Here is a 110,196-nt window from a genome sequence, read left to right as displayed (position 1 = left end):
AGCTCACTATCAAAAGCTGAAGTCTGCAAAGCTGCAGAAGTATTTTTAAAACTACTTTATAAACAACACTTCACGTAGATATTGTGGAAGATTCTCCTTTGACTAAGATACATTTCACTTATAGAGAAACCTAGTAAAACACAGAGAGAGGAAATACTTTTAATGTATTTTGAAATTTATTTTTCTTAATAATTTTTAGGTCAAAAGCATGGTACATAACCAAGAAGTGCATGGCACTGAATTCATCACTTTGACTAGCACAGCTCAAAGAGGGCCAAGGGATGACTGATACACTTCTGCACAGAGTATGTAACATCCACTGGTAACACATCCATTGGGAAGCAATCTGTGGGCACATAGCATCTAGAACATCTTCAAATGTGTTAGTCTGTTGTGTATATACAAAATCAGAAAAATATATTCCTTCTTGCTTATATACACTATAAAACATGAGAATAAAATCTGGAATGGTTTGCAGTAACTTAAAAGAGACCAGGCTTTCATGATTCAGAGCTTTAGAAACACCTCCTCAGCATCGTTTGTCTTGGACCATTGTGATAAAAAAGTTGCAGAAGGAAAGCAAACCTTCTGGACAGTATTCCTCAGCCACCTTTTTCTGGTCAATGTAATCTACATCTTCCACACAGTCTTGAGGACTTTGTTCTAGCCTTTTTTCAGTCACAGAGGCATCTGCTGGAGTCTGAACAACTTCTTTTGTGTGAGGCATTGTGTTCTCTTTGGCAGGACCCTCTGCTGTTAGTAGGCTTGAGTGAGTCAACCTGAGGTGAGCACTTTGTGGGCCTCTCCTGCATAATTTAGATTTTAATACACTTTTGGGGTCTTGACAAATCTGCTTCTGCTTCTTTAGAGATCTGGAGACTTGTTTCCAGTAGGATTTCTGGTTTGCTGCATACTGTGCACAGCTGGAAGGGTCTCCAGAGAACTCACACCAGAACTCACTGTCCCCCTGCTTGCACTGCACGTGCACAGTAACAGCATTTGAGTCCATCACTGACCAGGTGCACTCAGCATTTTCCTTGGTTTCAAACTTGCCTTTAGGAGATGATTTTCCTCCTTTTGACTTCTGCCCCTTTTCGTTTCCTTGTTTAAATTCCTTTTGTTTTTTCCCACCATGCTCTATGCCTTGTCTTCCCTTTTTTCTCTCCTTCTGTCTCTCACAGTTGGCTAGGAGCATCTGGGAGACCAGCATCAACACACAAAGGAGTCCAAAGCTTCTGATCCTCATGGTCTCTGTCCTGCTTGGTATCTGCCTTCAAAAAGAAACAAAACAATAAAAAAACCTTTTCACTTAATGCTGTGTTACATTTGACAGTTGAAGTTTTTCAGACATGGCATCGTACTGCACTTTGGTACCTACTAAAGTGATGTTCTCAGCAAAATGATCTGTCCTTTCTGTGAATAATTCCTGGTCTAAATACCATTATGAATTACCCTTGTAAGAGGTTGTGGAGTAACTTTCAGTTACTTTGTTATCTATGCAATGAGGAACAGAAGAATCACTGCCAGGACACGTTACTGCCCAGTGACTGAGCTACCTTAATTAAAATCTTTCTGCAGTCAGAGAAGAAATTTGGACCTTGGATTTGTCAATCTCAGATGGAGATCTTAAATTATAACAATAAAGCAGTTGTTCCCACAATCTCCCATTTTGTAAAATGACTCATAAGCATTTTTGACTCCAACCTCTGGCTATTGTTCAAAAATATGCCAGACAGAAAGGAAACTGTTTGGTTCAAGTTGAGGAAAAGTATTTAATAGACATCCTGAAAATCCTTGTAATTCACTGGTTATGCCAGTATTTCAAATTTGCTCTGAAAAAAAAATGGTTGTCTCTGTTGGTAATGGTTGTCTTTCCAGACAGCAAAAACTATGAATGCATTCTTTTCCACCTTGACTGCTAGGTAAACAGAACTGCCTTTTTGATGTTGAAGATAACCTGCAGTGTACTGGGCTGTGTTTAAAGCCACTAAATTCCAGGGATAAATGTGCAACTTCAGTTCTGAAATGCAGCTAGTTAGCAAATTATTATCAAGGTGATCCCTGCATCTGCACAGAGCATGCTTATTTCTGTAGGTGGTTGCCTTTAAAAAGCTGCTTTCAGGATCAAAGAGGGGTTTAAACCTGGCATTTTGATGATTAAAACCCTAAATGTATTTTTTAGATGCTTCCATCATAGTTATCTCTGTAGGCAAGTTTTTGTGTTAGAAAGCAGAAATGAATGTGCAGCCAGGCTTATAAAGAATCTATTTCAACATTCAGTTATCTACAAATATCTAAATAACCTAAATACCTAAGTAATCTAAATTCATGTAATTGAAATTAGAAAGTAGAATACACAGGTAGCAGCTTCTATGAGCAGGCTGTACTTAGTCCTTACTAAACTGGCTCCATGCCTTGTACTATGCACAAATCTTCATTCCCTGAACCCCTCTTTAGGAAACCCCACGTGGCATTCACAGTTCTGTTGCAAGCACAGCAAACAGCAACATTAAAATGGATAAGGACTTCACAGTAACCTTCTGCTGCAAGGGGGACAGTGCAAAAGGAAGATAAGTGAAGGGCATACCTGGCAGAGGGCTGGGGACACCCAGACACAGCTCCTGGTGCAATTCCCTCCTCCAGAAGAGCCGGAGCTCCTGCAGGAGCAGCGCGGTGTTTATAAAGGCAGGGACACGCCTTCGGGGCTCCAGAAAGATTGGTACAACACAATAGGACACTTCAGGGCCCGTTCACCTACCTCCGACACACCTTCCTGGAAAAGTGCCAGTTCTCATTCCCAGCACAAAAAAAGTGCCTGGCTATGGGGGTGGCAAGGTGAGCTTGCGTAATTTGGGTGTTCCTTTAGCCAAGTTCTTCCCTGTCTTGAACAATGATAAGAACTTTATCAGATCATGAGCTTCTCTAAAATGTCTTTTACCAGCTATTGAGGGACGCATCCTGCAACGCCCTCAACATGTTGCACTATCATTGTGTTTAGCAGAATTTGAGAATGATAATGAAAACAATTCCACAAAGGATTTCAAAGTTACCTTTTGAACTTTTTGTTACCCTGTATCACAAAAAACAGTAGTGAAGAACTTCAAACACCCAAAATAAGGAACTATTTGAGTAGCAAGGAATACCAGTCCAAAGGAGGGCCACTCTCCTGTGAGTATAGGCTGAGGCAGGAGAGTCAGCCTGGACAAGAGAAGGCTCCAGTGAGATTTTCCAGCAGCCCTTCAGTGCCTAGAGGGGCTCTACAAGAGAGCCAGAGGGGGACTCTGCATAGAGCATGTAATAATAGGACAAGGGGTGATGGCTTTAAACTGAAGGAGATTAGGATTAGATAAAATAGGAGGAAGGAAGTTTTTCCATAAGAGTGGTAAGACACTGGATAGGTTAACCTGAGAGGTTGTAGACTTCCCATCCCTGGGAATGTTCAAGGCCAGGCTGGATGGGGCTCTGAGCAAACTGGTCTAGTGGAAGGTTCCCTGTCCATAGCAGGGGGTTGGAGCTAGATGGTATTTAAAGGTCCCTTCCAATCCAAACCATTCTAGGCTTCTCTGATTATATGACTGCATTTAGGACAGCATCCCTAAGTGCTGTCTTATTTATCAAGAGTTCTATTATCTTTATAGTGCAAGGATTCCATATCACCAGAGTTTCATACCTCCTCAATGTTTCTCACAGGCAGCTCCTCTAAGCACTGACTGTTCCTGGTCCTTGCAGCAGCCATCTGACTCTAGATCCCACCAATCCACTCTTTTATACCACTGTTCTTACTGGCTACAGGTGTGGCCTGTTATCATCCATCCTACTCCTAATCTTTAGTAATTGGTGCAGCTGCAACTCTTTAGGGGATAAGATTACATTCTGTACCACCTTCATTTATACCCATACTGTATCCCCCTACACATAAGCGTGAAACTCAGAAACAAATTCAAGCTCCTGCAGAATTAGTGACAGAGAGGTCTAAGGTTCAGCTGCACTGCAATGATCTATGTTCCCCCTTCCCTGCCAACTTTTGTGTGTGTAAAGGTGTGGGTTACATCATTGTGGCACCAGATTGAAAGAAAAAGCATTAGATAAATCTAAAGACACATTCAGAGCTGGGATAGGCATCACTCTTTGTAGCTTTGTTGCTTCAGGTGGTTTTACTGAAGAAATGCGAGGCATTTGTTGTACATGCTTGGGGAATATCAGAATAAAAGAAGGATGCAATAAGAGAGAAAAGCAGAAACTGGTGTAAGATATAGACAGGTATTCCTCTTTGGTTCTTTCCCATCCACTGTAAATGGAATGATATGGAGGGACAGAGCAAGGCTAGACATAGCCTGTAGGCAAGGCTTGCCTATGGGCAAGGCATTGTCTAGACTGGTTTGGCAATGAGGAGACTGTTAGCTTTCTTTTAAAACAATCACAAACAAAACTTAGGAAGACAAAGTGCCATTCTGCAACTTGTGCAGGACAAAAATGCAGAGAATGGGATGCATTTACTTGAAATCCCAAGGGTTTGATCTGCATATCAGGACTATCTCCCAAGATATGTCTGCTTTTTGATTGAGTTCAGCCATCAGATGTGCCCTGTGCACTTTTGATTGGCATGAGTATGTATGAAACTACTTGCAAGAGTCCACTAAATGTGAAAGATTTGTGGTTAACACTGGCAAGGGATGATGAATTAGAGGCAGGGATGACTCAGGGACCAGAAAATAAATAATAATGTGTAGTGGAATGGAATCAGAGAAGTAGGACAATGCAAGAGGCAAGTAAGGCAGAATTGTCATGCCCAGGAACCCTAAACTAGTACCACATAGTAGTCACAGTACCATCTGAAGCATTTAGTGTTTAGTGGGGTCCTCAAAGCTGTGCAGCTGCATTAGTGTAGCTGTGTGCTGTAGCTAATGAGCCTTCATTAGGGCTAATTACTCTGGGGACAACATAAAATCAAAGGGCCATGCTAACCTCCTGTTCTGGTACTAATTTAGGTACAGTTTTAACATGGCTGATTACTTGGGTAAACATACTATAAATTGAAATATTTTGACAGATGAGGGTATAGGTTCAGCTATGAGAGCTTTGAGCAAGTTGCTGTTTTGGCAAGGAACTGCCAAAGCCAAAAACCTCACCAAACCACCCTCCTACTGCAGCTGAACTGTGTGCTCAGACAGGTAAGAGAGGAAGGTTACAAGAAGGTATTGAAGAACCATGGGAAATGTGACCAAGCACTGATTTACAGGAGGGAGCTATGGGTTCCTGTTCCAGCTCTGTCACACACTTTCTCAGAGATGTTCACTAGGAGATGCCAGATATTCTTTACCTGAAAGGAAATTTTCTTGTGGATGTTGTTGCAACAATTTTTTTGTCTGCATTTACAAAATGCCATTTATTGGTGAAACTAGCCACAAGGTATTGAAAATATTTAAGCACTCCACCATTTATCACTTTCAAAATTCCCCGTTTTGATGGCTTTGACAAGCAAAATAAGTTTCAATGTCAGTGTTAGTTCAGCTGCTCCATTGTCAATAGGACATATCAGCCAACTTCACAAAAATGGGGAGGACAAGGAGAGAAAAGGCTGCAAAAGTGAAAATCTGCTTTGTGCTCCTTTGGTTCTCCCTCCCCGAGGCTGTGGCAAGCTGGACATGTCAGCTCTTCCTGTCTGTAGGGTGCAGAAGCCTCTGTAGAGTTCTGCAGGCAGGTGTTTGCTGGCATGGGCAGCGACATCTTTGGGACAATCTGTCTTGAGCCAGCTGGAGCTCTTGCCTGACCTGCTTAGATGATTTCAAAATCTCAGTAAACCAAGATTTACATATTTAGGTGCATAAAAACCAGCCTCAGCCTATGGAGGTTGGTCTGGACATCAGGGAGTTTCATTGCTATGCCCTCAGAATATCTTTTTGGTTTGTTTGGTTATTATTAGATATGAACTGCTGTTTTATGGATGTCTCCTGCCTACCTGGGCATATAGTACATATTCATCCTGTACCTCAGAAATCCTTCTGGGAGCTGTGCTATCAGGTGACCAGAACAGTCACTTCCTTCAATTTTCATCTTTAAAAGAAAGTACAGAAAATTAAAGTATGAGCTCAATTTCAATAAGCATCAATAAGTATGATGCTTAATTAGTACCTAATTGCCAACAAAAAAGTTGATGCAAAAACCTGTTTATAATATCATTTCCAAAAAAGCATTTTTTCCTTTCTGTCATGCACATTTTGAAATACACCTTAGTTGTGCCCTTTGATGAGCTGAAATGCTGTTTGCTTGTAAACTGCATGCACAGATTTGCCCCAGAACAAACAGTGCAGACAATTCATCAAAACACAATTTGATCTATGCAACAAATGGCAAACCTGAACAGCTAATTTGGCAAGGTAAAACTTATGGAGAGCTGTTTAGTTATTAAAATAAAAAGGCATAGGAAAAAATTGGCAACACTAGCAAATAAATGTAGTCATTGAGAATTACAAACATAGATAGCCAAATCCCAATGTAAATTCTGTATGGAAAATCTCAGACCAGAGATACTCCTGTGCCTTTTGTCTCAAACTTCAGACAGGTAATTAGCATCTTTAGTTTTTCATCAGAACTGTTACAATTAAATCAATAATTAAATTCTGCTGTTTAATCAAAGAGAAGAAGAGCTTTTATGCTTATTCCTAGCTATGATTCATTGGTGGGGAAGAAGCATAGTATTTTCTCAGTTAGTTCTTATTGCTGCTTAAATCTTATTCACATATATTTTTTTAATATAGGAAATTATTATCATTTATACTATTAGTTCCAGTGGTGCCTTATTTGCAAACTGCAGTTTCTTGTGGTGTTGTCTCTGTGACATCAAGAGGCTCCTGTCCATCCATAGCTTTTTCCTCACAGAATAAAAACTAAGTTTTATATACAAACAGTAAAACTTTAATTTAATTTGTGAATAGTAAATGGTAGATTGAACTCCTTTGACCACCTAAAAATAAGGTTCCCTAGAATATCAGCCACTTGTCAGTCATAAGTGTGGCAACAAGATGCTTTTCTCTGTGCAAATGCTCAGGCAGAGTGAATTGAAACAGACCCAGCCTCAGTGATGTGAAGAGCTTCTTACATTTCATATTAAGGTCCATCAGTACTGTCCTGCAGCATTCAAGCAATTTGAGGTGCATAGGCACACACATCACCAACATGGAATTCTTGCTGTAATTCAAAGCAAGCAGCCAGTTCTGGTGCTGTTCACTGACCAAATACCAGGAGGCCCAGGCTGTAGGGGCCATCATTTCTCTGGGAACACCTGCTGAAGGACCAAGGGTGTTCATGAACAGAAGTGGCAGCCCCAGCTCTGCCTCCCAGTGCAGTCACCTTTGCAGGGACTGTGGGCTGTTCTCTGGCACAGCATTCCCATCCCTGGGTAAACAAGCTTCAGGCAAGGAACTGGAACTCGATTTCCTGCTTGATTGTGTGAGTTGAGGATTAACAAAAGGCAGTAAGCTAACAGCCCTGAGTGCTGCAGCCCTTTTACACAGCAATAAAATACTTGTCTCACAGGCAGTGACACCTTCACCAGCTCTTCTGCATCTCCCTGCCTGTGCCCAACACTTCAGAAAATTATTCCATAGCCTACTGGCCTTTCTCTGGAAGTGGCTGTTTAATTTAAAATGTAGTGATGGTTTCAGTGCCCTGAACTCTGCTAATTCATTATTCTACACGGAGGCACAGTTATTTGAAAGTGGAAGCAAACTCATCAATTAACAATTTTCAGTTACTTCTGACCTGGGATTAAATTCATATTAGTTGAATAAATATGAAGAAAGGCATCATTGAAATGCCTCTCTTCATTGAGACTTTAACAGTATCCAATTATTTCACAAGCTGGCCAAAATTGACAGTTGAATTTGGCAGAACAGCACCCAAATGAAAACTAATATCATGAAACCCTAATAAAAAGAAACAAACACTAGTTAATTCAAACAAGTATTAACTGTAAGTTAATCAAAGAACAACAGAAATCAAATGACTGCTTTACATTTTAAGCTAATTAAAAAAGAGCAATTTACAAGATTAAATAGTAAGGTTATTTTATAGCAAACGCCAGTTCATGAAGACGTTCACATTTACATTTAAGAACTAAATTCCTCAAACATTAGTCAATTGAGCGAAAGCTGCTGCTTCCTATAGTGGTTTATCTCTATGTGAAACTAGCAGCTTAATAATTTTTTCCATCATTTTTAGGTCTAAGTATTACTGTTTACCTTCTTCATCTATGAAGTCAGTAGCTTTACTTGTGGTGTTTCTCTATTTCCGTGATGCATTATCCTGGCAGCATTCTGATGAAAAGGTCCTGACATTCATTTACCACCAAGGTGCTGCCCAGCAGAGCCCTCCTGGCTCCCAGCTCCTGTGTGGCAGCCAGCAGTGGCTGATCTGTCACTGAGCTGCTCTCTGCCACGGGCAGCTGGAGCAGGCAGAGCTCACTCCCAGAGCTGCAGAGCACTGCTCTGTCTCTGTAGGCAAGGACAGCAGGGTTTCCACTAAAACACAACTGGTTTTGACTAATTCAAGCAGATCCAACCCTTGATGGAGCGTGGTCATTAGGAATGTTCCCGAAATAGTGAGGAAATTCCTCCTGTTTAATGAGATAATACTGAGAAAAACCTTGCATAATTAACAGAAGACCCAAAATTTTGATGCTAAATGGAGTTTACAAAGGGTTTTGTCTTGGCAGCAGGAGGCCTTCTGAATTCAAACAAGGGAAATTTGAGATGTCTTCTCTCCCTTAATTTTATTGTGGAAGTATGTCAGACCGACCTTAAAGAAAGTTTGCCTTGACGTTGAAACAATTCAAAGAGGTATAAATATTTGCCATTAAATAAACATGATTATCCTCTTCTATACAGGACCTTAAATGCTGATGCCATGATAAGAATGATTGTTGGTATACAAGACACAAGAGTTGGTGGTAAATATATCCAAATCTAAGCAGACCCTAAGAATTTGATTGTTTCTGGTAATGCTGCAGGATCACCAAATAAGAGATGGTATTTGATAGATAAAAACCTCACAGCTGTTTCTTCTTCTTCTGCAGGATTTATCTTTCACAGAATACAGGGGATACATTTTATACAGAAAGAAAAAAATCTCAGAATAAAAAAAACATGAAATAAAGGGCTATTAGACTGAAATGTGTTTCATAGTGATCTTTCCAATATCCTGAAGAACTTATCCTCAAAACCTGAATTTGCATATTTTCATTTACTTTTGGCTCTAATACAAGTTAATCACTTCTCTACCTTAAGCAGAGCTGAAGATACTGCAGGAATAGTCATTTCAAAGTCCTGTGGATTTATTTGAGCAGGCTGGCTGCTAGATACAATAGCACAGATTCATGATATTCAGGACAGGCTCGAGTTGGTTTGGCAGTCAGGGAAAAAGCTATTGACTGATTGCTGTCTTGGTCTGCTAAGAGTTCCACAGCTTAGAGCAATGCAAGAGCCTCTCTGTCTGACCAGAAAAACTTCAGAAATACAATCAGACAAAGGATGGGTCTCTTACAGAGAGATAAATTGAGTAAAATGACAAAAAGATGCCATTGTAAATTACTGACTGACTTTAGTCCGCTCGGTCATGTAATCATGAGAAGGCAGAAATGGACACATTGCATGAAATCATCAGACAGTATCAGTGGAACACAAGGGATTGTCCTGCTTGCCATAAGCCCTGAGCCTGGTGTGCAAGGCTTTATTTCAGTGGTCATGAATGCCTAAGCTCTCTGCAAAGCACTGCAGTGGAAAGGTATCCATATGCTTCCAGCTGAAAAGCAGCAAAACATTTTTGCATTAAGGCAATACTTGCAGAGTTACTTCAGGAGGATGAAGGTAAGAAATGAGATTCATTCCTCTTCTAGTTATAATCCAGCTTCTCATAAAGGTAAGATCTATTTTTCTTAGTGGGATTTTTAGATTACTTAGGTATTTGTTTTAGGATTTTTTGATGTATGCACTGGTCAGTACTGAATTACTTTGTGTAGACACAGTAGGAATACTAATTGATCCTGCCTAGGTGAAGAGAACAAATATCAGCAAAGGAAGTATGGAGCATTTCAAATACTGACTAGATCAGTGGTGAAATTCTTCCACACTGTGAAGTTGTTGCAAAGTGACACAAGGATCAACGTAAATGGAGTTGAAGACAGAATGTGTACAGGCCAAGGTGTGGTAAAACAGAGAGACATTCTTCCCTACTGCTGACAGCTTCTTCTGAGGTTGTGTCTGATCTCTAAACCACATGTGATCTGAACCTTTTACTTTCAGAAATCAAAGACACTTGGATTTCCTTTCTAGTTTCTCTAATGCAGTCCTGGTCAGAATACATGGACTTTCAAAAGCCTGGTAATTATATCAATGATAACTCTGGTCTTCATCTACTCTCATGACCCTTTCTATAAAGCTTAAGTCTGTAAATAAATTAAGCAGTACCAATAAATATATAGTGCACATATATACAGAATATAACATAATATAACCTAATATAATATAATGTAATATAACATAACAACATAACACAATATAACATAACATAATATATATGCATTGAATAATTTCTTTCCTTCTGTTATGGTCATTAATATTAGTGGTTTTATTTGTATATTCATTGAAAAGACTGCTGCATATTCTGTGTGGAGAGAGAGGAATGGATGGTTCCACATGACTAAGAAACCATACTGCATAAAATCTCTTGAGTTCATCACTGCTTTATCATTTTAGCATTGGTTCCAAGCACAGCAAGATGTTTCTAGCACTTGCTATGGAATGAACATTCATACACACTTTTTAAGTACAGTGGGAAAATGGAAACAGGAACCAAGAAATTGTTCCAGGACAAGGAAACCAGGAAAGAGGAAAGGAAAACCAGGGACTTTGTGGTGTAGGAGAGTGTGCTGGGTCTGGCTGGGATGGATGTAGCTTTTTCTAGCAGCCCATATGGTGCTGTGATTCAATTTGTGACTAGAGCAGTGCTAGCAACATGCCCATGTTTTAGCTGACACTGAGCAGCACAAGGGCCTTGCCTGTGTCTCACTGTGCCCCCTTCCAGCCAGGGGGTGTGCCAGGGACAGGGGAGGAGCAGGGCCAGGAGAGCTGACCCCAGGGATACTCCATGCTGCAGGACACTGCCCACAGCAGCAAAACTGGGGCTTGTCCTTCTAGAGTAACCCAGCTTGGAGACCCAGTGGGCACCAGCCTGCTTGGGGGAGGCGTAAAGAAAATGTCTTTGCATCACTTGCTGTTGTTTCTCCCCTTTCCCCTTCACTTATTATAATGTATTTATCTCCACCCACATTCCTCCCTCTCTATTTCTCTCCCAGTTCTCTCCTCTATCCCACTGGAGAGAGAGAGTGAGTGGCTGTAGGAGGCTTCACTGATGCCTGGGGTCTGCCATCACATAGACATAAATCCTGCAAATAAATAACAGGAATTTTTATTTCAGTGGATTCTAGGTGAAAAGGAACCAACACAGTGTTCACTCCTGGAGCTTTTCTGTCACTAAAACTGCTGATGTCCAAGCTGCATTGACACTGCCTTGGCTCCTAAACAACAACATTATCCCAGCAAAGACAACAGGAAGGTGCAGTCACAGTTGTGACAACTCTTTGACCGAGTTAGATTATTCTTCTTTTGAAGAAGCTATTTCAGCTAAAAGTGGCCTTGGGCTAACACAAGCTCTGCCTCCACAAGGCATGTCAGCCCCAAAATGTGACCTGACCACTGGCAGGATTAGCCATAAAGTTTATCCTCCATGATCCCTGGGTTATCCTTGAAACACAGGATAGGCTGTAAGGCTCCAGAGCTCACATCTGGAAGGGGCTCTGAAAACTCCCGCTGAAAGCTCAGCAAGGCAGAATAGTGACCACAGAGTCTGCATTTCACAGCTGCTATGTGGGCTGGCAGCTCTCTGCACTTCCACATCTGACACAACCCTCTGAGAGCACAAAGAAAGGACAAGGAAATAGGAAAATCTTATTTGCCATTCTCATTTTAGTGATCTCAGCAGGTTCGGGTATGTAGTGAATAGAAGCCAAAGAAAAAAAGTAATAAGTTTCCCAATCCATCTTTCTGAGTTTTAGTGCAACTTGCTATGGTCAGCAAAAGCTGAAAGGATGCACATACCTCAACATTTATGATAGATCTGGGGGTTGCTCAGTTAACTTAGAGAAGACATGACGTCTCTGAAGCGTTTTTTCTTGGATCATTTCTAACTCTGCAGCTCCTCCATGTGGAGACCATCAACAAAGAAGAAATTATAATCCTAAACATTAGGTATTAATACATTTTTAATGATTTTGCAGAGAGCTAGCAATATTCTAAACATTTAGGACTTTTTTTAGAATAATTCAGTCCTTTTCAGCCAGAACTTTTTTGAAAATGGGTAAAAAGCAGTGCATCAGAATATCACTGCTGAAGGTGCAGCATTACAATTCCAATTCCAGTTCAAATTACCACTTTCCCCTCTGATATCATATGAATGCACCAAGTATCCTTTTACTCATTTTTAATTCTATTTGTTCTTCTGTGCCTGTAGAGGAATCTCACATCTATGTCCTACTTCATGCCATCAGGGAATTCAGGGACTTTTCTCCTGTGTGTGGGAAAAGAGGATCTAAATCCTTGTCAGCAAACCTGCTGGTTGGGAACAGGGCTGAAAGCTGCATCTGTTAAAGAACAGCCTTCCCATAACCACTTCCCACTTTGCCCATCCACAGCCTTCAGAACCTGAGTCCTAGACTGTTTAAAACAATCTTTAATTACTCCATAGTGAGTATTATATGTGTACTATTGATGACACAGCCCAAATGACTTCAGGTTCTGCAGAGGTATCTGGACAGGCTGGATCAGGGGGCTGAGCCAAATTTTATGGGGTTCAACAAGGCCAAATGCCAGGTCCTGCACTTGGGTCACAACAACCCCAGGCAGTGCTACAGGTTGGGGCAGAGTGGCTGGAAAGCAGCCTGGTGGAAAAGGACCTGGGGGTGCTGGTGACAGTGACTGAACCAGCCACACTGAGCCAGCTGTGCCCAGGTGGCCAAGAAGGCCAGTGGCACCTGGTTTGTTTCAGAAACAGTCTGGCCAACAGGACCAGGGCAGGGATTGTCCCCCTGTGCTGGGCACTGGTGAGGCCACACCTCGAATCCTGCCTTCAGTCTTGGGCCCCTCACTACAAGGAAGGCACTGAGGTGCTGAAGCCTGTCCAGGGATGAGCAGTGGAGCTGGGGAAGGGTCTGGAGCAGAAGTTCCATGAGGAGCAGCTGGGGAAGGTGGGAGTATTTAGTCTGGAGGAAAAGGAGGCTCAGGGGAGACCTTATCACTCTTTAGAACTACCTGAAAGGAGGTGGTAGCCAGGTGAGGGTGGCCTCTGCTTCCAGGTAACAAGTGACAGAACAGGAGGTCATAGCCACAAGTTCTGCCAGAGGTTTAGATTGGATATTAGGAAAAATTTCTTCACTGAAAGGTTGGTCAGGTACAGGTACAGACTGTACAGGTACAGACTGCCCAGGGAAGTGGGGGAATGCCCACCCCTGGAAGTGTTCAAAAGCCATGTGGATGTGGCACTTGGGATATGGTTTAGTGGTGAACAGTGGAGCTAGGTCAGGATTTAACCCCAGATCTGAAAAGAAATGGAGCTACCCAATTCCCTTTGACAATGGTATTTTGCAGTGTAATTGAGCTCAGCAAAGTACTTAGACCTGCCTCATTTCAGCACCACTAAAAGTCTAAAACTGCTCCAAACTAGGACAAGCTGCTGACTGAAGTGCTCTGTATAGCTATGGTCTACACCAGAACAGGGCTCAATGGCTGACCCACTGCTGTGGTGAGATGGGGTACACCAGACAGGATTAAGAATAAAAAGTGCAACATTTGGACAGCTTCTGAAAAGACAAAAAGACATTTTTGAAGGTCAACAAAACTCATGAAATTATCTCACAAAATAATTTAAACCATAATTTATTTAAGCATTACATAAAGGGCAAAAGCCACTTTATTCATTGCTGTCCTCTTGCCATATAGGCATTTGTAAATTTTAGTTTTGGAATAATCAGTGAAATCTTGGCATCATCAAAGGTCCTTTCCTGTTAACCCATCAATGTGTTCTCTGTTGAGCCAGCTACTCCAGACTAGCTGCTTGGTATTTGTACAAAGCTTTTTTTAAAATATAAAACCACTACGTTTTAAATATTATTTTGTTCCTCTCCTTATCAGCTTTTTGTTCCTTCTCCAAATCATTATATTCAAGGTAATGAACAGAAAGAAGTGCAGAGTAATGGTTTTAATTAAGTATAAGCTTAACTAAACCAGAGAAACACTGCTGCATTCAGATGGGAGATTTGCATTAAAGCCATTGTAAATCTCTGGAGTATCAGAAACAGGGAGTCATCTCAGCACCTTGCTGAGAGCACCCACGTTGGAGTGGAGTGAGAGGGGAGGATGGGGGCAGCACTCCTGCCCTCCTGCTGGGCTGTTTGGCAGAGGAAATGGAGAGGTCAGAGCTTGAATTTTGCTCACCATTTCCTTCATTGTGGAGCTTCTAGCCTAGTCCCTAGGCACATTCTTCATTACAGCCCCATTTGTTGGAGTGCCCTCATGTTACACCAGTAAGACAAATAAAGGGGCAACCAATGTCAGCACCAGCACATTAATTTTTCCAGGCCACAGCAGCAGTGACAGAGCAATGCAGGGTTTTTACATCTGCAGCCAGCAGAATCTAAAAGGACACCTCTGTTTCCCTTGCTGACTACAGCCATTGTGAGCCCTGGGGCAGCAGGAGCCACCCTGGGAGGGGGCCTGTGGTGAGCAGGGGTTACACAAACAGTTCCATAACCTGCTGAGGAGGGCAGGGAGGGGAACACCAACTTCTGCTCCACATCACACATCTGCCTAATTTTATTCTTGCTCTGCACATACAGCAGCATTTCCAGCTGCTCTGGAAATCCAGACCTGGCCTCCTGCCTGTCATTCAAGCAGTTTAATTTGTATTCAAGATGGGAAAGTAAACAACATGTCTGTGAGATAACATCAATGTCCTGTCATTTACTGACTGCATCTCCTCCACTCTGAGTTCTTACTCCTGTTCTTGTATATACCACTTCTATGTATGCACCACATACTTTCTGTCACTATAAAATGGTCTGTGAAGTTTGATTAGAACAATTCTTATTTGTAAGAGGAAAAGCAGGGAACTCCAAAAAAATCTCCTGTGATGTGACTGACTCCTCTTCCAAGAAGAAAGCAGAGACTGGGAAAAGCAACAGCAAGAGAAACAGAAAAAAAGAGACAAACACAAAGCTTCTACAGAAGTAGGAACAGCAGTGGGAAACTTCGGGGAAATTTTAGTTTTTCCTTTGTCCTTTTGTGAGAGGTATTTGTCCCTAAAATCCATGCTATATTTACTATGACATCTACTGAAAAATCAAGAACGCAAAACGTAATGCTGCATACAATGCAAGAATGGCCACAGAACACACCTAAACAATGCTCTCACAAAACACCAGAGTGCACTACTGCATAGCTGTCATCAACTCAGAGTATGCTGCTTTAAACTTCAACCAGTTGGTCTTGAAAAGCTCCACAGATGGAGATTCCAGAGCAGCTCTGAGGAATCCATTCCTGCATTTATCCTCCTTATGTTGTCCCTTTCACTTAATCAGAACCTCACCTCTATGAATTTTTGACTGCCATCTCTTCTCCTAATCAAACACATCAGCGAAGAGCCTGGCTCTGTATTCTCTGGAGCTTTCTCATATGGATTGAGGGTTGGCTATTAAGTTCCTCCCCAAGTCTTCAGGCTGAACAAAACCCATTCCTTTGGCATTTTCTCACAGGAGGGTGCTCCAGTCCTGACCATCTTGACAGTTCTCCATTAGACTCACTCCAGTCTTTTTTGGATCTTAACTAAGTGTGTCAAATACACATCCTTGCATACACAGGTTCTCCAAATGCTTGATTTTGCTATTTTTTTGGAGGCCTCCATTATCAAAGTAGGAAGTACATGGGATGCTTCCCTGGAAACCTAAACATGAGGATTCTGAGGCAGGTGGATACCTCACACTGCACTGAATTAACAGCAGAAATAGCAGGCCTAGGTATCTATGGTGTCCCTGCCTGCAGGAATCCAGACAAACTTTTTTGCCTGCTGCTCTTCTGTCAGGAAAATAAAGGCAAATTCCACCTCCACTTGGGTAGATTTCCTGAGATACTTACATATACAGGACTAACTAGCTCACCTAAAAGGAATGAAATAGAAGTTTCATTCTTTCATGAGGTACCCAAAGATTGCACTAAACTCACCACAAACACTTTTCAGTTCATCCTTTCATTAATGAATAGAACTTTCATACTCAGAAGGAAACTGAAACACCATGACTGTACGTTTCTGGTGCTAAACACAATTACATGGTAATGTAGACAATACAGTCACAGTGCTGTTACACTGAAGTGAGGTATTTCAGTGAACATCCAATTTTTAAACATTTTGAAACAAGATCATTATATTTAAATGACTTGCTGAGGGTTGCATAGTGTTGCCTAATGAAATGCAACCCATGGCATGCATCACCTTCACCTCTTTCTAAAATGTGGTGCTTAACCACGGTGCTGAGTATGTTACAAAAAGCATTTGTTAAAGGGGGGTCTTTGGTGCAAGACTTGAATTTCTGCTTTCAAGATTTCAGTGAATTTCAGAAATTTCAGTGAAATTTCAGGTGGTCATTCCAGGCAGCACAGTACAGGAGCCCTTTGCAGCAGAGCCCTGCTGTACTGAAATGAGACACAAGCTCCCTGGGAAACAGCGTGTGACATTGTCCTCTGCTGAGCACAATTAGCAATGGCCACAAGTTTTAGATTATATCAACAGTTCTACAAAGTGACAGACAACTCTGCAGCCTCCTGAGCTCCCTGTGTACACAAAGAGAAGATGGCATGAAGGGGAAAATGTTCTTTTAGTGAACAGATGAAACCTCTTCTTTTCTCCCACTAACAGTATGGGTGACCAATTGTCCCAGATTTCTCCCAATGCAAGTCACTCTCTCATTTATGAGGTCATTTAGTGCTATGGATACTACTGCAAAATACTCACTCTACAGAGTGGATTTTACATCATATGTAACAGGAGTTTAAAAATATTTAAAAGCACACCTCAATAAAACCCTCAACCTCCCCTTAACATTGCAAACAGTTCCCTAATATCACTTTGATGCACCGTGCATGTTTGCAAATCAGACAATTACTTAATTTCTGTGACAGAATTAGGTGAGTAGGTGAACTACTACATTTTTTACTCACAGCACAACAGCCTGGCAATAGTAATTGAGATCACAAAAGAAAATGAACCACATTGCATTCATGGCAGAGAAAAATACAGCTTGCATATTTTATCTGCATTCAAATGCTATTTCTGCCTTGTAAATACAACTTCCTGCTCTGATCCTGTATTCATGACTTGATAAATATGGAAAAGAATAGCAAGAGGTTAGGTGAAAGAAAATTATTTCAAGTTTTTGGTACAAGGCATAAAATTTAATGATTGGACAATCATGATCTGGAATTATGTAATGAAAATTACAAACCTGTGAGTAAAGCTGCAGAAGTACTTCAGTCAACAATACCTTGCAGAAACATTGCAAGGCAAACACAGAGCACTATTAAATTCTACAGTACGAAGAATTTCCAGTTACATCCCTGCTGTGAAACTCACTTGGGAACAAAAGGGATCATTGTTAACTAATAATCTGAACATGACTGCGTTGTAATATAACAACAGGCCATTAGATCTTGTTTTGTTTTTTGAGGAGATTTAGACAAGTGCCCAAGCTGCCAGGTAAGTTACTTTTCAGAATATCTACTGAAGCCAAACATTAATAGTACCACTAACAGGTCCTGGTAACACTGAACCTGCAGATGCATCACTGCTGAACACTTTTCACGTGCTATGTTCAAAAATATATTCTTACATTACTCTCGTATTTCTACAGGTCTTTTTTCCTGCTGGCTGAAACTCATTATTGTAATATAAGCCTCATAACATTGAAAGTATTAATATTCATGCAAACTTGTTCACAGTGGGAAAGCAGTGACTCAGACCCCTAATTTCTCTTACACGTTCTACCAACAATCTCCTAAGAAATTGTGTCAAATACTGTGACTTTATACAAACAGCTCCAGTTAAAATTTCAAGAAAGCACACCAAGTACCTTTTCAAAAAAATCTTATTTTTATTTTTTGCAGTAACTGTATCATCATTAACAGCTTTCATCTCTAACAAACAGAAGCAAGTCAGTACACACAAAAATCTATGCAAGGTCAAGCAGATCCTAAATTGTAGAACAAGTTACAGAAATGCAGTACATCTAGGTGTGTAACAAGCCTAAGGGTAGTTAGTTCACCCTAACACTTTAAGCACAGTCACTCAAGTTTTGTGAATTTTTCAGAGCTGTTAAAATGTTTCATATTTTCTTTAAAAAGGAAACAGCTAAAAGATTTATAGAAATTACTGATTTTTAACCAAAATTCTTATGTCTAAATTATTACAATGCAGTGAGGACCCTTCTTCAGCTGTAATACCACTGCTCTGCAAAACAAAACAAAAAAAAAAGAAAATTAGTCACTTTGCTGTATTAGGCATAAATTATCATTAGCAGCCTGAACACTTGCCAGCTCACACTGCATATATTCCCATTTCTTTCAAGTTTGCCAAGTCCACTTATCAGCTCCTGGCTTTCTCTCTGAGCTGGAACAGAAGTGGATATAAAACCAATCACTTCTGCAATAAAGGGCTTTGCCTTTTTAAATGCTGGCTGAAAACCTGAGACTTACCAAACAAGAGCCTGCATGTGATCCCCTATTGCTCTACAGTAACAGACTCACAAACCAAGACAGTCCACTTGGGTTTTCTGCAAGGGATTTATGAACTAATTTTTTAGATTAAAATATTTCATTATTAATCAGCAGTTTTGATGAATAAGCTTTATTCCCTCAGTCTCTGAATGCAGTTTGTTCTAACTGATGCATTTGGCTGGATCTGATGCATTTGTTATTTATTGTACTTTCCTGGTGTAAATCCAGAAGGCAGCACAAGAGGAAAGGAGTGACAGAAGGCAAAAATTAGCCCAATTCAGTTAGAACTGAAGAACCATAGGATTAACAACAGATAGGGCAAACATCTCAGTATGTACTGAAGACCTCCCAGGAGGCTGTACAGGAGTCCTGAACTAATATGGATCACTGGAAATTTAAGCTGCCCAGCCCCTCAAAAGCCTTGTCGTGTTAGATTTTAGCAAGAAAACTTAGCACCTCCCTGTCCACATCCTGGAGACCCCCAAAATAAAAAAAATTATAGAACAGAATTACTCTTAGGTATATTCTGCTGTGCTTCCAGATTAGTTTTACCTGAAGCAAATCCTTAACCCCTAAGGATGCCAATGATGTAGGAGCAGACACCATGCAGAGATTCCCAGCAGTGTTCCCGTGCCAGTTTCATTGCTTCTGTTTCATTTTCAGACCCTTGACCACGTTGGGTTGGGTTAGAGTTTTGCCCCTCTTCTCTCAGAGGAATGGCAGCTTTCTGGACTGATTTTTCCTGGTTTGCTAGATCTTCTGCCTCCATACCAGCAGCTATTTGCCTCATGAGAGCCTCTGGGGGAGCCTTTTGGCACATGGTGGTCTTCAACACTTCCATGGATTCGCAAGCGTGCGAGACCTTTCTGAGCTCTGCAGCGATCTGATTCCAGTAAATCTTTGGGTTATTTCTGAAAGCACGACAGACTGATGGCTTGCCAGTGAATTCACACCAGTAGGACAAACCTTGGCTTTTGCATTCAATTCTAAGTTTCATATCCTCATCATCGCCACTTGTGGTTATTGTGCAAACATCTTTGGTTTTAGTTCGAAATTTGATTTCTTCACCATTGCTTCTCTTCTTTGGCTTCAGCTTCTGTGCCAGTCCTCCCATGCCACAGATCACAACTAGGAAAAGGAGAGCAAAACTCTTCATGATGAGAGGAGTGAACCAAGATCCTTGAACAACACAATCCAAAGAAGTAAAAGCAGTGAGTAAATGGCTGCTCACAATTTAAAGTCTTGGGGCACAAAGAAGCTTCTTTCCAGCTAAACACGGGACATAAGGGTTGGGCATTTTTATGAAAATAATAAATCACACTTCAGTAGGCAAATGCCCATAATTTATGGCCCGAGGGAGTGTCACATTATCTTGGGAGTGTGAAGTCCCAAGAAGATAACAAGACAAGTCTTGTAAATGCAGTTAAAATACAGAACAACAGTTGTATAACGGAGAAGCACATTCCTATCCAGGATGAACATGTCATATTTGATCTTTAACACATATTTTCCATTCTCCAGCTGCTTTATAGCTCTATCTTCATGCTAGAGCTTGTAAGATGATATCTAAGTAAAAAAAGATAGAAGTACCAAAGCAATCTCTGCATCTGGATGATTATAAATGTCCTGGTAGTGTAAGTGTCCTGATAAAAAGCTGATTTATGGAATGGGCTTTCTGTGGATTTTCACAGTAAGGATGCAACTTTAGCTCTTCCTTTTTTCCACACATGACATGCACTGGGGATGCATGGAAGGATCAACTGTACATTCTTTGAGCCATGTATGTACCCAAGAAAAGAAATAAAGCTTAAGCAAAATAAGGTATTACAGATCCAAAAACATACCAAACATCTGGAAGTTTTATCATCATTTTCACATCACCAGTCACTTTCAGCCAACAGAGCAAGACAGCAGAACTAACTTATCACAGTTCTCAGCAGCAGGTAACAGACCACAGAGCATGTCAGACAGGTATTTGCACTTCACCACTTTCTTTTTTAAATAGATATTTTCCTGTTTGTATCAAGTGAGCTGTAAAAATGCCATAAAACAAAGGCAGGAGAACAGAAATATTATAGTGCTGAATCCTGTCCTAGCAGTTTCTGCTACACTAACTAAAAACAGAGCTAAGGAAAAAACACTGTAGCTTCCTTAGCATTCAGAAGGACATGAGGATAAATCCCTCCCCTGCTGTGGCAATCCACAGCACTTTTCTGGGTAGTGAGACCCCCTCTAGGCACTTCTTCCAAAGACATCTCTGCTACAGCCAGCCTGACCTGAGCAGCTCCTGGAAAGGGCTATTGGATTGTTTAGGTATGCTGCAGTAACTGTGGGGTGATGGAAACCCTGGGTTTAAGACTGGCCATACATAATGGAACAGAACAGCAGTTTGTGTACTTAGTCACTCACTAGGTAGTGCTAAACAAAATACTAAGGCAAACCCAATCCTTTTAACACAGATGGCAAAGCAGAACATCATCAACAGCAACATAAGCTTCATTAATAGAAGAGGGACAAGAGTCCCTTGCTGCTGTGGCAGCCCAGATAACCTGAAAGCTGCCTGCTTGAAGAAGCAGCCACCTGAACAGCCATTCTGGGTATCCTAACCTTGTTCTTCCAGTGTGCCATCAGGTTCCCATGACTAAATACCATTTGACAGAGAGAACAACCTTGTCCTCTTTTCATTTGCTCTCCACAGCTATTTTAATAACATTTTTAGCAGAAACCTCATCTCTAGCTCCCTTCCATTAGTTCCTCCTCTCTCTTTCTAGGCACAGTGGTGTGGCTCCAGCTAAGTCTTAGGACAATAATGGCATAAGCCTACTTAAGACTTACCATTCACTCTTCCATTGTTCTCTGGGGAGTCTTCTCACCCTACAGCCAGCCAGAAGAATCTTGTTGCCCACCTCAAATCCCTACTGCAAGCACTTGAATACCTCCTAATATTTGACAAAAAAATGTATTGTTCACACTTTGTTATGCACAACAGCACCGAGAATTTTTATATTTGCTGATGAGTCCAAAGCAATTCAAAAGTTAATTTATACCAGTTTCAGAGCTCTTGTTCTCAAAGTTTTTCAAGCATAATAATGAAAACAAACCACAAAGATAAGGAGAAATATCAAAGCTTGGACTCAAATATATTTATGTGTTACAGCTGCTATGTTCCCACCAAGTGTTTGGCTCATTCTAATCTGACATTTCAGTCCTGTCTGCCTGTGCTTCAGATTAAACAGTTTGTGGTCTCTTGTATCAGTAGAAAATAATTGTCCTTTTACAAGGTAAGCTAGGATGCCAGCAGTGAACTGTGGGAGCTGAAGAACTAGCAAATATTTAATTCTGCTGCCAGTGCCATACAGAAACAGGTACCCTGCACAGCTCATAGCTTGAATCCTACCATCTTTGCATAGTTCACATTCTTGGTAGAAGTTGGAAGCTCCCACACCCAGAGTCAAAGTCCTTTCAGTCCTCCCTGCTGCAAAAGTAAAAGTCAGATGTAGCAAAGATTTTTAATCAGGGTAAAGAAATTCACTCTGTGCAGCTCTTCTGAGAGATGTCTCTGCAACAAAACAAGGGAGAACCAAACATAAGGTAGTTAAGCAAGATCTTTTTTATTTAAATGAACTGGGAATATTTTCTCAAATTAAAAATAGAAACTTTTAAAAATCTGCAATTCTGAACATTACATATACACATATGCTACATACTGTCAATTAGAAATGTTTCCATTTATGACATAAAAATGAAAAATTTAAGGTTATTCCGGATTAGAGACTGGTATGATTTTTCAGCATTTCTTTAAAATTATAATAATGATGTACAGGATTATCACTACTTCAAGACAATGAACCCTCTTTGAAACTAAGTTAACAATACTGATAGATGAAGAGATACTATTTTAGATTGAAATATTGACTACTTCACCTGCCAGAAGGTTTTACACTGGTAACAGTTTTGGCCTTGTTGATAAAGTCTACTGTTAACTAATTCAGCAATTCAACCATATGCCTAAATTCAGTGAAATAACTCTAACAGTACAAATGTTAACTCCAATTGCTAAACAGATTTGAATTTCAATGTTGTAAATCACAGCATAGTATTATTTAGCAAAAATACTACCACTGCCTCCAAAAGAGCCACAGTGATACTATTAAGGACATTACAGAAGTGGGTGTGAAAGAAGAAAAGGAAGATAGAGAATGTAAAGCATTCCAAAAATCGCCAACATAGGACATCCCTCATGCTCTTTTTGAGTACTACTGAACTCTAGAAAGCTTAGCTTTTTCACTATATTATGCATCCCACACACCCCCAACCCTCCCACCCAAAGTTTAAAAACAAACTTCTCCAAAAAGTCCCTTTCAGGTCTATACAGTAAAACCCACTAAATATTAAATAATTAAGAAAAAAAAAAGAAAAGAGAGAGAAAACAAAACTGACAAAACTGCAACTGAGCTTTTCAGACACACAAAGAGACACTGTGGACCCCATTACAATCCAAATTTAGTCCAATGTAGTCATTCAAGAGCACCAAATAGCAACACTGATCATGCTGGTAAATTCATTTGTGAAGAGTATTATACAATATTAAAATCTTAACTAAACACTTAGAAGTTTTAAGAAAAATGTATATACAAAAGTCTCTGGTATACAAAATGTATTTTTATGTAAACGTGTATGTACTGTATTTAACACAAATCAACAATTTAAGATAAGAACTTGAACAATTTTAAGAGAATTGCTAGGCAAAGGCTGTTAATCTAATTAATTTATATACTGTGATGTAAGGTAGAAAGCCCAGTGTAAAAAAGTAAAAAACCAAAAAAACGTTTTCATCCAAGCCTTGAACAGTGGTATTTGAGAGGCAGTGCCCTGATCACAAAATAGTCTGTACAGTAGTTTATGGCATAACATTCAATAGTACATTTGGGATTTACAGTACAGCTGACATAAAACAAGTGGCTCAGGATCTGTCAGATGAATGGAAACACCAACACCCTTGGAAGAACAATGATGTACTACTCCCATAGAAGAGTCTTGAGCCTCATTTATATAGCCTGGAAATAATAACAAAAAACAATTCAGGAAAAAAATTATAAAGACTGAATTTCTATCAAATTTAAACACAATGAAGAGATAGATTTTAATACAAACATCAATGTGACTGAATAACTTTTCTTGGTTTTAGACCTCACAGCATACTCCTGTTGCAGCAATCAGAGCAGCCTTCCTAAAATAGTAAAGTAGTACTAGGTCTAGAATTGATTTAAGTTTATTACTTACCCCTCAACATTTCCAGTATGTGTTACCACTGTTCCACAGAGCTACATGAGAAAAAGAAGAAAAAAAACATAAAATAAACCCATTATTTTGTTTTGTCCACAAATGCAACAGAAATACTGTGTCTAACTTAGGTGAGACCAGCTCAGTTGGCCTAAGATAGTCTCAATGTTTTACTCACTTAATCAAGTATTTTTCAAACAAGAGGAAATAGATTCATGGTTTTCTCCACCAACCTTCCAGGTTATTTTTGTTTCATTGTAGAAATAAATACTTGGATTGCCTATTCAACACCCCTCTTTTGTGAATTTAATCCAGCCCCACATTTTGCTCTCACAGAAATGGTGGCCGCATTTGAGGTTATTTGTGTCTTTGACATGTGTATAAAAATACCTGTGTGAGACACATATACCTCATGTAGCTCTTACTTGTACTTAGATATCTTACTGTTATAAAAATATTTGCATCTCTTTTCAGCAAAATTTTACATCTCTTTTTCAGCTGATTTTGAAGGATCAAAAAGCCCAAGCCCAACCCTATGGCATTCCTTAAACCTGCAAAAGTATAGGTGGTGTACAGAGATCTAATCAAAGTAATGTCTTTCAAACTATATCCAAAAATAATTTGTAGGAAATGAGAAAAATCAAGGATAGCATAAAAGCAAAGAGTACACTCAAATTTGATTTTATTCATATGGGAATGCCACGCTGAGAAATTCAAAGCATGTATGCCATAATTAGGAGTTTTTCAAATTACCTCAAATTAGCACATCAGAAGACAGCACTGCATCAAACTGAATCTTTAAATTTTAGCATTTTATCAAAATAAGTCAGGACTGAACTAGTGGATCTTTGTGTACAAGATTATTTTATGCTAGTAATTTTTAGGTTGTTCAGCAATGCTGAATTAAACTATTTATCAAGGACTGAAATATTGAAAGAAAACATGCTATGAACCTCAAGAATATTAAAAGTCATATTAAAGATTGAAAGATCAGAAAAGGAATTCTAAGGCCTGGGAAATTATTAATTTTCTCTTGTGTAAAATCCTCAAAGTCCTTAAAACTGAGAGTCCTTAGATATGCCAGTGGAGAGTTTTTTGGACTTAAACTCCTCATCAGTTAATCTGGGGAGTAAGAACCCTTAAGCTGCAGAACAGACCACAACAATTGTGATCATAAATATCAATAAAAATATCGTTATAGAGAGACTTCTTTCAGAAGGAGACATGAATGAAGATTTGGTCAGTAAGTAATTATTGTAAAATACACTCCTAAATAATAATAATAATAATAATAATAATAATAGCCATCCTCATTATCATCATCAGATGTAACCATGAACTCTGTCAAGACCCAAACTTCAAGCTCTCTCTATTCACCTGTTATTTAAAGCATAGTGGTATCTTCTCTATAAATACTCAACCTATACATTCAGTCATGAAGTTGCAAAGGCAGGCACAGTGAGCTACAGATTTCAATCATAAATTTAAACTGTTCTTAAGCAACTTGCAAATTTTGCAAAACCAAATAAGGAAGTTGTGGGATATAGAGTATTACCCCCTGGAAACTGAGTCTTACAACTAGCTCATGTTTTACAGCACAGAAGCTGCAGAGGCAGAAAATAACCCCAACATCCTCCTTTTTTTGAACATAACCTGAGCTTCTTCTACATTCTAGTCCTATCCATGCACAAACACCCATTTTCTATGTTCATGCTTCCTGCATACCTGGAACACTTGCCTTTTACACAGGAAATCTCACCATTTAAAAATAAAACTACTCAGGATGCATTTCCATCCTATCACTTCCATATGCTATCAAAGCATTTTAATAGGTTTGTCAATTTAAGACCAACCACTGTGCTGACTAAATACCTGATTACATGGATTTTAAGATCAAATTTACCAATTACTTTGTTAAATTGCAGGAAAGTACTTCTATACCTGGTGTTATGTAAAGAATATTTGAGAAATATACATTATACAGCATTTGCTATAGTGAAAAATCATGCAAAAAAACCCCAGAGAATTAAGAGATTCACTTTAAAGCATGGAGAAAATGGGAAATGTGATTAAAAGAGAAACTGAAGTAAGGACACACGAAGGCATGCAGTTTCAGACTTGGTTTACCTTGTAAAAACAGGATTGTGTATACCATATAAATGCTCTTTATGATAACCATTTTTACCATTTTCCGTACTGTAATAAAATAAATACACCAAGAAAGACCATGTTAACTATAAGATGCACTATGTACAATATGGCTTCTGAGACATGTACATGGATGATGGTATTATATGCAAAGATAAACTGTGTCTGTACAATAGAATATAACTTTTTCTTTGTAACATTCAATAGTTGTGATATAATTATAACTTTAGTGTTTATAGTATTTTTATATTCTCCAAAAATCAATTAATAATTTTTCTATTCTTGTTGAGTGCGAGACTCTAATATAATCTATCAAGTCTGGAGAAACAGAACATGTTACCTCTTTTGAAGTAACAAGTTACATTAAAAATATAAACCCTCCCATATTAATAAAATAATTTCAATAAATATCAGCAAAAGTCTTACATTTTCATGGGTATATTTTTGAAACTAAAAAACACAGAAAAGGAGGAGTAATTAACTAGACTCTAATAAGTGAGTAATTTCAGCTGTACATGCCTGTTTTCTGCTCTACTGACTTGTGAATGTGCAATGAAAAACAACCACTGTGAAATGGGAGAAATGCAGTGCACAGGCTAACTGAACAATGAGCAAAACAAGGAGTAGAAAAGAAAACAGTAAAAAAACTGACAGGAAAATACGTAAGAATAGTTATCATAAAGTAAAATGCCAAGTCCCTGAGACAGAGGAACTGCAATTGAAAAAGGAAAGACTGGTTAGGAATAACTAAGACAGCAAGAAAGCAAATAATTAATTAAAGGAGACTACAAATCAGGCACAATTCACTTTAACAGGTTACTTAGCAAAGCTAATAACTTGCACATTTGGAACTTATTTATATAAATGTTGCTCAGAAAGCTCTAAAGACCCCATTCTGGCATAAGATTCTCAAAGTCAGAGCCAGCACTATCTGCATTCATGGCAAGTCAAGGCTACCAGAGGCCACCTGCAGGAAGCACTTTGCAGGCACTGACCCAAACCTGTAGCATCACACATGAACATGCAGTTCTAATCTGGCAGCACAGGTTTAAGAATTACACCGCCTTCAACATGAAATACTAGAAAAAACATTTTAATCCATTTGCCATTTAGTTTATTTTGGAATATATACTTACTCATCATAAACATCCTCTGTATCCATCCTACGATAGTATTTAGAGAGTTTTACAGCAAAAATTATGGCAGGAATTAGAAACATTGAAGAGCCTCCCAAACCAAACCAGAAGGTATTCTGAAATAAAAGCAATAGAAAAATCAAAGAAAAAAGGTCAAGGAGAAAACTAATCAGTAAAGTACTGAACCCCTGCTTGATATTCTAACCATTGTTACCAAAAGAACACAGTAGAAATTAGTTCTTGCAGTTTTTGTCAAAATATGAGTTCCAGCACTTTCTTAAGGCATTCTATAACTTGCAAACTGCAGCCCAGTTTGTGTAACTAATTAAATTATTATACAGTTGAACTGAGTTATCACCTGGTGTTAAAATGATGATTTTTCAAATTTGATTTGTATTGGCTGGAGGCATTTTGACTTCCAAGTGACTCAGCTAAATTTTATCATCGGGGAAATCATGGTCCATCTCTCTCCAGAGGTAATGGCTCCACAAAGGAGAACAGAAGCTCTGTAATGTCTGAGCTAATCAATGAGTATAACATAGATTGGGAGGTTTTCATGGTTAAGCATTACCAAAATTAAACATTTCACAGTCGAGCATTATCAAGGCCAGAGCATTTTGGCTTGACTGATTACATGTCTTACTGGTAGTAATACATGTTTAGGATATATAGATTATATACATATAATATTAGGATATACAGATTAGGATCTGATTAAAGTGCCATAAAGCTAAGTAGTTTAGGAGGCCTTTTAGGTACCTTCCAGGCACAAGGTGTCTTCTTTCCAAGTCCTTTTGGCAAGATGAAAAAGCCAGGATTTCCCTTCTATCCTGCTACAAGTCATGCTCAATGTCTCCAACATGCAGAAATTAATCAAGATCTGTCTGCTACAAATCTAGTAATAAAAACTAATTCAGGTTTTCTAGATTTCAGGCAAGATACCTGAAAAAGTCTTCCCTTGCTATTTTCTACTTACTTCTTGCCCACACCTTACCCTTATAAGTTAGCAACAGTTCCAAATGAAGCGTCATATCTTTATGCTTTTCCATTTTCCATTTCAATGTGTTTCAGAAGCAATTAATTTTACAGAATTCTTGCTAATAGAAGCTTAAGTTTACTGAAAATCCAGAAAGTCCAGCACTGGTTTGTCTTTGGACTTGATCCAGATCAGAACATTCTCCTTGTATAACTTTTTGTGTGATACTTATTATCTTACTTTGGAATAGTCGAGCCAGAATAATTAAACACAGATGTATGTTGAAAGAATTTCCCCCTTGATGCCCCATTCCAAGTAAAAAATGTTTCTTACCACAGAATCAGCTATATAGCTGCATAAAAAAATATCAACTGCTGTATCTATCACATTGGCAATAGGCTTGCATGCTGCTACTTCCATTGATATCTGAAAAAAAATTAAATTACAGTTTTAAATATCTAACAGAATAAAATAATCTCTAAAGTTTCTTAAGTTATAGCGTACTAAATTGTTATGTTTTACCCTATTGAAATTCAAAATAAATAACAGTAGGATATGCTATCAACTGAAAGTCTTTCAAACATCAGCTAACTTTCTCAAGGGCTGCAGCTGAAGAGAGAAAAATAAAACAAGATGCTAATGACATCAATTTGAACTATGCAGGGTCAGGTTGAGCAAAGTACTGGCAAAAATGGTGGATGATTTCAGGCTAGCCCTGAAAATGATACTGTTAAATTTGCACTTCATTCCAACCAACAAAACTCATCATTTCCATTCTGTAATGCAACAAAACTATAGGAAACTGATTTTCCCATTCACAGTAAGTACAAATGTATTAAAACCTGAAATGACAAAACACACTATCAAAATAACATCATTATTATTGATTTTATTACTAATACTCTTTAGCTTTCTTATTTTTAAACACAGCTTCTCTCAATAAAGTAAATGCTCCTTACCGACTCCTTGACCCACTCAGTGTACTGCTCAAAGTAGCCAATTATGGTATCCATGTACTTTTTTGTCTCCTAGGACCAGATCAAAGAGAACAAAAGCAAATTAACCTCTATCTCTGTGACATCATAAATGAATATACTTTCATCAAATAGAGCTTACCTGGACAATAACTTGAGAAGCATTGTTATTTATGAGATCCTGGGCAGCATTAACAGCGCTAATGACATTTTTCACCTTAACCTGCACAGGAAGAGATGGTGTTTAATATAAACAAATCCCCTTCAGGCTGTTGCAATGGCTCTATGGCCACTGCCAGGAACCTGCTCTCTTGATAAACCTGTCACTGTCTTGTCAAAACCTGACAAAAAGATGCAATTACAGACAGAACATGAGCCTGCCTAAGGATTCATGATCATCTCAATTTGCCTCATCCTGAAAAAGGATGAGTCAGTGGTTATGATGTGGTATCTCTTCCTAGAACCTACATAACTAATTTATATACTAGGATAGGTTTTATCTTCCACTCTCCTTCCTTAAATCAATGTCTGTATATACAGTACAGACACACAAAGAGCACAGGAAGAAAACAGTGGGCCATGTACCATCACAACAACTCTGGAAGACTGAAGTAGGATTCTGTACAGCCAGAATACACCTCTAATCAACTACCTGAAGGACTGAGATATTTTTTCACACTCTCATAAATTCTCTCACAGAACATACACAAAGGACAGTGTGTGTTACAGAGCCTGAAAATGTAGAGATGTTTCTTAAATATACTTATACTTACTTATAATTAAATAAACATCATCCCTTTCTTATAAATACCTTACATCATGGCTTCTTCCCTCCTCACCCAGTTTCAAATGACAGATTCTAACAGATACCTAGCTGCTCTGCTGCTGTGGATGGGTGAAAACTGTAATGAGAAGCACTAAAGTGGGTATGGCCCATAAAGCTGTTGAGGCTATGACTGTGCTACTAGGATGGCTGTATCTCTACCAGAGCCAAGGCAGGCTGGTGGCTGAAAGCTTTCCTTCCAGGAGAGCAATCATCCTGCTGCTCACTCTGGCAGAGTGAAGCCAGCTGGTCTCACTGTGGTGCAGGCACTACTGAGAGGGGAAATGTGAGCTGCCCTGGAAAAGCCTCTCTACAGACCCAGGATCTCAGAGCAAGGCTGGTGGTGCAGAAGCAGGAGCATAATGAGTAAAAGCTAAAGAAACAGGCCCCAGTGGGAGCTGGGCATGGAACAAAAGCTGGTTAAGGATGTGAATCACATAGCTCTCTTATGTCAGTTGTACTTTTGCATTGTGTTTTGTGGTTGTTCCCCCCAGGTTTTTCTTTCGAGGATTCCAGAAAAGAAATCCCTACATTCTGAGGAAAACAAATAACACACTACACAGACTGGCAATGAAGCCTATTTCATCACCTGACAGTTCAGATTACAATGCATACTCCCAAAACAATCCCAATTTTTTTTTCCCTTTACACAGGAGAGAGATCCAAATCCTTATTACTTCCTCATTGCATTACAATCTCTTGCAATACTGGAACAGCTAGAAATAGAAGAAAACTGTGCTGAAAATATATGCCCTGCATATGAAGCAGAAAGATTTAAAACATAAAAATGTTCCTGTTGCCATGAAGAAAAGCTTACCATAAGTTCAGATGATGTCCTCTTCAGTAACCTAATGCTCTGATTTAAAGTGCTCTATTGGAAAGGAGGGAAGAAAAAAGCTTCAAGTACTTATTACAGGTAAGAGCCCACCTGTTTTAACCTTATGTTCATGCTTTGACCTTCTACAGATTATTTTTAGTATTACATTGTATACAACAGTAACAACAGCTGCATTAAAATGAATACATTGTGGGTTTAATTATTGAATCAATACTTCACCAACTGATTTAACTAAAGTTAGACGCAATAAATTAGGACTGGAGGGAAGATGGAACACTTAAACTCAGACCCAAATGTTCAGAGAATTCTATATTGTGCAATTTCTGGAAAAAGCACTTACCCTAGCTTTAACATATTTCTTGACAGTCAGTTTTGTAAAAGAAAAAAGAGATGAGAATAATTAGGAGTTAATTAGGAAAGAACAGCATAGAATCAGAGTGGACCAGAAGACCTAGTATTTTTCTGTAAGTGATACACACAATATCAGATGTTACTATAAACTAAAAGTCTTCATGATACGTGGAGGAAAAAGCAACACCTAACATGCAGGAGAGTCCCAGCTTGACACTTCACAAGACTGTGTCAAAATCAGGCAGAAGCAGCTCTTTTGCATCTTTCACAGCATCAATAAAAAAGACTTTGGCTCTACATACTACTCCCAGGAGTTTCCAATTCCAATACTGTTAGGCGATTGCTAACTCCAAGAAATAAAGTGTCAAATGATCATGGCTTTTATTACTGAAGACCACTGACAAGCAAAAAAAGAAAATGAGTGATTATGGGGGTTTTAGGGTTAAGAGTTTTGTAAGGTTCTCCCCTGTTTCTTCTTCTATTCATATATAATCACAAATAGCTATAGAAAAAAGTGGGGAAAAGGCCATTATTTTAGACAGCATTATAAAACAGCAGCCTTTTAAGAAAGCTTACTAACTTATTAAACACATACTTTAGCCAGATTACTCCTCATTGACACAACCTGTGCTTACAGAAGTCTAGCTTTCTAACCTCTTGAAGATATTTAGAGATTGGCATTTTCTACAAATATGTTTCAGTATTGCTTTAATGTTTTACCATAGCTTGCTCCAGTGGAACAACTTGCTGGTTATGAATCATTCGAATGTTGTTTGCATGTCCTTTTAAGGCGTTTTCCAGGGCTCCTTTTGGCTGCAAAAAATGCAATTATGCACTATTGTTCAATAATCTCAAAGCTTTCCAACAAAGCAAAAAACAATGAAAGTTACACATCCACTCCAGAACAGCTCATGCTAAAAATGGGGTATGACAAACTGAGTTCCTCAACACAAGGAGGGGGGGAAAAAAAAATAAATCACTGTATTAATAATTCAAACCTCAGCAACCAAACCAGATATACTACCTTGCTTATCTGGCTATAACATTATCAAGACAGATTTAACTGAAGAGAATTTTCACATGATGCACTAAGTAATTTTAAATACAGAAGAGTGAGTACATCTCCCCTGCACTCACCACAGACTTGACTGCAAGAACCCTGCAGCACTGCACCCCAGCTGGGACAAGCATCTCCCAGTCATGGGTACTTGCTTTTGGTTTGGAAATGTGGACATCACCCTGAGGCACCCTCTGCTTTGTCAGGGGCACAGAATTTAAAGTATTTTCAGCCAGTCACTTGGAAAGGCACCTGTGAAGGGTATTTCCTATTTTTGTGGCTCCTACCTTTCAGCCACATGTGAGTTTCTGCTCTGATTTTCAAGTCCAATTGCTTGTCTGGAGCTCATGCCCATTACCAAATACTGTAAAATTTGGTTTTACCCTCAGATAAAAATTTATTTTCCATTTCCTTTTGGTGGCAGAACCATTTGGTTCCCTGCATACACACTGCTAACTCCATTTTGGATGGGTAACAATGGCAGACCTCAGCCCTCAGAGATGTGTTTGCTTCCTGTGAAGTGTTCATGTGAGCACTCAGCTGGGTCACTGAGCAGTTTCAGGATGCTTCATCTCCTATACTGAGTGAATTAATTTACCTAACACCATACGTTGGTTGTATTGCTTCCTCCTCCATACCCTGACCCCTTGGCTTAATGCAGGTTTTATTCCATTTGCTACTTTCAGTCTAAAAAGCTACGTTCAATTTTGTGTCAGGTGCCAAAAGATGCAAACTAGACACTCAAAGTCAATTAATTCCTTAACTGTTTAGGGGTTTTTTGATTGGTTTTAAGAGCTATCACTAGTAACAAATTAAGATCATAAAATATTGGAAACCAGTACCATTTTTTAAAATAACCGAACTTTTATAATACATTGTATTACTGGAGTTTTGGCCTCCTGTTAAAAAACATTTCAGAGATTACATGAAATAGCAGTTAAAGGAAGAAATAAAAACATCCACTGTAACAGTGAACACATTTACTTATTTACACAATTCTTTCTTTTATATGAAGAAATTACTCTGTCTGATCTATTCTTAATTCTGATGCTTCCTTAAGACTCTTCTACAAAAAACAGTGAAAGCAACCTACCAGCACAATGCACTTTCCTTTATGGAACTATGTTTGAAGAACCTCAGCTCTCACTTAAACCCAGAGCTGTCTAACCTTGACATGAGTACACGTGTGGCAGGAAAACCCTTCACCCAACAAAAAAAACCAGCAACAAGTATGACTGAATGATGCAAGACAGAGCAAACACACCAGAGCCTCCCCTAGTGCCATGCTCCTTGAGGAGGGATGGATATCTGACATATTCCAAACAAGGTGGTCTCACCCTGATCATCCCTCAGTGATCCAAGCAATTGCACATGTGCAACATAACTCTTCCTCCTGCACTGCAGTGCAGGAAATCTGTCTTGGGCTCATCCAAACCATGACCCTCATTCTGAAAAGTGAGTATGAGCTGACGTGGACATGCATAACCAACAGATCAACTGAACAGTCACTGTCAACACGGATCTGTGCCACTTGCAGATTCATTTGTGGGCAATGTTGTAGCAACACCCTCTGACCATTGTCCTGCATTCAAAAGCCCTTCAGATAAGACAGTTTCTTTTGTGCATTTTCCCTCCACAATGGAGCTCTGGTTCTCATTACAGTCCTTACAAACTGCCACAGTATTAATTTTGCATCTAACCAATTTTTCCTCCAACTGGGAATCTAAAATGTAATAGGAAATACTGAAATGAAGCATTCCCCTCACTGCTCAAGCAAAGAGTGGAATTTAAGAAAATACATTTTCAAAGCATAAAAGAATACACAAAAATCAATAATTAGCGACATGTAAAATACAGCTCATAGGCAACACTGCTCTTCAATATTTTTCCTTACATGACATTGCACCACGTGAGTAAATGTTTGAAGTACAAAAATTCTCCCATGTAAAGTCTACCTTGCTATGTATTTATATTTACTTGGTATATAAATTATATATTTTATGTGTTATTATATTGCTGAATTTGACTTACCAGCTGGTCTGCTCTCGCTTCTAAATCATTAGCAAATGACAGAAGATCAACCTTGGTAACACTTTTATTGATCTGAAAAAAGATGTGAGCAGTAAGAAAAGGAGTATGGTGTTATTTTATTTACAGACAGTTTGCATTTAACTATATCACCTATTCTGTCTACTCTATTTTTTACTTTATTAACTTCTTAAGTGCTTTTTTCCTCAACTTGTATGAACCCCCAAAACATGGTGTTTCACACATAAGCAGACTTTGCTGTTTTGCCGACTGGTAAACAAACATTTTATTGTATGTTTTGTCCCAGTCATGTCTGTAGTTGAATACAGTCTCACCTCTGTCAAATATGCTGAAAAGTCTATCCCATCTATTCCTGAAGAGCTGAAATTCAGAAGATTCTCCTTCCCAATTTCATCCAGCAGAATGATTTTGCTGAGGTTTATCTGAATGTGTTCAATTTTAAGTGCTACATCTTCTGTATACTGAAAGAGAAACAAAAGAAAGTACAAAGTAGTTTGCAACCAGAACATATTTTTATAGCCCCCGTCCAAAGCATCCTGTGCTTTTGCTGACTCCTCATTTTCATGAAGAAGCACACATTGATTTTTTGCTCACATCAGTTTAATTCAATGAAATTGAACAGAATCTACTAAGCCATGTTCTAACCTGCCTTTGTCTCTTTCATACCAACAGATTACTTGCCTTCCATTCTGTTTTAACTAACATCCCTCCAGGAAATGTTATCCTTTAAGAATGGTAAGTTCTACCCCTGGCCCTCAGTAAGGAAACCTAGAGAAGTCAGTATCTCAGTTGTGGCCAGGACAGACACTTTGCCACAAGACTGGATGAGACTCCTCTAAATACTATTTTACCCCAACTACTTCCAACCCAACCAGAATAATTCTTAGAACCAAGATATATATAATATCCTGGATCAACATAAACCTGACTGGAATCAGAGACTAACACACCCACACAGGTGTTTATATAAAAAGAAAACTGTCACTGAACACCATAAGCAGTCTTTGGAAGATAGACTTCAACCTTCCACACAAATTTCAAAATTAAACCAAACATTATTATCAGCACATAAAAAAAAGCACATCAGAAAATCTTTCCTGGCCCACTGAGACTGGTAAAAAGTATCTTATTTGTAAATCAACTTCCTTCCTTCAGATTAGGTTGGGCAGCTCTTGCCTCCCTGTAGGATGCTCTGTTTGTAAAAACCAAAATCCCATGAAAAACCCAGACATGGTATATGGTGTTTCAAGAGTCAATATCCTTCAGAATCATGCACTCATTCATAGTTTCTTTACTTACCATACTAATATTTAAAAGCTCATTGATATTAAACAGATGTTCTAGGTGAAGGGAAGTATAAATTCCTTTGTTTTCCTTGCAATCACTGAAAGAATACAAATACACAGATCAGCCTAAAAACCACATTGAGGACCAAGTATTAACAGAATGATTAACAATGTCTTCTTATTCTAAGAAAATCAGCCCTTTAGAAAACAAAATAGTGATTATATTTTTTGAAGCTCAGTCAGTAGGAGAAGTGATTAACAATTTCTGAAAGATACAAAGTATTTTATCAATTAGCTTGATTAATATTGTCATACAGTAGTATGCTGACTAATCTCTAGTAACTCATACATAGGAAAAATGGGTTTTGCTTGAGAATTACTAGAACGTTTCTGGAATCACTAGAACGTTTCTGGAATCACTAGAACGTTTCTGGAATCACTAGAACGTTTCTGGAACATGTGCAATATTTTGAAGTGCCCGAAATACAAAGCATAAAAGATACCAGAAAACCAGTATGTATAAATTGAATTAAGTAAAAAGAAATTAAATATGAACTGAATTAAATCTTAATCATAACTCTAATACCTGTACACTTTCTCAAAAGTCAAGTTAACATTCGGATTTTTAAAGATGATGCCAGCAAGATAGTTTTTCCAGTGCTTATTTAGTAAGTAAGGTGTATCCAAAACCTAGAAGACAAAATTCAGTAATGTTACTATAATTCCAAGTTTCTTTATGTATTTATTCATATGTGGTCTTTTAACACATAACCACATCTAAGCTTATCACCCACTAAGGAAAATACAAGCAAAACCAGTGAATTCAAACTCTTTGGAGCATAAAGTGAATATTAAAGCTCCCCATTACCAAGGAACAACTGAATCAGAAAAATCTGTCTCCAAAGGAAGACAAGCATGCAGTATTAACACTGCAAAGCAAATTAAACCAAGAAAGGATGAATGTCTCTATTTGGTTTGTAAGGAGGAAGTAAAACCAGATCCAAATTCGCTTGAAATGTCCCATCAAAATTATATGCCCTACAGAACAAGGACAAGAACTCTGGGAGTCATGGGGATTAATTGTTTAATAACATGAATAACCTCACCTTGAATAAATTTTTATCTTCAAAGGGCTCACAGACCAATTTTTCTACATTTCCACCCGTGACAAAAGTGAGCACCACTACAATCATCAGCACCCAGGAGAAAAGAAAACTGAATCCAACACCACTGAAAAAGAAGGTTAATAAGTTTTTGCTTTATAAGAATATATTGTGTATACATATATATACATACTTGGGGCAACAGTGAAGCTAACACTTAGCACCTATAACAGAAATATGAAAACTGATTGATGGTTGAAATAGTTCTGTTTTCCAAATATGTTCTTGCCCTCTGAAACATCTTAAATGTTTCAGCCCTGTAAAGTCTTCAGCTAAAATGCATTTGAAACCTAACATTAGCATTGGGCATGCAAACTGTTTTAAAAATTACATTTAAGGGAAAAAATACCATACAATTTTCCTTTTTAAATTCAACTCTCTTGTGCTCTCAAGAAGGTTTTAGACTTTCAGATGCAATCTTCTCCTGCACCCAGTAGAAATGACATTAAACCATTCCTAGGCACTTTTCAACCTAAAACATCCAGAAACACTCTCAGAAGGTCAAGTGTTTCTTGTCTCCTTACATGGCTTTTTTTCAAACTTTGAACAAATGTTCCAAGTTTACTAGAAAGTTATGAATTCCCTCAGTTTTTACATTTTCCAAAGGGACTTGCACAGAAATTCACTGGCCACAGCACTTGCCTTATAATGGTAAATTCAGAGGTTTTATTCTTCAGCTGTGATCCTCAATGAAAGAAAAACTCCAAATCCCCAAGTCCCTCAATCTAAGTGTGTGAGATCAATACTTATTTCTATTCTCAGCACATGCACCTAAGTAACAAACCAAATTTTTTTCATATCTACATCTTTCAAAAACTCAACCAAACCAACTTTCTACCCTTACTTTCTTTTTCCCTGGTGAATAAAACTTACGCCATAAGAAAGTTTCCTCCAGTGTTGGAGATACAGCCTCTGGTTGTTGGAGAAGCATGTTTATCATACCCACAGGTGCCACACAGCAAACCAAGGTAGTAAAAGACCAGAATCAGGACCAACATGCAGCACAGAATGAGACAACCCAGCCACCTAAGGAATAAAAGATAAAGTTCTGTTGTCATCTTATTGTAGGGGTTCCATACTGTTGTCTCCTTATCGCTAAAGTTTCAGACCTTGTTGGTGTTTCTCATAGGCAGCTCCTCAGAGCACTGACACTCTCTTCTTCACAAAGCAGCCAACTGACTCCAGCTCCCTTCCCAACCAGCCACCCCACTCTTTTATAGCACTCTTCTTCTCACTGGTTACAGCTGTGGCCTGTCAAAGTCAGGCCTGCTCCTAATCTTTGATAATTGGCACAGCTGCAACCCCTTACAGGTAAGATTACTTTTTACACTATCTTTATTTTCTTAAATTCTATCCTCCTACAAAGTTTTTGGTTATTTTCACATGAAGAACACATTGGAGACCTTCAGGAGACGTGATGCAATACTATATTTGCAAATGTCCCACTCATGATTCTGTTTGAGCCACCAGTGTCAGCAAAGATACACAGATTTGCTACACTAGCATGTATTTGGGGCCAGCCTGTTTTGACAGGCACTGGATTGCAGTCAGCTGCTACTGAAGGACTGGGGAACACAGCACAGGAACAAGGTGTTCCCCAGGTAATGCAGGTGAACTGGACTGAAGCATCAAAGTGCTCCAAGTGGAGCAAGCAAGTATTCAAAGCAGATGTTCATCAGCAATTTATTAATGAATAAATGGAGAAATTTATGAATGTGGACTGGCCATTGGTCATGAAGTACATAGTTGCTCTTACTGTGAGGCTTACTAACAATTTTGCACACTGTGTTAGACTTGTAGTTGTAAATAAATATATTTAAGGCTGTAAAAACCTAGGCTTTATGTTTCTGTCCTGGACTGCTTTCAATGTATGGAACAGCTAATGGAACTTGACCAGGAGAAAAATCCTGGATAAGAAATGAACTTTCATTTTTATTAATTACATCACATAACAATTCTATGTGTCCAGGTATTTGGAGCATATCCATTTATTCACACATTACATATCTACCCTTTCATACTCTCCCAGTGCCCTCTGCACTTCTTTTTCCCTTCTGTTGTCACTTCTTCAGCTTTTATTTTTTAAGTTCCCTTTTCTCTTCCCTGTATTTTTGTAGAGAAAAATCTGTAGAAGAATTATTGCAATGAACATGCACAGCCAATAAAAAGAAAACTATGAATGCTGACAGGCATATTTATAAAAGGATACCTATTAAGAACTACAAATAATGCACCTGTAATTAAGAAAAGAATAGATAGAAAGTAATTTGGGCAGCTACAGGCTTATTGGTTTCATTTGTAATTGAAGTACTGTTAGGTTAGGTTTGACAAACCAGGTATTTAAGTGCCATATAGATGAGATTTATTCTCCTGTAGCAGAATAAAACAATATATTTGATTAAATGTAGTATGAGCTTCAATGAAATTATCAATAAATTTGTCAAATTAAGGCTCACCACAAAAGCTGTCAGATAAGAAATGGGCTAAAGGTAAGATTCTAAGCAAGGTTCTAAAAGTTCAGTTTTCTGTTCACTTTTATTTATCAATGCATTAAACCCAGCAACACACATTCTGTAGCACTGAAACCAATTATGGCACAAAAACAGAAACAAATATTGATTAGGAAGTCAAGCAAAGTATCAAACAAAATGTAGGGAGAATTTAGTGAGCTAAAATGGACAGAAATGGCTAAATCTGGACAAAGACAGATAGTATGAAAATGAAAAGTTTTACAAGTCAAAATATGAGGTTACTCAACTGTAAGAAACAAAAGTCTCAAGAAGTATGTTTTTCTCAAGGTAAAATCAACCACAAAGACCACTAGGGACAAGCACAGGTGCACGAGGATTTACAAGGTGTGAAGCAGAATCCTTCCTACTCCTGCTCTGCAGTACAAAAGGTGCAGTAACAATGGATTGGCTCCAAGGCCTCTCTGGTCCTCTGCCCTCAGAATTCACTCATTCATTCCAACTCAATGGAAACAAGACCTAGATAAAAGGTCACCCTGGCATTATGAAATAATCAGTTCCTTTGGGAGTTGCATCTTTGACATCCGCCTGTATCTATCCCTCCTGAAAAACACCTGAAGGTCTACAGAGCAGAAACCACCTCTTGCTCTGTGGTGAAACAAGAGGTGGTTATTGATCCAGTTATTGATTATACAATCCAGTTGTTGATTAGCTGTGCTTCTTGCTTTTATCAAAATGCCAGTACCAAACAACTGATTTATACATCTTTCTTTCACTGTGTTCATCATTACCCATTTACTTTCCTTTACAGAACATTAAAATAATACAAAGTATTAACAACAGCTAGCACTTCATTCCTGCCTTACTTCTTGTACATACCTGTAAAAATCATACTGCTCCACTAGTGGAAAATAATCTTGAACATATGCCTCACTCTGTGTAAGATGCACCATCAAATCTGCCAAAATCTTCTGAACAGGGAGCGCTCTTGTGAAGGTAGTAATATTTGAACCAATGGATTCCAGCACACTTTTGATGTCTAAAAGAACAAACATATTTCACTGTTACAGATCCTTAGAGGAAATTCACATTCCATTTATGCATTATAAAATGTTATTAAGCCATTTGCCACATGAAACAAGCAAGCCATGAAGACAAGTGTGAGGAAAACACAAGCAGGCAACAGAAGCATCAAGCTTTGAAATAGCACAATGGCATTTCAAAATGCACACTTTGCTTTAGCATTCAGTTTAATGGTTCAAGATGCAGACATTGAGCCAGAGATCTTCCTCCTTCCTCTCATTATAATGAATGTGTCACTTTTTATCTAGCCAACCTAAATCTTGCTTTTCATGCAATATTGCAAATGTCAACACTGAGCAAGACAATTAGCCACCAAGTTTACAAAGGAGAAGAACAGAATCTATTTAAACTCCATGTCTTGGGAATACAACACTGTGACAGAAATTGGACTGCCTATATTGAGAATCTATACTAGTTATTTTCAATCTTATTAAAAGAGATTACTCAAATGAACTCATTCCAATTAGTTAGCAACACTCCTGAGGTAACAATCCATTAAGCCATTTTCCCCTCAGATTATGACCTAAGATGCTACCCTCTACTTACAGTTTAGATAGACACTATTTAGATATACAAAGACATGATTAATTCACTTATTATATATATTGTCTCTGTGTAAAATGCAGTTTCTCTATGCTCTTCCCTTCCTTCAACTGGAAATGTACTTGAAAAAGCAGGATGTGTAACTACAGGTTGTAATTTTGTGGTAGGCAATACTTCCTTCCTTCTCAAAACACAACTGGACAAGCCTCTGTCTGTTTTGATGATTACTCCTCAAATTCAATCATGTAATAAATCACAGTTTTTTGTGAAGTTTACAGATAAATTCAATTTTTTCCTAGTAAACCTATTTATTTGCTTTTGTAACTCAAATTCAGTTTTTATACAAACAAAGCCCCAACAATTTATAAATAGATAAATTATGATGTTTTGTCTGTGTTTACACATCCCAGATATGGAAAATGAGTAAGTCTGCCCTAGATTTCCTAACGAAAAAATATAATATCAGTTTTAGAAAACTGGCTCATTTCAAAACAAGTTCACACAGTACACTATGCTAAAATGTATACTGTGCTACATTTTGGCCTGGAGGGGAAGAAAACAAAACAAACCAGAAAAACTTACAAGGAACAGCTGTTTATATATAATGCAGAACAGGTCCACAATGCAAGAATAAAAATTAGAACAGATTAGTATACATTTGCTATACTGCCATACAGGTACAGGAAAAGAGCAAAAGTGTAAAGCCTAAGTAACAAAACAACTGAGACACTATTTCAGCTATCCTAAAGGCGTATTTGACTTTCACTTCACCATCTACCACATTTTAATTCAGCAGCAGGAGGGGGTCAGCTTTCCTAACATCACACTCCTAAATATGTCACAAACACATTGGTCAAGGAAAATTAGTTTTTCAACCAAATAAAGCATCAGTGTGAAGTGAGGATCACAAGATTTCTCATTACTTGATCAGTAAAAAGCCTAACAGATAAAACTCCTCAATAAAATACCACTAAAATCTATTTTTAGATTTAATTTAGAGTCCTCATCATAACACAGTTGCTTTCTATGTTTTTTTCTTCTGGCACCAAATTTTAAAAAATTGTTAAATTTCACATTTTCATTTTTAATGATATTTAGCAAAAAAAATCTATTACCAATAAAAGAAAACAAAAGCATTAAACAAAGTGAAAAGATAGTTTGGCCTCACCTGATAAAATGTTCCTGGTTTGATTCACTACCAAGTCTGGAGTATCATTAAATGCTGCATAACCCTAAGAAAAACAGGTGAAAAAATTATGCCATGTTTCTCCTTGTCAAATTTTTTGCAGGTTTTTTTTCCTTTTATTTAAGGATCAAAAGTATACACACACTAAAATGTATATGGTAATACTAGGAAAAATACGGTTTTATCACTGCATAGTTGAAAAGGTAAAAGCAAAATGCTAAATATATTTCGGATATAGTGTGGTCTCCAGAATATTCCTTAGGGGGAAAAAAATCTGTATTTAAATACACATGAATCAGTCACAGATCTCAAACTTTTCTGTCTGTCAGATCTTATAGCTCATCTAAAAGCCACAAACACAAACATATGAAGATTCACAAAGTGAAAGGAGTTAGTCTGCACCAGCCTGACACCTCTTGTTTCCAATCTGTGCCTTCCAAACACGAAATCCATATTGCAAACAATGAAATCCTAAAGACATGGATTGCCTCTAAAGACATGGCAATGCCTTCTTAGTGAGAAGGGGAGAGAAGGGTCCACACTTTGGGGACCAAGCTCAGCAGCTCAATTGGGCAGAAAGGAGAAACCACTGCAGTGGATACTTGAAGCCTTACTCCCTGGTAAGCCTGACCATGCAGAAGCAGGAAGGGGTCTCAACCCCTACACACAGCCTTTGGTTTCACAAAGTGCCTTCTAGTCCTAGCACATGTTTCCAGATTCCTAGATTTTTAAACCTCTCAAACTAAGCCATTCTTTCCCTAGGTGAAAAGCATAGGTTTTTTGTGTAAAGTCTTGCAAAATTACTAATAGCCATTATACTTGGTCCATTGCACCAGATGTTAAATATGCACATAAGAATTTGAAATAAATATTTCAAGATAGCTGGAATACAATAAAACAATGGATTTTTTTATTTCTTTAGTCTGAACCAAAAAGTAGAGAGCATTCTACAGGATCCATGTTTCTGTCTTTTCATTTTTTAAGGACTGTTCTTTCAAGCAGACAACTTGAGTAACATTTTAGATTTGTGTTATCCTGGAGATAAAAAGGACTGCATTCAAACTTTCAAGCATTAAATCCTGGCCAAACAATGAGAGATATTCAACCATGAAGCAGGTTGAGGTGGCAACAAAAGAATTCTGCTTGAGACACCAAGGGGAGTCAAGTGATACACATATCCCAGTTTATTCATTAAGAGTTTAAAAATCTGTCAAGAAACATACCTTTTGAACCAGACTAGAAAGGTCTATTTTAAGGACATCATTGATCTTTGCAAGTTGCAAGCTCACACCTGGCAACTGGGAAGGAAAGACATGTCTGAGTCATATTGAAGTAGCAGTTTTGCTAATTCAGTAAATACTTCAAAGTTAGGAGAGAGGGTAAAGAAACTAAAGTGATCTTCAGGAGAATCTTCCTAAACACTTGTGAAACTTCTGCTGTAGCAAAGCATTTTTGGGAGGGCAGATTATTTCACTGCCCAGAGCACACTTTAACATAGCTGCTTGACACACATTTTATCCTTTTCTACACAGAAGATGAAAAGAGTGACTGGAATTACCTAGAAACACAGAAAAAGGGAAGGTCACTTATCACAAGTGACAGCACACACCAAGCCACTGAATGGCAGACATACTACTGGGCTTATTCAATGTCAGACGTACTACTGGGCTTATTCTCACTTTGAGAGTCTGAAAAATATTATTAAAAGATCTTACCCCACTAAAATTGGCATTGATGTTCAGCTGAGCTAATGAATTCCTGATGATGTTGCAAGTTGAGGCAGCCTGAGCTGCATTGCATGCAGAGTCATTGAGGGTGTTGCTCAGGTGCATTTTAACATCTGTCAGGTTTGCATGAAGTCTCTCTGTTCCCTCCTGCAAAACCTCTACAGACACACTCACATTTTCTAGTGCTTCCTTTGTTTCTCTGATGGCTGCAAAGATGTGAATTTAAAAAAAAAAAAACAAAAACTTGTTAGTAAGCAGCCTATAGGTACAGACATGAAGAGAAAGTGTACATGCATAAATGATATCATCATCTTAAAAATACTGATTAAATTACTGCCTCCTTCCCAGAAAAATCCTAGCACAGAAAATTCTAGCACAGAATATGTACTTATTGCATATAAAAATAAACCACTTATGCTTGTCTACAGAGAAAGTAATGTGCTCAGGTTACTTTTATTGGTATTTCATCCACTTCCCACTTTCCTACTGTTTCCCTACCTCTCCTTCCTCAGTGGTATCAGTAAAGAACTTTAACACTTGGTCATTAGAAACTAAAAGCCCATATCAATCAAATTGTATTCTCAGTATTTTCCTTCTAATCCAACTCACAAATCATATGGCTGCAAGATGAAAGGTAAGGAGATCATGTTCCATCAGCCAAGCACTGGTGAGTGTTCCACACTGCCTGGCTTTAGATTCCATCCCAATCACACCAAACAAAAGAAAATGAAAAGAACCCCAAACACTGAGCAGGTGTTCAGTAAACAAAGAACCACACAGACACAACTAAGAATACACAAAGTTACAAAAACAAAGTGCACTTCACACCACGCAAGGGTTTATTGTGGTTTTTACCTTTGATAGCCCTTTCCACTTTGACTTCAAGAAAAATAAGAGAAATAAAGCAAAAAAAGGAGAATGATGACAAGTGAATGAGAAAGAATTCATGGGTTAAAAAAAACCAAAACCAAAGTGACTCAAGCTCATGGATGCCTGCCCTTTGCTCTGTAAGCTGCATCTGATTCATGAAAAAAGAAGCCTTAAATGGAAAAATAATAAAGGAATATTTTCTCTAAAAAGGGAGAGAACTAAGAATGAGCAACACCAAACTCAAAGATATAATGAAGAAATGTTGGCTAACACTCTCATAATAATCTTGGCAGTGTACAGGCTAAAAATCCCTAATCTGCAAATACTTACAGCTATAATAATTATGCAACTCTGAAAGGACAGTTTTCCTAGTTTCCCTGATATTCAACAGAAAGAGACAGCAACTTGCAGCAGGAAATTCAGATTTCACCCCTATTCATTGACTCCCAAAACTAAGTCAACAATAGCACATACATTTTGATTTAGGTTTTAAATATATTTATCTATCTTAAGATGTGTGAAATCCTCTGTTTAAAATAAATATCCAGGCACGTAGAAAAATGGTAAGTTGAGTCATGGTATTGCACAAAGCTATCCCATGCTGTGCCTGTTTTACCATGGCAACAGAATATTATACAACAACATGTACATCTTTACCTCCTGCCATTGTCAGAGCTGCATCAAGTGCAGGACGCACTTCTTTTCCCAGCTGTTCTTGAACTCTGATTCCAAGCACAGGTCCAACATCTGTAGTATGGAGAGATAAAAATAACCAACACATGATACACTAGCTCAATTTAAACTGTCTCTTAAACTAGCTGCTATCAGACTCTTTACTTAACAAACACATGTATTATGTATATACATATATGCATGCTTATATATATGTGTGTGTGTACCATTTCATTCATACATACATATACATATGAATAAATATACATAAATTATTGAATTCTTTTTAAGGCCTGACAGTCAGAACTTAAGTGACAGAAGGTAATGCAGAGATACAGTTCTGCTTTAGCTAGCTATAGGTTTATAAATTAAAGAAGTAAATCAAAATATGGTGGAAAATATTCATTAACACTTGACACATGGGTAAAGACAAACAAGAGTTTCAACAAACTCCACAATATGTATTTCATTGCATTTACTACTTTTTTGGGAACAGGATTTTTTCCACAATTTATCTTCAAGTGGTCCAGCATCTGAACAGCAATTTTGTGGCATAGTCTTTCACTACACACTATGTTTTCATATTGCAAGAGAAACTAAGAAGTGGATTCTTTTCCTTTCTCCTGTTCCTCACGTGTCCAGCAACACCAAGGTCACCCCCAAGCCAGCCCTGCTGAAATCCCTTAAGCTCATTAAGCCCCTGTACCCTCATGCAGAACATCCAGCACGGACACCACAGCCCCAGCTCCCCCCACCTCCAAACCCTCCAGTCTCCCTGCCCACAAACAAATGAACCTTGGTTCAGCAAAGCAGCAGAGGAACACTGAGCAGAGCTGGGTGAAACATTCTGATGTGACACATCCTTTAGGTAATCACTAGGTCCTCTCCATTATCAGATCACAGTAAAGTGATTTTTCAGTTGTTTTCCTTTTGATGAGTTGGGAATACTGCCTGCTACAGAAGCATCCCTTACTGTCAGCACCATCATGTTTGGCTTGAGTTGAGAACTTCTACCAAGTATTAAACACTTTTCCACATTTCCTTAAGGTAGGCAAACTGAACTCAGCCACAGTTCTCTAGAGATTCCTAATACTGTTGATTCCCTTAGGAAAAAACCCTTCTGTACCCAGGTGTCACACACTTAATTCTGATATTTCAAGAAAATAAAAGCTATCTTTATTTTATGATTTTCTCATCACAGACCCATTAGGATCTGTTAACTAACATTATAAATTTGCCTTGAGAACAAATAAACATTTAATTTGAAATTTCAGTTTGGAGTGGCTGGGAAGCCTCAAGCTAATACTTGAAATACAAACATCAATTTTTTATTATAACTGTTGTTATTATTATCATAGACTTAAAGATTACATCTATTTTTTAGACCAGAGTGCTCCTGCTGAGAATTAAGTAGGAAGACTACTTACCTACTGCTACTACTACTTTCACAGGCATATTCAATGTGCAATAAAGCCTCACATAGACAAGACACATTAACCTCAGGGTATGCCAAGTTGGCTGAATTGAAAACTACTTTTAATATACATTTTAAACCTACACAAAAGCAGAGATTCTGGACATGAGAATCAATTTATTATAAGTGGCACAATGCCACAGCTGCACAGTTTGCTCCCAGCAATAATCCCTTGATCCAACAATGAAACCTGTATGCATTTATAAACACCTGGCACACAATGCACCTTGAATCATTGTGTGTACTGATTATGGTCAGCTCTTTCTATTAGGAATTTTGGACAGTGAATCTTAAATTACAAAAAAAAAAACAGTCAGTTTTCTGGTTGTTTTTGTTTACTGAGAGCTTGAAATATGATGCCTCATATTGTAACTGTGCTGAAGGGGAAAGTGCAGCAGTTCTAATTCAAATTTTATCTCCTGCTCTTCAACTGCTTGTTCTGAAATGGCAAATACATTAAGCAGCTTTAGAAAGAAGATAAGCTTATAACTCAACTCCTAGCTGAAGAGAGGACAAAGGTAGAACAAGAAAACTAAACAGAGATCTGTCTCCCTGGAAGTATCACAACTGCTAGTCGCTCTGTTCCTTGATATTTGGCTCAAATTTTAAGACATGAGGACAAATATTCCAAAATATTACAAACTGAAAAGGAAAATAAAATATTAGCCTGACTTACTAGATAATAATTTAATAAAGTACTTTTATTTTGGGAAATACTATGCATTATACAGCTCTGAAACATTTTGTGAAACATTCTGTAAAAAGGATTTTAGTCTCATTTACCACTGAGAACAGAACTTCTATTTGAAAACCATATTCTGATAAATGAAATTTCACTTTGCACTATGAGCTAATTACATTATCTTATTGAAGCTTTTAAATATATATTGCTAATCCCCTTTAAATAAAATTACTTACTATTTAGGTCAGACAATGCTTTATCCTTAGTTGTGTTGTACTGGTTCACCAAGTAGTCAATTTGCTGAGAAGAAAACGATTTAAAAAACTATTAAAAGAACTGAAAAAAATAACTCTTTTGAATGTGTCAAATAATCATTCTGAAACAATCAAAATATGTGTGCAAATCACTGGCCTTCTACTGTTTTCAACTAACCAAGTATTTTATTTGCTTAACAGAACAGCACAAAAAGACAGTGTTTGATTGGGATATCTGCTTAATTGGAACACCCCTGTGGTCAATGATTCAGCTCAAAAATATTAACTAGCAGGCACTGTGGCCTTAGGGAGGCTTCAAGTCAGTCAGGCCAATAAGGTTTTCCATGTCTTCAACTCTGTTACTTGATTTTCTCTGGCACGAGTTCCTCCTTCATGGAAAGGCATGGCATTGATGTGGTGGCAATTTTGAAACAATGCACCAAGCCAACAGATTTGTATTTGGGCAGCCCCTCAGAGCTTCTCTTGTGGAAAGGAGTCAGCTGCTCTATCTTAACACAAGCAGTTTTCCTTACCCCCAGGTGGATTTGGCCCAGTCTCAACTTGAGCTCTACCAAAACACCATAACAATGTAGACCAGCAACTCAGTTACCACCAAATCCTGGGTTTGGAGAAAAGGCTAATAAAGAACCATCCCAAGTGGAAAAATTACACTAACTTTGAAAAGAAATTATTGATATCTGCATGCTTAAAATAATGAATTCTACCCCAATCAAGCTAAAATGGTGTAATGGTTAAAACACTTGAGAAATGGATTTCCAATTTTAAGCATGATTCAAATGTGTACAAAAGTATATCTGGCTTGCAGTCTCAAACCTTCTGTGAAATGAAAAAAGGAAAAAATCCACCCTTGAAACAACCTATTGATTAGTGAGTCTAATTAAATGACAAAGTATGGAGTGGATCTCCCTCTTCTAACACAGGAGAAAAAAAAATTGAGTTTCTTACTGAGAAGGCCTGTAGGCATATTTTTGCTTATTTATTATTTTGGTCTACCTAGGTTAACCAAAGGACTAAAATTTAGCAGGGATACAGGTTTCAAAGGTTTTGCATTGTCTCCAGCAATGTCCCAGACAAAAGGTGATTCTGTATGACTAATAGTGTTATTGCTCAATACTCACAGTCTGCAAATCTCCTGTGACATGAACTCTTAACACAGGACTTCTTTTACAAATCCTCTTATATCCTGTACACACCTCATACTGATGAGTCAAGGACATCAGTTCAAATTTCTGAGCTTTACAGACAATTAGTTGGATACTAGAACTTTTTTCAACAAACTGTAGCTCTTCTCCTTTCCTCAAGAAGTTCTTACAAATGTGTGTGTATACATGATACTCATGCACCTCATCTGCCAAAATGACTCATGAGATACAGCTGATGACTGCATTAACACCAAGTTTAAAAATGAAAAGGTAATAATACCACACTGAAACTAAAAAACTACCGAGATTTTGACTAACCTCTGGCAGAAGTATTCAAGTCCTGACACTTTTAAATTTAATTATAAAGTGTTTTTATTAACATTTTAGCTAGTGTGTATTTTTTCCCTCTACTCAAGTAGTTACTTCTACCTAACAGATTTTCTCCTCTGAAGTTCCTGATTGCCAGAACACTGTCAAGGGGACTCTGGTGGTTTCTGATGTGACTGTATTGATCCTTCTGTGCCCAGCATCAGCTCCAGACTGACCAAAAGCACTCTGTTTCAAGAGGGATTATTGGCATGACCTCCACTTCTTCCCATATACCTCTGCACCCATCTGTCACAACACCACACACAGAAAAGTCTGGGGAACAACTCCAGATAGGAAAACATTTGAGGCCCCTCCCAAGGCCTCTCCTGTTCTCACACAGCCCTGGCGAGCAGAAAAGCACCCCAGAATTACTGTGACTGGGATGCTACCACACTTGTGGATTCCACATAACTGCATGAATTCCACCTATTTCTAATTTATCAGTCACATGGAAGTAAAACAGATTAATAAAATTGAATTCAAATAATTAAAATTAATGAAAGCCAAGGTAATATAAATGTCAGACTTTTTTTGCTCCCTATAAATTCACTAACAACTGAAATTGCACATTGTCTACAAGTCTTCCTAACTAGCTTTTTCTTTTTTTTCCAAAACAAAACAAGATATGCAAGAGGACTGCTTATGGAACTCTAAAGAAAATTTGAAAGAAAATAATCTTTCCTCTTAAGTATGGTACAGTGTGACTTTAGTTTACAGAAAAAACAGTCCAAAATATTCCTGGAAAAGAAGTTATTGTGGCTCTGTCCCAAAGCCCATAGAACTATGCCCAAAATACAAGGAAACAAGAAAGAGCAACAAGGAATCCAAGTTTCATGTCATACTTTTTTTTTTTTTTAATGCTTTCCTTTTAAAATCTTTTTTTCCAAATTATTTATCTTCTGCATGTGATCTACACGAGTTCAGTAGGAGGAAAAGGGCCTACAAGCATCACAGCAGCTAACTCCCAAAGTGCAGCTCAGAAGTTGTTCAAGCAATGCTGATCCATCAGGGTAACTCCTAAGCCCTTACTGCTATGTGAAAACATCTTACCTTGCACCATTTATTCTACTTAGTGAGTGGATATACAAAAAAATATAGAAAATACTGCAGATATACAGAAAGAAAGAATGAATGATTTTCTGCAGTATTTCTTATTTACACCTCTTCCCTCCCACCATCATTCCCCATAAAGAAAAAGTTCTTTACCGCTGGAGTGTCGTTAAGGAAAATTTTCAGATCTTTAAAATTACTGTTAACCAGTTTCTTTGCTCCTCGGACTTGGTTAGTTAAATGCTGGTTGGCAGCATATGCACAGAGCACTCCAACACTACAAAAAATATAGATAACAGATATTTGTTAGTGTAAGTGCATATTCTAACATAAGACAGAATCAAAAAATTATAGCCAAAAAAAGTCAGTATTATCAAAAGAAAGGTCTCCATAAATTACTACAGGTTCTCACATACACCAGGAAGCAGACTGTAAGACTGAGCCAAAAGGGCCAATATTATAGTACTAATTCAAAAAAAAGAAAGGAAAAGCAATGTTACCCCAAACTCTTCTGAAGTTATTAATGTACAACTACTACTGCATTTGCATGGGTACTGTCAGAAAATGTGTATATAGCCTAAGTAAGTTGTATGAGGCTTAGAAACATTAGGGTCTTTTACAAGTAGCATGAACCTTGACACAGCTATAAACAAATGTTTGCCAGTTAACTGTGAAAAGCAGTATTTTTCATTTGATAACTTCAGCAAGGTTTATTCATAATAACACAATGTATTTACATAATTGCATGGATCATTCAAAAGCACACAAATAGTCCATATTAATGCTAAAATAATATGCATTTCCTGATACTAAAACAAAAGGTGGAAAGTGAGTTAGACTTCTTGTCAGCACTGCTGATGACTATTTTCTATTTGATCACTCTTCATTGTAAAGTTCTCATTATGGCATGGCACATCTGCACAAACAGTAAGTTAAAAGGCAATTAAAGGTTCCATGAGAGACTTTAAGGATCTCTTATCATACATGAACCTTAGTTTTTTGTTTAGCTTAGGTGTAAAACAGACTTAAAGAGAAGGATGACTTTTAGACATCTCATATTCACAGCTAGCCTTGCAGACAAGTACCAGAAAAGTCAAGAGTAACCACCAGAGTGGTAATAGCTCCAAAACCAGGCTGCCTACAAACCCATCTGATGGGCTAAGCACTAACTCTGAGATTGAACCAGCAGAAAGCTGAGATGCACTCACCACAGGCAGGATATATCCCCAAAGAGGAATATATCAATACTGCCTTGAGGCTGCAGTCAGGTGTGCTACAGGCAATTCCTGGTTGGCACATTCGGTAAGTCTCTTACTTTATATTGCAATTCAACAGAGAGGCAGTATCCTGAAAGGCCATTATGGACACCCCAACACATGGGAGGGGAATTCCTAACACAAATGGTACTGTACTCCTGCTCAACTGTCAAACATCCTAAGCTGGGGTGTCCAGAAGACAGACACTAGTATTTTTAAATCAGACTTACAGAAACTAATCCAGGCTCTCTACAGGGAAAAAGATACATGCTAAGTCTAACTCTTGCTCCAGGGAATATGCATTCAAAGGCAGCCATAATACAGCCACATAAATGAAATGATGGAGAGCTAACAGGTACCTAAAATAACATGACCTGTGTATCCTGGCAAGACAGGAGCAAACACCCTGATTTATGATGCTCATCTCCTTCTTCAGTGAATCAATACCAAACCTTCATCTTTATTTTGCTTTTCCTACTTTAGCTTTTCCAAACAATGTTAAGGTTTGTTCTCCTCATAAAACTGGTCATATGTGCAAGAACTTCTACTGTTTTCAACTAACCAAGTATTTTATTTGCTTAACAGAACTGCACATAAAGACAGTGTTTGATTGGGATATCTACTTAATTGGAACAGCTCTGTGGTCAACGATTCAGCTCAAAAATATTAACTAGAAGGCACTGTGGAGTGCCACTTGAAGCCTTAGGGAGGCTTCAAGTCAGTCAGGCCAATAAGGTTTTCCATGTCTTCAACTCTGTTGCTCTTGCTCTGAAAAATACTTTCTGAAGGAAAATTCTAATTTCAATTTCAAAGCAGCTCACAGGGAGAAAGGGAAGGACTATATGCTACAGGTCAGATCTATTAGGATTCCTATGTTTACATTTCTTTCAATATCCAAAAATATTCATTACAGAATGACAGAGACTGACATAAAGTGGTTGCTTCTCTACCCAAAATTTCACAGTTATGTCTTCAAACCTGGCTGTTAATTAACCTTGCAGAAGTCACTAAGGAACAAAGGGACACACACATTTATCCTCCTCCTTAACCTACAGCAAATGGCATAGTTTCATTGCCACTATGATCAACACTCAAGCAGACACTATTATCGTCATTCACAAGGACTGAGAACTCAGGATGCCTAAATACCAAAGAACTGAGTAACTTTCAATTGAAACCATTCTATAATTCTATGACAAGCATAGTAAACTGTTTAATTTTGAATACAGGCAATATATTATTTCTTTTCACTCTACTGTGATGGCAATTGCTATCAAAATGTTTTTCGCTTTTCTTTGTTAATGAGAAGACAAACAATCTCAAGCTATCAGGAAAAGCAAACATGTATATTGCTCTGAGGCTCAGAGTTTATGACCACATCCTCATTCTTTAGACAGACAGCATTTTTATCCTTTGGATTCTATGCTCAGAGATCAGAAAGGTCAATTGGAGCTAACAAAACAGTACTTTGTAAGATCTCAGCACAACATCTTTCTCTTCAGCTTCCTAAATAGAAAGAGTGGGAAGAAACAAGATAATGGAGATACTTCAAGCAGCCAAGGTACTCTGACTATACTCTGACTGTAACTAAACAAACACACAACATGAGAGGAAAAATCTATTTATTATGTAACTGAGCCTTCAGTCAACATTCAATAAGCAGCTATGAGGAGAAAGACATAAAGCAGGAATAAAAAGGACATGCCACTTCTGTGACAGGTTAATAAAATTCTTTTAACAATTCTTCAGGAGTCCAATATTCCACACTCAGGTTTCTTGCCAGGTTTCACAGATGCATATAAATGTTACTAAACCAGTTGCAGGGGGGAACCCAAGCACAAAATAGAAACCTTGAGCTCATTTACATATTAGAAGAATAGCCCCTTCCCCGCTACCAGATAAATAATTTTTAAAAATTATCTAATAGAGATTTCTGTATCAACTTTTCCACCAATTCTTTCACATACTATTGATTTCCAGGTTCTGAACAATGTGTATTACCAATCCTACAAAGCCAAGAGGACAAACGTGAAGCCTGATGAGGTACTTGCCAAGATGCCAAATACCTTTTCCTTCCTCCAGACTTGACTTTCCTGAACATCCATTACTTCAAAAAAAAAGAGGTTATAACACAAGCTCTCTTGTTGCCTCTCTTGGAGGCACGGAAAACTGACTATGTGTTTTCCTATGCAATAACCAAACCATTTTCTATCACCAGCATATTTGGTATTGCAATATATGCATTCTTAAAAATCAAATGTTCTTCCCTTGCCTTTATAATGTACAAGAATTAATGAAATTGTATTTCTTTCCCAGAGAAAACATGCTTGCCTAAGCTTGCAGATGACTAGTGAGTAAGATATAATAGCAGGTCTCTGTCCCTAAACTTTCAGTTAACATTTGAAGAAAATAATATAATTGTTTACTTAAGTCTGGAATATCAAATCTACTTAGCTATGTATTTGACAGATTATTCCTACATCCTCTGCTCTTTAGCAATAGAATCCTACTTTGTAGGGATACTCTCATGTATAAAGGCAGTGAACTACCAAAACACTGCATGTATTTTTGACTCACTCTATAAAGAAATATTTCAAACAGGAAGTGTATGTACTGAAAATGACACCCTAAAGGCCTATTAAGATAAACAACTGCATATATAATCACAGATTTTCCAACTTCTTTCTTATACCCCTCCTTGAGGAAAGCATACTTCTCACTTAAGCACCACCTGCAGAAAGCAGATCTAGTTGAATCCTTTTTTTAAACTGAAAGAAAAACCCCCAAACTTACACTTCCTGTACACACCACTCCAATAAGCAGAGTGTAAAATCTCATTCCAATTACAGAGCACTACATCAGTGGAAAAGTGAGAAGAAATGTTCCTCATTAGTAAAATCTACTGGCTGAGACATTCTAAAATCCTGCATTAACAGCACATGTATGTCAGTGTGAACTTGCATCCTGACACACATAAAACCCATCCCCACATTACTAGAGTTTTCTAGAGTTGTTGCCTAGATACACAGTTCATTGCAAGCTCCACTATCAGAGTCTTTCTCCTACAAATACTCTTCACTGTGCATTTAACCTGTCTTTCCCAGCCAATGAAAAAAAACAATTTGAAACCATTTTTCCATATCTAGGACAGGGAAAAAAAAAAAAAAAAAAGGGAAAAAATGGCTCAGTGAGAGAATCCCAGAATATCTGGCACTGTAAGAGAGAGGGAGAAGATAGAGAACACACACTTAGATGGTAATCCTGAAGAAATCCACCCCCTAGAAACCTTCCCAGGCCCTCCAGCAGCTGTCTATGTGTAGGTTCCACAGGAGTGCCTTTAAAGCAAAGCTCCACTGGCAGAGGTGTGGGTTCAGGGTACTCTGTGGGATGCCAATCTTGCCTTGCATCTTCTGAAGCAGCACAGCTCAGGGTAAAGGAGTCTGTAGCATTCCAGTCTCCTGGCAGGGGTTTGGGAGCTCTACTCCCAGAGAAGGCCTCTCGTGCTTCATGAACTTAAATTATACCAAAACAATGACAGGGCTTGCCTTAGTAATTTCATTGCACGTCTCAATGTAACCCTGTATTGATAGAGATCATTCAAGTTTTCATTCCTTTGCCTCTGTCTGCAAGTATCCATAAGCATTTTACTCACACAGGACTAAATTCTTCTGGTTGTTGTTATTATTACATTATTATCTGGTTATTATTATTATTACATATTCAGCTCTGGCACAGTCCTTGAGAAGCATGATTTTGGGAAGAATTACAGGTAAACCTTCCACCTAGGCTGAAACTGCATAGAAACTTTGGGGAAAAGCAGGTAATAACGTTTCCACAAAAAAATCACCACAAGGATACTTTCTGAGTACAGTACAAGACACCTAGAAACAGTTTTAAGTAAACCTCAGTTTTAAGTGAATTCCTCCAGTATTTTTTGTTGGGGCCATGGCTACCAGTATGAGTGTCCTTTTGTGCTACAGCACAGCAGTAAGCAACCTGACATGGGCTTAAAGGGATACAGGCACAGCATCTCCTTGTCACTGGTTGAAGAAGATCCAGGAAGGGCAGGAGAACCTCTCTTTGTACAGAGCACACTGGAGACGTGAGCCCTCAGTCAGTCTGGGATCAGTAATATTAGCCTTATAAAGTTCTATCTTGCCTTGCACATCACTCACAGCATTAGAGACTTAAGCAGGGAGTCCTCATATGGGATCATCTCTACTCAACCTTCAGAGTGATTTCAGGCAAGACCCCCCACTTAGGGTAAGCATCTGATACATCATGATGTCTCATAAAAAAAGGGGAGGGAAAGGAGACACTAAAGAGGCAATTTCCTTAGTTCTGGAAAGCATATTACTAGGGATCACTGATCTGCCAGTCATGACCTGGGAAGAATCACTTGCCCTTGCTGGCTGTGCTTAATCCCACAAGGATAGCTGGCAGCAAAGGCACAGGTTAAACAGACCAACAAGGGGGACAATCTTAATTTTTCTACTAACAGGCAACATTCCCCAGTCACTACAGCCAGAAAGCAGCATGCTGCAACACAGCATTCTGCAACGTGGTGGAAAGACAGCTGGCAAGCTCTGTGACCTACCTCCAGTTTCAACATGTTGAATAATAATTTAATAACTTACTGTCTTCAAGGCACACTTGAACCATAAAGGACTTTTGTCCTGTCATCATGGCAGGGATGCACATATCACCCTACACCATTCAGTTTAGGAGTTTTCAAATTCCTGAGGGTCACATTTGTTAGGGATGTTTGGGAGAAAAGAGCATGTTCCCATATCTGATATCAGCCTGTCCCCTGTTTGAGTGTAAGCAAGGTCACCATTTGTCATGACACACAGTAATAGAAAAAAAAAAACAATTTAGATTACAGCAAAGTGACAAAGTACATCCCATATGACTGAACAGTCACACTGTATAGATCAAAACACTTTTTTTCTTCTTTAATATAATCACAAAATAAGGATAGTAGGCAGGTGAAAACATGAAGAAGTTAAAGGAAAACAGAAAGCCTGAAGACAAACAATGTATTTTGAAAGTTGGAAGAAATCTTGATTGTAGTTCCTCATCACCCATTACATACCCAGCACAGGAGTACAGTCCTAACACCAACAGTGCAAAAATGTCTCCAAACTCCAGGATTTACAAGGAGTGCATGCATGGTTTAAACAACACAGGACCCAGAAGAAAACCCATTGTTTTGAACTAGTATAAATATCTGGAGTACAGCAACTACTGGAGGAAATCACTTACTTGCTTTTTTCACCACCCCAGCACTCCCAAGAACAAAGCAGTATGTGGTATCTGAGGTTCTCTATGGGATGGGGGCTGAACACAGGGTACAGTCTCCTGTGCTCAAAAGTGTAATGCAACATTCTGCAACTACTGTTTTGAGACTGGCAAAAGTGTCATTTGTCCAATACATACATAATTTTTTGTTTGTTTCACACCTATATTCCGCTCAATTAAGTACCAACAATAGCAACAGTGGCAGCATTTTTCATAATGCAGTTACATTTTCTTTAATAAGCAATAATTTCTGCACCTGTAGGCTAACACAGTAATATGATTTGTCATATGACACTGCAAAATAAGTGCTATACCAAGGTTCATATTGTTCTCTTTATCACACTTGCCTTATTATTAAAGAAGCAACAAAAAGAAATGTTGCAAAACAGCTCCTCTGACAGTCAGCATTTTTCTTCTGTCTTTGATGCATTTCCCCACCACAGTTGTCACAGCAACGACACATACAGAAGCAAAGTCCCACAAGAGGCAGTAACAAAATAAATAGCAATCCCAAGGCTGCGGAGACTATAAAACCGATTTCATAGTAGATGGCCTGTAATTCAGACAAAAATAGTGGTAACAGCAGGTAGGTATCACACAGTAACTGCAATCAACATAGAGCAAAGAATTCAAAATCAAACTACAGACTAAACCATCTACTGAGTTACTGAGGTTATGGAATTGGTGTATTTTGTCAATTATTGACAACTTTTCTAACAAAAAGATACATAATGTTGTAGATACTGATAGCTAATAATTATTTTCTTAGAGTATTAGCTAGGCAAACTACAAGAGTGAGTGCTAAGAGAGAAGTAGGCTCACAAAAAATAAATGTCAATCAGTGCAATGGAAACAGGTTAAAAATGAACACATCTGAATTCCCAGACCACGAATGTACTGTTTATCACATCTGTTTCCAAAAAAGCTCCACAAATGTCAGCAAGGCTAACTAGAGCAACACCTCATCAGGGGAAAAGGAGGCTTCGCTTTTTCTCCATTTCATTCAATTAGAGTAGAAAAATTCATCTAAACCCCAGAGGGAAGTATTTCATTGGATGATTGATTACAATGGCAGGGGTTACTCCAAAGGGCTGAATTTAGTCCTGCTTAGGGACTGGAAAACATGAAGAAGCAGACAGATTTTAAGATCTCTCAGGTAAAGACATTTATTCTGCTGCCAAACAGCAAGGCAGCAGCAGCTAAAAGGATGCTTTCCAAAGCTGCCAGGAGCGAAAGGGAACGATGCAATGCAATACCCTGACTTGCTTTCACACTGCAAGAGCCCCAGGACCAAGAAGCTGGGCCAGGCAGCCCTGGCAGGGCCCTGCACGAGGCAATGTGGCTCCCAGGGGACACACTGTGAGCTGGCCATGCTGCTTCCCTCTGCTCAAAACACAACCCAGCTGAAACCAGGCCAGGGAGGTGAATGTGCACAGAGGTAGCACAGTGTGGGCATGCCTCAGGAGTCCTTCTCCCCTGGGAAATGCGTCTTCTCCTTTCCTTTCCCAGTCTAAGGAGAACTAATTCTCACACTAGTACTTTGAGTCCTTTGCTGTTTTACAGATCCACCAGCACAAGGGCAACTTGGCAGCAAAAGGATGAAACTGAGGCTACATAACTGTCCTGTAAAATAAGTTACATTTTCTCACAAGATATCAATCATGCTCTAGTTCCAGCTTTGCTGATGCCCTTCCTCACAATCCCTAATTACCAACTGAGCCAAATACAGCAATTACCACCATAAGCAGAGTTGCAAATTTCTGCCCTAATTAACAATTCTAGGATGAAAACTACTCTTTTAATTATTATTATTAACTGCTTGTTAAAACTTGTGCTTCCTTCTGAAGACTATGAACTGCATGTTTGAAAGAAGAATTTGGCTGGATTTTGCTAAAGAATCACTGCTTTCTATGTAGCTGAACGCTTCAAAAATTAAATGACAGCATGTTATTTTAAGATAGGTTAGATGGAAAAACAGTATTTAAAGTAACATTAAAAATGACTGTGGATGTTTTAACAGCAGTGCAGACAAGGTTAGTTTCTTTTCACAACTGTACATCTACCATAAGACATTACCTGAAGAGTCAGGACAACATTTTCTGGCTGTGGAAGTCAAAACAAATGGAGAATGTGTATAACACACAGGCAGCATGCACAAAAAACAAATTCCATGAATAATGAATAAATAACCATGACTAGATCATAACAGTTAACAACACAGAAACAATAACAAACAAGCCACTAAAGTAAAATAATTCACAGAAGCACCATTAAATAATTATGGAAAAATATTTACAATAAAATACATAGTAGCTCTTTTCTGGTTTCCTTGGTGAATGAAAGGAATCTAGGATTTGTCCAAGAAATACTTTCATCTTAAAACAATGACAGAGCAGTTACTTCCACACTGAGCATCTATTTCATATAATTCCCAATATACCTCACAGATGGCCAGAGATGGCATTATTTTGTGGTTTGGTGATTTCTTCATGAATTCCACCTGTCATAACTGATATGATATTCTTGACTAACTTTTTCTTCTCAGTGCTTATTTTATTTTAGTAGCTCCAGTAGCAGTTTGGGATCTTAACACATTACACACAAAATTCATTCTATTCACTTTCAATTAACCATGTAGAGGTTCAATTTAAATTATTCAAAAGAAAAAAAGAAAAGGCATTCAAGAATGACTGAACTATTTAACAGTGCTTACCTATTTTCTAATCTGTAGAACCAGAAAAACACTGAAAACTAAATATTCAATGACAGAATTTCAGAAAAACTGAATTTCCCTTGTCTCCACAATTATAATATAAAAAAACATAATTTATATTATTTCCCCTTCATTATATTATAAATATAATAAAATATAATTTAGATTTTATTTTCCCCTTTATCTCTGCCTGCCAAATTCACAGCTGACAGTGCTTTCCCCTTTCTCTTAACTGGAAGAAAAGCAGACAAGCTAGAGATGGCAAGACCCCTCAGCCCAAAGTCTGATGTGTGAGAATCAGAAATGTTCAAGTTTTAGCAATTTTTTAATCAGCATCACACACATCCTTCTGAAACCTCTACTGTACAGTACTACTTAAAATGTTCAAAATCATATTTTTAACATATTACCGTATTTTCTCCTCTATCAATGGGAGGATGACTAGTGCTTTCCCCCCTTATCAATCTGGTACCAAGTATGATTTTGAACATCTCAAGCATGCAGCTCCCAGCAGAAGCAAAGCAGTGGCAGCAGCAGTGAGCTGGCTCCCCTGAGCAGGCACGGCTCAGCTGCTGGGCTGACCTGGCAGACTGCTGCCCCTGGCAGGGCATGGGGAGTGCTCATGGTTGGAGTCCAACTGGGAACACTAGGACACACAGCACAGAAGAGGGAAGGGTCTCCTGGGTCACTAACACATTCTATAAATAGGTAAAAAAAATGATACAAAGGAACAACAGCAGAAATTTAACAGGATAAACAGGGGAAGCAGATTTCCTGTTCCTGCTACTGAAGGGCTGCTCTCAGTTCTTGGTGAGCAAGTCTTCTCACACATCCACTTCAGGCCTCATGCCTCAGTGCTAGCCCTATATTTTGCCCAAGAAGCAGAACCTTCTTCCTCGTGCTTCCTCTCCATATATATTTCAACAGAGTAAACACATCCCTTATCAACTCTTTTCCTAAGCTAAGCAAATTCTTCCAGTTTCCCTTGAAGGTCCACAAGTTTCCCAGATCACCCTAACAGACACTTCCTGAACTCATCCTAGTCTGAATCCATTCTTCCGGAATTTGAGTGATCAGAACCACAGGCAAACAGTTCTAACTACTTATTCACATTCTTCAGCAACATTCACACTTCCCTGTCTCCATTGGAAATTCTTCCAGGGGCACATCTACAGCTATGCTGGCTGCTTCACAGCTGATTCGCACTGATGCTTCTGTCTTCTGAAGCACACTCTTACTTGTTCTGATATATTTTCATTTTCCAAATCTGTTTCAAGGTTTTGCACTGAATTCAGATCAGAATTTGTACAGATGAATGTCCTGTATCTGTTCTGCTTTTTAAGCACTCCTGTATTTTAACTGCCACACTTTAATCACATCACCTACACAGGACTAGTCTCAGGTTTCTCATGACTTACGTACTGGCTACTAAATACTCTGCTTGTGGTCAGGGATACCACCTACAGTCTAAAGGTCTTGTCCTGAGACTCTCCCCTCCAAGCCCTTTCCTTGGGGATGCAGGGACAATCTGTGCTGCACCAGTCTCTAGAGTCCCAGCAAGCAAGCAGGTGGGATCAGAAAGAGTCACTTGATGCAGCACAACAACAAAACCCACACACCAGGATGTCATGCAGAGCTTATCAAGCTACTGGAGAAACAGGCTTGCTGCTGGGAAGACACAGAAGCACCAGTAAGGCCATCCTGGTCACAGCAACAGCTCAGTGTCTGTGTGCAAACACCACACCCACCCTCCTGACAGGCACACCTGCAGCAAGTCACGTATATGAAGTAACTTGGCCATTGCCTGGGCACAGTTCAATTTCTACTGCAGAAACTCAGCTCCCGATTCAGAAGTGGAACACTGCTCCAGAACAGCCCAAAACTTAGATGCACATTCCATTCCATCTTCTTGCTAATATATAAATAGTATATTTATAATACAAATTCAGCTTTTTGAAAACAATAGGTGAAGCTTACATGAGAGCTAAGCAGTAATGGTTTTCCCTAAGGTTTTGGAAATAAAACCTGATTTTTCAATACAAAGAGCCATCAATCATTGTGCAACAATCCCATTACAGCTGGAATTTTTAAGCCATCTTTAACTACGAGTAGTCTCTTTACAGCGGCTTCTGGAATTTTCTTTATAACTGGTCTCACATTTTTCAGGAAAACATCATACTTATTATTAAAAAAACATCCATATTTGTATTCTGTTAATATACTTTTAAAATACTAACTCCTGGTTTAGAAAAAAACCTGAATTTCAAAGTCATAATTTTTATTATTTTATGCAGATACACACAGACAATTTACCTTTTGATAATCGCCCTGTGTATTTCCAAACTGCTGCTGTGCTAGTTTTCTGATGAGATCTGAAAATAAGCAAGAATATTCCACAGTTTTTAACAACATATTTTATAAAAGCGGAGGAAAGAGAATAATATGAATTCTACTGTTAGGTTGGCAAGATGAAATTAGGAACAGCAATCAACAGCATAGGCAAGCATGTAAGTATTCTCATAAATCTGTATAGTAACAACATTTCTAATCAACTGAGTGTTTTATGAGCTCACAGGAATATAGCCAGGTTCTCTATTAATCAGTTGCTACTAAAATACAGTGAAGGTTTGTCTGAGGTCTTTCTTTATACCATAAAATCATTAAAAGTTTATCACATATGTAGCAATTACCTGGACAATGTTTTGGGCATCAGTTTTGCTTCATGTTTATGCCAAGTACATACATGCATAAATATACATACACATATGATATACACAGCATTGGATACATAATGTGCAAAACAAGCATGCTAATGATGACTTCTTGACTGAAGGGTACAAAGAAGATCATTGTCTTGCCAATGTTAGCCCAATCCTTTTTCCACTTTTCATTTCTGTATTTTCTTCTTTGATCTCTGGATCTCTGGTATGTAACACCACCAAAACAAATCAGAAAGCCTAACATGTGACTATTTGCTGTGCATCGATCCAACACTCACTCTAACTTACTCACAATATACAAAATTACAGCAATCACAAAAAAGGCAGGAATTTAACACAACTAGTGCCACCTTCAGTAAACCCTGGCAGCTGCAACAAACAGATCCCCTTTTTGGGACATCACCAGCCTACTGTTATCAAGGTTTTGACAACCCTATGGAAACTAAGTTGGGAACTGTGGCTCCCAGCCACTTCTGTGACCCCCTGCACTCGAAGGAGAGGGGCAGCACCAGCTCTGCAGACCCCCTGCCTCACAGAAGCACCAGTGGCCCTGGGTGTGCTCCATGCTATGCAGTGTAAAAGCAATAGTGTTTGCATGCTCAGGAGAAATAAACTGACCAAACTTCTGGTCTCTGATGAGGAGGAAGCACATCAGGAAGGCAAACACTACACCTCAAACAGCTCAAGGAAGAACTCTACACCCTATGCTCATACAGAGCTGGACTTCATCCTACTGTTGCCTTGTTTTTAGTCTCCCCATTATTTATACTTAATAAACAACCTCCAGTTGGAGGATAAAAACCTCCAGAAAGTTTCCTAACCTGGGGATCCATAAAGGACCTGAAGGTGTAAAACTGACTGTTCACCTCCCAAAAATACAAGGCCTCTCAGACTTTACTGTAGCACTCAAAGTATGTTCAGGGAACACACAGGGGCTGTGATCTCACTCCTCTCTCACCCCACCCATGGCTCAGGAAAACAAATCCCTAAGCAAGCAGTGTCCATAGCTCTCCCTCCTCAACACCCCACAGTGGGAACATGGACTCAACTGAGGGAAGAGGTCCTGAAGACTTCCTCACAGAAAACTGTCCAAGGAAAGAGAACACACAACAGCAAAGCACCAACTCCTGCTTTAAGGCAGGTAGTCCCAGCCCCACTGCCAACTAAAAATGAACAATCTGTTAATGCATCAGTGAAGTACCAAGCCACAAATCACCCCTTGCACAGGGAGTAGATTCCAAAACACTCAGAGAGTGCTGGTGGCAAGGACTCTATTCTGAGGCAACCTCAGTTTGGAAAGACCACAGATAAAGTACAAGATAAGGCTGAATCCCACAGTAAGAGAAATGGAAATCAAACATACATGGAATAAGCACCTAGGAAGCACAAAAGACTTATGACCCCTGCAATTCCTTTCACAATGCATCTTGGGAGTCATGAGACTGCTGAAAGAAAAGGCACACACACAACTGATCACTGCTGCAACTCTGAAACATCTCTCCCATTGGGACCAGCAGAGTCCTCCCTGCATGGAGACCATCCCAGGCAGCATCTGTGCTTCTCTGAAAGTTTCAGTAACAGGAGATACAAATCTAAGTGAGGCAAAACTTCACAAACCCCAAAGATGTAATTCACACTGGTTGTTAGACAATTTTTTCTTCTTCAGCAGAGGTAACGTTTCTTTCTTCCTGCTGATTTCTATGCCACATAAATAAATTTAAGAAATATGGCTGCATGAAATAATAAATGCAATAATTTTTTTTTTGCAGCTAGATGGCTTTCAGCAAACAGGAAAAGGGGTAAAACAACTCTCTTTTTAACATATTGATTCAACTATTTAGCATTGTAGAAAACCACTAATGAGAAACTGACCAGCTTAAATTAGAATGTGATAGGAAGGAATAAAAAAGGAAAAGGTTTTGTGATCCTCTGTGCATGAAGCAGCACAGACTGTGTGCAGGTGATCAGATGCAGGAGCCAAGTGCCCAAGATTCTGTGGCATCACTCTCCTTTAGGCTACTCTGAAGGCAACCTGAAGACTCCCCAGCAACCTGCTCTCATTTCCAGGCTACCCCTAACTTTGAGATTCATCTTGGTTTGTAAAACAGTTGAACTTGATTATGTCTGAAGGTCCCCTCCAGTGTGAAATATTCCAAAGTTATCCTGCAATCATAATGACTTTCCATTATAAATTATTTAGTGCAGTAGTGAAAATACTGCCAGGAAGCATGAAAGAAAGCAAGATTTTATTATTGACAAAAATGTCCTTCAATACATTTCCTACTATTGAGAATTGGTACAAGAAAATCTTAAAAATACTAGCTTTTCCTGTTAAATAAAAATTGAAGGCATTTACCCATTCTCCTAGTTGAATGTCTGTCCCCATAGTAAGTTAAACATTAAAAAAACCCAAACCCTCAAACATGTTACATGAAGTTTTACATACTTGTATAAACACAGAGCCACACTCACACAGATTTATGGACCTTTGCTGGCACACATTATGCACATGAAAGTAACTACTCAAGAGAAACAGAATAGCTGAGAACAGAAGGGACCCCTCAAGATCATCCAGTCCAGCCTCCCAGCTCAGGCCAGAGTGACCCCCCACAGGTTACCCAGGGCCATGTCCAGTCAGGTTTGCAGTATCTCCACATAGAAGAGAAAATACTTAAAAAACTCAAACCAAAACAACCCAAAACTTGCTCTCATTTCTTGTGATATGCTTAAATTGCTCAGAGTGTTCCTGATTCACGGTTTTATTTATACTGTTTCTGTATTTTATAGCCTGTGAGCAAAAAAAAATGACAGAAGTCAACCTGAATACACTATAACAAACTCATGCAGAAAATAGCACTTCATACCTTTTTTTTAAATTTAGAGATTCTAAAGCTTATTCATCAGAAAGTAAAACATCTTTAGGTTAATAAACAAGAAAGCCTGAAAATTGGTACAAAAGGTTCCCATATGGTTTGAATAAATTTAATAGTAAGAACAGTACAGGTTTCATGCACAACTCAAGGGCTGCTACACAGACTATTTTTCCCCTTAATTTTACAGAATGTGAGACTGCTCTGCTGAATAAAGATTCATTACTTTGATTACTTTGCAATGATTTTTCAGAAGTAACATGATGCTCCAGGGTGTTTTTCTAACCAGGCAGCACACAGTGATTGACCAGTCTTTACCATGAATTTATTATGTCAATAGCTTTCAATATCAACATGGTTAGACATATTCCCATTTGATTAATTTCAAATGAAAAGTGGAAATTATATTCCCATAAAAATATTTTTGGCTAGAACTGAATGTGAGATTACCTGCAGCTACTCACATAGCTGTAGGCACAAACAGGCCTTGGTGAATTCACAGCACCAAAATCCTCCCTGCTCAGATGATTTTAAAGGTCCCCTGCAACCCAAACCATTGTGATTCTGCAGGTTTTACTGCACATTGATGATAATCACAGTTAGTACTGCAGAGCTCAAGGGTAAACTGGGGGAACATCCTGTGCCAGGTACTGTGTAAACAGGAGCTACATATGGCTACACTGCTCACTGCAGCACAGTGAAAAGACAGCTCAACTCTCATTTGATTCAGCCTGGGATTTTGGTCTGCTTTTATGAAGCATCTTTCCTCCCTAGCTGGAACATCTCATCTCTAGCATTCAAATAAGCTTTTATTTACAACTGAATTCAGGTAACTCCACACAACTCTCTCTTGTGTTATGGCAGAGTACCATCCTGAGGCCTATTTCTGTTTCAAACAGAAAAGTGTTAGGAAGGTGTGATAACAAGTGGTGTCCTGTATTTCCAAATTAACTGGATTACTCCTGAAACTTGGCTTGACTAGCTGTCCACATTGTTTCACAGGACCAGTAATCCACAGCTCTAGCACAAAACACATTTTATCATTGGGGTTAAAGAGATTTACCTTGTGAGGCTCATTTACACAGCTAATTACATTACTGCTTTGCTGAATCCTTCCTGCTCTCATCACACATGCAAAATGCCATCTGCCCTAGTAAATCTAACTAGCCAGATGAACTCTTAATTTACCAATGCAATTTGTGAAGAAATATTAAGTACCTCTGAGGATCTCCAGTTAAGAAAACATAATCACTAACTCCTGCATTGCAGGAGTACTGTGTCTGTAGACCAAGTATCTCATTACTCTCACAGGAAAATGAGGTTATCACTAAGTGTGCTTCTGAGAACTGCTCTACAGAAAGGGATAGCAAAAATAATAGAGATTTAAAAATAATCTGTCTGGCAATTAAGTACCAACAGAAGTTAATTACAAATTCTTCTGCTAAGGAAGCTTTTCATATCTAGGTGACAGGAAAATAGCTGGGGTAAAACCTTTGGGAATGCTATGCTTTCACTTCACTCAAAAAATTCCACTGAGCCAGTTCAGCTGTAGTGCAACTCCAACATTAATCAAATTATGCCAGAAATCAATGTCTTTTTATGCATAAATATAACATATTAGGGAATTATACATAATATAATATATTAGGTTTCTATTCTGAAAGGTCCTCAAACAAGCCAATAAGAACCATGACTGAAGCATTCCTATTGCACTAAAATAAGATTTTTTCCAAACAACAGGGGAGAATTACGTAGATAATACAAATGATCAATTAGTAACTACTTTATTCATATCTCATTCTCTTTCATAAAACAATATTTCAGTCCATTCCTGTCTATCTATAGATAGAGTCAATGGACTCCATATACATTGAACAGTTCAGAACCTCTCTGAATATAGGTCAATTAGCCTGACATTAATGAACTAAAATGACTTCAAACTTGGGGTTTTTTTCCTAATTATGAGTCACACTAATGAGTATCTCCTGCAAAGCCAATAAAACCAGGAAAGCCTTTCAGACTTATCAGAGACAAAAACCTTCTAGGTATCTTAAAGCAAGTTTTACAGCAAGTTCAGTTTACTGACATTTTAAAATACTTGCTTTGACTTGAATGGGGCTTTGGTTGTTTCCCCAAAGCCTCTACCATGGTCAGATTTGGCTCCCACTGAAGAGATATTCTTTTTAGGGTAACCCAAGGTTACCTTTGGTCCCCTTTACTGTCCCTGCCTCCATGAGGGCTCTGCTCACTCCTGCTGGCCCTAATCCCACAGCATCGCTTCCCTCAGGTTCCACTGCAGAGCAAGGTGAGAGCTCAGCCCTGCTGCTGATGGCTGTGCAGAATCCATCATGCATGGCTGTTGACTGCACAGAGGGAGGTGCTGACACACTCACTCTGCTCACCCCACGTGCTCTGTCCTCTCTGTGCACAGCAGGAAGAAAACTCACTGTGTAGGACAAGTGGGAAGTCTCACAGACAAGGAGATCTTCCCAATTCCCACACAGCAGAGATCACTGTGGTGCATAGATAAGGAATCTAATCCAGGCATTCACTCATATAGTCCAGACTATTCCTTTCCAACTTCAGATTGAAAAGCTTCACTCCCTTCTTCACAGTATTTTCCTAGACAGACCTGGGACATAGCCTCTGTCCTTAGAAGAGAACTAAGAAAAAAACCTCAGCCTCCTTAGACAATTTCTCCCCCATCTTTTTAGGCAAAGTCTCTCTATATACAATTCACTTTTTTCTTTCCATTGAGTTACTGGGAACATCAGGTTGATTCAGCTTCCACCCTCTTGATCCTTTCAAGAGGCAATTCTGACCCTCTTCTCTATGAGCACAACTCCTGAACAACACACACATCTTCCCTTGCTTCAGTAGCCCACACACAACATCACCCATTTCCATTACAGAGGTGGTGAAAGGAAATTCTCTGTTCAACCACCCATTCACGTGCACTAAAGAAATAATGAGCTAAAAAATCACCATGCCTTTTGGACAAGAGAAAAACACAATTAAGAAAGGAACTTCACTGCTGTACTTCATCACTAACGTGCAAAATAAAGCCCTAGAACCTGTTATTACACCATGCCCAGAAAAACTTGTTTGAATAGAGGTCAAAATCCAACAAGTACATACTAAATTGTTGAAGTATTTTAACCTCTCATCTGCTATGGCAATCAGCCTTGTCACCCTCTTCATGCCTTCAGCATGCAGTTTCCTCTCATCAACATGATCACTGTCCATTCCCATTCTCTTACTCTGCATTCTTTAATTACATATTGTTATCCTACAGCACTCTGGCTGTCACAAAATTCAACAACACACAGTATGACACAAGCAAAAACACAATAAATACATTTTTAAGGTCTCGGCAGATTTGTAAAGCATATGCTGCTTTAGTCATAACTGCAAAGACAAGATACCAGATGGTAGAAGGGCACCTTAGATTATACTGCATGCAGTGCAAGGGTATGAGAGACAGCAAGGGAGCAGAGATGCAGTATTAAGTAGGTAATGAGGAGATGAAAAGCTATGAGCAGGGTTGAAACCTTAGAAATGGCCTAACAGGGAGAGCTTTAGCCAGAGCACAGGTAGGACTAAGCATGGTAGAACTGCTGAAAACAAGGAACTGCATAGCAGCAACAGCTTCCAAAGTAACTGGAATGTGAAATTAAGGAGACTCCCTTTACACCCTTCCTAACAGAAAACAACATTGGTCTACTGAAGAAATAAATTATACAGCAGTGGATCAGATAAAAGTAACAGTCAATGAACCTAGTTCATGCACACAAAAAACACTCCCCATTTCCCAAAAATAGAAGTTAGTAGTTAGGAGGACCAAACTGGTACTTCAAGACCTCCACAGGAAATCCTCACACCACATAGCTGCCCCAAACTTGAGGCTATTAACTTGAGGTTACTCTTCAGCACAGTCACATTTTCTCCTTAGGCACATTCTGCTTTCCACTGACACGCACAGACAACGTTAAAGAGCCTGGCCAAGGAAAAGGTTTGAAGAAAAAAGAAATAGCCACAATATCAACCGTTACAGGATGCATGGAATGAAAGATTTCTCCTTTGAAAATAACCTTTGCAGGGGCTTTCTAGTTGTTCCTTGCTACAAAGGAAGTTCTGTTCTTGCTGAAGTTTTGGAAGAAGAAAAAAGAAATAGAAGCCTTTAGAAAAATCCTTCCTTAGGAGGCTGCAATGAATTTGCATGCATCACGCAGACACAAAATGAAGTTGAAAGCTTTGAAGAAGTATTCCACACAGAAAGTACATTCTCTCTTTTTCTGAAGGCAACAAAACTTCAGTAGCACACTGTTTGTGCCATGACAGCTATTTTTTGCCACTTGCTTTGCTTGCAGTAGCTACCTCAAGTTCTCCCTAGGCTGCCATCTGGTAAGGATTTACAGCAGATTACAGGCAGAGATTTACTTGGTGCACTGTATGTCTGTCTGGTTTAGCACACTGCACAGGCTCAGCAACTTCTTCACTGGTTGGGTTGTGTGGACATAATGGACTTGTTGATCAAAGTAGTAAATATTTGGACTGTATGAACAACATTTTTTCTCTTTCTTTATCTCCTCAGGAGTTGATGTAAACTGAGGAAAGCACAGAAAATCCTCTCTTGCATAACTTGGATTATTGGAAATATGAACACAGATAATTAATTGAGAATGACATGCTGGAGACCTGCTGACCAGATTACCTCAGTGACTGGCATCCTGGCAGCTTCCCTGAGACTCCGCAGAATTCCCTTTCTCCACTTCCCCATTTTTGCAGGAGCCACAACTTTCCACATATGTTTGATAACATATTGCTTCAAAGCATTACAGAGACCACTACTTCACTCAAAGCAAGAGTAAAGATTGCTACTCTGAAGAGAGCTCATTAGGCCTGATGCTTGGATTTATTTGGTACAGGTGCAGGCACCTTCCAGCTGAGTTAAACTGCCAAAGCAATACTTGATAGCAGTAGCAATATTCACATTCACAGCTCTAATCACATTTTGAAGTTCACCAAAATAAAATAATTTTGTACATTTTCTGTCAAAAGAAAGAATCTGACTATGTTATGATGCAATACAAGTCATAATTTAATCACACAATTGTTTCTAGCTAAGAAATTTATGTGCTTATTGAAAAAGGTATCAAAGTAGGTTTGTGAGGCTTTTTTATGCCTTGCAGGCTTACACTAAAATGTATTTACTGATAGATTAGTCAGCTTAAACTACACTGACTGACATTTGTGGCACCTGGTTTCTCTTCTAACATGAAGATAACTCACTTTTGGAAAAAGGAAGAAGTATACTCAAAAGCTCTAATACATATATGGAAAATTTCAATACTGTTAAAAGTATAATTAACATTTACACATTTGTTTTGCTCCAGCAACTTTTGAATGTTGCATATTCACTTGGAAAAGGCACCACTTTGGTTACAATCTCAAAGTTACACAGACCATCTTGAGAAGCAAAAACAATAGTGAGAAGAAGGGAGAGGAAAAAATACTGATTGTCATTTTCAATGTAAAGAAAATTGACTAGCAGGACTGTGGAAAGATTTCTTGCAAAGATCCATCAAGGTGTCCTTACTTCACCTGACATCAATCAAGAAAAAGCCATCATTGAGCAAGACTTAGGGGTTTATTTTTCTGTGAACAACCACCTAAGCAAATCACCAGAGAAATTTAATAGTGCTAGGCTGTGCTATCTTATTATGATGGCCTGTAACAAAGAAAAGAGAGCTCAAATGACTGTCTTTCCAATAATGGGCAGTCTCTGTACAGTATTTCATATGATTAACTCAAAATGCTTCATAGCAGCCAAAATGATAAAAAAGAACTGAGAAGTCCCTTGGAAGCTTGTGCAAACATAATTCCAATAAATTCAGTGATATTCCCCCCCACCCCCATCGGTTCCAGAGCTGTAATTTAGAAATGAGAATGAGGTTCAGCACTATGTGGATAGCTAAGCCTGTAAAAATTCAATGAAGGGGCAGGACAAACAGCACAGTAGTAGCCACTGCTAAGCTGAGAAAAACCATGGTGCCTCAGTAGAGCTGCCTGAAAACCCAAAAGATGTCTGCAGCTGCGGGTAATTTTCCAAGAGGTTCCTCCATGGTGCCAGACACTGTGGCTGATTCAAAACCTGTTATGTCCCACTTCACACTATAGGAGGTGCTGCAGGTATGCTCTGCAAGTCTCACACAAGCTATCATGCTTTTAGGGGTACTAAAAGTACAATGGAGCTAATTATCTAAATAAATGCATTTCCAGAACATAGTACTTCAGTTAAAAAAAAAAAAAAAAAACGCAAACCCCACCAATGAAGACTCTATTTAGTATGACAAAGAAGGCCATGTCCATTCACAACACCATTCTGTACTCACACCCTTCCCTTCCTTGTAGTCAGCACCCCTGGATTTAGTTGCATCCAGAACTTAACCCCTGTATACTGAAGCAGGGAATGCTGCTGATCAGCCCTCTGGCTACACCTTGTGTCTCCCACTAACATCCACAGACAAACAGACCAGGGTCAGGACAGTTTTAAGGATTGTCCATGCTGTAACTATCAGCAGGTTTCCTGAGTTCCTCAGTACTCCACACAGAACGTGTCCAACCCACTGGCCAGAGATGTTCCCACAGACAGAAAGCATGTAGCTGCCTCATCTGGAATGGGGAGAAGGCAGTTTAGATTGGGGAAATAGGAGCTGAGTAGCACACAATAAGCCTCTTTAATTTTGATTATTATTAAACTCCAAGAGGCATGGCTGTTTGAGGTACCCTGCAGGAATTACCACAGCCATCTGTGCTAATGCCACTTTCAAGTACCCTTCCCATGGAAAGTAACCCAGTGCCCTCAAGCTCTACCTGAGGTTTGTTTTTTCTAGTTTCTCCCTTCTGTCCTAAGTGTTAAAATTGTAAAGTTGAACTGATGTTTTCCAATTGATGTCAAAGCATGTTTTTTCTCCTAGGCAGAGCTGGCAGGCAGAATTACACCAGATCAGGGTAAGCACTGAGGATACTGTAAAGAAAGAATTCCAGCTGGGCATAAAGAGCAAGAATTTCACATTATCAACTATGCTATACTGATTAAAAAATTACTTCCATATTTTCCCTAAAATGCCCTTCTTCAAAAGAGGTTCTTTGTTTACATAATCCTAAAGAAGTCAGCAGGAAGGCATCAGAGAAGCCTTAACCTTTGCAACTGCAGTTTTCTGTGGTAACCTCCAGCAGATCATCTATATAAACCTCCCCTCCCTAAAACCCCTGTCTCCTCCCTGCCCACAGAAAGTCCTTTTGACAAGCAATCTGTTACTCTGCCATTCTGAATACATCAGGGGAAAAAGAATGACTCTTCTGATGCTAAGAAAATTAAAAAGCCAGCCTTAAATCTGCTTCAGAAATGTTCTCAGACTGCTCCTCACTTACATGGGCACGTCACCAAGCAGAGCAGCTCTTAACTTCCCAACACAAAATGAGCAGTGATTTTTTTTTAACACTATTTCCTGAAATGTATATGAGTGGGCAGAGAAAAGAAGAGGCTAAATTATCTCCTATCTTCCTGCTGCTCCATCTTCCCCAGTATTTCCAACACTGCATACAAGAAATTTCTTTCAATGTATACCTGTATTTCCAAATAAATCCACTGTTATCCCAAATCCCCACCACCACTGTATATAACACCTGTCACTGCATTTTGCAGTGCACCTGTCACACCTGCATTTTTGATATTCACATTTAAGCCATTATTCTAAATTCACACCACAGCTCTACTCACAGCTGTGGAAAAACACCAGAGGGATGGAGGGAAGGCACTGACTGTCACTTGACAACAGAACTGAGCCAATCCAACAGCTAACTTACTAATGGGCAGATTGCTCTGCCCCTCTTCTCTGTTCCTGCACCAGTTCCACCTGTGCTCCCAACCCAGCTCCAGGATGTAAGCTTTGAGAAAACTAACCCACCTGCACAAGGGAGTTGCTATCAAACACTAGCTCAAAAAAAGTAGTATACCACATCCTAACTAAAACTGAAACTTCACACCACTGGAAAAAAGGATATCCTAAATTATGTCTATATCCTATTTTTATGAAACATTATATCCTATTTTTATGAAACATTATAATGGCTGTAGGTACCTGTGCAAAATTTTCTGGTGCTGGACTGTAGCACCTGCAGAGTCAGAGCCAGAGCACAATCCTCTCAAATTCCTCTCACCTTGTGCAGACATGCTCAACATTCCTGGGAAAAAATCTTAAGTTTAAAAGGGCACTACCAACTACAAATAACTGGGCTTAGCTCCAACATCCAGACATACACATTTGTTCTTGTAGGGGAGCTGTGGAAGACTTATTATTAACAGGAAGCAAACTTGAAGTAAAAATGAGCACTGAACAATTACAGAAGGCAGAGAGGCGAGTTTGACACAGGCACACACGAAATAATTCTGCCTTACTAAGTTTAAGTGAGGGGGTGATAAAGTATTTTGATTACTTGCTTTAGAGCCTCAATACAGCCAGTAGATTTACAAAGTCAGTATCCTAGGTTCTCATCAAACCTACCCAAAACAAAAGGGTTTTGCATATCCATTTTCTATTACAGCTATACTAGCTACAAATACAGTTTATTTTCACATCAAGTTACAGGTTTCTTCTTTAAAATATCTGGAAATAATTTAATTACTGAATACACTCATATGATTTATTACTGAGATAACACAAGACTAACCTGCTGAACTTCACAATCTGCAGCTGCTTTAAAGGCTGAATAGATGAGGAGAAAAAGACCAAAAGGGGTCAAACACAAGACTTGACATTAAAATATTCAAGTTCTGATCCTCAGTCTGATAAAACTGTTCAGCAAGCAAGATTCTGCAGTCAGAAAGAACTGAGAGGTTTAGTCCAGGTCTAAAAATCATCTTGTTTTTGTTCCCCATAGCAAACAGTACATTTAACTCTTCACACTATCTTTTGCCCAGAATGTACCTGCATTCAATAGTTGACTTTTACATTTAAGTTGAACTCCTGCTTCAGCAGAAATGCTTATCTAGAGCAAAAGTCAGAAGCTGGAGAAAAGCAGTTGTAACTTAACTGGTAAAATTGTTCTGCAGTATGTTCTGCTACAGTAGGGTAAGGTAAACAGGCTCATAAGTTTTTGTCATATTTCTCCTAAAAATAGGAGCAGGGGCTTTATTCCCTGCTTCTTTCCTTTGTGAAGGCTTCATATTTTTATTACAAGACACAAGTTGTGAAGCCAAAGATTTGTTGGGCACAGCCTGCTGGCAACTGGAAACTCAGATTAACATTCTCTTATTGCAACTAACAACTATTTCCATGGGAACAAAGACAAAACTAGGGTAATTCACAGCAGCCACAGCATCATACTGACCATGCCCTGTCCACACCAAGTTCATATCTGATGGCTTCCAGCACAACAGATGACATCCCACAACCATGAAGTGACAACTTTATCAATAAATCAATGCTACAGTTTATGAGAATTTTTATGTGAGAAAAACTGATTATTTGTTTTGTTAGATGTCCTCCTTCTTAGCTAAGTGATAGAAGGAACTTGTAATTTTCCTATTATCATCTCTTTAAGTGGTGTTATTAACAAGAAGGAAAATGATGCCTCTATCCTAAACAGTCCTCAACAAAAGGAGTAGCAGCACAGTCATTACCATGGAGGAACAAAGGCACACTGGGATTAAAGTCACCTACTGAGCCTCAGGTAGCAAACCAGTGACAAGTCTTTTCCACTCTTGTGTATCATTAACTCAAAGTGGAGGCTGCTTCCCTGAGTAAGAGCTAACTCACTCCCATTTACAGCACTACATCATCTGGTAATGAGCACAAAAATATTTGACTGGTGGAATTGAAAGCAGAATCTATTTAGACTCACTGAAGCACTGCAATCAGATATCCTAATTCACCTCTTCTGAGCTAGTTTCTTGCCATATCCAAAGACCCCAGTGCTGGTCTTAAAGATTCAGCAATTTAAAAAATCTTAAAGGCGTTACAGTTCCTTGCCCTGGTTCTGTTACTGTATTTTACATGAGAACTATATTTAATCTGATTAATAACTTACTTATTAAATCTAAACTTAGATTAAAGTTATACTTCCACAAACTTGACGGCATGAACAAATTTAGAAGAGAATAAATAATTACTTAGATGTAATAAATAATTACTCTTATATGTAACCAGAAAAAAACCATCTCAAAAAATATTTCTTGACTGATTTTTTCCTTTAAGTGATTCCTTTCAACTGTTGAGTCTTAGGAGCATGCAATTAAGAATAACACTTCCCTAAGACTCTCATCTACTTAATATCTTTTTTTATCATAGCATAATAATATAGCATAAAGGTGTATAGTATATGTATAAATATATAGTATATATTTATACAATATAAAGCAGAAAAGTATGAAGTATAAAGGCATACTTTGGACTGAAGGACTATGAATGTTATCCATCAGAGCACTATCAGAAGATGACTTACAAAGGCAGGAGTATCTACATGCAATTAGACAATCCTATGACTTCTCCTCCCAGGTAAGAGTACTAATACATTGGAAAATTGAACATTGAGTACTCCCAAATATTAGGAAAAAATATAAGCCTACCAAGATCAAAGGTCTAAGTGATTGCTGCCAAGGCTTACATACACATGATACTTCTCTATGTTGTGGTTATATGCAATAGATTGGGGCATCAACCTGGAGCTAACTGTTCTGAAGCACCAGCCCCATCAGAACCATGAAGTCTGAAATAGAAACATCAAAACGCTTGATTTCTGTGCCCATTTGTCATCATGTTTATTTTCATCTCTGAATCAGAATTAACTCTATTTCAATTTTAAAAAACCAAAACAAAACACCCATTTTAAATATGTAACTGCACCATTAATACAGTGAAAATAGAACAGCATATGGCAAAAGAGATTATGGGGATTAGCCAATTAAATGGTATGACTCAAACCAACATGATCTGCCAAATCTGTGCTTTGCAGTGCAGTATGTGGGGCCATGGGAACATGACTTCACTTAATGCAAACAGCAAAGGCAAAGTTCTGAAAACACCTGATTTGGCAAAAAGTATCTTCAATGAAGTAGGGAGAAGTATGAGATGTTCAAAGCTTACAAGCTAAGAACAAATTCTTTACTTCTTTAATGCTGGAGTTCACCATACCAACTTGATGTAAAACTTATTACGAGCAGTCCCACTGGAAAACAACCTTGACCATAAAGTCTATACTCACTAATTATTCACATGCTTAGGACATAAGATATTAATTTTGACATACAAGACTACAGACCAAATTCTTGGTAATATGAAAAGACAGTAAATGTCTCAGTGAAATCAAGTTTCCACAAGCATAAGAGAACAAAATATTCAAGCAGAGCTTCAGGCAGGGTGGAGGCCTGCTTCCAGGAGCTGAATGCAGATGGCAATCCTCACCATCAGGTCTCACAGAGACACAAATAGCTCACCTGATCATTTAACAGAAGGAAAGAGGCAAAAGAAGCAGAGGTATCTGGAAACAGTGCCTCCTGAAAGTGAGATTACTGTCACCTTCATGCAACTGCCCTCATTACACCTTGTGCAAGATCTGCTCAAAACACACATCCTGCAGGAAAACAGGCCATTTTTCTGGCCTGTTTTCAGAAAGGCTATTTTTTCTGGCCCATTGCAGAATAATTATTCTGTTGGTTAACCCCTGGGATTCTGAGTGCTTGCCTAAATAGAATTTATTCATTCAAGTTCAGCTGAGCTCAATCTTCTATAGTTACGTCAGAGGATGCAGGAAGAAAAGTCAAAAATCTAAGCAAACAGCAGTTCACAGATATTATATAGATATGTGACCCATTACACTAATGAATTTAAGGCTTTATGTTATTAAAAGTTTAAATGTATAAATTGAAAACTGTATTACAAAATAATATAAACACCTTTTATACAGAGTTGCAGCTAAACCACCAAAAGGAATCAGTTTCAAACCAAAGCCATTCTTCAATTTAATTAAAGGTTCACCTTGATACAATTTTAAATGCCAGTATTATACAGAAGCATTAGCACTTTTAAGAGCTAAGTGAAACAAAAAGCATGTTGAAAGTTAAGTTGATAAAACTACCAAATCCACAGTTTCCAAAAGCAACTTTTGATCAATGCAACCTCAATAAGGTTGCACACACTTCTCCAACATCTTAAGTTTTCCTTTAGAAGGGACAGATTAGTAAGAAACAAAGGGAAAAAAAAAGTCTCATTAAAACAAGTGCAGTTTCAAGTTTTAACCTGACAGCTTTCAAAGGAACAAGAAACTACACATGGCTATGTAATGGACCTGCTCTTACATAAAACTTGACCATGGATGTCCATATATGGAAACATATGAAATTTATTTCAGATTTCCTGGGCTAAATCTTATAATATTATAACCATCTGACTGTTTATCACAGTGTGAAAAATTCAGCTGTCTCTTATGGATTTAATGGTAAATACAAAGCAGCTTATCCTCTAGTTCTATCTCATGCTGCTTCAGTTAAGAAAACAAGCCTCAAATCCATCAGTGACAGCTCTGAGATTTGTAAGCAAAGTTCTGTGAAACGTCACCAACATTTCATTTTCATTAACAACCTCCTCCCCATTATGCTTAGCAGAAAAATATTCTCTTATACACAACTGTACAGATTTCCAAGCCATAGCATATGCTACTTACAAAGCCCTTCATATATTTTACCTCCTGATTATGGCCTTGGTATCAACAATAGGGTGTTTCAATATAACAAATCAATATAACAACATCAATAACAAATCTGTATTTTAAACAGAAATGGTTTATCCGCTTACCTTGAGGAAAAGTATTTGGCTGCACTAAGTACAGGAATGCATGTACTATTTTAAACAAAATTCCTATTGCCCCAGGTTCATGGTATGCACCTGTATCATAGGTCTTGGCTGGTACAAATCCAAAATCCAAAGTTCCAGGAGGTGGTTTGTATATAGGCTGTACCTCTGAAATTGTACTTCCACAAAACAGCAGCAGCAGCAAACAGAGTTCCACAGCCATAGCGAGCAGTATTCATAAAACTGGAGGTAGAGGTATTTGTCCAACCAAGTCTAGAAATCTTCAATACATTCACTTGAGTAGCAGCTTTCTAGCCAGGACAATGCTGGTGCACTCTCACACCTTCAATTCTTCAATGTATTTTTACTTAAGAGTGGAACAGCAGCCTCTTGTGAAAATGACTCAGCGCACCATCTCTGGCAAAAAGAAGAAACAGCTCATTAGCACGTGTGCAAGCAAATAGCAAAGTGCAAGACAACCTGCAATCTTCTGTGGAAATTGAACGTATCAACAGCTGCAAAAGTGAGCCTGACAGGATAGGGAAGAAAAACATTTTGAGGCTTGTGAATAATATCTTATACTACATACATTGTACTTGAAAGAGGTGGAAAAAGAATTATGCACAGTTCCAGGTCAGTGAGTTTTCAAAAACAAAGAGAACGTTGATACAGCTCCAAGGGAAACAAAACTAAAGGAGCATTGCATGAATTGCGCTTCTGACTAAGTGCAATATGTCATGTCACAACAATTACACAATGCATTTAATTACCACCTGATGGTTCTGTAGTTGATGACACTTATTACAAGTCATACCCTGTACTTCTTTAATTTACACCTTTTAGCAAAACCTTCAATCCTAGATACTCTTAACTGTTTTCCAAGATTGAAGAAAAAAATTATACATCACTGAAAAGTTACCAAAACAAAAATAAAATCCAAAGCCAATGAGACATCACCCTCTTGACAGATGACAATGGGCATCAGCAATTACTTTCTATTAATTCAAGCTATCCCAAAGCTCTCCTTAGGAACTGGAGAAGTCAACAATTTTTATTTACAGCTTGCTAAAGCTGAGTGTCATTAAGATGACTTTGGATGGTTAAAAGTGTTTAAGAATATTCTGAATCTACAAAATCACATCAGCTTAATCTACCACTACTTAAGTAATGTAAACAGAAACACTCCTGGCTTTCCAACAAATTAAGTGACCATGTCTTGATCTACAGGAAGCCAGGTAAGACTCCTTCACTTCAGTGTGCAACAGCAGCCTCTGAGGAAACAGACCAAAACTGACCAAATAAAAGGCAACAGAGGAGCTGCTGTCATTCTCTGGTTCTGGAGGCTGCATATACCTGATGTATGTGCCAGTGAGCACAGCACTGACCTTCCCACCCATCAGCCCAGCTTCTCTTTGGGATGCCTTTGCTGATTGCCAGAGTGCCGTGGCAGGGCCATGTGGGAGCACACTGCTCATGACAGGACATCACTTCCACCCAGAGAGCACCAGCTGCCTTCCCCAAGCACAGCTGGGCCTCTGCTGCCCCTTTCAGCAGCACTGCCCAAGAGAAAAGCTTTCCATCTCCACCTTGGTATTCAGACCATTCACCAGGAAGAATGACAGCAAAATAACACAAACACCTCACGGCTTCAGTCAGCCCAATGCTACGCCAACATCTTCACTTCCAAGGTACTTCCAGGTCAAAGAGATACTAAAGACAGAGACTTCAAACCTGTAGTAAGGTGAGACTTAAATCTCTCCATGCTTTACAGTCTCTGGTTAAACACCAGCTACCTTTCTGAAAACCAGTACTTTGCAAGAGCTGAAAACCACATTGCAAGCTTGTTTAGTAGTCAGTGCTGCCTGAGCTCAAAGGATAGGTCAAGAAAAACATGGAACAAAGAAATACAAGATCAGACCAAAGACCTAGAGACTGTTTTGTTTCTACACTGCTCAAATGAGTTAAGAGGGAACACTCAAACCTATCTTTCTTCCTCATGGCTTATGAAAACCAAGAAGAATGAACAGTAACAATGCTATGATTAGCACAATTATCCAACCCTGATTCAGAAACGTGATGTTAACAACCCCTCTGAAATATGCTCAACACAAGCACACCGTAATTTAGAACACATAATACCATGGAAAAGAATGTTCTGTTAAAGATTAACAAAAGAAAAAAAGTTCAAATCCAAAATATTCATTTTCCTCCTTTAATTTTTTACTGAGACTAGTTTTCTTCAGCCTAGAAGATACTTTTTAGTGAAGTTTTATCATATGCACATCTTGCTCTAAGGCCGAACACGGAATTGGTCAAAAAGTGAAAACTGCTTAGGCTGCAGTTTACTATCAAATCTCAGGAAACCTACAGTACAAAATATCACAAGACCACAACTAGACAAAAAAATCATTTTGCCTTTGTGGCAGAAAATTGTGCAAGTTTTGAAAACTGTGCAAGTTTGATACACTACTGTTCTGATGCCAAAATTACCTTTGTTTTTACATATATTCCTCATATACATTCATAGCTCTGGACTATTATTGTATAGTTATATAGTTTCCTAGCTAACTCTAGTACTTGTCCTATTACACAAATTCCTGAAGGCCTGGTCTGATTTTGCTTCTTCTGGGAATCAAGGGCCAAGCCACCCTCTCAAGACCATTTCTCATGTGTTAGACATAAACAAGGTACACCTAGTAGCAAGGAGGGGGGGGCTTCAGAAAGGGTCAAACCAAGAGGGGAATTACTTCATTAACTGTACTTCTGTTTGGGGATTCTTGTCAATTATGCTAATTTGCTAAACCTCTAGAAGGTTAAAAGCCCTATAGCTCATAAAAGCCCTATATCACATGTACATTTTCAATGTCATTTCAGCATGCATGTCAGTGTGTTGTGCACCTGGAGAGGCCTTCATGAAATGGTAACCACTTTTTATCACCTTAACCTTGTTTGGCTCTTGATTTTAGGGACTCAAAGGCAACAGTTCTTTTTTTTCCCTTAAAAAGAGATTTCAACAATTTTTCTAAGTCAGGTTGAGTTTTCTGGAGATTTCTGAAGTACTGAAGTTGCAGCACTTCAGTGAGTCAGGAGAAAAAGCTCATACATGGTAACTGAGCCTTGATTCCAAAAGTTTAGGAAACAGACGCAAAAGCATCCCTTTCAGTGAAATGTTAGGTGTGGTTGAGAAAGATGAAAGTGATAAGATGATGTCTTCTCTAACTGGTGCCTTAAGGCAAAGCTCTCTGTAGTGCCCTGTTATATTAGAGAGAGGGCAGAAGAAGATAAAGTACACACACAACTTTTCTTTTTCTTGTAAGATTTTAGATTAAAGACAATTTAAAGTCTATCTAATTACACAAAGAGCTAAATAAAACAGTTAAAATGTTCTCCCAATACAGGAAAACAATGACTACACCTTCCAGAAGTAAGTAGTCATGTATTAACCAAGTGGGCATTTTTAAGACAAGGACACTCCCTGTACTGCGAAAACTAACAATGTTTAGTGGAAAAACCTAAGTTTCCAATTCTACACAGTCTTCAGTCAAGCTTTTATAAAATTCAAGTAAATTTCCTGCAAATCAACAAATCTGCAGACTTATAACCATATTCTCTTCCTCTCCCTTTGCTGGCAAATATATCACAGTAAACATGGTATAGACAATCTATACTGGGCAATTCCTTCAGACTGACACCAGTTCTTCTCTATGCTACATAAAACACTCACATTTTCAAGGTTACATTAATAATAATAATAATAAGGAACCTGCAGAAACACTATAAAACCTGTAACTTAAGATGCCTCTGAGCATCTAATAAGTATTCAACCTACCTAAATATAACTCAGATGTAAAAAGCTCCCAGCAGTTCTCCTTTTCTTGATATCTAAAAGAAACTTAGCTGGGAGCTTATTAGTAAATATGCTAGACAAACAGCATTAAAGAGGAAAAATCTGTCCCTGAAATCTGTAATTCTGAGAACTTCAGAAATTACATACACGGGAGTGACACAAATAAAGAGAACTGAATAGCAGTTTATGCTAATCTTCATTGCAGCATGTGGGCATCTCATTTCCTCAGATACAGTGAGGCATCACTGCAGTCAATGAGTTACAGGAACTGCCAGTACAACTCTCCCCAAGTTCAAGTAAACAGTGAATGAAGAGAAGCTGTGTGAAATTCGGAAATGCTACAGTAATTATCAAATAAGCTACCAATTTAATTACTGCACACCCTGTGAAGTACTTAATAAGTTAAAATAAATTAAAGATTTTCATTATTATGTGTGGTTTGCAAATATATGTCCATTTGGAAGAGACTCAAGCTTTTGCATTTTATTCTATGGCTGACACTAATATTCTATATGTACAAGTCACTAAGAATAACTCCTGGGCTTTTAAACACTACCTGTGGAGAACACCATCACTCAAATATGCAGCAGCACTATCATCTCAGATATATCCTATCCTGTTACTAAAAGTATTTTCCAAAACCAACCTCTGCTTTAAGTTTAACAAGGGAAGAGGAGCTAGAGTTTAGTTCAGCAACTTCCACGATACGCCAAGTGTGAGTAACAGAGCTCAGAGGCAGCATGATGTGCAGCTCTTTGTTCCAATGGCACTGGCCTCCTTCTGTTTAACACCACAATCCAGGCAAACACAGCACTGCAGTGCAGCCATGCAACCATGATTAACCCCGTGAACTGAAATTCAATCAGCCAGGGGCTGCACTGCTAAAGCTCAATGGGGATGCCTGCTGGCAGTGAACCAGCCTGGGCTGCGATGGTGGTAGGTGCAGTTGTCCATATGAAGCCCACACAAGGGCTCTGAGTACATTTGTTACATTTTTTTCAATCACACATTTGAAAATCCAAGTCCATAATCCCTGTCCACCATAACAGCAACCACCAGAAGTGAAATTAAAACAGCCACAAAACAGAGTTACAGGCAGACTGAAACTCCTAAGTAGGAAAGAAAAACCCCAAAAAACAACCAAACCCACACCACCACCTTCCCATTCAAGAGACCCACAAGCAAGCCAAGTTAAGATACTACAGGATAAAAAGATATAGTTTTCTGTTACAAAATCTGCCTAGGCCTACCAACAATTACAACCTGTTGCCATAGGACGACTGAGAAGCAGATAAACAATAGACACCAGGGACTGCAGAATAGAGCTTGGCAGCACTAAGAAAAACTAAACAAATAGCATCTTCCACACAAGGCAGCCTTGGTACCCATCTGACTTGCCTGCTATATGTTCAAATCAAGTAAGCAAAATATTGGATTAGGTCAGGAAAAATTGAATATTCAGAATCCAGTTTGCTTTGAACAGCTTCTTACTAATTTCAAAATCAATAAACTAAAAAAGCAACATCAAAAAATTCTTCTGTTTTACAAGTCACAGCCATCTGCAAGCAGAAGCACACCTGTAAAAATTCCGGGTGAGATACCTTCTCCCAAGTATAAGCACGTCTGATTTTCAGCTGACTGCCTAAATATTTAAAGTACATTTTCACTAACCAAATAATTTATTTAACTTGTGGATAAAGTGGTGCATTTACCCCAGTATTCATAGATCATTCTTTATTAAATTACTTTCCAGCATCACATAGAAAACTGTAAAACACAGTAAGTCCAGCCCATAAACAGGCAGTTTTTGGGAAGTGTGAACTGATAAGGGCTGTGTACGTGTCCCAACACCAAGGTACGGCAACACGACGCACGTTTCTCACTAGCAGCTGAAACCAAACCTTTCCTTCACGTTCTTTCCAATTACTTACACAGCAGAGACCTCTTCCTCTAACAGGCTGCCTCGTCCTTATCTGCAAACTGCAGAGGAGCGCGGGTACCGCAGCTCTGCCTCTGCTGGAATACCGACCGATGTGGTAGTTTCTTTACCGGCTGGCTCCTCTGCATCTGTGTGCAGAAGACACAGCCCATGTTTACTACCACACTGCCCCTTCTCCCCAGCTCTCGGATGAGGTCCCCGGCTCACTGCAGAGCTCACCTCAGCCGAGGAGACGCTTGGCCAGCCGGGGCGGACAGGCGCGATCTGCCCAGGTGCACAGCGGGCAGCGGCGGCAGCACCGCCTCAGGGAACTCCTCCGAGGCGGGCGGCACCGCCGCAGCGCTGCCGTGCCGAGCGCGGAGCCCGCAGGAGCTCACGGGCCCTCTCCCCGCTCGCATCCACCGCAGAGCCCAGGCTGGGGGTCACCTCCCTGCTCCCCCAGCCCCCCGCCCCTGACGAGCCAATTTCGAGGACAGCACAGCCCCGTCCGCCTCCCCGAGGCGGCTCGGACAACCCCCACCGCCCGCCTCGCCCCGGGCAGGTGCCCTCAGCGGCCGCCCTTTTCCCCCTCCTCCTTCCCGCGGAGCGGCTTCCCCTGTCCCCGGAGACCTCCGGGGCTCTCCCCGCCCAGCTCCCGCCACTCTTCTCCGTTCATCTGCCGGTGGCTCACAGCTGACCTCTCCCCAGCCGCCGCCACACACGACCCCCGGGAGCGAATGTGCACCCCGTGCCCGCCGCCCCGCTCTGCTCGGCGAGCGGACCCGCCCTGGCTCCCCGCGGACCGGCCGCGTCCCCCCGCCGTGCCGCAGCCCCCTCCTCGCGGCCAAACCCGTCTCTCCCGCCATCCGCTCCCCAGCCCCCTGCAGCACTGACCTGCCCGCCGGCCGTCCCTCTGTCCCCGCCTCACCCCGCGCTCTCAGGGCGCCTCCATCCCGCCGCTCGCACAGGTCGCTCTCCCAGCCTCTGCTGAGCCCCCTGGGATCCCTTCCCACCGGCAGCCCCATTCCCTCGGGCACCCGCCTCCCTCGACGGCCACCCGGCCCCCCCTCACTCGGCTTCACGGAGCTCCCCCGCCCGCCGCTGCTCTCCCGCGAGGGAGGGAGCCGCGCTCTCCCGGCCACGACCTCCCGCCCGCAGTGAGAGAAGGCGGAGGAGCCTCATCCCCGCCTGCTGCCCCCCACGGCCCCGCCGGAGCTGCCCGGGACCCCTCCTCACGTACGCCCCCGCCCGCAGCTCTCACCGGTCGAAAGGGGACAGCGAGCCGGAGACGGCGGGGCACGGCCAGCACAGCACAGCGCAGCCCGCTCCGCCTCAGAGCGCCGCGGCAGCCGTGGCGGCGGTGCCGCCCGCGCATGGATTACGGAGGGCGGGCTCTGCCCCGGGCCGGGGCTGCAGGACCACCCCGACAGGCCGGGATGGATGGTGGGGGGAGGAAGAGGAGGAGCGTGAGGGGTTTAACCCCGGCGGGATGTGCTGGGTGAGCGGCACTGGAGTCGGGATAGGCTGCGTGCCGCTGCAGCGGAGCCGAGCGGGTCGGGCTGAGCCCGCAGCCTGCGGTCGCGGACCTGTTGCATCCCGGGCAGGCTCCCGCCCTGTTCCCGGCCCCCGAGGTGCTCCGGCACGCCCGGACCCCTGGCCGGCTCCGCCGAGGCACATCCCGCCTCACCGCCCCACAGGGGCATGGCCGTGCCGTCTCCCCTTGGCCAGTGCCTCTGGGGGTGGTTCGAGATCTTCGCATCAAGATGACTTACTCCGTTAGCTTTTGAAAAAAAAATAAATCTTGTTTTACTCCTCTCGAGAGGTGTTCTTATTTCCTGATGGGTTTAGCATTTCCTTTAGGACTGTTATCTATATTCCTAAGTGTTCTCTGTTCCCGAAGGCCAGTGATTTACTGGTAAAATGAGAAGTGTTTTTCTTACAGGTTGCAATACAGTAACATACGCTTTCAAAGGCCGTTGTGCTTTCCTTCTGCCTTGTGCAGATTTGTTTGTGTTTTTGATTTGTATTTGCAACTTTGGTGTATTAATGTGGTTTCTCTATTGCAACAGTAAAATATGAACATGATTCTTTCCTCTGTTACTACACCCTCTGTTATTCAGCATCACAAATGCATTGCAAGACAAAGCAAGAATTTTTGCTGGACATCCAAGGTTATGCTGGTTCCTTGGAAATCAGTAAAAAACCTGATGGAGAAGGCAGTTGGTCTCCTTTTTGCAGGCAGAAACAAATCAAGGCTATAGCTGTGGCACCACTCTGCATTGCTAATTGAAGCCTGGCCAAACATCGAACAGTTTTCCCACAGGCAGTATTCGGTGTTGCTGAAATCTACCTGTATTTCAGCTCAGGGCATTTGCCAGCAATGCACATCAAAGAACAAGTTGCTACACTGGCTGCACACAGAACAGTTATCCCAAACAGAGCTAACCTTAGCTTGTTCAGCAGGAGGATATGTAAAGGCACAACCCAAAATGGAGTGGTACAGAGCTCAGAGAAAGGCTCTTTTCCAAGTTCTTGCTGTAGTTAGACACCCTAAGCCAGGTGTCAAAGAGGAACAACAAGAGTCTTGGGGAAAACAGAACACCTTAGCCAATGGACAAATATGTTAAATTAGTGAGTCTGACAAAGAGAATTACAGTGCCTGTCTTAAGCTTTGCATGAACCTTGCTCTAAATAGAAGAAAGCATTCCCTCCAGATAAGAGGCTGTGAGTGCCCAACACTGTTAATGAGACAATATGGTGAGTTTGGTTCCCTTGCTTCCATTCAGAGTTAAAACAGAAAGGCCAAGTCCTACTGACCTCAGTGACTCACTGCTTGATTTTAAAATGCAGAGTGAAGGCATATGGCTATAGTGATAGATATCTGCAAGGATGGAATAGTCTGTAGGAGCTCAAAGAGAATGTGGGAATGCAGAGGAGAAGAGTGTGGAATGAAGCTGCAAAAAATCTTGACTTGCTGGAGCCAAAGATATTTAGATTTTCTCTTGGATTACTAATTTATACAAGTGATAAAAGTGATTTCTACCATTTATGGTAGGCTACCACAGTACTTCTGGATGAGAAATGTCTGTAGTGTGCATAAACAAGAACATGAAACTAGAGTAACAGGATAAAGATACTGGCTTTCAGACAAAAATTGAACCTGAATCAAGACAAACGCTACTATTGGAGGCATTTCTTCAGCAGACTAAGCCAACACCTATTTTATGATTAGTATTATTAATGTATGACATATCTGTTTATTTTCATGGTTGTTGCTATCAATATAAGAAAGCTTTCCAGTAATTTCTGAGTTTGTCTGTACTATTGGGATCTAGCCTGAAATAAAGGACTTGCCTAAGGTGCCTGGAAGTGATTGAGTTAAGGTAATTTATGTTGTACTGGACACTGCAAATGTGTTGTCTGAGTAGCACCCAGTTAAGATGTCAGAGCTTGTCACTGTGAGATGGTAAATGGAAGCATGACCTCTTCAGCTGCCTCCTGTTACATTGCTGGCAACCCCAAGCATTTGTCTGACCTGAAACTGCTCTGAGCAGCTGGTGACCTTTCCTTGATGTTTCTTCTCTGCTATCTGCACATCAGGTAGAGGCAGACAGCTGTAAAGAGGGAAATATTGCATCAGACTGCAGCCCTTTCCCTCTTGAGTCCCTGCCATCCAAATGCCAGCTGTGCCTGGGCTGGCTTAGCCCACGCTCCTGTGGGCACGGTGAGGGATGTGCTGGTCTGTGTGCTGCCTGCATGTGGAACACAGTCACATTCAGGAGTGGGTGAAAGCAGGATGGAGTCTTAGCAAGCTCAGAGACATCAAGAAAACTTGTCCTTGAGGGAATGCATCATCTTCTATCTGTGGTCCTTTGTGCCTTTTTAGGGTGATTGGGCTAAATTTAATCAGGATGCCTTCCAGCTCTGTTCTTTGTGGCCAAAACTTTTAAATTATGTCAGCACTCAGAGCTGTGGTCAGGTTCCCGAGGCAGCTGAACCCTTATTGCTCACATAAATAGGAAGCAGTCTATCAAACCACAGCACAGTAGGTGATAAGGCCTCTGGAAACCTGCTGTATAAGCTTCCAAAACAGTAACAGCTGGAAGAAAAAAACCTGACCCATACGCTGTGGTGAGCATTTGAAAATCTGGCTGCGTATCAATCATCTCTGTTATCTCAGAGGAAAATCCTCAGATAACAGGAAGATACATGAGATTTAGAGCTTAACTATAATGGTTGTATCATGTAATTGATTTTTAAGTAGAGCTTGTGATTAAAGGTCTATTAGATAAATAGCCTTTTTCATTAGTTGGAGTCCAGCTAGGTATAGTATTCCCTGAAGAGACTTAAATCATAACTCCAAACTTTCCACCTCCCAAAAAAGTAAAAGGACAAAGTACAAGGAATAAGGACCTCTTATATTGTGTTTAGTCTTCATCTGGATGTTTGTTTAGGGAGAGAAGGGTGCATGGAAGTGTGGGAGAGGAGCAGCATGCCTTCTCTGCACCAGGGCTGAGGAGAAAAGTGATTTACATACACCCTTTGCCAAGAACTTGTCAGAGTGACAGCATCCAGCATTCTGCCAGCATCCCAAAATTGAACCAGCTCTGCCCTTTAGCCCAATGCCTGCCCACTTTGCTCTGCTTTCTGTGGGTTACAACCCCTGAGTCCTTCCCTGTCCTCTGTGCACTCTGCCTAGCTCTGCCCTTCCTCTTGCCACTCAATACCACACTTTGGGTTCTGCCAGCCCTCCCAATTAGCAAATGCTGCCCAGCAGCACTCACCAGCTACCTGCATGGCCATGGCCTCCTTCTGCTCAGCTCCCCACACTCACCCTTTCTCCCCTCTCTGACATCCACAGCTGCAGCCTTCCTCATCCCTAATTCTTCTGTGGGATGCAAGGCTTAAAGGATTACAGGCTGGATGAGTTCACAACCCGAACTCCAAGCTGTGAGCTCTTCAAGGCTGGAGCCAGCCTCACCCAGGCTCTGCAGGCTCTGTGAGAGAAGAGAAATGGAGTTAGAGCAAGCAGGAGGAACATCTTGCTGTATTAGACAGAAAGCATGCAAAATTTGAAAGAATTATTGGAATCCATAAAAATGGTGGGAAACACTACAATTGCTGTGTGCTATACTCTGCCATGTATTTGCTTAATTTCTTACTCCCAAGGAAAAATAAAAAAAAAATGAAAAGGACAATGTTACTCACATTAATTCTCAAGCTTAGAAAACAGTGTGATGTTTCATGGTAGACCTTTGATTCATGCCAGTTTAGGGTATGATTTCAGTAAGAATTGCCTTCATTTGAATGGAAGATTTATATCATTTTAGGATGCCTTCAGAGAGTTGATGTTTTGTCAGCTACACGTCCTGCCATTACTCTCTGTTGTGCCCCTTTCTTGTGACTGTGATAAATCTGCATGTCAACTCGTCAGGGAACTTAAAAATTATATTTGTTGTTTTTTATCTGAGGAAACAAACCAGTAGTAGTTGCTATAACAGATTTCACAGCTAAACAAAGATACAAAATGACAGGGATTACATGATGCATGTACTTGAAGCTTGTATCTTCTTTTATGAGCTCCCCCATCCCCCCATACAGACTCATTCTGTTTTTCCATCATTGCTATGTTTTATTTCTGCTTGCAAGCTTTGCCTCTTGGCATCCTGATAAACTACAAAGTCAGGAATGCTTGAAACAAAAATGGGAAAGGCACATGTCTTTTTGACACTAGAACAAAATTAGTAACCCAAAAGAAAAATCAAATGTCTTTGGCTCCAGCAAGTGAAGATTTTCTGCAGCTTCATTCCACGCTCTTCTCCTCTTCATTTTCACATTCTTTTCAAGATCCTGACTTGGTTCCTGATGCTGTTTGGTAAACAGATTGGGGTGAAATGGCCAACTACCACTCCAGGTTTTGATTCCAGCTCCAGCACCTTACACTTCTCAGGTGACAAAAATGTCCTGGTCAGCATCTCCAAGGTTCTTGCTGTGGGAGCTGGATGTAATGAGTTGTCTGATAGAGGACAACATGGCCATATCAGCAAGGGCATTTCTGTTTATTAGAAAGCAACTTATGGCTTTGGATGAATGCTTTCAGATGAAGTCCTTAAAACCTCCTGCACGTGTGTAATTTCACCTGATAGAGAAAGAGATTTTAAACGAGGATGCTCCTGTTTACCAAATTTGAACACACAAGTTTGGTGCCTTCCCCTTCAGAAGTCAGGGTACTGCCATGGGACATAGGACTGTTCTCAATGCTGGTATTTCCTTGCTTGTTAAGCATTGCTACCAGTACAGCTCTTTCTTGTGATATACTAAAATCTTGTGTGGGATATACAGGCTTCAGTAGGGCTGGGTCCCACAGGCACAGTCACAAAGCTCAGTCCTGGCTAACAAATCCATCTGTGCAGATGATGCAAGTGGCTAGAGCTGTATGTGGGACAGCATGAGCCTAGACAGTGGCCTCACCTCAGGCTACTGTCATGGACACCTGGAGATTAGAAGTGATAGATTCTTCTTCTCTCTTATGGCTTACGTATTTTGGGATTTTTTTAATGAATGCATATATAAATTTCTTCTGAAAGCCAGGATCTGAGATGGACTGCTTGGGCAAAAGCCAGAAAGGCTGTTTACACAAACTATGAATCCAATAAAAGTATCTGTGTATCAGTAAGAACAGAACAGTACAAAAATATTTAATCAGCTAAACCAAGTACATATGTGAATGCTATCACAGAAGCAAAGTCATTGATCTGGATAGTCACTTTTCAGGAAAAAGAAGATTGGTTTTCTTCTCCATTTGTGACTCTCTGACAAGCAGAAGCCCCCTCAGCACAGGGTGACTATCCCATGCTTTCCACAAAATGTAATCCTACCTCAGGAGCTTAGCTGCTGCAGTGACCTTCTTTTGTCTGCTTGCTCTGTAGTAAATGCTGTCTGACGTGAGTAAAGAAGATTGGAAGAAGGTTATTTTTAATATCAGTATTAAATAATCTGTAGCACAACAAAACACAAGAAAGGAAGGCATCCATTTATTGTTTTCAGGGAGAATGACACCACCACCTACAACATGTTGTAGGGAGCTCATAAACAACACACTTCATAGGATTAACCTGACAGGGCCCCTTCGCTCCAGTTTCTATTATTAACTTTACACCTACTGCAAGTCTCCTCAAATGAACTATATGAGGTGTAACGATTTATCCAATATAGACTATACCTCAGCTGTAAATTATTACCAGGATAGTAAAGAAAGTAAAGGCTTTTGGAAGCCCTTCACAGAGTTGTGATGAACACCTGATCCCTAAAGTTCTTCCAGCATGAGTAGAGAGCAATTTTTATCATTGTCCAGGTTTTATGGTCTAGGTGATGAACTTTTCCCTCCCTCTCCTCGTGTTCAGCTCCACACTTAAAAATTCTCCCAACATTTTTGTCCCCATCCCAAGCTCCCAGTTCCCACTGAACCTCTGGGATAGCAGCCTACTACCCACAAGCTGTAATCACACAAAACAGGAGTGCAGCCTCTCCCCTCTGCCACCTCACAGCTCCATCTCCTTCCTTGGTCTTCTCAAGTTCGATACAAAACCATTCATTATGGCTGAGAAAAATACTGCGGCCCTGATGATAAAAAGACCCAAGCAAAATGACATTTTTTCCTATAAATTAATGAATTTTTTTCCCTAGGAAGGTATTTTCAGAATTTTGTGAAGATTGACTCTTTCTTTCCCTAATGTTCGCATTAATTTATTTCCTGTATTTTACGTTCCTGCTGCTAAGCTATAGACCAAGAAATTGTCAAGAAATAAGCCAAGAAATAAGCTATAGACCAAGAAATTGTCAAGTATTTCTAATGTTGAAGCATGTAAGATATGAAAGAGAAAAGCTGCCCTTTATCTCCGTTTCTTTGTCTTTTTGCATGTCAGAACATCAAACGATTTTCATTTTGTAAGTATTTCATGGCAACATTAAACCTTTGAGAACAGAGAACATGTATGTTGGAGGACACCTGAGGTTTTTTGCTTTAAAGTTAATCTGTAATCTTAAAATGTGGCCTGAGTTGAGGTAGCATACAGCTGTATTTGTGCAGGCAGCAGAGCAAGAATCAGCCTCATGCTCCCAGAGGCACAGAGTTCTGCCTCTTGGTTGTGCCCTGCTGCAGGCTGCAGCTTCCCTCCCTGCCTGAGCTCCCAGTGGGGCTGATGGGTGCAGCAGGGATGATCCACGCTGTTGCCTTGTTTGATCTGTGCTCAAGTTTCTGCTCTCTGGCTCCATAAGTCCACATGAGTCTCCAGACTGGTACAGTTCAAGGAATAGTGAAGTCTGGGGGTGCAGGATGTTCACCTGAGCACGCCCTGCAGTCTGCACCCTTTGGCCTGGGAATAGAGGCCCCCACATCCACAGAAAACAGACATTGCACACATAATCCATAACCTGAGCAAAACAGAGACTGACTTTCATCAAGTTTGCTCGTCACCTGCTTTCATAAAAGGAACTGCAGTAAGTCTGGCACTCTTTGGTCTGTACTGCATCTTGTGAAGAAAGGAATGGTCAGGTGCTGTTTCATAAGCTCCTTGATTTATATTTTTTTTTCCTTTAAGCCAGAGAGAACTGTTCTGATTACCTTGCATGTGATTCATATGTACAACATACACAAATCCATGAAGATTTATACTAGTTGCAATACTAAGCTAGCAGGTGTGGCAGACTCCTGGGAAGAGGTACCTGTGTGTCACATGAGAGTAGACTTTGGTGTACTGTGAAATGTCTGAACAGACATCTTCTCTCATCATTAAAGACTAAAATTTTAGCCTTCACCTCACTAGTCTAGTTTAATTTTCCAGTTTCTTTTTCACTCTTTTGAACAGCCTCACAATAGTGATGACCAGTGTAGAGGGTCCACAATACCAAGCAATGCCAAAGAATTAGGTGTGGTACCACTCAGTGGTGATTGTAAGTCTTCAAGTCTGACCTCTACATCTTGGCCCAACACTGTTTGGTGCCATTTGACCTTTATGAGGTTATTTTAGTCTTGTCATTTGACAAACTGAAGATATTATGATAGTGTAACACCATTCTTGAATCTTGCCAGGTAGAATTTCTATGTTTTTCTCTTTTTTTCCTTAATAATGTATTGGGAAAAAACATGTTAAATAATGAAACAAGTTTTTAAAAAGAGGGTCTGTTCTTGGAACAGTCAGTGGTCCAAAGTGGACATGACAGATAAAATATTAGGATTTTGGTGCCAATTCCAACTAGAAAGCAACAGTATTCCCTTCAACATATGAAGCCTGCAAATCCTCCACAGCTGCTAAGATAGAAAAGGCCTTTTGACAAACCTGGAAGCCATTATTTATTATTCTAATGCTTTATCTATAAATCTGAGCCTCACTGATAGTGGGGCAGTCTTTCTGCTCTTTAATTCCCTGTACATTGAATTACAGATACTTGGGTCTAATAGCTTAGAGCTTAGATTGCACACTCCTGTTCCCATTTCTCTCTCTACATGGACACCCCATTAAATTCCTCTGCATTTCATTCTGCCCATTTGATGAGGCAACCACAGAACAGCCTTACAAGGGAATTAGAGGCATAGTCCCAATAGTAGTAATTTTCACCATGTTTTGGTTAAGCTTTCTCTGTTTCTGTTGCACCTTGCTGATCCTAGCATTTGCCTCTGTACAGGCTTGAATGTTTGCTTTTTCAGATTTGTAGCTGTTACCCTCTGCTATTTGTAGTATGGAAATAAATAAATTCCCAATTTGTGCTGTAGTTGTAGAAGCAATCATCCTATTAAAAGTAATCCACAATTCACTGCAGTAAAATGTATTAGTTTATATATTCTGTATGAGCTGAGAGTTGGTACAGTAAAGGCATGTAATTAAAAAGTGCACATGAGATGTATTTTGAGCTTTCCTTAGCAGCTGTTTCATATTATGAAACATGCACAGTGCAGTGGTTTTGTAATTGGATTTAAGTAGTTTGCAGAATATCTCAATACACAGAGCAAAACCCAGCAAAATGTTATAACAAAGTGTGCATAGTAATTCTGCCCAAGAGTTGCCAAAGAAAGAGCAGAGAGATCACATCAAAAATATTTCCTGCCTATGTGAATTTATGAAAATTCCAGGAAATACTAGGAACCATTCCCTTGGATGGGAATGAATACACTTTACACTGAACTCAACAAGAAGAGATAAATGTGTGTTCAGCTGTTGGCCAAGTTTGAATTCTGGTATACATCAAATGTTATTAGTTTGTGACACAGTTAATGTTAATGTTAATAGTTAATGACACAGAATACCACATACACTTAAAAATTCTTCCAGTTGAATTTCCAGCCTAAGTTAGTTTATATTATAGCCATTTTGATATTTATTTTCTGTAAGTAGCTTGTATTTTGATTTTTTCTGAGAAGTTCAATTTCTTTTTTAACATTGAGGTTCTCTGTGATGGAGGAGGGGAGATGGTATTTCATAACTGGAAGCCTAAATCACAGAATCCTAGAATACCAGATTGGAAGGAACCTCAAGGATCATCTGGTCTAAAGTTCTTGGCAGAGACACTTAAAGATTTAAAGTATATTATTTCCTCTCTTTCTTTAAGAGGGGGAAAAAAATCTAAGATATTTTTTGCTGCTGAAGCAGGATTTGCAATACTTCCAGGGACTGCTGTTCTATTTGTGAGCTAAGATTATTCTCAGTGAAATGGCTCAGCTCCCTGAGGTTCTCAAAATTCCTCTTATGCCTTTGCCAGATTCACAATAGTTTCACATTTGTTATTTCACTAAAAAGAAAAAAAAAAGAGAGAAGAGAAAATTATGTGTTTGGCTGAAATAAAAAGGAGAAATGTGCATGGCTGAAAAGCTTCAAAAGCAACTCCATAGAGCACCTGTGTGCTGAAGAGCACTGAGGATCATTTACTGCTTAACCAGGAGCTGTCCACCCCAGGGTGTGGAGCAGGCATGGGGATGGACATTGAGAATCTGAAGCCCCTCGCTAGGAATGTCTGTCCACTCATTCTCACCTTGAGGAAACAATTCACTTTACTGACAGGCAAAATGGTTAAAATAAAACTTGCTTTTTCCACAGCTTTTTGCCAACATATATTTCAGCAGTGCTTCTGGAGCCCTGTTTGAAGAGCAGGGTATGGTACAGTACAGTGTCTTGGGAAATCAGACAGATAAATGCCATGTTTAGAAATGAATTTTCTGTTAAATGAGATCATAATTGGTTAAATTGCAGGGTAGTTAAGGAATTCTTGCTCTTCTTGTAAGATAAACAGACTTTATTGCAAACAATTCTTGTCTTTCTAAATCAGTTCCAGGAAACCCTATAATGTCAGTCACTATTAGCATTTGGAATAGCATTAAGAGCTTTATACAAGCTCATATTAATCTGTCCAGGTTAACCTTTGTATCCAGGCTGCCTCAGTTGCTGTATTTCAAATCTGCAAAATGTCAGTTCTTTTTGGTGGGCAGGAGGAGGTTTAGCACAGATTTAGCAGTGCTTTGATCATAGTATGAAGTCATTTTGAACTTATTTGTGACCAAAATAATTTATCTGGAACACTTTTATTCAGCCTTATTAACTGAGTTGTTTAATCAGTTGGAGCTAACTTGTAGCCTCTCTCTTTTGCTCCAGAAGCTGCTATGAAGACCAGATGGCTATTAGGACAGATAGTGGTGTCAAGAATATTGCATTTCATTGGGTCAGTGGATCTCACAACAGGAGAAATGCCACATGTGTAGAGAAAGAGAGTGGGAAGGGTCCCCAGTTCCCCCTCCCAGCTGCAAACTCTTCCCAGAACATCCTGAGGCATTGTCCAACTTGCACTCCATTGAAGGCAGTGCCTCACACCATGTCCCTCAGGCAGTCTGGTCCAACACTTAATTATGCTCATAATAAGAAAATTTTCCTAATATTTAACCTAAATATTCTTTGCTGAAAATTAGGTTAATTTCTGCTCATCCTTCCCTCGGTGGACATGGGGAATAATTGATTGGCCTTTTTCTAACAGTGTTTGGAATACTGAAACATGCAGTGGAACATGCATGTCCTTTGGCATGTCCTTTCTCTGGTCTTCTAGTTTCTGGATCAAAGCCCAGTTCTTCAAAGCTATCCTAAGAGTCATGTTGTCATTTCTGTCTTCTGTCTTTCCAATTTGCATGTGTCCTTTAAAACATATAGTGCCCCTGTGTAAAATGCTACTCCAGCTGAGAGCTCCTTTCCTGAGGAAAGCAACCTAACATCCCACATCATGAAGAGCCTTTTCTTCATGCACTGATGAATCTGCCTTCTTGGGAGGCACATACTCAGTGTGTGTGTTCCTGCAATATCCAGAATCTCTTATGCAATACTGCTGGTAATGCATGTATTTTCAGGGCTGGGGTTTTTTTGGCTATGTGTTTGATTTTTTTCCTCCTTTTTCACTTTGCATTATTTGATTTTATATATTTGATTTAGAACTTTCCCAGTTTCTAAGGACTAATTTGAATAGTTCTGTCTCCAAAATGCTTGCTGTTGTCTCTCAAATTGGCATCAGTTGCATATTTTATAAGGACACCCTCCACTCCTTTATCTGTATCATTAAGGAAAGTTTTGGAAGGTACAGAATTGGGCTCCCAAAAACTCTACTTGAAACAACTTCAAATATTGTCACTGAACCATTGATACTAAATGTCCTATTGTGTACAATGAAAAGAATAATGCACCATCAGTGTTCTTGGCTGCACATGGAGCAGGGTTAAATGTGATTTTGTGGGAATAGCACAAAACTAGGAGTCAGAGAGGTTTGATTTTGTTGGTTCCCCAGCTGTTAATACATATGGCAGAAAGTTATTGTAACCTCTTTTTCACTGATTTCCTTGTCTGTAAAAGGGAAGCAAAGATGCTTTGTGAAGTGAATGGCTCCTCAGAGGGAGATGCTATTGCAGTGCAGGATGTCCTGGCTGTGCTCTGGCCCTGTCATCACTCAGGCAGCTGAAAAAAACCATGCTGAGCCCAAGGAACTTGTAGGACATCCAGTGCTGGTGTCAGAACCCAGGGCTGTACCATGCCCTGGTCTGCCCAGGACCCTTTCCTTCCATTTCTCCTTCTAGCAGCCAGCAGTGGAATGCATGTTTGTGCTGGGCTGGCACTGGTGCTGTGTGGCTGGAAACGTGGCTGGAAGCAAATTCTAATTGCAATTCCTTGCATGCACCTGGCACAAACATCAGCACTGCTGAAATGTACCAGTCACCAGTGAAATAGGGGGTGGGATCAGATTGTCTCACGGTTGTTGCTATGATTTTGTAATTCACATTAAAATAGTTCTCTTCTTTCCCTTCTGCTTTTAAGCTTCCTGATAGTGATGCAAACCAGGTTTTTAATGCTTATTTGCAGAAAAAGGTTGTGATTATACAACAGCTTGAAGCCAGAGTGAGATTTGGGATCATGGGGGTAAACAAAACTTGTTCCGAATGAAAATGTGCTGAAATGCTTCCTTGGTGCCCCACAGAGCAGCAGGAACTGAGCAAGGGACTGAGCACAGCCCCACAGAGCAGCCCCACAGAGCAGCAGGAACTGTGCAGGGGCTGAGCACAGCCCCACAGAGCAGCAGGAACCGAGCAAGGGGCTGAGCACAGCTCCACAGAGCAGCAGGAATTGAGCAAGGGGCTGAGCACAGCCCCAGCCCTGCAGCCCCACAGAGCAGCAGGAGCTGTGCAGGGGCCGAGCACAGCCCCACGGAGCAGCAGGAATTGAGCAAGGGGCTGAGCACAGCCCCACAGAACAGCAGGAACTGTGCAGGAGCTGAGCACAGCCCCACAGAGCAGCAGGAACTGTGCAGGGGCTGAGCACAGCCCCACGGAGCAGCAGGAATTGAGCAAGGGGCTGAGCACAGCCCCACGGAGCAGCAGGAATTGAGCAAGGGGCTGAGCACAGCCCCACAGAGCAGCAGGAGCTGTGCAGGGGCTGAGCACAGCCCCACAGAGCAGCAGGAACTGTGCAGGAGCTGAGCACAGCCCCACAGAGCAGCAGGAGCTGTGCAGGGGCTGAGCACAGCCCCACAGAGCAGCAAGAATTGAGCAAGGGGCTGAGCACAGCCCCATAGAGCAGCAGGAACTGTGCAGGAGCTGAGCACAGCCCCACAGAGCAGCAGGAACTGTGCAGGGGCTGAGCACAGCCCCAGCCCTGCAGCCCCACAGAGCAGCAGGAATTGAGCAAGGGGCTGAGCACAGCCCCAGCCCCGCAGCCCCAGGCAGGCACTGCGCTGCTTGCCAGGGACCCAGGGCTCAGCCCCGAGCGGCTTGCAGGCTCTGCTCCCACCCCTCTGGCACAGCCTGTCAGACCCTGCCCGCCTTCTCCCTGCTCTGTGGCACTGGCTGATGCTGAGCCTTTGAGGGGCAAAGAAGAAATGTAGATGATCCTGGAGGAATGATAAAAAAAATGTTGATGTTTATGACTGGCTGCCTGCTTGCTCTTTAAACATGCAGGGAGACATTTGATAAATATTTAAGCAGCACCAATTTATCTAGTGCTGTACATGTTTAACAAGATGAATACTAAAGAGGATAAATAGATTAAGATTTCCAAAATGATTATGCCAAATGTGTTTTTTTACTTTGGGCCTCTGTGTGCCAAGGATGTTTGCACCAGTGTAACTATCTCTTAATATATTAATAAACCATGGGCTTTGAAACCCCAACGAGCATATCCTGCTCCAAGGTAGCAATGCTGAACTAAGCAGTATTTTGTGCCACTGCAATACTTCCATGGTGTATCAACAAAACATCTTCAGGTCAGACCAGGCTGGGGATTCTGTGCCTCTGGCTGACCTTGAACATCTTTATTCTCACCTTGAAATGCTTTGCTTTGAAATGAAGATGGTTTTAATGTTTAATATTTCCCTTGCACACATGCACACTTGTCTCAGGAAGCTCACATGTAAATACATGTGTATATACATGAAATGTGTGACCTCTGTGGGTTTTTCTCTCAGTCACGTGTGGTGAGGAGTAAGTTTGAGTGTGGAAGATTAGCTTGAGTACTTTGTATGACACTTAAAGCCTCTGTGAATCTCTCTTGATTAGTTCTCCTATCCTGACCCTAATACAGAGGTAAAAATATTTAATGGCCTGTACTAAATTAAGTAACACAAGACTGTGACTCAAGTATGCATGACTAAATCTAGTTTAGTGATTCTTATGCTGGAAATGTGTCATCAAGCTACCCCCAGAAGAGAATGGCTTAGGTGGGATCAGCTTGCAAAGGAAGAATCACATCTGAATACTTGTTTATATTAGTCAAAACCATTCAAGAGCCCTCTGGCAGTGTTGGGCTTTCACTTCAAATAGTAGGAAAGCCATTAGAAATGAAATTACAAAACCAACATTGAGAATTGTTCCCTTTTGTTGTGTTTTGATTGAGGAAAAGGCTGCCTTCAGCATGGCACCTGTGCAGCTATCCTGGCCACTGACATCAGGGAAGAGAATTCCAAATATATTTTGGCCCCTTTTCCATTTATTTGCTTTTATTTGCTTCACCCCCACAGCAGAGAAGCTCAGCTGAGATCAGAGTGTTGTGTTAGAGCACAGACTCATCCTCCACAGAGGTTCAGTGTTACATGGGTCAGGACAGGACAGGACTGGAGCAAGTTTTCCTGAGAGAGCAGAAAGAGCTGAACTTCTGTTTGCTCACAGTGAACACCCCCTGATGCACCCCTCTGAAGAATGGGGTAGAGCTGCCTCTGCCCCCACCAGAGCAGCCCTGCCCACACAGCCAAACCCACCAAGCCCCTCACCACCAGCAGCAATTCCTCTTCTTGTAGGCAAAGCAGGCAGGGGCTGCCTCATGTGGGGCTTTTGCTGACCCTGTCAGGCTTCTGCCTTCAGCAGCTGCTTCTTTTGCCCATGTATTAAACTTCTTAAAGGAAGGGTAGGGTTTCCATATGGTCTGGTGAGTTCTCTTTTGAGCAAAACTGGAGTTATAAAATCCTTAAAAACACTTTAGAAAATACATCACCATGTATAAGAAATATAGCCTATATGTCCATATATAAACAAGGATTTCATATTAAATACATTTATCCTCATTCTGTCACCCATGGAAAGTTATTTCCACCATTAAAATTATGCATGACAACTTGTTTATCCATTCTGAATGCACTGGACAGGAGCTAGTTTTCCATATTCAGAGACAAACATACATCACCTTCAAGCACAAATATCACAAATATTTAAGATGTTTCCTGAAAGATTTAATTCCTTTATCGATTTTTTTAGACAGCATGTCAGACAGGGGCAAAGCTCTGGGTTCTGTACTGTGGAAAGACCTTCCTTTGGTCTCATTTACAAGCAGTAAGAGAGGCTGTTGGGGCTCCCCAAGCAAGGGAAGGACACTTCACAGTGGGGCAGTAAAAAGCCCAATGGGAAGCTACCAAAGCCACAGCATTATTTTGTTTTGGAGTGACTTTTCAGGACAGCAGGAGTCCTGGTGCCTCAGAGGCCAGGGGCTGAAAGAAAGACCAAAACACTGCTGCCAACTGGAGAAACACCCAGGCCTTCAACTTGGTCCTTTCCAGTTAATTTGTGGAAACCAAAGAGAAGGTAAAGGGGTTTTCTTGTCCTCTGTAATTGGAAAAATATTTAGAGGATTTATTTCCTCCAGATTTTAAAAGATCTGGTTACTTTTACTTACCAAAGCAAGAGGTCTGAAGGACTCCCCAGCATGTGGCCCCTCTTGGAGACAACACAATTTTTCATGTTCCTGCTGGGCAGAGTTACCTGGGGGTCCCTGCACTGCCAACACCAAGGCAATTGCCAGAGCAGAGAGGCAGTAGATGAAATGTCAGGATAGAGAAAACACTAGTTTCTTACTGGCTTCTGTATTTACAATTGTTTTGCTGCAAATACAAACACTGTGGTCTATTGCAAAGAGCCACTTAGGGATATGGAAGCAGAGAAAGAGCTCAGGGTAAATTTGTGCTGCTTTTGAGTGAAGTTTCAATAGCTTATAAACACTGGCACTGCTCAGCCTCTTGCTGTGAATATCTTTTTCCCTAGTCCTGGGGTGAATTGCAGTATGAGATACAGCCTTTAGAAAAACATTAATTAGTATTTCAATCCACAGCATCTAGCTTGAGCCAGCTGTTCTTTTAGATTCATCTACAGTAGCACATGCCCATTTCTGAAATTTTATAAATAAATTAGACTGTGCATGTACTTGTTTTCAGTTGCAGAGAGGACACACATTTTAGGTGAATTTTCCCTCCAGGAACTGAAAAGTTCAGTATTGGAACATCCTGCAAAGGAAGCCCTCATCCATGGAATTGCAAGAAACCCCTTGTGATGAGTGAGGGCAGGAGAGGTGAAGGAATCATCAAAACACCATTCCCAAATTGTCATTCTGCCTTTGTAATGGCTGCTGGGAGCTGTGCATGTTCCTGCAGAGACTTATTTTGAGCATTATTGTCGGGCTCTTCCTGGCACATTCTCCTCTGTTCCATCAGTAACAGGTCAGAGTTACTAAGGGATTGTGCATTATTTACACATCAGTGCTGTGCAATTTCCATCATCCACCTACAGAAACTATCCAAATTCAGCAGCACACTTACCTATTCATTATGCATAACTTCCCAAATCTCACATACACACTTCAGGCCATGCTTTCTCACATCATTTTTTTCCTATTTACTAATTTACAGCTCCTTTGCCCTACATATATAAGTAATTCATTCTGAATATTTTATGCAAAATGTAATACTAATGGGATTTGAGTCTTGCTGATAAGGACTCAGGTTCTCTAACTGATATTCAGACAAAACTTAGTCTCTAGGTTTCAAAATAGATGTGATCCACAGTGCAAAGCTGCTTAAAGACACAGAAATAACAATGCTTAAAAGAGAGAAAAGAAAAAAATAAAAGAATAAGTGTCACTCATGCAATTCCTCAGGATTTCTTCCTGAGCAGGAAGAACTACTTCTTCCCCAAGAAAATGACAATGCTGAAGCCTCTCCCATTACCTGTTTGGAAAAAGATTTAAAAGAGGAAAAGTCCATCCTCAAGCTGACACCTGCTTCATACTGCCATAGTGTTGTTTTTCAGTGTTCATTGTACTCACCATCAGGGCAGCCAGCTTAAAGGCAGATGACACCCCCCCTCCTCTGTTTTGGAGTAACAGGAGCACTGAAGTCATACTAAAAAAAACCAAAAAAAAACAAAAAAACCCCCACAAAACAGATATTTCAATTTCCAGTTGAAAAGAAACAGAGATATTTTTGTTCAGCCTGCAGCCTTTTCCCAGTATTTTCTGGGTGCATACAGTTATATTTATGCCATGACAAAAAACCCAAAAAAACCCAAAAAAACCTAAACCAAAACAAAACCACAAAAAAAAAACCCAAAAAAACCCACAAAAAAACCCAACAAAAAACCACCAAAATTTAGTTATTTGGTGTTTCATCTCCTGCCACTACTTTCTTACTACCTCAGTTTGGCTGACTGGAGAAATTTGAGTTTTATTTGCACTCATGTGATATTTCTACTCAATGTTATAGTCCATATCACGCTGTGCCTTCATCACTCAGCATCCCTCTATTCCCCCTGCTGGGTTAATATTGCCTCCCTTGGGGCATTCCTTGATCAGGGAGATCTCCTCCATGCTCTCAGAATCAAACCAACCATTTCTATTTACACAATTATGTTCTACATAGTGGTATTTTTTCAGACAATGGGACCATAATGGTATTTTTTCATACAGTGGAACAAGAACTCCAAGCCTCTGATGCCAATAGCCAAAGCAAAAGCATGGACACCTCTAAAAAGAAGGAAGCAGGTGCTGCCCTTTATTTGCCACCTTTATGGCATCATAAAGAAGATCCACAGGAAGAAAGGATGTCTGATATCCAAAAATTGCACACCAAATAATCCACCTGTGCCTCTGTCAAGCATCTAAGACAGGCAGAGCTGGTGCTGCCTTCACTTGTGCAGGACTGCAGTCCCTGTTACAGAAGGAATCCAAGACTCTAATTCAGGCACTTGTGGCTGTGCAGTTACACTGAAATCACCTGTACAGGAAATCTCCTGTGCTGTAGCTTGAAAACAGACCAGTTACCTGCCAGGAAATTATATATCCCAGATGCAAAGAGTATTTTTTTCAGAACAGAATACTTATATAAACATTGGGAATTGAGTGGGCTTCTTGTCAAAATAATATTCAAGAAGTTTAATTTGTTTTCTGAGTAACTTTCCTTAATTTTTTTTTTTTTTAATCAGAAATAGTGATCCTGCTAGAAGTATTTTTCAGATATTCATCAAAAGAATTTCTAGTGACAATGGTGTTTTTTATTTCTGAGTTGGACATCAAAAAACTGCTGGACAGAGCAGCACATAAACCTGGAAAATTTCTCACTGGAGTCTTTTACAGATATCAAATTCCAGCTCAGTCTCTCAATTGTTGACAATCCAAGGGGATTATAGGAACTGCTCCTGCTTGTGTTTGTGCAAGTGTTTTCCCTGATCACTGGAGCTATCAGGAATATCACTGAATCTGGGAAGCAGGCAGCAGCAAGTGCAGCAGGATGGGTCCAGAGGAGCCTCCCCTGGCAGAGCTCCAGCAGCTCCACTCAAACACTGCAACAGCTTGTGCTGCACTGAGTCTGCCTTCAGAGCTCTGATTTCCAACATATGGTGGCCATAAAAGGGGACAAACAACTTGCATTAATTGTGCAAGAGATAGTAGTAAAACAGTAAAATATATTGGAAAATCAAAGATGGAAAACTGATTAGTATCAATACCAGATGTTCTGGAAAAAGTGGCCCTGACTGGAAATGAGAAATTGTTGACAGCCCCATCTGTACACTAATTCACAGCTGCCTTTATCTCCATCTCTTCACTGGTGCCAGTTCTTTGGAAAAGCAGCTGCTCCTTGGTGTGCCAGGGCTCTGTCCTTGTCTCTGATGGCCTCGCTCTTCCGTGTGGGTCCTTCTGTTAACCCACAGGTTAAACAGGACCCCGTTAGGTTAAATGAGATTATTCAGGTGTTAGAAGGGTCTTGTAGCAGGAAATAAACAAACTGAGAGGAGGGGCTGGATGTTAAAAAGAGGATCACAGCCTAGGGAGGAGAATGTGTGTGAAGCCCCACAGCAAGCATTGGCAGTCCAACCCAAACTCCCTTGTTTCCATCAGCTGCCAGCATTGAAACCTTGCCCAGCAAGGGAAGAGGACTGCTGTAGTAAAGTGGCTGCGGTAAAGTGGATGTGTGCCCCCGTCTCGGCCAGGGCAGGGTTAATTTTTTACGGCGGCCGATTCGGTACCATCTCACATCACTGAAAGGTACAGGAGTAAGGGATGCCTCACTCTTTCGGGGGAGGGAAAAATGGTGTGGTAGGAAGAGCTGGCTGATACTTTGTCGTGTTTTTTTCTGTGTAAATAGTCTCTTTGTCTTATACCTTTTATTATTAATATGGTTGCTGTTACTTTCGTTTTCTTATCTCATTGTCCTTTGCAGTAACTTGTTCTTATCTCGCCCTGTAATCTCTGCCTTGAGTCTCCCACCAGATGGGGAGGAAGGGGGACACCATCTGCCCTGGAGACCCGGAGGAGTCCCAGCGAGGTCACAAACCCAGGGACGCTGAGGCTCCCAACCCACGGCACCGTGTTTGCAGCAGTGGCACCGACTGCAGGAGGAAAGCTTTGAATCTTATTAACTACAGGGCTTAGCCACAAAGCTCGCTTGGGTATTGCTTTAGTAGGTGCAGGTATGAGCACAGGAGAAAAAAGGAGAGCGGAGAGGGGCAGTGGGGACTGCCGTGGGTACAGCTGCAAAAGCACACACAGCAGGACCCTGGAAGAGTCTTTAAGGACAGGACTCAGGTACTGGCTGTCAGGCTGATGGGATGTTAGGAAGGACACCATCCTGTTTGGTCCTTTCCAGGCTCTGCTGAGCAATGCCAGTCTGTGCCAGCATCCCGTTAAAGATGTTCGGTTCCCTCCTGCAGTTCAAACAGCCTGAGACACCTTCCTGAGCTTCCACTGTCTTGGTTCAGTAGTGCAGCAATCCAGAGTGAAACCTATGATGATGTTAAGAAAGTCCCTGAGTTACAAATTAAATCTGCACAACAATCTGCATGGCTTTAGGGCTTGTCTGTGTGTTACCATGAACAAGAAAACAAAGATAAGCATTATATTTCTTTCTGACTCTTGTAAGAAAGCCTCCTAATAAAGCTCTCTGAAATTAGGGGAATGTTTAGTGTTTGCACTGAGGAATATGTGCAAAACAGCATTTTTTCATACAGTGTTAGTACATCTTTGATCAGTTCTATAAGCTAGAGATGTATTATGTTTGGATTTTGAGACAGAAGCATTTGATTTGCTTGTGTTTTTCTTGAAAACAAATAAATTTGAACTACAACTTAGAGTTTATGGAAGAAAGTTGGTCTATTAAAACACCTGGACAGCCAAAAACTGCCTTCTTTAGTGCAAGAGAATTGCTGTGCTGTTATTTTTTCATGCTCTCATTCAACTTCTGCAGGTGAATATTGCTAGAAGCAAATGATGCTCACCCAAGCCAAGTTTTCAGATCATCAGTTACTGTCCTTAAGTGTTCCCTGAAATTGTAGCACAGTGTTGGCCTCTACTCAGCACTGTTGTAGTCACCAGATAAGAAATGCCCCTGCTAGAGAGGGAAATGCCTTCAGTGCTCATCCCCGAGCATGTGACCAGAGCTGAATTTCATTAATGCTAAAGAACCATTTCTAGGATGGCAGAGACATACACATTGATGTGTTTTGGAGAATGTTGTTCAAATGAAATGAAAATAGAGGAGAAGATGCTTTTTCAGTAGTTACCCGACCTGAGTGTTACTGTTTGCTTTCTACCACAGCCAATGACACCTGCCAGATGAACAGAGGAGCTGCAGGAGAGCACAGCTGCCAGTCAGAACTCAACTGGTAGGTATGAATAATGTGTCCTTTACCTCACCAAAGTGGCACAATCATTTTAATATTGCTATACTAAATTTGGTCTAATTGTACATCAGACCTGGAGCAGAGCTGCCTTCTCACTGCTAATTGTACCATTCAAAGACACAGAGAAACCATAAGGTCAGGACAGAGGAAGATTATTCTTTAAACTTAGATTTCTGAATCCTCAGATATGTATTAAGGAAGGAAAGAGAAAAAATGTTCTCTGTGTTATCAGATTATTATTAGCTCTAGAGAATTGCATGTGACTGTAAACTCAACGACTTGTGACAACAGTTCAGTCAAAGTAAATTGTTCTGCAAGCCACACGTCAGCTAACCCTGCTCCCAGTCGGGTCTGCTCTAATTGCTGCCTTGAAAGAAAGCTGTTCACAGCCCAGGCAACTCTGTAACCTGCTCATTACAGACTTGGGAATTAGGAGGTATTCAGTTCTTACCATGACTGCTCTTAATAAGCCCATATAATTATATGATAATATGATGCAAAATTTCTTCTGTGGGTTCTCTGCACTAAAGGAGCATTTCACCCTGGGAGAAAATGTTTAGTTAAGGTGGCAAGGGTTGTTTTTGCACTGCAGTCTCTCAACACTTGTGCTTGCTGTATTTCCTAAGGCTGGAACTCCTGGGGTCATCTGAGTATACAGCAATCTGCAATTTATGTATTTATTTTAGAGAAAAAATCTCAGCTTAGGATTACAGACAAAAACCTCCAAGTAGTTACCACTAATAAAAAAGATGTCCTGGAGGTCCCAGAAAAGAAAGTGGCATTCAAAGCTTTTTGTTTTTCAAATCTCACAGTGTGCATCAATCATGGTGCTTCAGACAGGGGTGAACCTGCCCTGAAGTTTATCCCCAGAGAATGGGTAACCCTGAAACCTGGTCTGAAATTGCCCTGCACATTCCCTTGGGGAAGCCTAACACAGTGAGTAAATCTAAAGTAAATCAATGAGTTTCTTTGCCTCAGGCAAGTGCTGTTCTTTAGGATGGACCAGCACTATAAGTCCTTCTGGCCTTGTTTTTTACTCTGAGTCAGATTTTGGGTCAGTGAGCTAGATTCCCTGTTAGCATTTCATGGATTTCTTAAGCAGAAATAGTCTCCCATGTCCCACTGTGGGAGAACGTGCTGCTGTGAGGCTTAATTGAGATTTGTTGGGTTTGAGATTATTGACTGAAATGTGAAAGCCTGATATTACATTTGCACAGGGATTTATTGCACACTTCAGAAAGCAGAAAGGACTGTGGCTTAGGTGAAAGCTATTGTAGAATTTCAGGTGCAGGTTTTCATAAGTGTATCACTTTCAAGCAGACACAAACTTTTAAGCAGTGACAGTTGTTTGCTAGAGGAGTGTCCCAGGATGATCTGTAGAGTATTTCCTAAATAATTACTTCAGATTAAAGGGATATTTAAATGTTACTGCACTGAAGGGAAAGCTATAATGGTGCTTTCAACTTGCAACCTAGAAATTACTAATTGAATTTGTTTTAATTAGGAAAAGTCAGCTACAATTGAGGAGCTGTCCCACATAATTTGGGGGAAGATTTTTGTAAATTGCAATGCCCTAGAAATTGCTACCATTTGCCTGATAGCAATAGTGTGGGATGGGTTTTGTGGAGTTTTGTGTTTGTTCTGGCTTTTGCTGCTTGTGGGTTTTTGTTTGCTTTTTTTTTGTTATAGTTTTCTTTTTTGTTTGTTTTTGTGGAATTTTTTCCTGTTTGTTTTGTTTTTTCTTTAACAAGTATTTGCCTTTAGGTTTTTTCATTAGGTTTTATTTTTTTATTTTCTTTTTTCCATTTTATTTTATTCACAAGATTGGGGTCTTTACACTAAATTAGCACTGTATAAAAAAACATTAAATGCACAGAAAACCTGTCAGGGTGAAGTATGTCTCTGATTCTTTGTGATCTGCTGGTATTTCACTGAGAATTCAGGCTCAAGGACTTAACTTCATGCCTGAAGTATTTTATTTCAATTCTCGTCCAAAAATATAGCATCCAGATCTTTGACACCTTGCTGGAAGTGTAAATGTAAAGATTGTTGAAGTGCAAAGGAAACTGGGCAAAGCTTGCAGCTTTCCTCTCCTACATCAAGGATTTCATGTCAAGACAGTGGCACTGTAAGTGGAGCTGATATTGTGTTTCAGCTGCCTGCTTCAGGTCTTGGAATAAAGTGATGTTTGATTATCTGTAATCAAGGTGTCAGGGTCCCAAAGCCAAACCATTAATCCATATTTATAGCTATTACACCTTCATAATAAGAAGTGCCAATCTCAACAGAATATACAGGAGATCAGTTTCATGAAACTATTCAGGTGTTTAAATAAAATTAATTACCATCTAAATCTTTTTCAAGTCCAGCCCAGACTTGGTGCAATTTGGCCATGCTGCTACATGAGAAACATCCAAACTTTATGCTGACAGAGACAACTTGATGATAGATTTGCTTTATCAACTATAAGGTACTTCAGTAGGAGCATAACATGGAAAGGAAGAATCACACTGTTGGTTTTGTTCAACAGAAGGTTTTTGTGAAGCCTTGGCAGGAGGATGGCCTCCAGTCTTGGGACCAGTGCAGACCAAGCAGGGAGAGTCTAGAGGAAAGAACTTTAAACTATTTCATCTAGGAAAAGAGGTGATCAAGAAGAGTTATTATAACAGTTCTTCACTAAAAATGTAATTTGGAAGAAAGTGATTTGTTCTCACTCTGCCTGCTAGGGTAAGGAGAAAGGAAATTAATGTATCACAGGCTTCCTCTGCTTCCGCTCCTGGCAGGTAGCACCACAATAAAGATGGTTTGTTATGCTGCTCCAGTATCCTGCCAGCAAGTAAGAATTCATTCTTTGTTGTAGAAAAGAACAAATGTCTTGCCAAAAAAAGAAATTACAGTCATCACTGCAATGAAAAAGCAGCAGGGGCTGTGAAAGGTTCAGATGGGTGTGATGGAAGGGCTCCTGCCCAGGAGATGTGTTCTCTGCACCAAGACAGCCAAGTGACATAGGAAGGGACCCTGGCCAATCAACCAAGGTACCCAGAGAGAGCAGGGGAGAAAACAGTAGGGATGCTGCCCTCCACTTGGGAATCCTGAGCCTTCTGCTCTAGAGTCAGGTGAAGCCAAAAGCTTCCTGGAGGGAAGCACACAGGTGATGTTTCCAAGGTGGCTTTGTCACCCTCAGCCAAGGGATGGCATTGCATGAGCTGTTGAGGAAGATGAGAACCCTCTTGACAAGGGAAGCTTTGTCTGTTGGCTTTCCAGGATGGGGAGGCTTTCAGTCAGATTTGGGAGGAAAAGAATAACAGGAGCCCATTGGTAAGCAGTAACTGTTCAATCCCAGCTAAAGCCTCAGGACCAGAAAAAATCAGGTAGTTACTGTAAATCCAAGGCAGGGACAGGTAGGAATGTGCCTCCACTGAACATTTCAGATGCTTGTGGATACTGCCAGAGCTGCACACCATTCCATCTCCCTGAGACAGCAAAGCACCAGGACAGAGGGAGAGCCACAGCTCTCACCCTGTGTTTGAGGGTCATGGTAGCTGACTTTGACCTGGCTTTCTTGTTTCTCATCACTGGGCACTTAGGACATCACAAAATGCTTTGGAGATTTATCTCATACCTCCTCTACTCCTGCTGAAGGGCCTTTGGAAAACATCAGCTCTGGTGACAGCTTAGCACTTTTCTCCTTTTACCCCTAGAGGTAATCAAAGGCACATTAGTTACTAGGGCTTTGCACACCATGAGAGCTTCTTACTTTATTCATATCACCCTTCTTTGTAGAAACACCACACTAAGACAGAACACAGCAGTACAAACCCACCATTCTCCCTACCAAATATACCACCAGCAATCTCATGGGAACTTATGGGGATCTTGACACATCAGTATGGAGGGATGTGAGATTTTTCACTCAGCTTAGGTCTTATCCTTGGCACCAAAACAAAAAACTCTGAAAAGTGGCTAACAAAGTTGGTAGCAGATTTCTTGTGATTTAAAAGAGCAGTCTTTGGAAAAGGGAAAAAGGAAATGATAGATCAAACCAACTGCAGTCTTCCACAGTTTTTCTGGGCACATAATCAGATTTGGGTTTTGTTCTTTTCAGCATTTGAAGAGTAATGTGATGATGAATGAAAGCCAGCATAAATTTGTCAGATCATTTCAAACCAGTGCATTTCCCTTCAACAACACAGCACACCATAAGGTGAGAAGCAGCAGATAATCACATATGTTGACTTTTATGAGGCTTTTGATACTCTTTCATGTGATCTTTCCAA

General features: G+C 39.9%; 3 protein-coding genes across 11 annotated transcripts; all 3 read right to left on the bottom strand.

Moving 5' to 3' along the window:
- Positions 1–529: 529 nt before the first annotated feature.
- On the bottom strand, positions 530–1,420 carry FGFBP1 (fibroblast growth factor binding protein 1). Its single transcript, XM_054633892.2, has one exon. It carries the CDS (start codon positions 1,244–1,246, stop codon positions 530–532), a length of 717 nt encoding a protein of 238 aa, XP_054489867.2. The 5' UTR covers positions 1,247–1,420.
- Positions 1,421–19,434: 18,014 nt separating this feature from the next.
- FGFBP2 (fibroblast growth factor binding protein 2) lies at positions 19,435–20,025 on the bottom strand. Its single transcript, XM_054633675.2, has one exon. It carries the CDS (start codon positions 20,023–20,025, stop codon positions 19,435–19,437), a length of 591 nt encoding a protein of 196 aa, XP_054489650.2.
- A 2,431-nt stretch (positions 20,026–22,456) lies between these two features.
- On the bottom strand, positions 22,457–85,393 carry PROM1 (prominin 1). 9 transcript variants are annotated; one of them, XR_013182149.1, is made up of 29 exons: positions 85,235–85,393; positions 78,212–78,625; positions 62,078–62,136; positions 59,128–59,154; positions 57,399–57,604; positions 50,651–50,771; positions 47,895–47,958; positions 45,488–45,577; positions 43,949–44,166; positions 43,457–43,531; positions 42,216–42,279; positions 40,301–40,460; positions 37,827–37,979; positions 36,897–37,020; positions 36,377–36,480; positions 35,804–35,888; positions 34,819–34,965; positions 34,487–34,558; positions 32,119–32,211; positions 31,388–31,405; positions 31,027–31,080; positions 29,529–29,609; positions 29,372–29,440; positions 28,746–28,838; positions 27,437–27,552; positions 26,953–27,012; positions 26,280–26,348; positions 24,153–24,193; positions 22,457–23,926 (listed from the first exon to the last, which is right to left on the bottom strand). XR_013182149.1 is itself a non-coding variant. In XM_077177690.1 (27 exons), the coding sequence occupies exons 2-26, from the start codon at positions 78,429–78,431 to the stop codon at positions 24,175–24,177; spliced, it is 2,532 nt and encodes an 843-aa protein (XP_077033805.1). In that variant the 5' UTR covers positions 78,432–78,625; positions 85,235–85,393; the 3' UTR covers positions 22,457–23,926; positions 24,153–24,174. The 9 variants fall into 9 exon arrangements, 3 of the variants coding, with proteins under 3 accessions (XP_077033805.1, XP_077033806.1, XP_077033807.1); XR_013182151.1 differs by lacking the exon at positions 85,235–85,393 and adding an exon at positions 84,214–84,230; XR_013182150.1 differs by lacking the exon at positions 85,235–85,393 and adding an exon at positions 83,987–84,124.
- Between the last annotated feature and the right edge of the window lie 24,803 nt (positions 85,394–110,196).

Source organism: Agelaius phoeniceus, chromosome 4 (genome assembly GCF_051311805.1).
Source record: "Agelaius phoeniceus isolate bAgePho1 chromosome 4, bAgePho1.hap1, whole genome shotgun sequence".
Taxonomy (NCBI): domain Eukaryota; kingdom Metazoa; phylum Chordata; class Aves; order Passeriformes; family Icteridae; genus Agelaius; species Agelaius phoeniceus.
The sequence above is the reverse complement of the archived record's forward strand: the minus strand, read 5'-3'. Positions and strand labels throughout refer to the sequence as shown.

Bases quoted from the DNA above. Each gene is read 5' to 3' on its own strand.
- FGFBP2 (XM_054633675.2), bottom strand. From the start codon at position 20,025: ATGAAGAGTTTTGCTCTCCTTTTCCTAGTTGTGATCTGTGGCATGGGA.
- PROM1 (XM_077177690.1), bottom strand. From the start codon at position 78,431: ATGGCTGTGGAACTCTGTTTGCTGCTGCTGCTGTTTTGTGGAAGTACA. The intron at 36,481-36,896 runs GTGAGGTTATTC...TTTGTCTTCTAG, and splicing joins AAGATAAAAATTTATTCAAG to GTTTTGGATACACCTTACTT. The intron at 34,966-35,803 runs GTAAGTAAAGAA...TTTCTCTTTCAG, and splicing joins AGCTTTTAAATATTAGTATG to TATACAGAAGATGTAGCACT.
- FGFBP1 (XM_054633892.2), bottom strand. From the start codon at position 1,246: ATGAGGATCAGAAGCTTTGGACTCCTTTGTGTGTTGATGCTGGTCTCC.